The sequence below is a fragment of the Thamnophis sirtalis genome, unplaced genomic scaffold, assembly GCF_051295495.1.
Source record: "Thamnophis sirtalis isolate CommonGarterSnake01/CBP01778 unplaced genomic scaffold, rThaSir2_p1.2 scaffold_4, whole genome shotgun sequence".
NCBI lineage: Eukaryota > Metazoa > Chordata > Lepidosauria > Squamata > Natricidae > Thamnophis > Thamnophis sirtalis.
The window spans coordinates 121,041,596-121,185,024 of NW_028261384.1; the positions used below are offsets into that span (position 1 = coordinate 121,041,596).

Below are 143,429 nucleotides of genomic sequence, written 5' to 3' on the forward strand. Positions count from 1 at the left end.
AGGAATCTGGTCTAAAGATTCCTTGTCCAAGTAGGAGCATATCTGGTACATCAGCTGAAGATGTTTAAACAGAGCTTTGAATCCAAGAGGATCCCCAAGGATCTCTTCTATCGGAGGGAGAGAAGGAGCACAGTCCTATCTAGAACAACCAACAGAATTGATGTTTCCAAGAAACCAAGAAGTTTACACACAAAGAGCATGTTTTAGTAGGGTTTTGTCCGAGCTTGTGTCTCTCATGCAGTACAGTATGGCTGCTTACATGGATTCAGATTTCTCCAATATCACTGGTGACTACAGGCCTAATGATGCTTCCCACATAACTGTTGAGTAAAACTCTCTATTCAAGCTGGAGAAGAACCACAGCAAAGCAGCCTTCTAACCCTCAACCCTTCTAATGGTTGAGAAGAAACCATGGCTGATGGCACTTAAATGTCAATGAAAAAAATGTAATATGATTAGGAGGAGCACGCCATCATGTAGATCAGAGATGTCAAACTCACGGCCTGAAGGCCAGATGCGTCGCATGTTGGCTACTGCCATCCCCCATTTTAGCGAAGACAAAAAAAAGTTGCGACATGTCACGTGTCGACAACGTGATGCTGTGAGTTTGACACCCTTAATCCAGATTAATATTGCCTACTAGTGTGACTAGTGCTGTTTCTGTCCAATGATTGGACAGAAAGGATCCAATCGATCCATTTCCTCTTAGACACTATGATTCCCCACCGTGGCACGACAAAACCGCGCTCGACTAAAGCATGCCCGATTAAACCGCGTCGCTGACGTCATCAACAGGGCGACAACAGCGAGCGCAGAGAAAGAAGGGCGCTTTAAATAGCGCTTTGAAATCAAGCCAATTCAAGTTAAGGTAAGGGTTAGGTTTAGGGTTAGGTTTAGGGTTAGGTTTAGGGTTAGGTTTAGGGTTAGGTTTAGGGTTAGGTTTAGGGTTAGGTTTAGGGTTAGGTTAAGCGTTAGGGTTAGGTTTAGGTTTAGGGTTAGGTTAAGGGTTAGGATTAGGTTTAGGGTTAGGTTAAGGGTTAGGTTTAGGGTTAGGTTAAGGGTTAGGTTTAGGTTTAGGTTTAGGATTAGATTTAGGGGGGTTAGGTTTAGGTTTAGGGGTTAATTTTAGGTTTAGCGTTTACAGCGTGCTTCTGTCTCCGCGCTGTTGTCGCCCTGTGATGACGTCAGCTACGCGGTTTCATCGCGCACGCTTTAGTCGAATGCGGTTTTGTGGTGGAACCATTCCCCACCATGTTATCAATAAAGTGAGATTATAAAAACACTCTTCTGTTTTCCAAAATATATGGTTCGTGAAAGTGATCTTACAAGTTGCATTAAACCTTAATAAAGACTATGCCCAGAAAAAAAAAAAGATGCTGCTGCTTTAAGGAATCCGCTCATTAAAGTTAATACAGCAATTGAGGTAGGGAATCTTGAAGCCTGAAAAGAAAGCTGCATACTGTATGTGAGGTCAAAATAGCAGGCGTCCATGATGGTGAATGTGTGTGCTTATGTGTGAAAAACAACACACGGGATTACTTCCAAGTAATTCATTCACTGTTGTTCACCTACAGACAGAATCTTCCAGACTAAAGCAATTATCTGTATACCATATTTATCAGAGTATGAGATGTACCTTCTCCCCCCCCCCCAAAAAAAAGAATGTGAAAATCTGGGTGCGTCTCATACACTGAATACAACATTTTTGGCCTCTCAAAACCCAGCCCCCCTTGCAAAAATGGTCGTGCCTAGCCTTTAGGAAGCTTCCAGAGTACTCCTGGGGGCTGGGGAGGGCAAAAATGATTGAAAAATGATTGAAAATTTTTGCTCATTTCCCCCCCCCCCAGCCACCAGGAGCACTATACAAGCCTCCTAAAGACTGCATGATGCCCTTTTAAAAAACAAAAAACAAAAAAACAGGCCCATTTTTGTGAAAAACAGGCCATTTTTGGGAGGTCTGCAGATTGCAAACCCCCTTTTAAAAAATTTCCCTCTTCGAAATCTTGGTGCGTCTTAAATTCTGGTGCGTCATACTCAGAAAAATATAGTAAATGCAGATTTACTCTGCAAACTGCTAGAGGGGGGGGGGGGTCCGTCCTTGCCCTCTTCCTGCCTATCAGACATTTTAAACTGCTCTGCCTTTTTTATCTTGGGGAGGCAGCCCCTTCCCTTCTGTGCCAGCCCTGACATTCCACTACAGTGTCAGAATGGAGGGTGTGACAATTGAAATCACTCCTTTTTAAAGTATGTCACATGCATGTAAGAAAAGTTAAGAAGGGCTTCGACAAGCCAATTGCACTTACCCTTTTAACATTATTGACACCTGTCTCCCATCTGGCGATCCCTCTAGATCCAAAGCACTAATTCAGAATCATTTTGGAGTGGACTCGGCTCGAACCCTATATTAATACTTTCTTTCATTTAGAGGTTCCAATTTTACTTACTGCTTGAAGAAAAATCCATGTCTTCCCATCCCCGTGTGTGTGTGTGTGTGTGTGTGTGTGTGTGTATCTGCACTCACTTGCCCTTCAGTTTAGAGCCATAAAATAACAGAAATAGGCTGTGGACTCCTTCACTTTCCTTTTCCCCTTTCATCAGTCCTTTCTCTTTGTTTTCTCCTTCTCCCCAATTCCCCTGTTAGCCTCAACATCCGCAAATCTGATGTGTTGACTGTTTTCGATGGAGGAGACTTAACCGCCCGGATCCTCGGCCAGTACCTGGGCCCACATCCTCGGTTCAGCATTTACTCTTCAGGCCCAGCAGTCACCCTGCAATTCCAGTCAGACCCCGGTGACCCTCTTTTCGGTCTCAGCCAGGGGTTCCTGGTGCACTATAAGGGTATGAGAAAAGGCTATGATATGCTTTGGGTAAACTGAGGGGGTGAGTGAGATAGAGAGAGGGAGGGAGAGGGTGGGGGACTGAGTGAGTGGGTTAGAGGAGGGTGAGGGGGGAGAGAGATGGGGTAAGAGAGAGGGAATGAGAGAAAGGGAGGGAGAGGGAGAGAGTGGGAGAGGGAGGGAGGGCGAGAGGGGAGAGAGAGGGAAGGGGAGAGAGCGAGAGGTTGGGAGAGAGGGAGGGCGAGAGGGGGGGAAGGAGAGAGCTGGGGGAGAGAGGGAGGGAGAGAGAGGGAGAGAAAAGTTGGTGTAAATTGATGCCTGCTGACTCATCCTGTGAAGATGGTTTAAAAAGTTAAGCCGTCTTCAAAAAGGTTTCCAGAAGCTGCTAAGGCTGAGAATGGACAGGAATGTTGAACAATGCATTTATTTGTGATCAGAAGCAGGAGAAGGAAAAGGAAAGAGCTCAAATGAAGTTGAATAAAACCAAGGTGATATATCTGCCCAATTGTAATTTTAGCAGCAGTAGATTGAAGAAGAAAAAAGACAGAAGTTTTGCTTAAGTGCCAGACTGGGGGACAGTCTAAAGTTTAAACACAGAGTATACATCACAGCAGTATTCTTGTAATCGTGCAACTGCGTGTTGCTTTGGGATCCTTTAATTTGGATTTCTGAGCAGGGCTTTTGGTCCTTTCTAACAATATGATTGTATGAGTTGCTTGTAGAGATGAACTCCTGACGTGAAGTAGAAAAGTGGGAAAACAGAAGTGAAATTTGGTGAGGAGGAGAGGTAGGATAGTACACTGATGATGTTACTTAGTTTAGTAATGAAATGCCTACAAGAAAACAACCAAATTCAGAGAGTAACAAAGGTTCAACCCCGAACTACAAATATTCTCTTCTATCAGACAGGACAATGCCTGGCAGAAGGTAGTTGTTACATCCTTCTCTCTCCTCTCCTCCCTCCCCTCTTTTTCTCCTCTCCTCCTCAATTCTTCTCTCTTCCTCTCCTTTCCTCCTCCTTCTCCTCCTCTCCTCTCTTCTCTTCTCCTCCCCTCCCCTCTCCTCCTCTCCTCAATTCTCATCCTCTCTTCCTCCTACTTCCCCCCTCTCCTTCCCTCTCCTCTCTTCACAGAAGTTCCACAAAATGACACTTGTCCCGAGCTGCCAGAGGTGGAGTTTGGTTGGCGCACAGCTTCTCATACTGCTGTTATCCGCGGCACAGTCGTAACCTACCAATGTGAGCCAGGCTACGACATTGTGGGCTCCGACATTCTCACCTGCCAGTGGGATCTGTCATGGAGCAACAGCCCACCTACTTGTCAGAAGAGTAAGTCTTTCTGATGCTAAAATAGGTGGTAAGAGTATTCCACATTAGGACTTATCTAAGCATGAAGAAGGAGGTGTGAAAGACAACGGGAAGCGGGTAAAAAAAGGGGGAGGAGTTTAGTGGGCATGAGAAGAGAAACACAACACAGAGGTGGGAGCAGTGGGAAGAGAACATTAGAGTGACTATACCTTGCTGTCACTTTGACTGGAATCTTACTTTTACATTTTTCAAGATTATGTTGTTATCTTAATTAGCATTACACCAACTAGCATTACAAATGCCTTTTTTGAATCTGCTTGGTTTTCACTTTTTGTGTTGGCCAGCTACATCGAGCCTGGTGTGTGTGTGTGTGTGAACTTTGATGCACTATTTTATACTTTCTAATGGGAGAGCTTTTGGTTCATTGTTTGCAGTTTTAGAGCAGTGATGGTTAATCTTTTTGTTGTCACATGACATAAGTGTGCGCTTGCACCCACACCCATAATGCAATGCCTGTATGATATCCCCCCATGTGCCTGTGTGATATCCCCCCATGTGCCTCATCCCCCTGTGCATGCGTGCACTCATCCCCCTGTGCATGTGTGTGCTCCTCCCTGCTCCCCATTTTGGACCTAGTAGGCCTCCCTGCAGCCTCCTGGGACCAAAAACTGGGCTGTGGCGGGGGAGCGCCTAGTAGGTCTTCCTGCAGGCTCCCTGCCACAACTCCCTGCACTCCCCCACCCTCCGTGCATGCATGCACGCACACACCACCCCCATGCACGCACACATGTCTCCCACATGTGCCCCTCCCACCCATGTGTGGAAGAGACATGAAAACCAGCTGGCCGGCAGGAGGCATGCGCAATATGTGGTGGAGCTGAGCTGGGGCAACAGCTCGCGTGCCCGCAGAGAGAGCTGTGCGTGCCACCTGTGGCATGCATGCATAAGTTTGCCATCACGTTTCTAGAATCTTTGTGTCACTTTAGAAGGAAAGTTGAAACATTCCCGGAGTAGCATTACACTCTAAAATATCCACATAGTCAGATATGATTCCTGAATTGGGAATCAGAGGGAAATACAGAGGCCCCTTTTCATACTTTACTGCACCTTCTCTTTCCCCAAGTTATAAATTGTGCTGATCCTGGAGAGATTAGCAACGGCAAGAGGAGCATCACAGACCGACATTTCTCCATTGGCTCTCACGTCCAGTACTTCTGTCATGAAGGCTACGTAGTGGAAGGGAGCACCACACTCACCTGCTACAACCGGGATACGGGCACCCCTAAATGGAGCGACCGAGTGCCCAAGTGTGTCTGTAAGTAAAAGCGGGGGAAGGAAAAAGCAAATGGAAGGGAGGAAGCTAGAACTGGGAAGTTATTTAAAGCAGCAAAGTACAGGACTGTACATTTTGACAAGAGCTTAGCTGGTCTGACTGGTTATGGGGAGTCCTCAACTTCTGACTGGTCAATTAACAACTGTTCAAAGTTGTGGTGAAGCTAACTTGGGGCTACTTACAACCTGGATTTCAAGTTCTGATAGTCCCCTCCCCCAGAGTCACATAATGAAACTTTGGGGGGGGGGTCAGAAACATGGTCAGCCATTTGCAGCATCCTGCAGTCACCTCATTGCATTTTAAGATGGTTTTCTCAAACATCAACACAGACTTCTAGTTTCCGGCAAAACTGCGCCCATTATAAACTCTTTATTGCCCCATTTTCCTTTTCCAGTGAAATATGAGCCTTGCCTGAACCCTGGGGTTCCAGAGAATGGGTACCAAACTCTTTACAAGCATCACTACCAAGCAGGAGAGTCCCTGCGCTTCTTCTGCTATGAGGGTTTTGAGCTTATAGGGGAAGTGACGATCACCTGCATACCAGGACATCCATCCCAATGGACCAGCCAGCCACCCCTCTGCAAAGGTATGGGGAGAACTTTCCCATCGTATGTGGCTTTCACTCACTGTTTTGTGACCCTCTGCTTTGTTTGCCTGGCATTTTTTAAAATAGTCCCTTGGTCTCTTTCCCCCCACCAGTGGCCTATGAGGAGTTATTGGATGACCGGAAACTGGAAGGTGAGTGGAAGTTTGGGAAGGGATTTTTGGAGGGTGACAAACATTATTTTCCCTCCCTCCCTCCCTCCCTCCCTCCCTCCCTCCCTCCCTCCCTCCCTCATTCTCCTTTCTTCCTTCCTTCCCTCCCCCCCTCTCTCCTAATTCTCCTTCTTTCCTCTCTTTCTCCAGCCCTCCTAATTCTCCTTCCCTCCTTCCCTCCTAATTCTCCTTCCTTCCTTCTTTCCTTCCCCCCTCCCACCCATCCTCCCTCCCACCTAATTCTCCTTCCTTCCTCTCTTCCTCCAGCCTTCCTAATTCTCCTCCCTCCCTCTTAATTCTCCTTCCTTCCTCCCTCCCTCCCTCCAAGTTCTCCTTCCTCCCTCCGTCCCTAATTCTCCTTTCCTTCCTTCCCTCCTCCTTCCCATACTCCCTCCCTCCCTCTCTTATAATTCTCCTCCCTCTTAATTCTCCTTCCTTCCTTCCTTTCTTCCTCCCTCCCTCCTTCCCTCCCTCCCCCCTCCTTCCCCCTTTCTTCCTTCCTCTCTCCCTCTCTTCTGCTCAAATAGCTGATGCTAGATCCCATCCCAGACCTCAATAACTCATGCCTTATGCCCATTTGATAGGACTACCGCAGTGTGCTCTAAATGGGGCTGTCTTTGGAGACAATCCGTAATCTGCAACTGGTACAAAATACAGCAGCAAGATTTTTGCCAACACAACCCCACCAACATAAAATTACACTGACAGTACAGTGGCTGCGTTGGTTGCCAATAGGCTTCCAGGCCCAATTCAAATATATTACCTTTGAAGCTCTATGGTGCAGGATACGTCAAGGAATAATTTGTCAGAATGTAATCTGCCCATCTTGTCCCTTCATTCAGGGAAGGCCTGTAGACCTTCCCGGGGACCATGGGTGACACATCTGGTTCTCTATGTCAAAGCTGGCTGAGGAATTCTGGGAGTTGCAGTCCACAAGTCTTAAAGTTACCAAGGTTGGAGACCCCTGCTCTATGTAATAGCTCCCATCCTATGGAATATTCTTTCCCAAGAAATACACCCAGCTTCCACTTTGCTACAATTATAGAAACAGGTTAAGACTGTTTTATTTTAATGATCTTTCAGTCCCAACTGACTGACTGTGGGCAACTGTCATGGATTTTATTTCATAGTTATCTTTGCTTTTGGTGGCTGTTTCTAGTCTTTCACCATGTTTTAATTTACTTATTGTTATACTTTTGGGTTTTTACAGTTCATTTGTGATTGGGATGGAGTATAAATTCTGAAAAATAAAATAAAAAGTTCAGGGTAGAGTGTTTGATACATACATCTCACATATACCACTTTTTTCTTGTAGTCACCCAGACCACAGATCCTTCCCACCAGATGGAAGGTGGCAACATTGCCCTGGCAATCTTCCTCCCCATCATTCTCGTCATCCTGTTGATTGGAGGCATCTACATCTACTACACTAAGTGAGTGATATCAAACTAATTTATATTTGCTTTGCTCAGTGGGCAGTGCAATTAGTCTCTGTGGTTTGATTCCAGTTAAGTTGCATTTTATTTATTTTATTTTATTTTATTGTACTGTACTGTATTGTATTGTATTTTTTTATATTTTCTTTATTTTAATTTTCTTTATTATTTTATTTTGTTTATTTTGTTTATTTTGTTTATTTTATTTATTTATTTATTTTTATTTTATTTCATTTATCTGTTATTTAGCCCATCTCCCTTGCAATGTGACTCTGGAAGACAGATATGTTGTTTAATTGCAAATAGAGACGAATTGGAATTTAATTCCATTTCGAAGATTTTAACCTGAAACCCTACACAGTTTAAATTTCCAGGTGCAAGGAGACAATTATAATAATTTGTCTACTTAATGATGTTGAAAATGCCTTAATACTGCATTAGTATAACCAGTTCAAAACCAAGATCATAGGTATGTCAAGTGACAATAAAAAAACTCTCCATATATGGCTTGAAGGAGCTTTGATTCCTGTCAAATCAGCAACTTTTATGTTTTACACCTTCAAGAACAGGGTCCACAATCCCGGGCCACAAGCTGTTTGGAACTAGGCTATGGAAATTCCCCCACATACACAGGTTGGCTCACAAAGCCAAAACGAGTGGGGAACTCTGTTCTAGAAAGTATTAACCACTGTCCATACCTGCCACTAAAGGTAGTTAGAGTAGCCCATTGATTGTTTATCCATTCTGTTTCTTTGAATGGCCTTGGCCTCAGGTATAAAATGAAGTCAATATATGGACAAAAATGTGATTGATGATCAGATTAATTTTGTTGAGATAAATATGGCTGTGATGACATCTGGGGGAGTGGGAGGGGAGAGAGCCTCCCGTCACTGCTGCTACTGGTTCGCCCGAACTGGGGCGAATCGGCACAATGCTATCTCTGTACTGCACTCTGTACTGCACTCTCCCTCTTTTATCTTGCACTCCCTTCTTTTCTTTACCTTGCTCCCTTCCTTCATTATCTTTGCTTCTCCTTGTATTTTATAGTATAATAAAGTTGAAGAAAACTTAAAAAAAAATGAATACATGATTGAAATTTTGGATGTTTGCAGAACATAGGAAGCTGCTTGATAGCCAATTAGACAATTGGTTGATCTAATTCCTTCAGAGACGGTCTTTGAAGATGCTGGTGACCAATTCTGAACCATTCCATATGCAAAATATATAATCTCCTCCACTGGGTTATTTCTGTAATCTGATTTTCCAAACTGGTAGAGGCTGATTGTTTCAATCCATTCTCTTCTTCTTCTTTTGCTTTCCTGCAGATTCCAAGGAAAAACTCTCTTTGGCTTCTCCTTTTCCAGCTCTCACAGCTACAGCCCCATCACTGTAGAATCTGATTTCAACAACCCTCTCTACGAGGCTGGGGTGAGCTTCGGACGCTCAGCCAAGCCGTTGTTCTGTAGTACCTATTTTTTAAAAGCTCTGATTAAAGAGGGTTTAGTTATTCCGGTTCTGCATTTCCCCCTCTCTTCGCTGCTGCTTTCTACCTCTTGCAATCCTGCTGCAATTCTGTACAGATTTATCCCAGATTTGGGCTGTAAAAATTAGGGTCAGCCATTAGGTTTTTGGAAGAGATATAACCGTTCCCAAGTGAGTCATCTGGCATTTTGCAACCTGAATGAGTTCATTACCGTTTCTCCCAACAAGGGTATCCCTTGGCCACATTTCTACTGGTTTGGGGGAATTCTGCTCATTTCAACCCCATTCCGAGTACAGCAGAGGTGGGTTGCTACCAGTTTGAACCCGCTGGGCAAAACTGGTAGTGGAAATTGTGATTGGGTCATTGAACTGGTAGGGATGGCAGGCTGGCCACGCCCAAAACCGGTTTCCCAGTTGCTGCAGCATATTTTTTTCGGCATTTTTAGGCATGCCCAGACCTATTTATAGGCAACTGTGCACACGGAGCAACCCACCCCTGGAGTACAGGTAGACCTTGACTTATAACAGTTCATTTAGTGACTGTTCAGTGTTACCACAACACTGAAAAATGTGACTTACAACCATTTCTCATAGTTACGACCTTGCAACATTTCCATGATCATGTGATCAAAATTCAGCCGCTTGGCAACTGACTGATATTTATGACCATTGCTATATCCCAAGGTCATGGAATCCCCTTTTGTGACCATCTGACAAGCAAAGTCAATGGTGGAGCCAAATTCACTTAACTTCTGTGTTACTAATTTATCAACCACATTGATTCACTTAATAACTGTGGCAGTGGTGGGTTCCTGGTCGAACCAGTAGTAGTTTGGCGGCCTGGGTGTCTGGAACTGGCAGCGATCCAGGCCTGCCACACTCCTGAACTGGTTCTCCATAGGTGCCGCCATTTTGTTTTCCCTTCTGCGCATGCACAGAACAATTTTTGTTGCGCTGTGCCTGCATGCGCAGCGCACCCACAAGCGAACTGGCAGTAGTGCCTGCTGGAACCCATCCCTGGCAAGAAAAGTCGTAAAATGGGACAAAACTCATTTAACCAATTTCTCACTTAACAACAGAAAATTTGGGCTTAATTATGATCATACGTCAAGGACTAACTGTACTCTCTTCAGTACTTCCACATGCTGCCAGTAGTGGTCACCAAAGGCCTCCTTTAGAGGTGAGAGAAAAGGAAACAAGACTTCTGGTTTTATTTACTTAACCATGATTTACTGAATTTATCCTCTCTGGTGGGTTGGCAGATGGGCCCAACGAACCCTGCCACAGTGCATGAAGACAATCTTCTGATCTTTGGGTAGTTTAAAATCAACTACGTAAAGGAAAAGAGTTGGAGAGATTCTGTCCCTAAAATAAGTTGTTTCCCCTCCTTTTTTTTCTGCTTAACAGGACACTAGAGAATATGAAGTTTCCATTTAGAAGACGTCAAAAGGACCTGCCATTCTTCTCCCAAATCCAACTAGATCTGAGGATCAGCGAAGGAGAATGATTCCTGATTTGGAGGGAATAGCGGAAGGTGGTTTTTGGGAGGGGGCTAAGGGAAAATGGAGGGGAGATAAGGAGTTTATCCTTTCTACCCCACAAATTCAGCTTTATCTCTTCTTCTCCATGTTGCTGCCTGACTGTCCACTCTCAGCTTTGGACCACTCCCTTCTCCCGTGTAAATACCCTCTTCAATGTGCCAAATGTGTTTCTCACACACACACTCACAGAGTTATTATTATTATTATTATTATTATTCTGCTTTATCTGTTCGTTTTATTTCTCTATTTATTTATTATGTTACCCTTTTCCTTTTTTCTTCATTTTAAACGATCATTCCCTTAGTGGTTGAAAAAAAAGGAGGAGGGGGTTGACCTCATCCCTTCTTCCATACTTTACCCCCCACTCCGTTTTTAAGGAAGTGGGCCTGAGTTCTAAATGGTGCTGCCATTGAACATAAAATAAAATAAAAAGTATTTCTGTAAACGAGGCTGTACAGTAAGATCACTAACACCCAATATATGTGGATTTCCACTAGGAGATCTATTTATTCCTAAAACCAGTGGCTAACAGACATGGGCAACCCAAATTGCCAAATGCTGAGAGGCATTAGAAAAGATATTGATCCCTAATTTTTTAACATGGAAGCAAGTCTCCCTCATGTTGTTCAGAGAATTTACCTTCATAAAATTGGGAGTACATTAGATAATCATGGAAACATAAGCAGTGTCATAAACCATTAGCTGTTTAGATTATAAACCATTGGAGTTTTTCAAGGTTTGTGTGCTGCAACATGCCCAATCAGAAAGTAAATCAGGCTTCAATTTTAATGGATTTGTGGAGACCTAATAGACACACTCTATATTACAGAACACCAGGAATAGATTGCCGGGTGTTATAGCCTCAGGCTGTAGAAATAACCTACAATGACAAAACAATATAATCGTTTTACAAGATTTAGCTGTATTTTCTTTCTTGTACCATTAATTTCTTTGGCTTATTGCTTTTTACTCCTATTCTATGCTTTGCCTAATATTACTTCGTGTATAAGGGAACAGTGTGATGGGCATGTATGTATCTACAAATACAACCCAGGACTAGGGTTGACACTGAGATAAGCACACACAGGAGTGCTGCCTATAAAAGACTTCCTACTTATATTTTAGTTCTTTTTCTTCTAATCTAACGGAGATGAGGACTGCCCCCTAGAGTCGGGAACGACTAGCACATGTGTGTGAGGGGAATCTTTATCTTTAATCTTCTAATATTTCTCCCACCTCTCTGAAAGCAACAAGAATAAGAAAATAAAATAAAATAAAACCAACATAATGCAGATCCTGAAAAGAGAGGCTTGGTAGAACTTCAGTAAGCAAACTTGGTCTTTTTGTTACATTGGAAGACATAAACCACCCCAGAGTCAATAAATTCATTACTTATTTGTTTGTTAGGCAGTTTATCCTTTCCTTCCCTCTAGGGAGCAGCTTCCATAGCACTTCCTCCTCTGACTTTTCCCTAGAAAAATGCTGTGGTTGGATTAGGATAAAATGAGGGAAGGGGACTGGCCCAAAGTCCACCTCCGTGGCTGAAGGTGGACTTGGATCTGATCTCTGTGATCCTTGTCAAACCCTTTTAGCATTAGATCACATTGACCTTTTGTTTACCATATCTTTAGCAGTACAGAATGGCTGTGGGGAATCAGTTTAGTTTTACATTTGAGATACAAATGTAAAGGCAGGGGTAGGATCCCTACTGGTTTAACAACCAGTTGACTGCGCTTGCATGCACAGTTGAGAAGGCTTACCTTCCAAATTACTGCTTGGGAAGGAAAACAGCTGAGACATGGCAACCCACTCTGCCACGCAACTCAGCTGATAAAGGTAGGCAAAGCGTAGGGGCGGGCGAGCGGGCCCACTTGCTTATCTTCGGAGCTGCCAGTTCGCCCAAACAGGTCCGAACAGGTAGAATCCCACCCCAATCCCACATCTCTCATTCTACACCAAGCTAGAAGACATCCTAGAATAGGTAATACTTCTGTTCAACCATTGTGATTGCTAAAAAAAAATTAATTTTAAAGTCCCCAAATCTTTGGAGGAATAATTGATAAACCTTTTGATCAGAGTTCCTCTGGAGCTATTTCCCATGAAATTCATATGGCTGTTTAGATATGGAGTAAAACCTTTTAATAATAAAACTTCTCCTTCATGATTAGGAGGATCCTTATAACTTTTAAAAGATAAAAGTGCATCTGATAATTTTATGTTGCTTTCAAAGTTAACAAATCACTGAACATTACTAATTATGCTTATGAGGACAATATTATTTTTTAATGGTACTTTACAGCCCTTTCAAAAAAAGTGTACATTTTCCCTGTTTTTCTAATGTACTGGCCCAAATAATGAAATAGCTGCAGGTTTTGCAACCTCTGATTCATTAAGGTATTCTCTAAATGATTCAAAAAAAGAGCAATGTAATTTTGTCTGGAAAAGATCAATTTTCCTCCTTCACAGTATTTTAACAAGAAAAGAACATGCCCTCCTGGTATTAGTCAATTGCTTTAAGGATTAAATATTATTTCAGGATATAAATGGTTTATTGACTGTCTCCCTTGATTAACACTACAGAAAGCCACTGGCTGCCTTGTATCGTCTTCAGGATGTTGTCATTTTGTGTGGCTCTTATATTCTTAAGCAGGAGTCCCCAAATTTGGCAACTTTAAGACTTGTGGACTTCAACTCCCAGAATTCTCTCTGGGAGAATTCAACTCTGGAGAATTTTGGGAGTTGAAGTCCACAAATCTTAAAGTTTCCAAGTTTGAAGACCTCTGCTCTTAATTATGACAACAGGAAAGATCCTTAGTGCCAAAATGTCTGAAAGTACACTTTTACAGCTGTTCAATCAAGCGACCCTCTTTTAGGGCATGAGAGCTTCTGAATGGAATTGCAGTACTCTTCTCCCACAGCATAAAGTCTGTAGTAGGTGAGAATATTGTACCTAAAGCCCCTTCACTTACTGCCAGTATGGAGCAGGACATAAAAGTAGTACTTACCAGCCCATCTCCTGTCCTAAATAGTGAAACTGACTTATTATATCAACCCTTCCCTGGTGGCCAGTCTTGTATTTTGGAAGAAGGTGAAAAGTATTATTTACTCCAATTTTTGTAGATAACTTATCCTTCCTCTTTGTAGGTATTTTATCATGCTAGGAGGACAGTCCTGACACATCCCCACAAATGACAGTGCCATTTCTGGGGAATGCTCTCCTTTGCATCGTTACCATTTACAATTCTATTTAATTTTTAATTTGGCCTTTGGTTACCCCCCCCTCCCACCGCTCCTTCTCATTTGCTTTTATTTTGGAGCAATAAATAAAGTGCACCATTTGTAAAAGCTGTGGCGTCTGTACTTCTGTTACAGTCCAACAGGAAATGAGCGTACTCTTTGCGTGGCAATGGGCAAGTTTGGTCAGCCAACTTAGCAAAAAAAGTGTTTAATGGTAACACACATGAAATGGTACTTTCACACCTGTTTGAGGGGAGAGCGCTTTGTGTTTTGAAAGGGGAGAACCTGGTGGCTAATTGGGTATTGAAAAAGGTCCAAGTGCAAATGAATATTAACACAGAAACCCAATGGTTTCTCGGTACTTTTTTTTTATAAACTTAAAGTTCTGTGGTGGTTCTTTCATTGTCCGAAAGGTGCTTTTTTTCAAGAGGCAACTGGACTTTCTGGTTTTTCTTTGAAGACGTTTCGCTTCTCATCCAAGAAGCTTCAAAAAAAACCAACAAACAGAAAGTCCAGTTGCCTCTTGAAAAAAAGCACCCTTGGGACAACCATGATCTGGATGACTGAGAATCTCCACAGACATTCTTCTTTCAATCAACTAGAAATTGCATCAAGCACCCATAGGCAAAAATAAATACATGTAAAAAGCAACCCGTCCCTTTAACAGAATTTAAGGTACAGTTGAGCCATTTATGGAAAGGAACCTAATCAGCTACTAATGGTTGTGAATAAAAAATGTGAACAGGTTGCGTGTTTGAAGTATTAGCATCACATACCGGAGGTGGGAGGTTCTATAACCACTATGTCACTTATCTATTTCTGGATCCTACACCTATCTTGTGGGCCTTCATTTCATTTTATTTGTACACTAGTTGATAACCCAGCATTGCCTGGGTATTTATAGATGTCGAAGCGTTTGTCTGACAGGAAGCCATTGAGAGGGGCTTTTCTTCCCGCTATTCCCATGCCCATCATCCCTACCCTCTCCCTCCCCCCTCCCAGGCAATCCTTCCTGCCCTGTCTACGATCCTGGAACTTTGCTCCGAAGGATTTATCTGACAGGGAGCCATTGAGAGGAGCCTTTCATCCCACAACTCCCATGCCCATCATCCCTGCTTTCTCCCTTCCCCCTCCCATGCGCTCCTCTTTCCCGCCCTGTCTATCGATCCTGGCACTTTGCCCCAAATCCATCAGGCGCTTCCCCATTGGTCCACTAGAGGGCAAATGTCACAGCTGGCTTTCCGGACATCACAAACAATTGCGGCTCTAGGGTGCCGCACCCGCCCTCAACGGGCCAGGCATTCCAGAATTATGTGGAACACACACACCCACACACACCAGGGGTGTCTCTCCCACCACCAAAATTTGTTTCGGGATTGTGTACCAATTTTGTGTACCAATTTTGGTTGAAATTACTTGAGGGGCTCCAGAGTTCGAAGATGATCTGGGGAGTGCTAGGTACTCTCTGAGCTAGTTTGTTGGCTTGCAGATGTTTAATTACCCAACTAGGAAACATCAGTGATAATGATTGTGGGGTTTGCTCCCTGTTTATACCCTTACACTGATGGTGTTATCTAGCAGGGTAAAGAAATGCCTGCAAGAAAAACAACGAAACTAAGCACCAAAGACTTCACAGTTCAGCCCACAGAATATTCTCTTCTATGTGCCTGATCTGTTAGCCTAACCATCGTAGCCCATGTTCTAGAAAATCATTGGTAAGCCTACTGACACACTATCGCAGCATCATTAGCTGACAATGTATTTTTTTTAAACTCCCTTCACCACAAGCACTTTAATTCAGATTTAAAAAGCAAATGCTTTTGTAGGGAAGTTATCATCTATTAAGGTAAAATAAAACCGCCTTTGCTGAGATCAAATCCTGGTGGTGATGACATAGAAATGTCTATATATGGGTATTTCCTTTCACAATTCAGAAGTGATTGCTGCTGCCTTTTTGAGGAATAGTTCTGGTTTGGTAGTTTCCCACTGTAAAAATCTCCATTTCTACCCCACTCCTGGGAGAAGGATATTGTAAAATCCCCATTCCCTCCCCCACCCTACCCCACTAACTTGCTTTCCAGCTCTCTTCTCCTGTGCAGGGCAACAGAAGAAAACCCAGCCAATCAGCTGGGACTCCGATCAACTGGAACTCAGAAGGCAGAGAATAGATGGGGGCGGGATGAGTCAGAAGAGGTATTTACTGGTTCTCCGAACTACTCAAAATTTCTGCTACCGGCTCGCGAGAATCCGTCAAAACCGTCTGAATACCACTTCTGGTCCCAACCAAACTTGAGGGTTGGTAATGGGTGGTGGTTCTATAACATGACTGGCTCAAGGAATTCTGGGAGTTGAAGTCTACAAGTCATAAGAAGACCATGGTTCTCCACCCGTGTTTCAGAAGATCTCTCTCTATTGAAATAAAACTTTGTTCTGTTAAACATCTGCTTGTACAATAAGAATACAGGTAGTCCTCGACAAACACCCATTCATTTAGTGACCATTCAAAGTTACAACGGCAGTGACTTACAACCGATACTCGCAACCATTGCAACATCCCCACCAATGGTGGGTTCCTACCAGTTCACATCAGTTTGGTGAAACCGATAGTGGAAATGGTCGCTGGGTCGCTGAATTGGTAGCTCGCCACACCCCTGAGCCAGTTCCCCGGTTGCCGAGACATCTTTTTTTGACCTTTTAAAATGTTCTGCTCATATGCAGACCTATTTATAGGCAATTGAGCACACGAAGTGAGAGTGTGCATGCAAAATCATGCATACACCGAACCGGCAGTAATGCTGGAAGAAACCTACCCCTGATCCCCATGGTCTTGTGATCAAATTCAGGCACTTGGCAATTGGTGTGTCATTACAACGTTTGCAATGTCCCGGTCAGTATACTGTGTTGTATCTTAACAGATGTGCAAAATTACACATCTTAACGACATATCCAGTTTCTCTTGTAGTGAAAAAAAATAATGGTTTTAACATAAATTACCTCATTTATACAATTTTTTAAAGTGCATGCTTCTTCTACTTCAATGGCAATTTGAAGATGAGTGGACTTCAATGCCCAGAATTCCCCAGCTAGCTCATAAGAAAAATCTCCAAAACCATTGTAGAGAGTCAACATTCACCTATCCTCCTAGAGCAGTGGTGGGTTGCAGGAGGTATGCCCCGGTATGGGCGTACCGGAGTCTGCCCGGAGCATCGGATACCATTCCAGTACGGTGCTCCGGAGGGCCCACCCACCTGTCCAGGCTCCTTACCAGTCTTTTAAGTCTTTGGCACTTCCGTGCACCTGCACGGCAAGTACAACACCTGTGCGACGCTCCACTGATCACCTGGAGCATCGCGGAGGCTCATGGAGGGGCTAAGACGCACACACATGCTGCACGCGTCCATGTGGACGTCGTTGGGCTCGTTCCAAACGTACCAGTTGGAACGGGATCCGGAACCCACCACTGTGCTAGAGACTGAAATATTTGGAAGGATATTAAAAGAGGCAAGATAGAATATTCCCTCTAAAGGATAAATGGGGGGTGGATCTTAAGGGAGGCAGGAACCAGCCCCAGTCTCTCTGCAAGCAGAGAGGTAGCATTTAGCCAGTTCAGACAAGTTTGCCCGAACCAGTATAGGACCTGCCCACCTATCCCGGCTTTATGCCATCCTATTTAGCACATGTTTGAGGTCAGACACATGCACGGAAGGTGCATGTGTGAGTAAAGTGCTTGCACATAAGGGTGTGTGGGTGGCAAACTGGTGGTAACAAAATATGAAATCCACCCCTGCCCAAGCGGAAACTGAGAAGGCCAGCTTTTAGAAATGCAGATTTGGTCATCTATTCAGAAAGATTGGGTCAGATAAAAACTTCAGATAAGCAACAAGCCAAAGATTGACAAGATTAGCTCAGACAAACACCTAGGATTTGCATTTCCCCTTTTGCCTACAGAGCCAGCCATGACCCATAGAAATAAAAAAGGTATAAGACCCCACCCTCCTGTCCAATCCATTTTGTCAGCTGTCCCAGAACTGCACGCTCTGTGTGTGTTGGTTCTGTTCACTAAACAGAATCTTTCTTTCCAATCAGCCTCCATTTTATTCCTGGCTTGGAACTGGACTTGGGTATTTTTTCCAACACCCTATTAAGGGAAGACCTCAATGGCACACATTTTGAACCCTCTAAATCTTTTCATCAGACAAGATGTTGTTAAAAATAAGTTTCCAACAGCTAATTTCATGCTACTTTTTAAAGGGAGATTCCCCACTCTTCTTCATCCCTGAGGATGCAGCCCTGAAACATCACACTACAAAACAAGGTTATCTGGCTGTATTTACACGTGGCAGTAAACCATCATATGGTTTGTCTGGATGCAATTGTGTATATCTATGCATTATTAGTTTATTGACTAAACCAAGGGTGTCAAACTTGCTCATCACGGCAGCATCACATGATGTATTGCGAATTCCCCCCCCCCTTCACTAAACCGGGCATGGGCGTGGCTAGAATATGATTTATCCGGCCCACGGCCCGTGAGTTTGACACTCCTGGACTAAACCAAAATTCACACTGTCCAAATATATTCTATTCATCAATTTAGCAATTTTCCTTCTTTATGATTATCCCAGGGGTGAAATCAACTTATCTTCACTACTGGTTCACAAATGGGAACATATGCACCAACTCCATGCATGTGAAGGACCTTATGCGCAAGTGCAGTATGTCAAACATGGGACATAATGATATCTGGGCAGGTGGGCCGGGGCCTTCCGCCACCACAGTTACCCGTTTGCCTGAACCGGATAGAACCGGCTGAATTGTACCACTGATTATCCTCTCCTTGTGAGTCCTCATGTTAATACTTTTCATTTTATTCTCTAATATTAATACTCTAGATCAGGGGTCTCCAACCTTGGCAACTTTAAGACTTGTGGACTTCAACTCCCAGAATGCCTCAGCCAGCAAAGCTTGACAAAGCTGGCTGAGGAATTCTGGGAGTTGAAGTCCAAAAGTCTTAAAGTTGTCAAGATTGGAGACCCCTACTCTAGATCAGTGTTTTTCAACCACTGTGCCGCGGCACACTAGTGTGCCGTGACATAGTGTAAGGTGTGCCGTGGGAAAATTACTTTATATATAGTCAATATAGGCACAGAGTTAAATTTTTTTAACATTTTCTAATGGTGGTGTGCCTCGTGATTTTTTTCATGAAAAAAGTGTGCCTTTGCACAAAAAAGGTTGAAAAACACTGCTCTAGATCACTTATTGCATTAAATAATTATGATAATTCTTTGTCCCTACAGGGAATCGATTTACTCAATTTTACTCCAGCAACATTTTGAAGCTTTCTCACGGCAGTGTTTTACATATTATTTGCAAGGAGGCAGTTTATTCAAATAAATACAGTAGAACTCTCTAATATTTTAGGGGTGTGGGGCATATGATCTGTAAAAAAAAGTAAATGTTTCTCCATGTAAGAAAGTGGGAGGAAAGAGGTGCTGTGCTGAGTCATGCTTACCGTAATAAGCGAAAGAAAAACCCATCTTAATTACTAACATGATATATGACTTTGTACTCATGAAAACTCACCAGGCAAATTTTAAGATTTTTGAAAGGAAAACAAAAAATGCAGGCAAGCTATTCTGACTGCAATTTTACCATACAATATTTCTATTTATTGATAGAATTGCAATTGGAATAACTCAATTGCAGCTGCTTTTGGAGTTTAAGGGTATTTACACAGTAATCACAAAGTTTGCTCAGAGAAGGTGGAGCTTAGAGACGGAAACCTAGTAAACAAGAAATCTACACAAGAACTAGTTGACAAACTATCTGAGATCTAGCTTCCTGTTTCCTGTAAAGACAGCACAATATTTGGCTCCTCCAAGCCCACCGGAAAGGTAAAAATGGAACACTAAGCTATCTGGTAAACTGCCTCTAATCATAGAGGTTCTATTATTGTCATCTTTTTCTTGCAAAAAAAAGAAGAACTTATGGTTTGGGGTAAGATAAACTTTAGGGCTTAGAACTACTGAATTCCCCTCCTCAGTCTTTGTTGCTTTAAACTCTGTATATTCAGTATCTTTTTTAAAATGGGTAGTTCTTACGATTCCTGTAGATAAGTTTCTCAGATGTGGCAATTTAAGGTGGGTGAACTTCAACTCCCAGAATTCCGAAGCCTGCTCTAGATCATATTTTATTTATAGTATAGTACATAAGGCAGTGTTTTTCAATCTTGGCAGCTTGAGGATATGTGGACTTCAACTCCCAGAATTCCCTAGCAAGCTTACTTCTCACTGTAGCATAGATCCCCGTGATTTCCCTTCCAACGTTTAGTTATTATTTAGAAACATTTTTCCAGAACCAGCTTCCATTTTGAGTCCTACATTCTAGACCTGCTAGCTTTTCACTCCCATTGCATAGCAGCTGGGAATTATGGGAGCTGAAATCCAACTCAGCTGGAAAGCACTGAGTTGGGAAGGGCCTGGTCTGTTGGATAGTGTTGGGTGTTAAGACTGATTCACCATCCCTCAAGGCAGCGTTTTTCAATTTAGCAACTTGCAGAGATTTGTAGATTTCAACTCCCAGAATTCCCGTCAAGGATTCTGGGAGTTGAAGTCCATACATCTTCAAGTTGCCAAGGCTGAAAAACACTGCTCCAAAGGCTGCAATCTGGTGCCTTTATTTAGGATGACTCATAAGCGTTAACACTTTTGTGAGCTATTAAAACCCAATTTTTTATGCTCACAATTCAAGACAAGTCTGGTTCACAATTGAAAAAAAATTATTGCAAAGAAATTGAAGAAGCGGTTGCAAGCACAGCCTCCCAGATTCTTCCCAATGGCTTGAATACTAGGAGCGCAAAGACAGATTTCAAGTAATACAATTTATACGTTTCTACTCATCATACATGACGCTTAATCCTTCCCCATTTTCTTTGAAGTTATTTCAGCATGACTTTTCCTGCAGACCCCTTTTTTCTTATCTGTGCTGGCAGATGTTTACCATCTCGCCATTTGGTGTCCTTGTCTGTATTTCAGAGTCAAAAGAATTTTACAATGAAGAAAAACAGTGCCAAGAGTCTCACACCTTTGTGTTACATTTTACACTTTATATGGAAGAGTGACTTGTTATTTATTTCCTTCACTTTTCTGGTGTGAAATATGTGGGATCAAGAAGGGAGAGAAGGGCAGTGGAACAAAAGAGAAGCTCTCTATGTTTGTGTGTGTGTGTGAGAGAGATGCCCCCAAAGGAGATCACACAGAAACTTCATTCATACGTGGGCGAGGGGTGGTGGTGGTGGTTCCCTTACTTTGGGTTATTCGCACAACGTGCTGGCCTAAAACGTGGTTGGCGCTGCAAAGCTAAGGATCAATATTCACTGTTGTCCATCCTGCCAGCAGATGCTTGCGCAGGAGAGCTGCAGGAGGACTGCGGTCTGGGGAAAGTCCCCACCATGCAGGCTAGACTACCCTATGTCGTACAAAACAGAAAATCAATTGCAGATGGGAGGTTCTCTCCCCACCCCCCGCCCTTTCCTTTAATCTTTCGGATATTTCCTGATGCTACAGATTAAAACCCAGGGTTTTTTTTTTCTCCTAGATTTGGGCTATTTTCTTTCTTTCTTTCGGGAGGTTTTTTTTTTTTTTTTTGCAGTAATCATGCCTGCAGCTCACGTCCCCCTTTTTTGCTGCCAGGGAAGGCGGGGAATCTGGACCGGAAGCCGAGGAGGGAGGAGGAAATCCGTGGGCTTTTTTCAGTCCCGCCTGCGCGGTCACCTCCGCCGCCTCCTCCTCCGCGAGCTCTGGCTTGTGTCACGGGCGCTGACGGCAGCAGCCACCTCCGCATCCCGTCGCCATGGCAACCTTTTGTTGCCTCCAACGCTCGAGTGGTCCAGCCGAGGAGGGGGGCAGCAGGGGCGGTATATAGGCAAGGCTTTGGGTGGGTGGGGGGAACCAGGGAAGGAGAGTCCAGTTCCCCACCCAGAAAAGAGGAAGGCTGGATAAATCCTGCGGGAAGGAGAGGAGCTGGACCGCCAGGACAGAAGAGATTTATTATATTGATTAATATCAATTGTACAGACGCTGCTTATACAGAGTTCGGCTGTTTGGAAGCAGGAGAGGAGGAAGAAAAGGCAAACCCATCTGGAAAGGGAGGAAATCTTCAGCCTTCTTCCCCAAGGAAGAGAGCAGATTTCTTGGCCCAGAAGAGTTGGGAGAACTGCCCTGAAAGTCTCCGTTGAAGAACAGCACTGACTGGTAATGTTTTTCATCTTTTTCCTGCAAAACTGGGCATTGAGGATGAACTGGAGTTGCTGTTTTTGTAAATTCAGAAATAATTATTTCTAAGGTGGAGCCTTGGGGAGGAGAAGGGGATATGAGGAGGGATGAGGAATTGAATATTTGGGGGTGGGATGCCCTTTGAGACGGAAGAACATCCAATGAAGGAATTGGTGTGTGTGTGTGTGAGAGTGAGCTTCCCTCAAATGCTGAGAGAGGCTAAGAAGAAGGGTGCATGCATCATATTTATATATTATATAAATGGATACACCATATACATTTAATAAACATGTTGTGCTTAGCTGAGGTGGGGAGCAGATTGACTTGTTTTGACATTGTGACCCAACTATAGTAGCTACCATGCCTTTACAAGACTTGTAGCCACGTACTGTACAAAATATGAGCAGAGAATTGCTCAGTTGCTGTTGGAGACTATGACAGCAGCACAACTCAGCTAAATCTTGACTAGATGAGTCCTGAAGGAAGGAGAATTGGAGATGAAGCATTTTTTAAGGGCTAAAAAATGAAGGAGACTTGTAACTGGGCAAAAGTCAAAATGGAGTTGGAATGACTGCTCAAAAAGTTGTGGTAAACAAAGGAGGTGGGTTTTGGCAAGCCTCTGCTGAGGTGAAGCTGTATTCTCAAACTGGCATCTAGAGCACAAAGCTGAAAGAGATGGGCAGCTGACATTGGGCAAACTTACATGTATTTCGTTTTATTTCTTATAATGTTTATCGTTCGCCCAACATTGCAGAGATAGCTATATCTCGGGGAAATTGTATATTAATTCAGGGGTTGAAATAAAGTACATATATACATAAGTGAGTACGGTCTGCATTGTTTAAAGTTTGAAAATTAGATAATGCAGCATCATAGATATATCTGTGGGGAAGAAAGTTTGAAACCAGGAGGTTTTGAGGGAGATGGAAAATGAAGGAATAAGGTAACTGTCAGCTGAAATCAGAATAGAATCTCTGTAGATGAAACTAGGAGGGAAAACTTGGCAGGGAAAACAGCGTAAGTAAAATTGGACATTTTAAAAGCAGCATATTTATTAGATATGCAAGCATACCTGAATTTAAAAGGGGAGACTATTTTTTTCAGAATTTGGGCTGTGGGATTATGGTACAAGATACAAGTTTCAAGGTAAATGGGAACACAAATTGGCTTGCTGCACTATATCCTATTCTTATATAAAGAACTATAAATAGGATCATATTCTTAAACCTGCTATCCTAAAAGACCTTGGGACATTCAGAGACATAATCTAAATCTCACCAGACCCCGACCTTCCTTTTAGGGTTAACAACTGGGGCAGGGAAGCAAAACCTATGGGGAATAGTGAATGCAAAGTTGACTTTTCTTCTCCTGATAAAAGGTAAGGAGAGCCTCTGGTGCAAAAACTGCCTCTCTCCCTTTGCACCAATCTTGAGGGAATATGAGTCACAATTTAGCATCAGAACTTTCCCCACCCTGATGTTTGAGCCCATGGCTGTGGTGGTGAGAGAAGGAGGGGTGAGAGAGGTGGCTGAGAAATGCGCATTAACAATCCAGGCTGGGGTGAATCCTAGGGATAGTAGAGAATCCACTGCCCCTTTAAGAGGCTGTCTGCTCCCTCCCCCATTCCTCCATTTTCCCATCATCTCCCATCATCTTCCCCCCCTCCTGCGCATTATTCCTGCAGCATCATAGTTTCTAGTTCCTTCCTCGCCCTCCCCTCCCTGTCTAGCCTAAGAAGCAGGGGTCCCCTCTGGACGTCAGCAGCTTCTGGAGAGCTCCAGAGGAATGACTGAGGTAGGATATGGGGAACTATTTAGCTTTGCAGAGAAGTAGAACTTGCTGGTGTTTGGATTGACCACCCTTATTTCAGGCCTTCATGTATTTATTCCTGCCTGTTCCTTCTCACTTCATTCTTTCTGTTCCACCACCAATTTTGTTCTGCTTCATCATATTGTTTGCTGACTGCAGCTGATTCATCCATTGGTTTTGTTGGCTCCAAAATCTGTTTCTAACTCTCCCTCCTACCTCATCCCATATCTCTGCAGGTTACATGCTCCTCTCTTATGAAAAACAACAGCAAAACAATTTGTTAGAATAAAAAAGAGTTATAGCTCTGCATTTGTGGGGCAGGTCAGGTTTAAGACATGAGAAATCAGAATATTAACATTTGATTGTTAAAAGTGTACCAATTCTTAAGACTTTGCTTCTTTTCTTTTACTCTCGCTCACCCCCTACCCCATCCCTTAGCTGTTATGTATGCTGAACCATCCACCATGAATTTCCGGAACCATGGGTTCTTTCGCCGTTCTCCACCCACTTCGGTGGCGAAGACATCTCCTGCTGCCGGGAACACATTGTCGGTCTTAGGAGGCATTGCTCAAATCTCTCCTTGTCTCTATCTCTGCTCTGGCAATGCTGCGTCGAATAGACACATGGTGTACTCCCGGGCTGTGACCTGTATAGTAAACGCTACCATGGAAATCCCCAATGCCAACTGGCCAGATATTGACTATGTGAAGGTGCCTGTTCCAGACCTCCCCCATGCTCCACTGTCTTTGTACTTTGACTCCGTGGCTGATAGAATACACCAGATAGGGAAGAAGAACGGAAGAACTCTAGTCCACTGCGTGGCAGGTGTCAGTCGGTCTGCTTCCCTCTGTATTGCTTACCTAATGAAATATCATCGGTTGAGCCTCTTGGATGCTCACGAGTGGGTGAAGAGCCGGCGACCGGTTGTAAGGCCCAACGTAGGTTTCTGGAGACAGCTCATTGAATATGAACGCAAGCTGTTTGGAAAGAACACCGTCAAGATGGTGCCTTCACCCATTGGGTTGGTCCCAGATGTCTATGAAAAGGAGACCCGTGGGCTGGTCCCCTTGTGGAATTTGCGATAAAGACTATCATTGATGTGGGCTGGGGGCCACCTTGACTTAGAATGAAAAAGTTCCACCATGTTAGGATGTTTAACAGAATTGCTCAGTGTGGTGGATCTTAATAAGAAATTCTGTTAATGGTAGTCTTTTTCTAAGACCTTGCAATATGAGTACAGTAGATCATGGAAAAGACATGAATTGCTTGAACTTTTCAGTGTGATAGACAATGATGTTTGTTATCATCCTGTCAAACATTGCTAAGAATCTGTATCTTGCTTACAGTCTGAGATGAGAAATGGTTAAACACACAGGCAGTAAAGATTACTATCTAACGCAGAGACTCCAAGGTCTTTATAAATTAATATTTGCATAGTAAGGAGAAATGTCTTTCCCCCCTTTTCCCCCCTTCTGCTTCCAGAGTTTCAGAAATCCTTCCTTAGGTTTGTTTTAATTTGAATAAGCACAGTATACTTTCATTTCTGAAGAGTTAAGCCCTAAGGTGATGTGAATTAAAATAATGATAGACTCATAGACTCTAAATCACCAGTAGCCAAGAAGCTGCGGATGGCACAACTATCAACAATAGGTATAAGATGCCAACTCTACAAGGGAATGTTATTTCATACATACATTCACTAAGCAAGTTGCAACTTGGCCATGGTATGCCACTCTTGTGGGGAAGATAGAAATTTTTGAATATTGGCTCAGGTTACACTCAAACAGGGTAGAGATGTAATTGGAAAGGGATTGAAGAACAAATACGCCAATCAAGCCTTCTTCATACCCCTTGTTAAGATTCAACTGTATGTACCAGGGAAGCTTTCTCAACACACTGCACCTTAAAAAAGAGAAAAAGAAAACACCTTGAAAGTTAACACTTTCACAGTGAGGTGACAAGTGCGACTTCAAAAATGTTTAAGGATGCACAGTGAACAAGTAGTGTTACAATTTGGTGAGAGCAAGCAGTCCTGTAGTTTTGATTATGTGATTTATAGTATTTTATAACAAAGAGTGAAGCCTTTATAATAATACAAAGGTATAAAATTGGAAGATATATCTAGAGTTGAGCGAATATCAATTGAGGTCTAAGTGTATCATGGTGTTTCTCAAACTTCGCAGGTTTAAGATAAGTTGACTTCAATTCCCAGAATTCCCCATCCAGAATGGCCATCTGGGGAATTCTGGGAGTTGAAGTCCACATATCTTAAGTGTGCTGCCAAGGTTAAGAAACTCTAGTGTAGTAGAGGATATCAAATAGGAGGTGGGGTGTCCAAACCGGACAGCATATCAAAATGGTTTAAATTAATTATTAAAGCATGTGTTTGGACAACATATCCATAATAATTATGGGAAGATGTAATAAAAATGGAGAAAAAAAATGAATCAGATTCCCTTTAGATATGTTGAAATGGTAACTCCCAACTTTTATAGTCAGTATGACCGTGATCAGTTGTCATTCCAGCATACTGAGAGGCAGTACCATGTTTAAAGAAAGATGTCTTAAAAGAACTCTATTAGGGACAAATTCTGGAGTAAAATGTCAGGTTAAATGGAAGAAGCCCAGATGTGTTTTTGCATAAACATCACATAAACATAGTCAAATCTATAACCAATGTGGGTCTATGCTTATGAAAGAAGTGGCTTAGCAACATTTCATAACTGTATTTCTCTGTCCAAAACAAAGAATATAGTTTCATTCCCATCTTGATTGTATTAACTTTTCAATACAATTGCTAACTGGCCTTTTCACAAAACAGTATCTTACCGGTAAGCTTTATATGGGAGTTGAAGTCCACATTTTCACTGAGATTGAGAAATATTGGGATAGGGCTGTGATGGTGAACCTATATCACACGTGCCAGAGGTGGTCCGCAGAGCCCTCTATGTGGGCACACGTGCCATCGCCAGCTGCTCTTCCATGTTCCGTCACACGCATGCGCACTGACCCGCTGATCTGACATGCATGCGCACCAGCCAGCTGCACTCTTCTGGGTTCCATCGTGTGCATGCTCGAAGACCAGCTGGCTGTCGTGCATGCACGTGCTGGAACCCAGAATCGAGCAGCTGGCCACTGTGCATGCGCACGATGGAACCAGGAAGAGTAGCTGGCTGGCGCCAGCTGTTCTTTTCTGGGTTCTGGTGCTCCAGTGTGCACGAGCATGCCTGCCTGCATGCATGCACACATGCGCACTCCAGTTTAGGCGGTGCTGAAAAGGTTAACCATCACTGGTATAGGCCATCTAAGCATGGCATTCAGAAATTATTTCATTTATATAAATAGAAAATAGTCTCTTCCCACATTTACAATAAAGAAACAGAGGATAGAACGTTTTTTTGGAAGCAAAATTGTTATCGTAGATTTTGCTTTTTAATGGATATGTAACAGCTTGGATATCTGCCATGAAAAATGTTTCATGTTGGCATTTTACATGTGGACGGGGATATAATATTGGGGTGACTTTTTTGTGAGGAAGAAAACTCAGACGGATTATTTTAAGTTTTAGTTTGTACAATGTTCTAGCACTTCCTGCACCATAATTATTAGTGCCTGCAAATTTGTCTAGTGAAGAACAATGGCATATAAATACAAACTATTTGCATAAAGCTACCATTACCATTCCCCCCCCCCCCCCCCGATATATATATTTTAGTTGTTCAGGCAGTGGCAATAACAGAAGGGTTTGGGACTGAAAGCCATGACTAGAAAAGATTCATCTATCAGAAGGAAACACAAATATCCCCAAATATCAGTCTATCTTCCTCTCTCTCATAGTATTTACTTCTTTTAATCAGAGTTCAGAGACTAAATAGGGACACATCTTTGTAATATTTGGATAGTGGTCTTAGACATATCCAGGAAGTCACCAGAAGACAAGCTCAATTAGAAGGAGAGGTTATCTTTTTACCTTCCCAAAATGAATGGGTGATTAATTATAAAACCCTTTTTAAGACTGAATATGGCATTAGCAAATCTAAGAATTGTGCAGGCATTCAGAGCATACTTTCCTTCCAAAGTAACTTTTGGGTTGGATCCACAAGTAGAAAGAACTTCAAGAGACTCCTAGGAAGTATTTGCTCCAGAGTTTTCCACACAAGCTGGTCTTCCTTTAAAATGGTAAATGTGTGTATATAATATCTAAGGCTCTGCTTCTTAGCCTTGGTCCCTGAAGATGTGTGGACTTTAATTCCCAGAATTTTGGAATTTGAAGTCCACACATCCTCAAGTCTCAAAGGGTTGGGAAACGTTGATCTAAGGTCTCTGTATACATTGTACATAGAAAAGAGCTGTCAATATAAAGGTTCTGATGTCTTTTGACTTCAGTGACAAAAAGGTCTATATACAAATAAAAAAAAAGTGAACCAGTAGCTTCTTGCAGCATTATTGCCAGTTTTATGGTGGGTGTATATATTTTTTTATTTACAATTTTTATATATAGGATATATATATATATATATATATATATTGAGTATCACTCAGGGCAGATAAGTTGTTTGTGCAGAAAGTTCCATATTTAATCCTTGATAACTTCAGTTATCTCTTCCTGTGACTGTGGGTAGTCAAAACATATTCCCCATATTGGATCACCAGTACTCTTTGAATGAGGTATAGAAAGTGATTTTAAGGAAAGTGATGTTAGAATCATCAGGATTAAATAGACAAGGCCTGGCATACTGTACCAGGTAATTTTGTCTTAAGAAACTCCAAATTCTCACCCCACCTGAACTCTTGATGGATACAGGGAGCCCTTAACTTAAAATCATTTTTTTAGTGACCGAGGTTACAACAGCACTGAAAAAAGTGACTTTCGACCCCGTCCTCGCATGTATCATTTGCAGCATCCCTATAGTCAGGAGCTCAAAATTTGGCTGGTTAGCAAATGGCGTGAATTTACAATGATTGGAGTGTCCCAGGGTTATTTGATTGCGATAGATGATAAGATAGATAGATAATAGATAGACAATCAAGACAAATTCTTAATGTGGGGAAGCCAGATTTTCTTAACCACTATGGCAAAAAAGATTGTAAAATTAGATGCAACTCACTTAGTAGCCACCTTGCCTAGCAATGGGAATTTTGATTCCAATTGTGGGCATAAATTGAGGACTACCTGTGCACATTATCTTTCACACCTAATTGAAACTGGTTAAGAATTGCCAAACTCTTCTTCCTCTCTAAATATTGAGAGATTTAACAATATTTAAATATTGTTAAATAGAATCTGAATTAGCAAGGTCTAAATAGTTCCAGCCAGACCCCTGTAGATATATAACATGCATGGAAACACCTAACAAAGTGGAAGTCGTTTTCCTGTAGGCCAATTTTTTTAAAGTTGGAACCATTAAGATGTGTGGACTTCAGTTCCCAGCATTCCCCAGCCAGTATGCTAATCCCATACTATCCAATAGATAGAAAATTCCCCACCCAGTTCCTTCTGGTCACGTTTATTGATGTTATGTTGCAACTACATAATAGAGAAATGGACTACTGTGGAATCGTGCACTAAGAAAATGGCTGCTACTAAGAAGTTCATGAAAGTTTCATTTCCCAGGTTAGGTAGCCTGTTGCATTAAACTTAGCAAATGAATCTATTTAAAATAAACTATAGCAAGGCAGCCATTTGAGAGATAATTTGTTCATTATATAGGAAATGATGCTTAATTAATCAGCAAATAAAGTAAGAGTTGGAAGGGATTGTAAAGGTCTTCTAGTCCTGCTCAAGCAGATCCTATACCATTCCAGGCAAATGGATATCCAATTTTGTATTGAAAACCTCCAGTGATGGAGTACCCACAACTTCTGTAGGTAAGCTAAGTTCTCCTTAGTTCCAGATTGGATCATCTTTGATAAGTTTCCACCTGTTACTTTTTGTCCTGCCCTACTTTCTTTTCTGTGACAGCCCCTCAAGAACTGAAAGAAAGCCATCATGTCACCCCTAATCCTTCTCTTCATTAGACTAGAAATATCTATTTCCCTTAACCGTTCATTGTATGTTTTAGTCTCCAATTGCCTAATCACTTTTGTTGTTTTTGTAAAAAACTTGAAGCTAGTACATGCAAAAGGTGAAAATGCCTACTCTTGAGTTTAAAGTCTAAAATGTATTTTATTTAACAAATATAAACCTTCATTTTCATGAAATCTCACATGTACAGAGATAGTGACTCAGATCACATAGCAATAGGGACATGAAATCTAGCCAAGAAAAAGATTTAATCTTCAGAAAACGGAAGGAATGCCTCATAAATGTATTAAGGAAGTAATACTCTACATTTTTACAAGGATAGTTCAAAATGATGTAATGGCAAAATTGACAAAACTTGTTAAAAGGGAAAAAATGGATTTCCTTCTGTGTCCATCTTCAGAAAATGTACTTTCAACTCAGGCACTTCTGTTCTTGACCTTTGGCCAGGGAAAATGCAACAAAAACAATAATAATTAAAAAAATAAAGATAACGTACCAGGAATTAATTTTCTTTGCATTCTGACCAGAAGGGGAAAAAAAAAATAAAAGAGGGTCCTTTGTTTGATTAATTAAACCACTTTTTCCTCTCCAAAGATCATCAATGAAATCAATGAATCCTGGCCTCTTCCACCTCAGAGTCAACCGCTTTCCCCATCTGAACTGATCACTCCTCGAAGATGGGACCAGTCTGTGGCGCGACGGCGAACGGCCGGCTCCTCTGGCGAACTGGGCAACTCCTGGGGCTCATTGTAAAGGCTCCAGACGTTGCGACGCTTTGGACGACCTGCGTGGAGAGAAGGGGGGAAAGTTTTCTAGATGCGCTAAAACGGTGCCTCTATTGCATAGAAACTGGTGGGCGCCTCCGGATTAGACTCACTTACTCTCCATCGCCCTCCGAAGGCCATGAAAGAGAGATTGAGGTTGTTCTAAGCAGTTTTCTTTATTGTTCCTCACCCCTAAAGAGGAATATTGCCAAACTAAAGCAGGCTACTTGCACCACGAAGCACATGTAAGCACACAAGCGCAGGTAAGTCATCAATTTACATCAATTTATTTAATGACCGTTCGAAATTACAACAGCACAGAAAAAAGTGACCAATCTTCACGCTTATAACTGCTGCAGCACGCCCATGGGTCACATGATCAAAATTTGGGCCCTTGGCAACTGGCATGTATTAATGACAGTTGCCCTGTTCCACGCCCATGGGATCACCCTTGATCACCTTCAGCTGGCTTCTGACAGACAAAGTCAATGGCAGAAGCCAGATTCACTTTATGACTCCATGATTCACATAACTACAAGAATTCACTTTACCACCAGGGAAAATTGGTCGTAAAATGAGGCCCAACTCAATAACACCTTGCTTAATAACGGAACTTTTGAGCTCTATTGTGGTTGTAAGTCAAGGACTGTCCGTACTCTGGGAATTATTAGGGAGCAGTTGTCTCCACCCTCTTTCTCCCACATACAGAGTATATAAACTCCTCCGTCTTTTGTTCATCTTTTGCACTCCCTCCCTCCTGGGCATCTGGATTACATTCTTTCACCCTCTTCCAATGTGAAAGGCCTCAACTCAAAAGTTCGCTCTGCACCCAGGCAGAATCAGCCCTCCTCTCAAGGAGCCGAAAGACTGTTTGCCTGGAATCTGAGGGATGGTAAGAAGGCCCCAGAATCACTGCAATTGCTAAGTTGGTACCATGGCTGTTAAGTGAATCTGGCTTCTTTGTTGATTTTCTTTGTCAAAAGGTTGCAAACAGTGATGACATGGCTTTGGGAAACAGCAACGGTCATAAGTATGAAACAGTTGCCAAGCATCTGAATTTTGATCCCATGATCATGGGGATGCTGCAAAGATTGTAATTGTGAAAAACGATCAGAAGTCACATTTTTCAGTGCTACTGTAACTTTGAAATCACTAAATGAACTGTTGTAAGTCGAGGGCTACCTGTAGACCCTACTTAACTTCTCATGCTCTTTTGATCTCCTCTCCAATTTCCTCTGAGAGGTAAATAAAAGAGATTTTTTCATTAAACAAAGCACAGTCTCAATAACATTAGCATAATTATGCAAATGGATAAGACGCTGAGCTTGTGAGATCAGAAAGGTTGGCAGTTCGGCGGTTTGAATTCCTAGCGCTGCATAGCGGAGTGAACTCCTGTTACTTGTCCCATCTTCTGCCAATCTAGCAGTTCGAAAGCACGTAAAAAGTGCAAGAAGAAAAATAGGGACAACCTTTGCTGGGAAAGTAATAGCATTCTGTGTGCCTTCAGTGTTTAGTCATGCCAGCCACATGACCACGGAGATATCTTTGGACAGTGCTGACTCTTCAGCTTTGAAATGGAGATGAGCACCGCTCCCTAGAGTCAGGAACGACTAGCATATGAGGGGAACTTTTACCTTTAATTATGCAAAAATGGGATGATTTGCACCTTTGCAGGAAATTTGGGGGGGGGGGGAGAGAACAAAAGACACACCCTGATCTCTGTATAAAACCAGAACCCAATCAATATATTTGCATGGTGAGTGGAATTGCATTATTTGCCATTTTTCCAGGCTGCCATCTTATGGTATTCCCAATATTCCCAAAGTGCTGGAGAAAGACTCCGGCATCCTAATGAAGCACCTGGACTTTTATATAAGCCAGTTCCTCCCCTCCACAGCCACTTTACCTTCCGTAGCAATAATATTGTTGATATCAAGAGAAGCCACTTCGGCTGCTTCTTCCCGCTTCTGCTTTAGTGCTTTGCACCTGGCCAGAGATGGAGTTCCTGAGGAAAGATTGGTTGGGGCGCTTTCACATGTCATTTGAAAAGTTCACATTTCAATTCAAACCCAGATTGCCTTAGCACAAATATAATTTCTTTGACAACAGCTCAGTTTATTTTATTAGCCACCCAGTAAGGTTTTCATTACTGCATTTATCACTTGGTGTGCCATAGCAACTCGGTGAACTGTAGCCTATTCCAGAAGCCAGGATTAAAAGAAACAATGGCTTAGCTATCTGCGATTCTAGTACCTTTTCTGACGCAGCTCCCTACAGAGGTTCACATACCGTAGCTCAGCCTAATAGTAATGGTTGAATCATGTTATTTATTTTATCCCACCTTTACTATTTTTATAAATAATTCAAGGCAGCAAACATACTTCATACTCCTTTATCCTCCTACTGTATTTCCCCTCCACAACAAACCTGTGAGGTGAGTTGGCTGAGAGTCAGTGACTGGCTCAGTCACCCAGCTGGCTTTCATGCCTAAGGTGGGAGTAGAACCCATTGCCTCCTGATGATTGACCCAAAGTCACCTGGCTGGCTTTCATGCCTAAGGTGGGAGTAGAACCCAGTCTCCTGGCTGGCTTTCATGTCTAAGGTGGGACTAGAACTTGTCTCCCACTTTCTAACCTGGTACCTGGCTACGCCTTACATCAACTACCATTAACTAACCTTTTATGCCAAGACTTCCCAGCTCTGCTTTGAGAACCTCTATCTGAGCTTTGCGGGAGTGGCAACCTGCCAGGAGCTTTTTGTAATTCCGATGCACACCACATTCCCGGATGTAGCGTTTCAGACGTTGAATGGAGGGATGCTCCTCTTTCTTTCCAGAACGATGCTTCTTATCCTACAGTTGAGATGGGTTAACAACCGAGCTCACAATAAGCTTTCCATGAACAATCCCGAACTATCAGAGAAAGGCAATATTTATTTTTTAAAGCAATTCTGCAATATTTCACAACCTTGGCAGCTTTAAGATGGATGGACTTCAACTCCCAGAAGCCCCCAGCCAGCCCTGCTAGCTGGGGAATTCTAGGTTCACCCATCTTAAAATTGCCAAGGTTGTAAAACATTGCTGCATAGGTAATCCTTGACTAACAATAATTTGTATTGTGGCTTAAGTTACAAAGGTCCTGAAAAAAGTGACATAACCATTTTTCACACTTACGACCATTGCACATCCCCATGGTCATGTGATCAAAATTCATGTGCTTTTGGCAACTGGCATCTATTATTTGACAGTTGCAGTGTCCTTGGAGATCATGAGATCAGCTTTTGCAATCTCCTGACAAGCAAAATCACCGGGGAAGCCTGTAGATGTGCTATGACTGCAATTTCCAGAATTCCCTACCAGAAAGGAGGCATTCAACAAACTTCCTTAGAATTCTGGAACTGGACATTTGATAGGTTTGAGGGGTGTGTGTGCCAAGTTTGGTATGGGAATTCTTTTTTTCCCTCCCAGACTAAGGACCAGTTTGCATAACTTGTTTAAGGGGATATCAGAACGAGTGTGGATGGCTTGGAGAGAAATGGCCTGGCTAACATGGCCTTTAGTGCAAACAGATTGCCCTGTTCACTTGTACCCTGAGTTGTGTTGCAGAGGAACAGAAAATGGGGATACTGGTGAGAAACCTCATCAAGTAACAACAGGCCTTCAAGTATTCAGCAGCCAGGCCAATTTGACTCAGTGGTGTGTGGACTGTGTTCTCTCAAATGCGTAGAATTGCTACACAACACAAACCTTGCGGTAAAGGTAGCTCTTCACTTATGAACACAACTGACCTGAAAACTTCTGTTGCTAAGTGAGACATTTGTTAAGTGAGTTTTGTCCCATTTTAATGATATTTCTTGCCACAGTTGTTAAGTGAATCACTGCAGTTGTTACGTTAGTAACACACTTGTTAAGTGAGTTTGTCTTCCCCACTGACTTTGTCAGGAGATTACAAAGGGTGATCAAATGACCCTGGGACACTGCAACCGTCATAAACATGAGAGTTGCCAAACCTCTGAATTTTTATCATATGACTACGGGGTTGCTTCAACGGTCATACGTGTGAAAAATGGTAATGGATAAGTCATTAACATTGAAAGGTCATTAAATGAACTGCTGTGAGCCTTGCTTGTCGAAAATCCCCTCGGAACATTGCAAAGGGCAATCAGTTGGATCCCGGAACACTGCAACCATTGTAAACACATGCCGGTTGCCAAGTGCCCCAATTTTGTTCACACCACTGTGGGGATGCAGCAACGGTTGTAACTGCAAGGACCTGCTATGTCACTTTTTTTCCAGTGCCTCTGTAATTTCAAATGGTCACTAAATGAATGGCTGTAAAGTAAAGAAAACACATGTTTTTTTTTAAAGTCCCCATGCGGATGTCCCTTACCTTTCCAAGATGTTGCTGCCGAGAAGTAGTGGGCTCGTCCTCTTCTGAGCTGGAGTCCTTTTCCTGGCTGGACTCCTCCCCTTGTTTCTCCTTGGTAGCACTCCTCCTCTGGAGCTTTTTCGTCGTTCTCTGCTGCTGGCTTTGGATTTTTTTCTTTCCCTTAAGCTCACTTCCTGAATCTTCAGAGCCAAGAACGGAGATTTCTTTACTGATGCTCTTTCTCTGTGTCTTCTGAGCTCCTCTCTTCCTCAACGTCTCCTCCCCGTGACTTGAGTCAGACTCAGAGTCATGCTTGCTCTCCTGTTCCAGAGTCCTCCTCGGATCTCCATCCTCGCTCTTCTCTGACTCGCTTTCTGACGGGGGACTTAGAGCCGCCTTCTTCGGCTGGCCTCGATTCCTCTCGCCTTGAGGTCCTCTCTTCCTCAACGTCTCCTCCCCTTGACTTGAGTCAGACCCAGAGTCATGCTTGCTCTCCTTTTCCAGGGTCCTCCTCGGATCTCCATCAGATTCGCTCTCTGACGGGGAACTTATTAGAGCCTCCTCCCTAGGCTTGTCTTGATTTGTCTTGCCTTCACTGCTAGTGGGAATCTGAAGCAAATTCTCCTCTGCTTCCACGCTCTTACACTCCCCTGACTCACTTTCAGATTCTTCACTGGTGGACTCCTGAAGCTTTTGCGCCATTTTCTTCACTTCCTCTGGTTTCTTCATGTGCAGATCTTCTCTCGGCAGCTTCTTCTGCACCCCTCTTTCTTTAGGCTGTCTTTTGGGTTTGGGGTGATTTCCAGTCTGCTGGCTCCCTCTTTCTCCCCTGGCCCTCTTTGCTCCCTCTTTCTTCATTGGACTTTGACTTGCAGAATTCTCAGAACTGCTCCCTGAATCCTCTGTAATTCTACTCTTCCTCTTGCCTTGGCTGTCTGCCATCTTCTTCTGCAAATTACATTTTTTATCAGAACCACTTCCTGAGTCATCCTCACTCTTGTTTCCCTTTGAACCCTTCTGGGTTCCCGGACCCATCCTCTGCTGTGCTTTATTAGTACTGAATGGCTTCTTCTCTTCACTCTCGCTCCATTCTCTTTTCTTTTCAGAAATTTCTTCTACCTCTGACAAATCAGTTTCTCCCTCTGATGGGCTCCTTTCCTCTCTTTGCTTACTCATTGTCCTGATTTTTGCTTTGCCTTCAGTAGCTTTAGACCCTTTGTCCACCTTTTTCTTGAAGTCTCTTTGCTTCAAGCTGTTCCTTTTTATGGCCTTCCTCTGTCCTTTGACCTCCTCTTCAAGGTCACTCTGTCCTGTGTCGGTGGTGGTCTCCTCAGATTCACTCACCCCCCTTTTCTGGGAGCCCCTGATCGTGCCTGGCCCTCTCTCCCGTCTTGCCTCCTGAAGGGATGGTTTTCGTTTGCTCTTTGTAGTTTCCTCATCGCTTTCAGACTCATCACAGTTATTTCCAGCTCCAGAGTTTTCTTGATCAGAAGAATCTGAGATCATACTGCGACGTTTTTGACTCTTGTAGCATGGCCTCTTCTTAGAATCAATCCCAGAATCCTTTTCATCAGAACTGACTTCTGAAAGACAAAAGAAAAAATTGACAAATAGAATCATGTTAGGGAAGGACAACTGTTATTCTAAAGTTGGAGAGGCCAAGTCCTGAATTTCAAAGCTTTGGATGCAGCACCTGGCAAGCCCCCAAAGCTGCCATTTTAACGTGACAGAAAGAGATTTTGAGAACATGAGAATGAATTCTTTTCTCTCTCAATTGTCTTAATTTTGAGTGCTAGTTTTGTCTAGTGCAAGCAACTAAGGTCCCTTTATGACTTGTGGACTTCAAGAATTTAGGAATCCGCAAGTCATAAAAGAGCCATAGATCGCTACCCCTGGCCTAGTGGTTAAGGCACTAGGCTAGAAAGTGGAGACCATGGTTCAAGTCCTGCCTTAGCCTTGAAAGCCGGTTGGGTGACTTTGGGCCAATCACAAGATGATCTCAGAGTTCTAGTCCTGCCTTAACCATGAAAGCCAGCTGCGTGACTCTGAGCTAGCTACTTTCTCTCAGCCCAACTCCCTTCGCAGGGTTGTTATTGTGGGGAATATAAGAGGAGAAAGGGATTATCTATGTTTACTGTCCTGAGTTATTTGTAAAAATAATAACGACAGGATACCAATAAATAATATAACAAAAATAAATCCCCTCCCCACTTTTTATCCTACATTTGCCCACTTCTGATATTCAATCCTTAGAATTCCAGCTAAGGCTGACGAATCCTTATGAATCTGTCGGGTTACTTGTGGCGAATAAGTTGTTTGTTGATGGGAATATATCTTCAATTTTGGAAGTTCAACTCCAAGTTAAATATATGGCCTGGACAACACTCTTTCTTATCATTATGATTGGTCACTTATTTACCTACCTATAACCACTGGTTATCTAGTTTTCATTAGGCTCCCTATTTTTCTTTTTGGTGTCCCCCCCCCCCCAATCATTTCTGTTTCACTCTTAAAATTGAAAAGCACATACAAAAAACTTTAAGAACACAGAGGGAATGGAAAAGCTGGACGTTAAAGGTAAAGAGTTCAATGGAATCAATACAAGAATAACAACATCTATAACAGAAAAGCAGAGGCAATAATTTATGAGAAAAGTGGAAGAAAGCAACGGCTCTGATCTGACTCTAGCAACCACTTCATCATCCAATCACCAACCCTTTCCAATCAAGTGCTTTGGGATATATTGAAGTGAACTCCCTGAATGCAATGCTCAGCCAGCAAAGGGTAGAATATCTATCCCTTCCAGATTTGCTTTAAATTCCATAAAGCATAATCAGTTCAAGGCTTATAGGATTGTTGGTCCAAGATATTTGGAGGACAACAGGTGGCCCATCTCTGGGTTCAATGCAGCCTGACATTTGCTGAATTGGAGCCCGGCTAGAGGCTCACTTGGAGCAGATGGAGAAGGATGATAAAACAGCAAGTGGATGGTACTATATTGATTCCAAATGCAAATGAAGACAGTTTTGTATCACAGTCTCACAGCATTCATTTAGAAGATCACCATTGAAGGATGAACTTTAGTTCACTTACATCTCTCTGGATTAAGGCAGAAATACTCTGCACAAATAAAGAACAAAAAACACCCCAAACAAAAAACAGACCTCTTTGCCCTCACATCCTAGCTTCCCATGGGCAGATGTGAAGGGTTTGGCACATATATACTTAACACACTCAATGATTCACCTCGCTATCTATTGCAAACTGTCATCAAGGTCCTATCACAGAGATATACTCAAAGGACATTAACTCTCATAGAGGGTGGGCAATTTTCAGGGAAATTATGAAAAACCAGTCTAATAAAAAAATCCTCTCTCAGTCGAACACATCTTACAGGTGTTTTATTGCGGGGATAAAATTAGAGCAGCTCTCAATTTATGGCACCTGGGCTGTTAGAGCTCAAACAGGCTGAACATGCAATGAATAAATGATAATAATCCAATCTAGGGCTACACACCAGCCAATGAGTCTTTAGAAGAGCATGTAAGGCTGAAATGGGATGGCTTGGTTTATTGCTACTTACCAGCAGTCAGACATTTGCATGCTGGTGGTAATGAAGGAAGTATCAGAGTCCCCAAAGCTTACCGACTGGTTCTCTATGAATCTAATTCTCCATTAAAATCATCTGAATTGGGGGTCATCACCATCTCTGATAGTAGAAAATTAATTATTCAATACAGTTTTTATCGGACATAGATTCCCCTTGATTGAATTTTAGTGGATAACCTGAGCTCTAGGTAAAGGAGGAATAAAAAATATCTACATATCCCACACCATGCACCCCAGAGATAGCACATATCTCTGGTGTTTCTATCCATTTGACTTCAGCATAAGAAGTCAAAACCTCAACTGCTGTGGTCCTTACTCATGGGGAAGTCCCTGCTGCCTATTATCTTTTCTGTATCTTTTCTTTACACCATATATAATAGATTGCTTTACAGCTGCAGAAAAAGATAGGAAAGCCATTTTTAATGAACATTTACCAAAATTTGAAAATAACTGAAAGGCCCAGTTTATCTTTAGCTTCTACCAGTTCAAAAAACAGTGTTATATTGGATAGTACATGCTAAGCACCATCACATAAAAATACAATTACCTAACTTCTTTTCAATCTTTTGCCTTTTCTGCTTCTGTTCACTTTTAATCTCACCCTCCAAAGTATGGGAGATACAAAGGGATCTTTTGCGGTCTCCAGATTTGAAGGAATCTTGGATTTCAGTCCTTAATTCTACATTGCTTGGGAGTGGATCAACCTGTGATGCATAACATTAAAAAAAGTTATAAACACATGGATCGATTTCATTCTTTACCAAGACATAGCACGTATGTTTTCTCCCCTCCTGAAACCAGCACCTTTATCTGGACCAGTTCTTCCTCTACCAGTTGTTTGAGTTGCTCCTTCTCCTGTTTGGATAGATTCTTCAGCCCGACATCGTCAAGATACTTCTTCCGAATGATAGCATGAGTGAGGATACTGCAACAGACCATGAGTTATAACGTCAAACAGCATCTGCTAAGCAACCACAAAATATGCCTTTATATGGTATGTATGAAGAAGAGCAAGGATGGGGAATCTGTGATACTCCAGAAATTCCTTTTTCAAGCTGCCTTATAATATTGGATGGGGGAGAAGAGTTCAGAATATCCATAGGCCACAAGCTGGGGCTCACCCATATTTCTATCTATAACATATCCACCCAAATACATATCTACAGGCCACAATATGGGCCCCAACTGAATTTGTCATCTAAGTCCAGGATTTTTTTAAACCATAATCTCCTACATCTGCTCTCCTATTTAAGCTTCTCTTTCAGAGATGTAATTTTTCAATTCTCCCTTTGTAAATTATTTAGGAAATACATGGTGATGTACGATTCTGGAACCAATGTTGACATCCAGGGATCACAATTTCCACCCAGAAGGCTATGCTCAGTCAACATCTTCCAATATAAGCCCCTTTTCTACCAGCATGCTGGTTTTTAATTGTTATGCCAAGGTGATACTCATCTTCATCACTAGTTGCCAAAAGATTATTATTTTTATTTATTTAGTAACTTAGAACTGCAAAAAAAAAAAAAATTACTACCAACCTGCCTTCCATTGAGGACCTGTACACTGCACGAGTCAAAAAGAGGGCTTTGAAAATATCTACAGATCCTGGACATAAATTGTTTCAACTCCTACTCTCAAAACAACACTATGGAGCACTGCACACCAAGACAACTAGACACAAGAACAGTTTTTCCCCCAACGCCTTCACTCTGCTAAACAAATAATTCCCTCACCACTGTCAAACCATTCCCTAAGCCAGCATTACTATTACTATTAGTCTCCTATGGTTCCTATCACCCATCCCCTCCCACTTATGACTGCAGGACTGTAACTTTGTTGCTTGTATCCTTACTATTTATATTGATATTGTTTCCTGATTGCTTATTTGTACCCTATGACTATCATTAAGTGTTGTACCTTAGGACAGTGTTTTTCAACCTTTTTTGTGCAAAGGCACACTTTTTTCATGAAAAAAATCACGAGGCACACCACCATTAGAAAATGTTTAAAAAATTTAACTCTGTGCCTATATTGACTATAGGCGGGTGTTTTTCCCACGGCACACCTTACACTATTGTCACGGCACACTAGTGTGCTGCGGCACAGTGGTTGAAAAACACTGCCTTAGGATTCTTGATAAATGTATCTTGCCTTTTTATGTACAGGGAGAGCATATGGAACAAAGGTGACTGGCCTACAAAAAAAAAGGCACCCAGTCGGCTTTCATGCCTAAGGCAGGATTTGAACTCGGTGTCTCCTGCTTTCAAGCCCGGTCCCTTCATTACTAGACACACACACACAAACACACATTGCCTTTAGGGTGATAGAGTCGAGAGCTGAAATATCGCCCCCGAGCTCCAAACACTACCGTATTTCTGCTTCTCCTAGTCGGCATCCTCCAGCCATACGGGACGCTACATCACCCATAGTTCACAGCCGGTCAGGGGATGATGGGATTGCGGGCAAGTCTGCAGGTGCAAACGGTTCTGGAGGTTTTATGTACTGCACAGTAACCATCGCTCTCGGCTAAGGAGGCTTCAGTTCCTTCACTCCCTCCCTCCCTAAGGAGAACCCGGAGCCTGAGCCGCACCTGAGATCGGGGCTTCCCTGGAAAAGCCTGGAGACAAAATCCCGCATCTTTTGCTGCTGCTGCAGCTGCCCATCAGCGCCTGCCATCCTTTCCCGCCAAACGGTACCTCCCCGCCAACGTAGCCCCTCCCTCCGCAACGTCTCATAGTAATGGTAAGCCCAACGGTGTTTATAAAGGCAAACGGAACGCGCAAGTGCGATCTCTTTACCGCACGGCCTCATGGGAGATCATCTGCGAGCCAATGTGGGCGGAGGGCCTGCCCTGCAGGTTTCTTGGGAAATGTAGTTTTTTCCCCCGCTCTGGAGCAAGGCTGCAGCGGTCTCCTTCCCGCCTTAAAATAATCTGGGTCCCTGCTGAGTTTTTCTGAGACTCGGCCCCTTGGTACAAATAAAAATTGAAGAGGTTATTGGCTGAACTTTTATTTATTTGTGTGGTTTTGAAAGGACCCCTGAAGGATTAGAGCATACACAGAATGTAACCTAATTCAGATTTTGTTAAAACTGCTAGATAAAAACTTCTAGGCAAATTGCCAAGTTTAGCCTAAAGTAACAAGTGGGTTTTGTAAAATAACGGCTTGCAACTTGAAATGTGTATTCAGCACTTCCTAACAAATCTCTGTTTTATATGCCAGAAAATGTTATTTCTTTCCTCTTCTAAACTCTTATTGTTTTCAGTGTGCTGAGAACAATCATGAGGTTTGTGTAACATAAAATAAATGTTTCTAACACTATGACGATCTGTACAAGCTGTGCAAAGACTATAAGAAGTTTGACAAAAAGATTTTTTCATGACTGGACGGGGAGGCTTGCACCAGTTTTTTTTCTCTCTCTATGCCTGCTCTGTAAATGTGGGAGACAAAAATGCCCTCAAGTCTTTTTGCTTTCTGCAGAAAATAAAAACTGATTATCAATAGCTTCGTGTTCAGAGTTTCAGATTTTGGAATTATCAGATTCTGAGCTCAATCAAAAAACCTTACATATTGATAAACCTCAGTAGACGTTCATGCACATTGATGCATAAGTGCACCAACATGCCTACCATTCCTGTCCTACTATCCCCACTTATTCATATCCATTTCCTGTATTCAGAGTCATGTTTATACTGTAAGATTCAAGAATTCGTTTAAGAACCATAAAAATTTGAGAATACAACCAAGTCACAATGAGCCAAACATGAGACTTAAATGAAGGCTTGAATAACAATCCACGTTTAATCTTTGATCAAAGTTTAAAGACATGTTGGTCAGTTGTTCCAATATACCCCAAGTACATGCAGGGAGGAACTGCACTTCAGAGAATGTGTAGCTCCTTTTTATACTGTTAGAAATGTTATAAACTGGCCTCTTTGATTTGTTTATTCTCTATCCTCTGCACAGTATCTTAATTATCCCCTTCAACTATCTCCTTATCTCTCTCAATTGATCACTTAGCTTCTCAGGGAGATCAAAAGATGTCATCTTTACAGCTCCTTTCCGGGATAGTCCTATGCCCATAGATTGGAGGAGATTGACAAGAGTTCAAATGGCAAGGATCACACATTTTGACATTTGCCAAATATTTTACAGACCCTAATGCCATAGGAAGTCAGTTGCAGGAAACAAAAGGCACTTACAATATACAAGCATATACGTTACAAATACAAAGCATAATATATGTGTGTTACAGAAAACAAATGTTTCTACTAAAACCAACAAGTTTGCATTTTTTTTACTGTTTCCCTTCAATACTTATATATTATTTTATACATGCTTGGCAAAATAAAATAAATCTGTAATCCAAGTAGAACAAGTTGAATCCCGCCCTCTCCCAATATGATTGTGGGGATCAAATTCTTGCATTAACCTTACCTGGAGAATAGATTCCAAAGGAAAATGAAGAATGCCTGTTTTTCTTGACCTTTCAGCAACCTATGATACTGTCTGGAGAGAAGGACTGCCTCACTTTGGTCGAAATTGAACAGAATTAGGTATGACATTGTCTTGGAAGACATGTCTATCTGGATTCAGTTCCAAGTGGGGAGAAAGACAGTGGAAAGATGGTTTAATGGTGGACAGGGCCCATGGTTTGAGGTCCTGAGCAATAGAGTACATGGGAGAATGTATGTATGTATGTATGTATGTATGTATGTATGTATGTATATGTATACACGTACACACACACACACACACACACACTCTCTCTCTTGGGCTTTGAACTTGCTTCCTGTTCATGGATAAGAAATGTATTCTGACTGATTGTAAGACTCCTTTGTCTGTTGTCTTGAGTCCCAGACTTGGTTGAATCTTGCTGGGTGATGTAATGAAGGGGATTTTGGCAATTCCTATTATGGCTTAATGGCTTTGTTCTGGTTTGGATCTTGAGTGAAGGTTAATCCTATCACCCTGGAGCTGAAGGTCTTTTTTCTTCTAAATAAGTTGGCACCAAAATGTCTGCTGGGGCTGAGCTTCTGTATCCCTTAAGATTTCTATTTCTCTTTTAATGGGAAATATTATACCTTTTAATATTCCCTAGAATATTTCATTTTTCTAGGAGAAGGGTGCGTGCTAACTTTCTACAACTGGAAGAAATGCCTCTGCCCTATATCAGTGGGAAATGGAAAGATTCCTCTTGTTGTGATTGTGTTGCTGCTATGCAAACTATTAAATATATCATGCATATATGTCCATGACATGCATTCTAGTTTAGAAGATCTACATAAAGCAATGTCAGAAGTGATCGCCTGGATAGCTGAGTTGGATATCCAATTATGAGGCCACTGCCAAACGCCTGTAGAAGTTTTACTTATCTGAACTGTGTATATATGTTTACTTCCTTTTTATCATGTTCTCATCTTCATCATCTCATCTCATTAAATGTATCATCATTTCATCGAATGTATCTTGCCTTTTTATGTACACTGAGAGCATATGCAGCAAAGACAAATTCCTTGTGTGTTCCATCACTTGGCCAATAAAGAATTCTATTCTATTCTATTCTATTCTATTCTATTCTATTCTATTCTATTCTATTCTATTCTATTCTATTCTATTCTATTCTATTCTATTCTATTCTATTCTATTCTATTCTACACTAAACATTAATTACTTGATAGTTGCTACCTGATTTAAAATAAGGTGATTTATTACTGAATTATCATTGTGTTCGTATTTTACTGTGCCTGCTCGGTTTGATTTGACTAAGCTGCAAAAATGTAAAACAAATATATGGTCACATAGCAAATAAGGTGGACGTAAATTCCTTTGAGTTGGGACCAATAGCACAACTGTTGTGGTTAATCTTCCCGGCCTGGGGGCAAAAGTGAACTTGATGAGAGAAATGTTCTGTAGCTTTCTTCTAGGCTGACTTTGTGTTACATTGATTATATCTCCAAATTTCCATTATATGAATGCATGATTGGTAAATAACATTCCTCAAGATGCCCAAAGATTACAATAAATTTACTGAAACCAACCAGTGAAGGAAAAAGATGGGGCAAAAGAGTGCAGTCAGTGCAATTATACATAACCAAAGCAAGGTAGGAAACAGATTTTAGCAGATTTAACTCGGTTCTGCTACTATTTCTTAGCAAACGGGGGTAGGATAGAAAATAAAGCAGGAACCCTGGACATTAAGAACAATTCCACCACGACTCCTTAATTCTTTTTCCTCCATCACAATGCATGCTGGGAGATGTAGTTCTGAGCTCTCCACGTGCCCGCTTTCCAAAGCATGCCGGGAAATGTAGTTCTTCCACTCCTGCTTTGAATCGCGGTTCCTGTTCCACGTTACTTCCCCAGCTGGGCATGAACGGAGCAGGAGAGCCGGATCCGGGCGGTGGGGGCTACAAAAGGCGTTATAGAGCCTTAAAAAGGAGGCTCAAATTCCTAATTTATGTAAGCGGCCGGGAATTTCGGGGGGGGGGGGGAGGAAGGGAATTGGTGCTGGCAGAACGAAAGGGAGTGGGTTGGAGGAGCAAATGTTTTAGGAAAACCTGGGCATGGGGGGTGGGTGGTTGAGAATAATAAGGGGAGTTTTACCAGAAAGAATAAATGGTGAAAATCATATTGACCGCATGCTTCCCAGACATTTAAAGAGATTCTGGCATTTGGGGAGGAAAGGCAACACTTGTGGATATTGAGTAAATTTAGGGGCCATGACAGGTGAGACGAGGATCAGAGACAAAAGACCTTCCACGTGAATGTTGTAAAAGGATTATTACAGAGAGGGTTGTAAAGCGGTATATAAGTCTAAGCACTTGCTATTATTTTGCCCATGGGTCCATAAAAAGGCATATACATGTTTAACTATGAATATATATAATTTGGTGTTCCCAACCTTGAAAACTGAATGAGGTGTGGATTTCAATTCCCAGAAGTCCCCAGACTTGCTAAGGTTAAAAAACCCTGCTCCAGAAGCTCTGGTTCGAACTGACCTAGGTTGTTTTGTTGCGAGCAGCTGAGAAATAATTTGTCCTTGCTTTATTCTGGGATGTGTTTTGGAACTGTCTGTCTCCAGACAGCCTTAGTGGTCATCCACTCAGCAATTAGTCAGATCCAACTAACTTTAGTTTTTACAGGTCAGCGTGTAACATACACATCTACAATTTGTGACTGACTACTTTGCTGACCATCTTGGTAAACTATTACTGTTTGCTGAAGCGTCACATGTTAGATGAACCCAGCAATTGTATTTGATTCACATCTTAAAAGTTCCTAAAGTTGAGAAACGCTGAGCTAACAGGCTACAGAATTTGAGGAGACTGCAAGAAAGGGGGTTAGTCCCACAGGGTGCCTATTTGGGCCCTAGACCCTGCTTTCCAAACTACAATGACTGGATTCACATAATATAATAAGACAACCCTAAGCAAACAATTTAGTGCCAGAAGAGCCCTGTCTGTCAAATTCACAGTATAAAAGGGATAATACTAATCTGCCTTGGTGGTTGCTGGGATTACCTGCCCCCCCCCCCCAAGACTCCAAAGATTCGGGGAGAATTTAATATATCTCCATTTAATACATACAGTAGTACCACACTAAACAACTATTTTCTTAAAGCAGCAATTCTGCTTATAGGGGAATAATTCACAAAACAATACAGTACTGTGGAAAGGTAACACGAATAATCATATTACATTGATGATGCAGATAGTCCTCAATTTATGAGTGGTTGCTTAGTGACAGTTTGAAGTTATGACAGGCTCTTTCAGACACTTTCCAAAGCTAACTAGAAAGTGATTCAGGTTTGTTTGGAGTTGTCACATGAGAGCATATTGGGCGGTCGGCAGTTGGTCCACATTTATGGCCATATGCATAAAACCTATGGTTTTATGACCCTATTTTATTATAGTTTTGTCTGAATCGACATTTACTTCCAGTTTTTGGCAAAAAGTGGTCCATAACAAACAATGGATTCGCTTAACGACTGCTGCAAAAAAAGTTACAAAAACAGGCTGGTCACGTGGGTGAACTGCACTATGACTCACAATCATAATGGGCAGGCTCCATTATGGTCATAAGTGGAGGGCTGCCAGTAATGAACTAGGGAGCCAGCTCAAGCAGGAATACAAAATCTGACCAAGAACTGAAACGTAAACAATTAGCAATTGGCTGCTACTTGATGGCTCCGAAAAGCTGCAAAATTTTTGCTGTGTCTATTTGCATTATTTTTATGGAGGGGAAGGATCAACCCCCCCAAAGAGGAAGAATGAACCACGGGTGGCAACTGGAATGTTGCCTAGCATTAACTTAATCTTTCCAGATCCTAGAGACTCTGTGTATGTGGACAAGTGAAATAGAACATATATTGGAATGCTGATTGTATAGGTAGTCCTCAACTTACTACAGTTCATTTAGTTACAATAGCACAGGAAAAAAGGGACTTATGCCTGTTGTTCACACTTACAACCTTTGTACTATCCCTGTGATCATGTAATAAAAATTCAGATGCTTGGCAACTGGTTCGGACTTGTGACTGTTCCTGTGTCCAAAGAGATCATGGAATCCCCGTATGTGACCTTCTAATAAGCAAAATCAACGGGGAAGCCAGTTTCACTAATAACCATGTTACTAACTGATCAACTGCAGTGAGTCACTTAACCACGGTGGCAAGAAAGGCCGTAAAATGGGGTGAAAGTCAGTTAACAACAGAAATTTTGGGCTCAGTTGTGGTTGTAAGTCAAGAACTACCTGTATGCTAATCATATATTGATCCCCATTACTTGATATAAGGGTATGTTGGAAGTAAATTGAATTTTCTCCTACAAGCTACTATCCATTTTATGACCCAGTGAGTTGCTACTTTTACAGTTAAGGCAGCAAGTTTGAAAAGATTACAGATAGCCCTTGACTGACAACCACAACTGAGTCCAAAATTTCTGTTCCTAAGACAGTTGTTAAATGTGTTTTTTCGTCCTTCCTTGGTGCAGTTGTTAAGTGAATCTACGCAGTTACATTAGTAACAAGGCTGCTAAGTGAACCTGGCTTCCCCATTGACTATGCTTGTCAGAAAGTCACAAAAGATGATCACACAACCCCAGGACGCTGCAACCGTCATAAATGTGAGCCGGTTGCCAAGTGTTTGAATTCTGATCACGTGATCATGGGGAGGCTGCCACAGTTGTCAATGTGAAACACAGTCATCGGTCACTTTTTTCAGTGCCATTTTAACTTTGAATAGTCACCAAACAAATGGTTGAAAGTTGAGGACTACCAGTAGTAGATTCTGCCTGACATGAATAATTATGTTGTGCTTCTATTTTCTAGGCATCTAATGTGTTAAAAGTCCCTACTCTATCTTCTTAACCATTTTAAAGTGTTCTGTTACAAAGATTCAGAGATTTTAATGGTATTGTTTAGATTTTAGATTTAAAATTTAATGCATGCATCGTGTTCAGATTTTAATAATTCGAGTTTCGAGTTTATTGACATTTGTATGCCACCCACTCCCTTGGGACTCTGGGCGGCTCACAACAAGACAAAAAACATATAAAAATTAAAATAAGAATACAGTTATTAAAATTTCACACCATGCATACTGTTAGCGTGAGGCTGGATACTAATCAACAGCCCCAGGCCTGCCGGAACAGCCAGGTCTTGGTAGCTTTACGGAAGGCCGGAAGAGTAGTAAGGGTCCGGATCTCTACAGGAAGATCGTTCCATAGGGCCGGCGCAGCCACAGAGAAGGCCCTCCCCCGGGGAACCGCCAACCGACATTGACCGGCGGATGGCACCCGGAGGAGGCCCAATCTGTGTGATCTTATTGGTCTTTGGGAGGTAAATGGCAGGAGGCGGTCTCTCAGGTAATGTCTCATTTTGAAATACCTACATGTTGTTATTACTCTCAGAGTACTTAAAATGGTCTGGAGAGTTATTTAATAAACTATTCCCTTACTTACACATAGCCTTTTAAAATAAATTCTCAGGAGCAAGAATGTTTCCAAGAAGAACTGAGAAAAGCACAAAGAAAACTCCTGAAAGTTTCACGGGATAAAAGGTAAGCTGATCCGATGAAGGAGGATAGGGGGTTTGTGAAATGAGGCAAACCAAATTGCCAAGAGTTCCCTCTGAATCAGAATACGAAGGCAGAAAGACAGAATTACCGTAATACCGTTTCCCACTTGAGACTGGAATCCTCAATGGCTGGGTGGCAGGCAGAAATCTAACTGGTCATTTTATTTATTTATTTTGAATGTTTGCCTTTGAAAATGGCAGTTTAATCATTTGAGTTAGAGGTATAAATAGCTGGGGCAGTACAGGTTATCCTTGGCAACTTCAAGACCTGTGGACTTCTCCTGCTAGCAACAAGTCTTAAAAGTTGCCAAGATTAGACACCCCTGGCGTAGTAGTTAAAGCCCCCAGACTAGAAACAGGGGGGGCTGGGAGTAATAGTCCAACTTTAGGGCGCAAAGTTAGCTGGGTGGCCTTGGGCCAGTCACTCAGATGGCAGTGGCAAACCACTTTCTGAAAGAGGCTGCCATGAAGTGGTCCAGGTAGCCACCAGGAGTCAAAACAGGCTTAAAGACACTAAAAACGAAGCAACAACATCTCAGTTGAAGGGACAACATCTCTTTGAGATAGATGCAGCCACCCAGCCTGGGATTGGAAACAAAGTAAGATCAAACCTTATTAATATTTGCAATGGAGACTGTAAGATCTTAGTAGCAAGCAATGGGCCAGATTGGTCCATTACACTATTACTGGACAGAGGTCAACAGCTTCCTCTGTTGAGAAGTCAGTGGCTCTCAGCCTGTTGCAATGCCTGGATGGGGGTAAAAGTGGATTTGAATCTTGGATCTGCCATATGGAGCAGGGGTCCCCAATCCCTGAGCTGCTGATCAGCACTGGGATACCAGAAACTGGGCCATGCAAACAAGTTAAGCCCTATTTATGTGCAGGCAGCATGTGAAAATACTTCCTTGCCGGTCCTCGGAAAACCTCTCAGAACCGGTCCCTGGTGCCCCAAAGGTTAGGGGGCGCTGATATAGACAGTATAACTTGAAATTTACAGATTACAGCTGCTGGTATTCTTCACATTTTTTTTGGTCAACTTTATTTTATTTTATATTGTTATACGTATCAATGCATGGATGGTGTGATACCTGACTATCATACATTTCAATAAAAATAGACATAGTATTATTACTCATAGTTATAATATTTCCTTTTCATTATTTCATATTATTTACCCACATATTTTACTACTGCCCTTCAGTTCTAAACCTTCTTCTTACTCTTTCAGATATCTTAATAAATTGGTATATGCTATATTTCCCTTCTTATTTCTATCTCTATTTAAATTCCTCCCCCTCCTATCACTATTATATTCAAAGACGTGATAATAACATTTCTTTTCTGTTTCCCATCTTCCATCTGTTTTGTTATTCATGTTTCCATTATTTAGTTCTTCACATCTGTTTTTATTGAAGTTCCATCCTTTCTTTCATTCACTATATTTCCTCACATTAATGACTTTGTTATTGCAGGTACCGTATTTTTCTGAGTAGAAGACGCACATTTTTCCCCTCAAAAAAGAGGGGAAAATCTGGGTGCGTCTTATACACTCAATACAGCATTTTTTTGCCTCTTGAAACCCACCCCCTTTGCAAAAATGGCCGTGTATAGCCTTTAAGGGGGCTTTCAGAGCGCTCCTGGAGGCTGTGGAGGGCCAAAACGACAGAAAAATGGGCTGGTTTTTTGCTTGTTTCCCCCCTCCAGCCCCCAGGAACACTCTATAAGCCTCCTAAAGGCTATGCATGCCCTTTTTAAAAAAAATAAAAAACAGGCCCGTTTTCGCAAAAAATGGCCCGTTTTTGGGAGGTCTGCAGGGTGCAAATTTTTACAAAAATTTGCCTCTTCAAAATCTTGGTCTTATATTCTGAAAAATATGGTAATCCTCAACATAAACATTTGTTTAACCACCGTCAAAGTTATAATAGCCCTGAAAAGGTGATTGACAGCTGGCCTTGGCACTTATGAGTAATATAGCATCCCTACGGTTGCATTATCAAAATGAAGTTGTTTGGCAACTGGCAGGTATTTATGATGGTTGGAGCATCCCTGGGTCACGTGACCATCATTTGTGACTTTCCCCAGTCTGCTTCTGACCAGCCAAGTCAGCGGAAGAAGTGGTGGTTTCATTTAAACCCCATTCATTTCACAGATGCCATGATTTGCTTAACAACTGTGGTAAAAGCATCGTAAAACCAGGCATGAATCATTTAACAGCCGCCTTGTTTGCAATGGAACTTCTGGCCCCAGTTTTGGTTGTAAGTTGAGGACTACCTGCACCTGTAACAACCTCTCTTTATCAAGAGCTATGAATCTCAGCCTATGAGCCATTAGAGGTACTGTATTTTTCAGAGTATAAGACGCACCCTTTCCCACAAAAAAGAGGCTGAAAATCTGGGTGTGTCTTATACACTGAATATAGCATTTTTTGCCTCCCAAAACTCCACCCTCTTCACCAAAATGGCCATGCAAAGACTTTAAGAGGCTTCCAGAGTGCTCCTGGAGGCTGGGGATGGCAGAAATGAACGGAAAATGGGCCATTTTTTGCTCGTTTTTGGGCCCCCCCCCAGCTCCCAGGAGCACTCTACAAGCCCCCTAAAGGCTATGCATGCCTTTAAAAAAATAAGGCTGTTTTCATGAAAAATGGGCCGTTTTTGGGAGATCTGCAGAGTGCAAAAATGTTTTTTTTAATTTGCGTTTTCAAAATCTTTGTGCGTCTTATATTCCTAAAAATATGATAGTCCTCGATTTACCACTACAACTGAGCCCAACATTTCTGTTGTTAAGTGAGACACTTGTTTAGTGAGTTTTACTCTATTTTACGACCTTTCTTGCCTCAGTTGTTAAGTGAATCGGCGCAGTTAATAAGTTGTCACCTGGATGTTAAGTGAATCTGGTTTCCCCATTGGCTTTGCTTGTCAGAAGGTCGCAAAAGGTGTCATGTGACCCCGGGATGCTGCCACGGTCATAGATATAAAGCCGTTGCCAAGCATCTGAATTTTGATCATGTGACCATGGGGATGCTGCAATGGTCATAAGTACGAAAAATGGTCCTAAGTCTCATTTTTCAGTGCCATTGCAACTTTGAATGGTCACTAAACAAATTGTTGTAAGTTGAGGACTATCTTTATGTGCAAAAATCATTCTCTTGCCAAGAAATAATTGTAGATCAATTCTGGATACCTGCCTTGGAATAGAGGACGGCCCAGAAAAACGGCAAATCTTTGGACCCAGCTTAAGGCCTCGACCTCTTCCTAACAATTAAGCATCAGGCCTGAGTCACTGCTTTTTCCTACCTGTTTCCTCTTTCTAGTTTCCTGCTTGATCGCCTGCTCCAGTATGAGAATGTGGATGAAGACTCCTCAGGTAAAGTGAGGCTCACAACCTCCATTTGATGGTGCTGAAAGAAAGAGGAGGATTTTCCCCTCTTTTTTTTTTTTTTTTAATAAAGGGACTTAATAGTATTAATTTGGCTGCTGTGAATATAACATCAACTATTCAGGCCGGAAGAAAATGAAACAATGACATGGCAAGTTAAAGGATTTCACATCAAATTTATAAATCTTAACCGAATCTGACATCCTTATAATCATTCGTAGTTTATCTTTTAAAGATAATAGTGACCCATATTCCAGAAAAGGTACAGAGGTACCTTTTATTGGCTGTTAAATATTATGGAATTAGAGCAGAGCAAATCCACGGTGGTAGATTTTCTGATTCTGACTGCCGATGGCATTGGTTAATTGTTAGATATTGCAGAAAACACCCTTGAATATAGATAGACTTCTGCTTACAACAACAATTAAGCCCAAAATTTCTTTTGCTAAGTGAGACGATTGTTAAGTGAGCTTTGGCCTATTTTATGACTTCCTTGACGCAGTTATTAAGTGAATCATTGCAGTGTTTGAGTTAGTAACAAGATTGTTAAGTGAATCTGGCTTTCACATTGACTCTGCTTGTCAAAAGGTCGCAAAAAGGTGATCATGTGATTCCAGGACACTGCAACCGTCATAAATTTGAATCAGTTGCCAAGCATCCAAATTTCGATTCAATGGTCATAAGTGCGAAAAGCGGCCATGTCTCTTTTTTTCAGTGTCGTCCTAACTTTGAGCAGTCACTAAATGAACTGTTGTAAGTTGAGGATTACCTGTGTAGCTATGATGTCTGCTTGGCATTTAAAAATTGTCTCAAGGTGGGCTAGAATCATTGGTCCAACAAGCATCGTGTTTCTAAAAATTGTGTACAGACAGTCCTCACTTAACACCAATTGTGATAAAAAAAACCGGTCATTAAGTGACATAGCTGTAACTAAAAAACCCCACATGACTGTGCTGCTTAGTGATGGCAGTTTTAACAGTCCTGATTGCTGTCATTAAGTGAGGACCGTAGAGGTCAGTGATGGCGAACCTTTTTTGGCTCGCATGCCAAAAGTGGGGGAGTGTAGGGGGGGTCGTGCGCAGGCATGCCACACCCATCATGCTATGCACACGACCCCAGCACACATGCGCGCACGACCAGCGTTACCCAACGTTTTTGGCATGCTTTTTTCGCCTTCCCCAGGTAAGGGCGAAAACAGCTTCTCCCCTTGGAGGCCCCCCGGAGGCTTCAAGAGCTTCCCTGAAGCCTCCGGAGCGTGAAAAACCGGAACTTCAGGAACAAACTTCCATTTTTCTCATAGCTTCAGTTTTAGTCCTCCGAAGCCTTCAGCGGCCTTCAGGAGACTTTCCTGAATGCTCTGGAGGGCTAAAACTGGCCCTACGAGCAAAGCAGAAGTGGCTTCCGGTTTGCTCGTAGGGTCGTTTTTTGCCCTCTGGAAGCTTCAGGGAAGCCTCCTGAAGCCTCCTGAACGCTCCAGGGAGTTAAAACTGGCCCTATGAACAAACCGGAAGTATGTTCCTGAATTTCCGATTCCCCGTAGGGCCGTTTTTTTCTGTGAAAAATGGCCTCAAAAGAAGGCCGAAGGCTGAAGTCAGCTGGCCAGCGCGTGCATGCGCACTGGCCAACTGACAGGGCAATGCCCTGCATACCCTGGCAAATGGCTCCGCGTGCCATAGGTTCACCATCACACGCCTAGAAGAACCTTTCTTCTAGGGATTTCTTATCTCCTGCTGGCTCCCCCTTCGACTTTGATTGTGAGAAACTGGCAGGGGAGGTTGCAAATTATGTGATTGTGGATGCCGCAACATTGTAATTGTGAATTGGCTGCCAAATGTCTGGATATAAATATAAATATAAATGCGGACATGCAGTGGTTGTAAATATGAGGACCAGTCGTAACTACTGCTTGTTGTGCTGTTAGATATTTCAAATTGTTGTTGAACAAGTCATCATTAAATGGGGACCACCTGCATAAGCAAGCATAGAAATCGGTATCCGTGGTTGAGGTTTAATCCTGTTCCCTTCCCTAAAGTATGGACTACAACACCCCTAGCAGCTTTAAGAGGAGTGGACTTCAGTTCTGGGAGTTGAAGTTCACTCCTCTTAAAGTTGCTAAGATTGAGAAACCCTGGATCATGACTTCCAAAATTACTAGCCCTATTAATTAGGGAAAACTAAATTCTAGCCTAGGAGGGTAGGTTGAAGCTGCTATCATTCCTGCTTCATGCAGAAGGAAATTTATTTACCGTATGTACAGATACACGAACCATTATGAGCTACGGTGGCGCAATGGTTGGAGTGCAGTACTGCAGGCTACTTCTGCTGACTGCCAACTGCTTGCAATTTGGCAGTTCAAATCTCACCAAGCTCAAGGTTGACTCAGCCTTCCATCCTTCCAAAGTCAGTAAAATGAGGACGCAAATTGTTGGGGTCAAAATGCTGACTCTGTAAACCGCTTAGTGAGGGCTGTAAAGCACTATAAAGCGGTACATAAGTCTAAGTGCTATTGCTATTTTTTTTTTCATTTTTCTGGCTTGTTTTCCCCTCCTTTGAGTTGGTGTGAATGATTCCCCCTTTTCCACTTCTTCTGCACATAGCATCTTTTTATATTGGTGCTTGTAAAAATTAAAATTTAATTGCTATATTCCTTGAGGATCCGGCTGCTGATTACTTGTTAATATTTGATTCCTCCAGGACATGTTATTCTTAAGCACTTTTATTTCTGTATTATATTTTATATTTGGCTGACATTGGCTTTTTATTTTAATATCCAATTGCCGGGGGAGTTTTTAGCTGCCCCGTGAAGCCTCCCTATTATACTAATTTTTCTACATTTCTCTTCCTGCTCAGTCCCATTGGTGATTTTGACTAGATTGGATAAATGACCCATGACATTCTTTATTTGAAAGCTGTCTCTGTAAAGATGAATGGCTAGAAATTGAATGTTGACGTTGTTTTGGAGACGTCTTCATTTTGTTGCAAATGGGTCTGTTGCCTAACTGATCACCTCAGTTAGGAGAGCAAGCTTGCTGGCAAAAAGTGAGTTGTGAATAAATTGGATGAGTGACTTGTTCCAAAACATACTCTGACTGTTCAGAATTATGCAAATTAGAAGTGTAACTAAATGCAGATTTTGGTATCTGAGAATTTAGGCAGTGTCACAGTATACTTAGGATGGTGTATAACATAGTTTATAGAAGTGTTTGCTTCTCAGGATGTTTTGCAGAGCCAGCTGAGAAAAAGTGGATTTTTATGCAAAGGGACTATATTTAGTGTCTGAAAAGGGAATCAATACAGTGTAGTTGGTCTTCGACTTACAATCATTCATTTAGTAAACATTCAAAGTTACAACGGCACTGAAAAATGAGACTTACAACTAGTCCTCGCTCTTAAAACTGGCACAGCATTCCCTGTGGTCACCAGATCAAAATTTGGTTGTTGGCATCTTACATGTGTGCACCAATAGTTGCAGTGCCCTGGGGTCGTAGGATCACCATTTACAAGCTTCCCAGCCGGAGCAAGCAAAGTCAATAGCAAAAACTGGATTTGTTTAAAGACCAAACACAATTCATTTAATAATAGCAGTGATTCTCTTAATAACTGTGACAAAAGTCAAAGATAATATTGGGTGCAACTCATTTGCTTCACAATAGAGATTCTGGCGTCAGCTGTGGTCGTAAATCAAGGGTTACCCATATTTTGATCTTGAATCCAGAAAACTGGAGAGCTTCTCTCTCAGTCATTGGATGAGATCACCTAACCAACATCATCAGGAAATGACGCAAATGCACAGGGTAGCATATAACTCTCTGGCAGAAGGAGGTGGAGGTGGAATGACTTTGTCTAATTTTATTTCTCTGGAATCAGATTCGGAAGCAACAGCCTCCTCAGACAACAGTGATGGAGAGATGCCGAAAGGGACGGAGCCTCAGTCCCTCAAGAGGTGAGTATGTGGTGGGCTTCAGGATAGAGAGAATACGCAAAAATACAAACCAATAGATGGCTACAGGCTAACGGGGCTGTTCTCTATAGCAGAAAAGAGGTAGAATTCTTGGACATTTTCAGCGCACATCCACAATTATTCTAGTGGTGGGTGAAGGAGATGGTCTTGTGAGACCAGGCTAGGCTTACAGGCTAATTTCTAATGTTGGATTTTCCCCCTTACCAGAGGGCGCCCTCTTGTGCAGTACTGTGAAGCTGTTACCATGGCAACTCCATTGTGCTGTACAGTAGAAGCCATTTTATGGCAGTACAATAGAAGCCATTTTAAGGCATAATAGCTGTATCTTAACAGAGCATATACCCCGAGGGGTGTTAGGGGTATTTTACCCCCACAGTATTTTTTTCAAGAGAGTAAGTCATCTGTGTACCAAGTTTGGTTGAAATTGCTTGAGGAGTTCCAGAGTTATGCTGGAACATACACATGCACCCACCCATACCCATATATTATATTATATTATAGTATAGTATAGCATAGCATAGCATAGCATAGCATAGCATAGCATATGTGCGTGTGTGTGTCTGCACACAAGCATACGTATATAAAAATAAATATTGCAGTCCATTTTCAATACATTAGCGGAAAAAAGAGTCTTGAGAGTTCACAAGGTTAAAACCAAATGGAGCAAAGCTGTGACTGAATCTAGATGTCTGTTCTGCTTCATGGGTCGTTCCATCTGTTTCTATGGAGCACATTTTTGGCAGCTGTTCATCCATGACATCTCTTTCTGCTCACAGAAAACACAGCCCCCAGCTTGGCAGTGCCTCATCACCATCCTCCTCAGGTCTTTCTCTGCAGCCAACATCTGGTTTTGGGCTTCCAGCTTCAGGGACATCATCGCCCTACTTAGCCTCAGTGAGTAATCCTGCCCCCATCTAGGTAATAAAGTTGAGTAAATAGTTGTCCAAAGTGAACCCTGAAGCTGGGAAAAGACTTAACAGAGATTGATGGTTCCCCAGCCTTCAGGTGTGTTGAGAGCAAATCTCTTCTTGCGTTGACTCTGCTGGTTTGAAAACTGTAATCTATTGCAGGTAATCCTCAACTTACAACCAAAATTGAGCCCCAAATTTCTGTTGCTAAGCGAGATGGTTGTTAAATGAGTTTTGCCCCCTTTTACGACCTTCCTAGCCACAGCTGTTAAATGAATCATTGCAGTTGTTAAGGTAGTAACGGTTGTTAAGTGAATCCTGCTTCCCCCATTGACTTTGCTTGTCAGAAGGTTGCAAAATGTGATCACATGACCCCCGCATGACACCACAACCATCATAAATACATGCCAGTTTCCAAGCTTCTAAATTTTGATCCCGTGACCGTGGGGAAGCTGCAAGGTCATAAGTGTGAAAACAGTAATCGGTCACTTTCTTCAGCGCTGTTGTAACTTTGAATGGTAAGTCGAGGACTACCTATCCAAGAAAATAAGTCAGAAAACCTTGATTTTAAATGAGTTTAGACAAACTTTCAACCAAATTACCTCAGGAATAAGAGAGTGTAGCCTGGAATCAGATAGCAAGGATAATTCTAAGCCAGTATTTACCTCAGTTTTCCTAAACTAAGATAACAAATCTGAAATAAAGGGTTGGTGTGTGTGTGTGTGTGTGTGTGTGTGTGTGTGTGTGTGTGTGTGTGTACGTACGCGCGCAATGGTCTCAGCATGGTTATGTTAGAGTGGAACCACTGACTGCTGCTAAAAAAACCCAAACCCCAACACTATACATCTAATAACTCCTGTTCCATAATATATGCCCCAAAGGGGCACCTTAATATCAAAATTGTCTGAATGCTTTGAGTTTGCCCAGTGTGCTTCTTTCCCTTAGTTGTTTCATTAATTCATGTTTTGATTTGCACAAATCATTGAAATGGAAAAACTCCAAAGCGGGTTGAATTCACAAATAGCACTCTAAAGCCAGAAAGCCCACTTCCCACAACTAAGATTAGCATGTTTTACAACTGTGGGTGCTAGGACTCTTATTAGTTCTACTTGTCCTGCTAACCCAACTAATATTTATATCACAAGCCTTTGGCTTCATCTCATTTTTTTCCCCTTTAGCTTGGTTCCCATGTCAGTTCCATTTCACCTTATTATTTCCAAGCACTTAGCGCTGAGCATAGGCATAAAAATTAGGCCTCCGTTTATCTTAGTCAATGGTAATTGGATGCCTGGAAGAACACAGCACATGATTCTAATACGTTTGGATATAAACTTTTTTTTTTTTTTTTAAAAAAAAAGCCTAAATGAAGAGCTGTAAGTTTTTTCTGCATCCCTGGTTCCCTTCCCGAGCATTGGAAAAATTTAAATGTTGCACTTTTTTCGACTGAGGGCATTTCATGTTTCTGCTGGGAGACATTAAATGGGGAGAATGACACAATGATGATTTTCCTCACATAAAAGACCCTGAGATGCGTTATGGTGTTTGCAATACTACTTTTACCTGGTTTTTCAAATTTGGCAAGTTTGTCCTCCTGGCTGGGGAATTTTGGGAGTTGAAGTCCACACAATTTTTGCCGCCTCAGGAATTCTGGGAATTGAAGTCCATACAACTTAAGTTGAAAAACACTGTTTTGCACTAAAGGGATGTCATTTAGCTCTGCTATATCCTAGTATACTTAGAGCATAGTTGTCATATGATGTCCAGTTAGGGCCCATGTGGGTTCCTTTACTTCTTTAGAAAGAGTCTGTGCTACGTTTCTTAGAAACATTTTCCAAACTCCTTACTGTGTCTCAAATGCAGTTCTTCCACTGTAGGCTAGCCTGAGTTAGATCAAGACCAATATTTGGTTGTATTTCTACGCACTGGGCCAAAATATGATTTGCCCATATATAGAGGTTAGTAATAATTTTGTTTCATCCTGGCCCAAAGGAGTAGATTAAAAAAAATGGAGCTCTTTGGAGTTTCTTTAACTCTCTGCACTTGGATCAAAATGTGGGCAACAAAGGCTTTCATGGATTTATGATGTTACTATTCGGTTAGGCCTGGATCTATTCCAAGGATCTATTTTGGATTAGCTCCTTCACCTTCCTTAACCAAATTAGAATCCTTAATTGTAGAAGGGCATTTAATTTCCCTAGTACAATTGAAAGTCCATCCTAAGTGTTTTTAGGTGAATAGAAGGGCATCTCTTTTAAAGTTTACCCATGCACAAAAGGGGTCTTTGAAGCCATGAAATATGTCCTCTTATATTCCCTATTTTATGCTGGTACACCTTCAGGTTGATAACCCCACATCTCAGTAATTTTCCCGGTCATTCTGACTGGTTATATTTATGTTTTTTTTAAATTATCAAATCCATGGAATTCTGTTAAGTGTGACTGATATGTCCAGTTAATTTTATGATCTGCTTTGACCCCTATTCATATAACCTGTTTTTACATTGCTAAGTTTTTTTATGTATTGGTCATTGAGATCGAGTCACTTTATCATCTTGGCTAGGAATCTGGAAAACCTTGGTGGCCCACGTAGTATAAATCAGATACAAACATGTAGAGAATGAGTGTCTGATCAAGATGCTGGTGTTAATCTGTCTTGCGGGATATATTTGTAGACATATAACTTCTCAGAAAAAAAAGATGACTCTGGAGAACTATTTCCACAAGTGTTTAAAAAGAGGGCACCAAAGAATCCAAGCATTTGGGAAGGTTTCCACACTGTTGAGGGGGAAAAAACAATTAAGGAACCAGACTTGAGGTTTGTTTAGCATTTATTCTATTTATTTTATTTTATTTTATTTTTTATTTTATTTTTTATATTATTATATTATTATTTTTTATTTTATTTTTTTATTTTTTTATTTTTTTATTTTATTATTATTTTATTATTTTATTATTTTATTTTTTTATTTTTTTATTATTTTAATATTTTATTATTTTATTATTTTATTATTTTATTATTTTATTATTTTATTATTTTATTATTTTATTATTTTATTATTTTATTATTTTATTATTTTATTATTTTATTATTTTATTATTTTATTATTTTATTATTTTATTATTTTATTATTATTATTTTTAATTATTTAATTATTTTATTATTATTATTTTTAATTATTTAATTATTTTTAATTATTTTATTATTTTTATTATTTTATTATTTCATTTTTAATTTTAATATTATTTTATTTTTTATTTTTTACTTTATTTTATTTATTATTTTTCAAATGGAACATCTTATATTAAAAAGAGAAAATATGATACTTAAAATTATTGTAATAATCTAAACAAAAAAGAAACCCTTCGAATAACTATATAAGGAATATAAAAATTAAAATGCAGAAAAAATGTATAACACTTATGCATCTTTATATAGCATGAGGCCCAGAAAATAGTGGTATGAATAACTTTTATCATTGGCCAGCAATAAATTGTCCATTGTACATGATCCATAAAAATTGTGTCATATCGATAAATGTTCATGAGTGTGAAATAAGGAGGATGGGTTACATCAGATTTTTGCAACTTGGCACCATCCAAATGTTATCATGCTCATCATCTTCCCCAAAACCCATGTTGGGTGGTCGTGATGAGAATGTTAGCCATCTGAAGAGGCCCAGTTAGACTGCCACTAGATCTGTGAAGACAATGACTTGGCCTTCCTTAGCTTGATATCCTCCAGATGTTTTGATTCAACCCTCTCCAACTGGGGGGAATCACCTGCTCATCATTCATATTTTGATTTTTTTTTATTCCATCTCTTCCCTCTCGCCATCCCTTTCCCACCCAGCTGAATTCACCCACTTATGCTCCCTTCCCCTCTGACTACTTGGCACTGGGGCCTGAACCTGTTCCCCCCCAGCCTGACAGCAACGCTACTCGCTCTGCCCGGCGGCCAGCAAGGCCCCACACACTCAAGGTACCTCAAGGAAGGTGGTGGGGGTTGATGGAGACGAGGGATATATATATATATAATGCAGTCTTGCTTTAAGGGCATGCTGGATGTGGAATCTATAATGCTGGATTAAACTCACAACTGCATTCACACTTGTGTGGGCGGGGGTTAGAGGAATGTGCAAGGTCGAATGTGTTTCAGCTTACAAACAAACACTGAAAAACTTTTTATTTCTTAGGGAAATTGCCCTGATTGAGTGGAGTGAATAAGAGCTATGATAAAAGAAGCAAGATGCATCTATGCTTCAAACTTCAAATTAACTTTGAACTCTGGTGCTGTCGTGGCTTGAGGCTTCTGTGAAACATTCTGTGAATAATACTGCACGCCTACAGCAGATATTCACTCATCGAAACTTGCTTTTTGATTCTCGTGCTTTGGGCTACAGTCATAAAAAGTTTCTAGATGAAAGCGGAGCTGTGGCTGGGGTTGATAAAGACGTTCAGCATTAAGTTGTGAGAAAATAATCTTATTGATTTATGGAATTTTTTACCGTGCCTTCCATCTTCGTGACTGGGCTGACAAATACTAGGCTATGTTTGTGTAATATGGTATATCAAATCCGCATTAGGTGGCCCACAGAGTAAAGTGAGGCAGGGAATTCAGGGCGAAGGCAGGAGCTGTAGAGGTGTTGCTAGTAGTAACATGGTCAGATTACTGGGCGCATCACTGTTCTGCCTCTTGGGGAAGATTTCTGGAGCATATGGCCCTAAGGCACCCATTTTCCCCATGAGGCCCAAAGCTGTTGAAAAATGGTTGGAGAATTGTTGGTACTTGGAATGCTCTTGAGGGATATAGTGGATCTTATGTAGTTTGTGGGTTGTGAATGTCTCAACTCTACGGTTAAGCCAGGGGTCCCCAAACATGGCACCTTTAAGACTTGTGGACTTCAACTCCCAGAATTCCCTGGCTGGGGAATTCTGGGAGTTGAAATCCACAAGTCTTAAAGGTGTCAAGTTTGGAGACTCCTGGCTTAAGCCATAAACCACGCTTATCAAATGCCAGTGGTTGGATTTGGACAAAGAACCAAAGCATCCTTTGGGTCAGGATGATGTGAAAAGCCAGATCTCCATGGGACCATGAAAGAAAGTGAGGAGGAGGAAAAAAGGAAGAAAAAGCCACAAGATCCAACATTCGCCTGAGTTTTTCTCTCTTTCTTGTCATCTGCAGCTCCCGCTGCCCCCAGCGTCCCACTCGGACTGTTCCTCCGTCGTGGTGGGATTACCTTTTCCTTCACCCAGAGGGACTCCCAAGCTGCCACCCCCTACAATCCTCAGCACGGTGCCCCACCAGATGTTTAGCGATGCAGGGGAGGGAAGCGGCGAAGATCCCCTGGATGGTGACGATGAGCTGGTCATCGACATCCCTGAATGACAGTGGCAAAGCCGGCGCATCATTTGAAAGGACACAGGCCTCTAGGTTGCTTGTGAGGGGGATGATGCCCCTAAACTTTATTTTGTTATTTCTTTGTTTACAGACTCGGGGGGGGGGACATGCAAAACAGTCAATAAAGGGGATTCTGTTTTGTATTAAAAGCATCTGGTTGCGATTTCTACACTCTGTGTTCCTTTTCCTTCTTTGAAATCCTTGGGCTATTAACAGTGTGGTGAGACGTTTCCGTTATGTGACGTGCCATCACTTTACACACTGGTAAAGAAAAATCTACCATTTTTCCCAAAATAAGACCTCCCTAGATAATAAGCCCAATCGGGCTTTTGAGCGCATGCACTAAAATAAGCCCACCCCGAAAATATTGCAACACAGTAGCAGCCATGAGGTGACCACGCTCTCCGCCTCCTGCACCTCAAAAATAATAAGAACTCCCCCAAAATAAGGCCAAGTGCTTATTTTGGGGGTCAAAAGAAAATGACCCTGTCTTATTTTTGGGGAAACACAGTACTTGAAATAATTAACATCTGTTGACGAGGTAGAGCTAAAATCTCTCTTTTGCTGCAAAGCAAAGTTCCCAAGAATTCAAGGGATTGTAAAAAAAAAAATGCTTCAGATCTACAGGCAGTCCTCGACTTAACAACCATTCGTTTAGTGACCATTCAAAAGTTACAGTGGCGTTGAAAAAAATTACCTACAACTGGTCCTTCCACTTAAAACCATCAGAGTTACGTGATCAAAATTTGGGCACTTGGCAACTGGCAGGTATTTATGACAGTCCATGCCCCAGAATCACGTGCCCACTGTTTGCAACTTTGTTGGTTGCTTCTGACAAACAATAGGGAAGCCAAATTCACATAACAACTGTGTGATTGACTTAATGACCATGATTTGCTTTAACGCCAGTAGCGAAAAAGGTAAACTTGTTTAACCACTTAGTTACAAGATTTTCCAGGATGAACCGTGATTGTAAATTGAGGACCACCCATAGTCCAGGTGGGAAGAGAGCAATAACCAGGGGTTTTTCTACTGCACATGTAAACGTTAGACATCTATCACTTCTCCTCGACCAACTTAAATGCAGTTTAACCCTCAAAATGCTTGCGATAGTTCTAGCTGAGCTGAAAACATCCCATGTTTTCTAATTGCATTTTTAGCTTATTTTACCAGATGGGTTTCTCCACAAGTTGCTACTCACTGCAGTGCTTCATTATTTTTGCTACAGATATTTATATATGTATATATATATATATGCTGGTGGGAATACAGTAAGAAAAGAGTCCTCTAGTAAAAATTGTAAGGAAAAAAAAGAATAATCTTTTTTATCAGTTGAAAGAAGATAATATTTCTCAGGCCGCATGGGTGAATCAACTTTTAAGAGAAATGAAAGCGCTCACTTTACTTGGCTGTGAAACAATTGTATATAAACACAGATGGAAGACACTACCTCTCTCTCAGTGTTGATTCACATCTTACAAAGCAAACAGATTTATCACTTGAGGACTCCGTGTCTCTTGGTGAACAGCTAGGCTGTTCAGAGGAAGTGAGTGGTTTTAATTGAGGGGGTCCAAGATATTTTGGTCCCTCGGGAAGAAAACTCAAATGGTAACTCTCCCCCATTCTCCCACTCACGTAGGGATTAAAATAAGAATAAGCTAAGTGGTAATTTCCGCATTTAACGTTAATTTCTGCCTTTTAATCACCAGCTTGGTTGCCTGTAATAGACCACTTCAGGCTAAAAGGAAGGCAGAATCTGCTCTGTACAAGTGTCAGGCTCCACAACTCTAAACTTCTTCCCCAAACCAGGTTAGGACTGCCCCAAGCCTATTCTGTAAACGTATCATGGCCAACTGAGCTGTGTTTACATTCTAAATGAGGAACATCTAAAAAGGCACAATTGCAAGCAATTCCAGAGAGAGAAAAGTGGCAGATATTGAGAAAACCTGGTGGCTGCGTGGAAAAGAACATTGAAGAAATTGCTGAACATTTTAGGAAGAAAAAGAGAATTACGGAAAGGCTCTTAAGAAGAACAGCAGATAATCCAAAAATGTAAGTAAATCATAGAGATTATATAAGGGGAAGGAGAAATAAATATTAAAAATACCTGCCCAATCCGTTTGTCTGAAGAAAAGTTACAGAAAACTTCGCTTTAATTAGAATGAATCCCATTCAAGATTGATATAGAGATTGGGAACATTTCTAGCTTGATTCTGTGGGCTGGTTGAATTGCCCGCTAAGGTATATATTAAAAGGTGTTCTCTGAACTTGTTTGAGAAAAAAATGGGTGATTGTGGTGTCAGCAGAGGAGATCCATAGGGAAAAAAAAGGTGAGGGGGAACCAGTTTGCTGGAACAATATCAGGAACTCACTAAAACATAATGAAAGTGTCTCCAGGCCCCCTGAGAAGTGACACATTGAAACCAGCACGTCAAATTTGAGACTGATTCACACTAATCTTAATTATTTTTCCCAGTTTACTACCTTAATGGCACTTGGGAATTCTGTGATTGGTCCCCTATTGTGTTTTGATTGGCAAATGTGTTCAGTGTGTGTGAGCTCCAGCTGTTGGATGGATTCAGGGCTGGGAAACTTCAAAAATCTCCTGCAAACGCATAGACATGAGATATGATGCTGCCAATTCTAACCATGTTTATTAATGGCAGCACTAAAGTGATAAAATCTTTAATAAACTTGCAAGCCTTATAGAACTGAAAGTTCTAATGTTAAGTCTCCTGAGTGATACGATTAAAACTCAATGCCCTGAAACTATGAAGATGAAATTCAAAGAGACTAATGCAAATTATTTGATATAAAACAATGAAAAAGGAGATTCATGGTACAAATAAAAGTGAGAAGTATATGGTATCTATCATCGATTAAGCGTGAGGTGGCACTTTAATGGGGGTGCAAGAAAAGGTTATGTGAATTTCAAATGTGTTGGTAGACTTATACTTCAACAAAAACTGCAGTTCTTTATTCTGTGCCTATTCTAAAGTTCTATCTCCACCCTCTTTTCAGCCTTGACATTTTTGGTTTCCCCCTCCCCAACTTTCAATGTGCCCAGAATCTTTTCAGAATAGCTTGCCAACGTGAAGGAAAAAGGAGGACGCTGAACTTAAAGCAAAAGAGAAATAGAAACAATAGGATGGATGGGATGAATGAGGAGTGCTTGACACAGAAATTAAAAAATGGATGCGTAGCTTAAGCCAGCATGCATCTGAAAACAGCAACTTAATTAGAAGAACTGAGCCATATGGAAAATCAATGCAGACGCTTATTACTTTTTTTTTATGGTGCAGAAATACTACAGTTAATTGCTTCTGACATTTCTAAGTTAAGAGGAACAAGAGCCCATGTGTGTGGAAAAAAAATAAGGGAAAAAACCCCCCAATATAGGGGACTTTAAAATTACTTCATCCTTTTGACCGGTTTGTTCCTTTTGAAAGGTTAAAAAAAATATGTTTTGCAGCCAGCAAATGGTTTGTACAAAAGTAGAAGCGTTTCACGACCACTCTTAGGTTACAAGGTGAGAGAAAAGAGCCGGGGTGGTGGTGGTGTGGGGAGAGAGAGAGAGAGAAAAATCGGAAGGGCAGAGGGATTATTTTTGATTTTACCTATCTGATGCCCGCTTGGGACATGTTGCAATTCCAAAGGCTGCCCATCGGATGCCTCTTGCTCTTCTTGGCTCTCCAGCCCTTCTGCATTTGCCCCCCAACCCCCCCTCCCACGTGTGGCCTCCCATCTACAGTAAGTGCCTCCCAGAGCATAGCATAAAATGGTTTCCCCACAACAAGTAGTTTTGAAACGTGCAAACGTCCTCGTGCAAAAGAGGGGCCTCTGGGTGCTGGGCCCCTCCGGTTGGTTTTTTTTTTTTTTTGGCAGGCAGGTAAGATAGAAGGGTGTAGTTCTATGGGGATCACGGGGGGCCTCAAGGGCCAAAGGTGGAGGATTCTGGGAGCTCGTTGGTGAGGGTGTGCCAATGTTCCAGGCGGCAGTCAGAAGTCTGGAGGCATGAGAGCCAGTGTCGCCGGCACTCCCCACTGGCCCCTAATCCCAGGGTCACTCCACCTGCAACGAGACAAGAAGTTCTTGGAGTTTCTGAGCTTCTGGTTATGGAGTTGCTTTTTTCCTAGTCCTGTCACTGGGCAGGATCTCAGGGATACTGCAGTCCACCCCAACCCTGTGTAATCAATTGAAAATGCTTGTACAGAGTGGTGGAGGAGGCTATGAAGTTTGAACATCTCACCCTCAAATTCTCTTGAAAGATACTGGGTTTCCTTTAAAAAAAAACAACGTGGGTTTTTTTTTGTGAGTCTGCAAATGCAATCTCTTGGTTAATTGTTGGTTCTCCTGTTGGCTGGTGAAAGCTCCAGAAAAGAATATTTCCTAGCTCAAGCTGGAGCTGTGGAATTCTTGGTGACCTGGGAGCTGGGTTGTTTGCTTGTAGTTGTGTCATTACACAACTAGGCGACGTCATCGGATGAAGTTTTACCCAACTAGTTTGGTAAATGAAATGCTTGCAAGCAAACAGCTACGGTCAGAGAGCACCAAGGTCTCCACTGCATGGCATCCTTTCTGTGATAGTCTCCTGCCTTACTATCAGTGTAACTGTTAGGACGTCCTCTTCAGCATCTTGAGAAGAATGCTGAGAACTTTCCGAAGGAGCAAGACACTCTTGGCTATCCCAGTAGACCAATAAAGGAGAGTATCTGTAGCTCAGGTTTGAAATGAGGAGTCCTTGGTACTCTCTGAGCTTAGTTGTTTTCTTGCAGACGTTTCATTACCCAAGCTAGGTAACATCATCAGTATTACCCACCATCAGCATGATTAGGTAACATCAGTGATGTTTGCGTAATGAAACCTCTACAAGAAAACGACCAGGCTCAAGAGAGCAACAAGGACCCTTCATGCAGGGGTGGGATTCAGCCACTTAGCACCAGTTTGGGCGAACCAGTTGTTGCAAGGACCGCTGGTCCCGCCCATCCTCCTAGGAGTCTCCACCAAGTACCGGAAGTCTGAAAACAGGCCTGTTTTTGGAAGGCCTCCAGAGCCCAGGGGAGACCGTTTTTGCCCTCCTGGAGGCTCGGGAAAAATCTCTGGAGCCTGGGGAGTGAGGAAAAATGGGCCTACCAGAAGTCCAAAAACAGGCCGTTTCTGCCCTCTGGAGGGTTGCCAGAGCTGGGGGAAGCTATTTTTGCCCTCCCAGAGAATCAGGGAAAGCCCCTCGCGGTGGTTCAAGTGGCTGGGAAGGCCACGCCCACCATGGCCACGCCCACCCAGCAACCGGGCAGGGAACCTGTTGCTAACATTTTTCAATCCCACGCCTCCCTTCATGCCCTTGTAGAATTAAGGCTCAGTCTTTCAATCCAGATTAACACACTCAGCGTCTCCTAGACTACATGACCCTTCCCTGAAACTAGGTTATCTTCCTCCATCTTCTCACCAATGAAGTCATTTGATTTCCCAATATCGTAATCCCAAACGGTGATTTCCAAGGATTTATGACCAAGATCTGACTGTTCAATCTCATAGAAAAAGTCCTGCAATGAGGCAGATAAGCATTAAAAGTTAGGAATGTATAAGATCAGACCTTCCTGCCTCATTCCCCCAATTACATAGTGCCTCCCTTGGCTCCTCTTTATTTACCTCATTGAACTCTGGGTTTAGAGTTTTCTTTTTCACAGTTGTTTTATGCTTTGATTTTTTCTCTTCATCCGGCTTCAGGTAGCTGCCGGAAGAGAGAAGAAGAGGGAACAGGAGAGTGGGAGATTAAGCCCGTACATAAAGACAGTTGTCCTCCTTTTTGCCAGCCTGTGCAAGCGCTAAAGCGCCACCATCAAAACTCAACAAGAAGTCGTAAAATCCAAAGCACCGAGAGAAAATGCGAAATGACTACAGCAAATGGGACGTCTTCTGAACATTAATTCCAGGGTTATTAAAGCGAGTCTCTAAAAGCTTTCCTAAATAGGAACATTACACATGGTCTCTTGATCGACTGGAGACTAAAGAAAACAGCCTCTCTTGAGCCTAAGGCTTTCACGTCCGTAGCAGACACGGGAGAGACTAAATTGCATCTCTTCCTTCCCTCCCCAAAACTCTAGACTTCTCCCCACCCCCACCCACCCCCCAACCGTACTTAAGCATGGTTGATCTCAACCAAGGATCAGAAACCCCTCTCTTCCCTTTGTATGTGTGCATTTCTCACGTTTTTACATAAGGGTCCGAGTAGCCGCATACATCCATAGCAGCTAAGTGGGCGCAGCGGAGAATAGACACCAGTAATCCATGACGTTCGGAGATGTATGTGAGGGCGAGCAGGATGCGACCCCTTTCTTCCAGGGCCCAGCCAGCTGGGGGTTCCAACTATGCAGTGGGGGGAAAGGAAAGGCTATTGAATGCTTTTGTGTCAAATGCCCACCCTCCGGCCTTCCCAAACAAACTTTTGCAACTGGGTTCACACGTTATTATTATTATTATTTAAAAAACCATGCCTTGCTGAATAAGCCACAATGGCCTAGCTTTGCATATAAGTGCTAGGTCACAATCCATGGTTTATGAAGCACCACAAACCAAGTAAAGCATTGTATGGGTTACTGCAGGGGGTCCCACAGACACCATGACCTCCAAGGTGAGTGGAATGGCAAAACGTAAACTCTTTTATCAATAACTACATTTAATTGGTTAATGGTTCTTTTCATTTTAAAAAAATGATAATTTTGGCGGTGTCCACTGCTTGAAACATTGGCTGACCCCTGGCTTAGCTGGCTTTGTGAATTAGGCCTCAGTTAGGCCTTGGATATTTTGAGACCCAGGTGAAATGTTTAGAAGGCCTTGCATTCAGCCTTGGGCTTTTAAATTCCTTGAGCCCAGGACAGCCTTCCCCATCTTAGTGTCTTCCAGCTGCTCTGAACTACATGCCAGGGTGAGGGGTCTTGGACTAAGAGGAGGGAGACCCGGATTCCACTTCAGCTGTAGAAGCTCAGTGGGTGACCCCAAGGTACCCCAAAGCTTTATTGGAGGGGAGGGGTGAACTGGACAAGGGCATTCTGCATCCACCCCTTGAACTCCTGAATAAAAATAGGTGGGAGATACGTCTAAGGAATATTCCAGCCAGGAGAGTCAACAGTGATGCTAGCTAGGAACTGTAGTTCCCGCCACAGATGGAAGGCATCAGATTTGGAAAACTGGGCCTGGGATGGCTTCTCAACAGCAGGGCTTTCTTTTGCCAATTCCTGCTACAAAGTTAGTCTCTTTCTAACTTCTTGCTAGCCTATTGCCCTTGTCAGTGTACAGCCACCTCCAGCCCTCATCTTCACTGCATGTTGGGGGGAGAGGGCTGCTAGGAAAGAGGGTTGGGAAGGGAAATTGGGGGAAGGCCATCACATCCAGTACTCAGGTGATTGGAGGACCTGGGAGGAACTCTTGACCAATTGGCAAGCTCAGATCACTTCCGCGGATGAGCTTTTTCTTTGCCAGTTGACAAGGAGGAGGGGAAGAAACAGAGGGGGGGGGTGGCTCTGTTTGGGGTCTGGCCCAGCTCTGCTACTCAGCTGGTAGGTTCCCCCAATGGGGCAACAGCCCTTGGCAGGGAGTAGGCGGTCCATCCCTGAACCTACCCTTCTGCTGAGGAATTTCAGGCGCCGTCTTTGGGGCGGCAGTAAGATGGGAGAAAAACTCTCACCTCTCTCAGATAGCAGGAGATTCCACGCAGGGCGGCAGTCATAGAAGAAGGGGATGCCAGCTGTTGTGATAGGAGAGAATTTAGCGAGCTTTGAAACAAGGGCCCCAGCAAAGTCAAGGAGTGTAAAGGCCCCTTGGAGAAGTGTGGGAGAATGGGACAAATTGATGAAGAAATCTAATGATAGGCCCATTAGAACCGATGTTGCATTTTGTATATGAGGCTCTCGATGGTGGTGGAAAAATTAAACCTTACATTAATTTGCCCCTAAGGAAGCTGAATTCTATGAATGGCACTGAGTCTATAATGCAGATTTCCCTGCTCTGATATGGAATGATGGCTTGCAGGACAACACATCTGGATATGATGGGGACTTCATGTGGGTTGGGGTTGCTTGCCTATTTTCCTTTAGCCATTGCCAAGGGGTTGAGGAGATTTGTCTCCCAAAGAGTAAAATCCTGATTAATCATCTCTCTCACCCACCAGTTTTTTACTTTAAACCAGGCACAGCTATTCATTTATGAAATAAATTGGCTCATTGGTTGCTGTGTGTTTCTCCTTTTGTCTTTGCATTGATCTACTAGGAATATTCAATCATTCTAACTGGTGAAGAGGTAGAAATAGTTGTGAAATGCAGGTAAAAAGTAGGAGATTTGGGGTTGGGGGTGGGTGGGCAGGGGGAAATCTCTCACAAGTTCTAAAGAAAGGCAGGATCTTAAGAGGGAGGGTGGCAGGCAGCTAAAGTGACCAGCAAAGAAAATTAACTAAAAATGCCTCTGAACTTGCAAGCCTTACTAATGAATCAAATGCAGATAATCACTGAGTCATCGCGGGCTATACAACCTTCTCTGATTGAGCTCTCACCGGTTGTTGCCGTTCTAAGCACAGGTTGAAGTGCCTCTTTTGGCCAGGGCGCAGGCGTCTCAGTGGCACCCGCGTCTCCCCGATGAACTCATTGTGGGTCAGTTTATCCTCATCGCAGACAGTGATTCTGGGAGGCAGAAACAGGGAGGGAGAATGGAGAATCATGCTGAGGGAAGGGAGGGTGGCCTGTGGCCTGAGACTTGAAGCCAGATTACGGGGGGAGGGGGGGCTTTATCTCACCGCAGGGTCTTCCGAGCCATGTCCTCTGCGGTTATCCCATTGTAGATGAGGGCCTCGTTCCACACTGGATTGAGAGTGTTGTGCTGAGTGCGTGTCTTCAATTTGTTGGCCTGAACAGAAAAAGGAATGGAAAGGGAAGAACAGAACAGTTAGATTATTAGATTATAGCTTTATTGATTAGCCCATAGGCCATATCAAAGCACAAGGTTCAAAGACATATCACCAATAAAATCCTATACAAACAATTTAAAATCAGAGTTGGGTAAAATACAATAGTTATAGGATAAGATGCCATACAATTTAATACATAAATATGTAAAATAGAATAAAATGACGTAAAATTATATTTCGGAGTCACCCTTACGATCTACCCCAATCAGTCCCACATATGCAGATCTCAACCAAACCATTTTGCTTAAGTCCTGTGCTGTGTTAAAAGTTATTTTCAGGTTGGGGACACACATAAAGTAAGTTGTTTTGATATGGGGATCCCAATGGCTCATTCGTTTGGTATGTAGACCAAGATAACTGTCTCTCACCCCTTATACAAGCAACAATGAAATAGGATGTGAGCCAGATCTTCTATCTCTGCCGCTCCGCAAATACAGAGACACTCATTGTAGGGTATAGAATGGAATCTCCCACATCTGACCCATATCTGTCAAACTGTTCAAGTCTCGCTCCGATAAATGCCTCCCTGAGATGTTTTGGCAGTTGTAACTTCAAATAGCTGTCAACAGAACAGTTGAGAAGTGCTACAGCTCATCCTCGACTTACGGCCATAACTGAGCCCAAAATTTCTGTTGCTAAGTGAGACAGTTGTTAAGTGAATTCTGTCCCAGTTTATGACCTTTCTTGTCAGAGTTTTAAAGTGAATCAATACATCTGTTAAGTTAGTAACCCAGTCATTAAGTGAATCTGGCTTCTCTATTGACTTTCCTTGTCAGAAACAGTGCTGTGACCCGGGGGCTCTGCAACCGTCATACATATGAACCCAAGCATCTGCATTTTAATCACATGACCCATGGGGATGCTGCAACAGCTGTAAGTGTGAAAAACTTTTTCCAGTGCCTGTGTAACATTGAAATGGATGGTGATGTCGTGGATGGTAGTTGTACAGCAAAGCCTGAATCTTGTTCCCTGTCCTGAGTACTGGGAAACCAAAACACAAATGGATTTGCAATGTTTCTCTATCTTCATCCTGCTAAACTGTTAAGGCTCAGGTATTTCTCAACTTACAACCGTAATGGAGCTGGCCCAGAGGTGGGTTCCTACCAGTTCGCACCCAGGTAGAACCGGTTCGTCAAATCTACCGAACCGGTTAGAAGAGGTTCCACCAGTGGAACCGGAAAACAGGCCACACCTACAGAAGAGGTTCCAAATTTTTTTGAAACCCACCACCGGTCCTTGGATATGATTATTCTACACTATCATGCTCCTATTTATAAAACTCAGTGCCTCTGTGAAAGGTAAGGACGACTGCTGCGTTTGTGGTGCGATCAGAACATTGCGTGTGCTGAAGTTGTTTTAACGCAAACCAAAGATGCCTTTTAAAAAACAAGTTTACATCATATTCTTATGCATGCCAGTGCTGTGTGTGAGGTAATTTAAGGTGGTTCTGACAAGTATCGTCGGCATCTTCATATCCGGTCACACGGGCGGCAAGCCACTCCCACAAAGGAGGCCACACCCACAGAGTAGGTTCGAACAATTTTTGAAACCCACCACTGAGCTGCTCCCATCACAATCGTAAGTCATGACAGTCGAAAAAACATCACAAAATGTAATCCCATGATTGAATGATGCTGCAAATGGCTGTTAAGTGCAGTTGTGTTGCTGAGCTCCCTCATGTTGTGTCATCCTTTCAGAAATATTTCCTTACCAGATTCCTTACCAGATTGTTGACTGGCAGAGCTCCCAATGTACTAGAAAAGTTACTAAAAATTCAGGGAGAAATTCAGAAACATATCTGCCTTGAAAGTAACTCATGTTAAGGACAGCATGTTTTATCACCTGTGCTAAACATTTGAGAAGGTAAAAATAAAATAAGGTACAGATTTAATTTAGAACATTTTAAAAGTTGACTTACTCTGGAAGCCTTTTTTTTTTATAAGACTACAGGTAGTCCTCAACTTACAACCACATTTGAGCCCAAAATGTATGTTATTAAATGAGAATTTGTTAAGCTAGTTTTGCCCCATATTACGACATGCCTTGCCACAGTGTTAAGTGAATCACTGCAGTTGATAAGTTAATAAACATAATTGTTAAGTGAATCTGGCTTCCCCATTGACTTTGCTTGTCAGAAGGTCGCAAAAGGGGATCATGACCCTGGGACACTGCAACCGTCATAAATATGAACCAGTTGCCAAGCATTGACTTTTGATCACAGGATCATGGGGGATTCTTCAACGGTCGTAAGTGTGAAAAACAGTCATGTCACATTTTTCAGTACCGTTGCAACTTTGAATGGTCACTAAACGAACTGTTGTAAGTCGAGGACTACCTGTATTAGATAAAGAAATGGGGCGGGTGGGGGGGAGAATGAACTTTCTGGCTATACGTATTGACAGCTGCAAGAATTTTATACACCCAGAAATGGAAAGAAGTGTTAACTCCCTCAATAGAGGAATGGATTGAAAAGTTGATGGAACAGGCGGAGATGGCGAAGTTGACTGTGCTAATTAGGGATAAGAATGTAAATAGTTTTGTGGTTACTTGGAAACCGTTTTTGGACTTTCTGTGTTAAAGAGGAAAATGAAATAAAATGTTGGCTTTGGAGTTTTGACAATCAAGTGGGGTTATTGCTATAGAAATGGCTAGTAGTTACTATTTGGTAGAGCTAAAAGGTTGATATTATAACTTATTATGCATCTTGTTGTACCAAAAGAAGTCACAAGTCACTGCTTTTCGTTTCTTTTTTCATTTCTTTCCCCGCTCCCTTCCTCTATCGCCTCTCTCCCTTCCCTTTCCCCTTTCCCTCCATTGTCTTTAGTTCTAAAAAGTAAATATTTCCCTGTCCATTCATGTCCGACTCTTGGGCCCAGTTCTCATCTCTCTTTCTCAGCCAAGGGAGCCAGCGTTGTCTGAAAACATTTTCCGTGGTCATGTGGCCAGTGTGACCATACTCCAGATGCACACAGAATGCTGTTAAACCTCTCACCAAAGAGGTACCTATTAATCTACCCACATTTGCATGCTTTCGAACTGCTATGGGAGCGGGAGCTGGGCAAGGAATGGACACTCACTCTGCTGCATTAAATATATTATGATTATATTTTTAAATATAGAAGAGCCGAGGTGGCGCAGTGGTTAAATGCAGCACTGCAGGCTACTTCAGCTGACTGCAGTTCTGCAGTTCGGCTGTTCAAATCTCACTGGCTCAGGGTTGACTCAGCCTTCCATCCTTCTGAGGTGGGTAAAATGAGGACCCAGATTGTTGTTGGGGGCAATATGCTGACTCTGTAAACTGCTTAGAGAGGGCTGAAAGCCCTATGAAGCGGTATATAAGTCTAACTGTTATTGCTATTGCTAAATAAAAATATATTTATAAAAAAGAAAGTTCATGTTGAACTGTATAGCACAGTCCAACATCAGCACAGGAAAGGTCTTACGACATTTTGCATTATGCAACAAAATGCTGTATGATCATTTTTATGCCATAAAGTATTTTATAAGATTTGCCAAATTTCTATTCCATGGGAGGCATGGGTTCTGGATTTTTGGACACATTTAGTAAGTTAGCCCATTTGAGATACCTTGGTTTAACAATTGTTGTCTTTCACACAGTTAAAGGTTACGAGAATCAAAGTTTCAGTAGTATATACATAATAGAAGGTTTCTGGCTTAGTGTGTTAGTGTGTAAACCTGGTCTATTTTTCCTTGTACAACCATAGTTCTAAACCAGAGGTAGGAAACAATGACTAGTGTATGACTTGTACAGTACGCTTTAATTCCCAGAATTGGCTGGCCCAGGAATTCTGGGAGTTGAAGTCCACAAGTCAAAAGGGCTACCGTTCCCCACCCCTGCTCTAAACGATTTGGATCCTGTTACTGGGGAATCAGATGTCTGCAGAATCTGCTGTTTTCATTCAAATGACCAAAGTAACCTTGTAGTGCAAACTCTGCACCTACACGCATGCAATGGTGGGTTGCAAATCCCGTTCCAATCGGTACGGTTGGAACGGGACCAGCGGCATCCTCATGGCACGCATGAGTCTTAGCGCCTCCATGAAACTCCGTGACGCTCCAGCTGCTCCGCAGAGCATTGTGCAGGTGCTGTATGTGCCATGCGCCTGCGCGGAAGCGCAGAAGCCTTTAAACACCGGTAAGGAGCTCGGGCATGCGGGTGGGTCCCCTGGAGTACCGTACCGGAACAGTATCCGGTGCTCCAGGCTGGCTCCAGTATGCCCGTACCGGGGCGTACCTCCTGCAACCCACCATTGCGCATGCCACATCAGGACTCCTTTTTGTGCTGTGTTGCTAAAATGCCACATTTGTTGTTTTCTTTTCTTGCTCCCTCTGTGCACATGATATTGTTAGGTGCAAAGAATCAGGAGCATAGGTTAAGTTTCAGTTAGGCTGATTTATTGCTCAAGTCTATTCACAAGAATCTAATCAATTAAAGGTCAGCACTAAATTGGTGCTAGATAGGGGGCTAAACTTGCATCATTTGTGGACATATAAAGATTCTGGAGTGAGTGCTCTCTTGACTCCACCCACAGGCTCTGCCTCTTGTTCTCATATAGCTAGTAGGGATTCATAACTTCTGAATCTCTTTCCCTTCCCCAATCAATTACATATTGCTCCTTCTGTCCTTGGCCTGAGTAAAACAGCTGAACCCAGATGTAGAAGCTCCTGAGAGGAAGCTCTAGTTTTGATCTCTCTCTGGGGGAAACAGAGAGCTGGTCTAGGTATTTCTGATCTTCTTTGTTTGGATAACACTAGCTTTGGAATATACATCTTGTGTGTTCTTTTCTCTCTCTTATTGGCCAAATGAAATTAGCACTTTTCCATAAAATCAAAATCACAATGCAATAAGTGCTAATTTCATTTGGCCAATAAGAGAGAGAAAAGAACACACAAGATGTCTATCCCAAAGCTGATGTTACCCTCACAAAGAAGATCAGAAATACCTAGACCAGCTCTCTGTTTCCCCCAGCTTGGCTAATAATTGCTTCAAGATAAGTGGGTGGATTTAGACTGGGAAAACAACACAGGCAAAAACTTATAGCACCTGCTCCTCCCAGCTGCTTCCTACCATCCTGGCTGCTAATTTTTGAGCGCACATAAATAATCATAAATATTAATTTGGAAGATCTGGTCACATATTCCCTTGTCACATACTTTTTGGCCCTGAGATAATGTAATTTCGGCAATCAGAGGTTTTTTTATTCCAAACATCCAATTACAGCTGGTTTAAAAGCCTCTTATTATCTAATAAGTTATGCAAAATTTGTGTGCCTTAAACTTCAGCATCAGAGGGAATTCCCGGGAGGCTGCTGTGGAGAACATGCGGGGGATGAGCTTTTTCTCCACAAGGAGATGATCCTAAGTGCTCTCCACACTCACAGTCCAAGAACAGTTTGAAGAAAAGACATTTTTCGTAATCTATGAATAGATTGCAATAGCAATAACACTTAGACTTATATACTGCTTTACAGTGCTTTACAGCCTTCTTTAAGCAGTTTACAGAGTCAGTGTACTGCTCCCAACAGTCCGGGTCCTCATTTTACCCACCTTGGAAGGATGGAAGCCTGCTTGAGCCTGCTGAGATTTGAAATGCCAAATTGCAGACAGCCGTCAGCCAGCAGAAGTAGCCTGCAGTACTGCATTCTAACCAATGCGCCACCACGGCTCTTAAATTAATTGCTGTTGTTGTTAGTTGCGAAGTCGTGTCCAACCCATCACGACCCCATGGACCACGTTCCTCCAGACCTTCCTGTCCTCTACCATCGTCTGGAGTCCATTTAAGCTCACACTGACTGCTTCAGTGACTCCATCCAACCACCTCGTTCTCTTTTGCACTCCATCTTGCCCAGCATTAGGCTCTTCTCGAGTGACTCCTTCCTTCTCATTAAGTGGCCAAAGTACTTGAGTTTCATCTTCAGGATCTGGCCTTCTAAGGCGCACTCAGGGTTGTGAACTGGGTATTGTACCAGTAGGATCCCACTCGTGAACTGCAGTGATTCACTTAAACCACTGAGGCAAGAAAGGTCATAAAATGGGCAAAACTCACTTAACAACTATCTTGCTTAGCAAAAGAAATTTTGGGCTCAGTTGTGGTCATAGGTTGAGGATTACCTGTGCCTCAGAAAGCAGCTGACCAGCTTAAAGAGAGATGGTCTGCAGCTTTCTTCCTGCAGGGCCTTGTTATCATCCCTCAGGCTCCAGAGAACAGCCTTTTAGATACGAACTTAACAATTGCAGTGATTCTCTTAATTGTGACAAGAAAATGGGGCAAAACTCGATTAACAAATGTCTTGCTTAGCAACAGAAATTTTGGGGTCAATTGTGGTTGTAAGTTGAGGACTATCAGTGCACTAGGAATAAACTGAGAATTTTTGGTGCCAAAATGCACCCCAAAAATTGAATTTTACTTATCCATGGATGGAGTGTATCTGTGAGACTACTTTATATTTTTACATATACTTTTTAAAAGTACCTGTATCTCCTATATTTAAAGTATACTTCCGCATTCCATATATAGTACAGGACAAAAGTATGCATATATCCTGTATATAGGGTCATTTTTCTTGAGATAGGAAGCTATATAAATTTGATTAATACATACATTTTCTTAATGTTGATATTTTGTATATTTATATGCTTGTTTTTATTGACATTTTTACAAATTTAATAATTGTACACTGCCCAGAGTCACATTTGGTGAGATGGGCAGCTATATAAATTTGATAAATAAATATATATGTTCACGGATAAGCCCATCCACAGATAAGATGACCCTTGAAATTTTAATCAAAATACTCTGAGAAGTGGATAATCTGTGGATTATCCATGGATAAGCCAATACATATAAACATTTTGAACATCAGTTTATCCACAGGTGGCACATTTTTCCTGGTGTTTTGGTTAAAAATGGAAGGATTAGCTTATCTGCAGATAGGCTTATCAACAGGTAATATACATGGCAAATTATATCGCTCATTCAGAATGTTTAACGTGCGAGATAAGGTTTATCGTCACCCGCTTCTATGCCAATGTCACTCATACATATACACACACACTGCTAGATGGCTGCACCTATTACACTTTAGCTGGTTTTGAAAACTTAAGCAGGATGAGTTCGGGTCAGATGGGAGATGGTAAGAAGATCTCCAAGGATCTTCAGGGAGGCGGTCAAAAATTCAGAGATGGCAGCCACTGCCTTGCAATTGAAGTTCTTCCTTTTAAAAATGTCTGTGACATATCCAAAGAAGGGATGGGGCTTCAACTGCATGGTTATCGCTGCCGTTTTGGCTTTTCTGGTCCTGCAGCTGAGCTCTAAACTGTCTAACTCAAAATCCTAGCAACGAAAAAGACTTTGATGAATTTTTCTTTAATTGGATTTATTGAAAGAAAGGGACTTAGATTACAGCAGTGTTTCATAGCTTTAGCAACTTGAAAAGGGATGGATTTCAACTTCCAGAATTCTCAAGTCAGCAAAGCTTTAAACTGTGAAGATTGAGAAATATTGCATTACAGAAATCCTGACCACTGGAGACTTTTTCTTCAGTTCCCATTTAATTTCTAAGTGCATTAAATCAAGATCTTAATTCTCTTTCCAGAGCTGTGTGACAGACAGGGGAGGTGGGTGCTTTTTTTTTTTTTGACAGCAGGAAGGATGGATAGATGTGCTAGATTACTAATTTTGAGAGATTTGTTTATTTATATCCTGCCTTTATGATTTTTATCCATAACTCAAAGAGGCAAGCATACCTAATATTCTTTCCTATATCCCCCCAGGACAACAATCCTGTGAATTAGCTGTGGTGGGAGGCAGGCCAGCACAGCTAATTGGCCCAAAGTCACCCACCTAGTTGGCTCTCATCCTTAAGGCAGGAGTAGAGACTAAACCTGGTGATTGGCCAGGCAGCTTTCATGCCTAAGGCAGGACTAGATCTCTCAGTCTCCTGGTAACTAGCCCAAAGTCATCCAGATAGCTTTTGAGCCAAATATGGGACTAAAACTCACAGAATCCTCATGATTGGCCCAAAGTCATCCAGCCAGCTTTCATCCCTAAAGTAGAACTAGAATTCCCTGTCCCCTGGTTTCTAGCCTGGTGCCTTCCCCACTAGACCATTGTCCCCATTTTCAGTCTCCAAGAAGCCAGCAGCATCTGGGTAGTTGGACAAGCACCCCAAGAGAAGGGCAAGGCTGCTTCCATATTGTTCCCCCCCCCAAACCAACATGCAATGCACATGTAAGGAGTCAAGCTTGTATTGAAGGAGTCTTGGTATTATATACTCACACAAGGTTTTGTGGCTATGTGGGACCAGAATTGAGACACGATAACAGGGATGTAAATTGGAGACTGTGCTTACCAAAGGTATCCACACAAGAGTAAAAAAAACCCATCAAATCGGTGACCCTTTTATGTCATGCTGGATACGAATGAAGTTCAGGGCTTCAATCACATGCTTGTAGCCACTTGACCTGTTATGACCCCCTTCTGGCAGAACATCCCCCCCCCCCCGGCTTACCTTACAAGCACCTGGAAGGAGATGTAGTTTGACATAAGGGTCAGCCAAGCCATTAAAATCCATTGGCTTCAGTCCCTATGGGGGGGAAAAAAACATGAGCATTAATTCCACTCTATTTATGCTTCGTAAAAATCTGTAGAGATTCTCAATCATCCAGGTCATAGTTGTCCCAAAGATGCTTTTTCTGGAGACAACTGGGCTTTCTTTCTTTCTTTCTTTCTTTCTTTCTTTCTTTCTTTCTTTCTTTCTTTCTTTCTTTCTTTCTTTCTTTCTTTCTTTTTCGCTTCTCATCCAAGAAGCTTCGTCAGTTCTGACAGGATAGTGAGGAATGGAAGGATTTACATTCCTTGCAGACAGCTGGCCATTTCCTTGTCTGCAAGGAATATAAATCCTTCCATTCCCTGCACTGCTTCTTCAGAGCTGAAGAAGTTTCTTCAATGAAAAATGAAACATCTTCAAAGAAAAAAAAAAAACAAGAAAATCCAGTTTCCTCCAGAAAAAGCACTTTTTGATTGTCCTTCGACATTCTTTCGGCATCTCCACATATTCGGAGGCCTGTAGAAAGTTCTCCACCCTTCTCAAGATTAAAAAAATTCCCACTCAAAAGTAGACATTTGTGTCCCGACTCCACTTTATGGATGTGATAGGTAAAGATAAAGGTTCCCCTCGCACATATGTGCTAGTCGTTCCCGACTCTAGGGGGTAGTGCTCATCTCCATTTCAAAGCCAAAGAGCCAGTGCTGTCCGAAGACATCTCCATAATCATGTGGCCAGCATGACTAAACCCTGAAGGCACATGGAACGCTTGTTACCTTCCCACCAAACATGGTCCCTATTTTTCTACTTGCGTTTTTTACATGCTTTCAAACTGCTGGGTTGGCAGAAGCTGGGACAAGTACTGGGAGCTCACTCCATTATGCGGCACTAGGGATTCAAACCGCTGAACTGCCAACTTTTCTGATTGACAAGCTCAGTGTCTTAGCCACTGAGATACCGTGTCCCTAAAGGTAAAGATTCATCTGCACATGCCTGCTAGTAGTTTCCAAATCCACTTGATGGATGTGATACTCTGGGCTAATTTCAGTTCAGCTCTTAAGTGTTGTAAGTGGTAAAGTCAGCTTGATCCTTTCCTCGAAATTACTTGCTGATTAAAGGGGAGGGTGGCAGGATTTATTTATTAAAATACTTCCGCAAGAGAGAGGTTCAGGTTTCCGGTGAAGGGTATCTTTGTCTTTTCTCCACAGGCAGCCTTTTTTTTTTTTGGAGAAAAGAGGAGCTTTTGCTGTTTGTTTTTTCCCTAAGAAGTCTGCAATTTAGAAAGGAGAAGAAAAGACTAACAGGAAAAAAAAAAGATTGAGAAAGAAAAAAAGGAACAGAGGCTGTGTGTGTGTGTGTGAGAGAGAGAGAGAGGGAGAGAGAGAGAAGTTGATGCTTGCATGTAGTGGGGTGTGATGGTAGGGTTTAGCAACTGTTCAAAGTTACAACGGCATTGGAAAAAAAATGAAGATAATTCCTCACACTTATGACCACTGCAGCAACCACACAGTCATGTGATCAAAATTCAGGTATTGGCAACCGGCATATATTTACGACAATTGCTGCATGGGGGGAATCACAAGATCACCATTTGTGAGCTTTCAACAAGCAAAGCCAATGGGGCTGGAGTGGGGATCTGGATTCACTTAATGTGTGGCAAAAAAGGTTGTAAAATGAGGTGCAACTCATTTCACAAATTGCCTTGCTTAGCAGTGGAAATTTTGATCCCAATTGTTGTCATAGTTGAGGACTACCTGTACTTTCTTCAGTTCTGAAGTGGAGGAGGAGAAGGAGGGCTCTTCATAGGCAAAAGCGAAAACTGCATAGTCTGTTAAGAGTATGAAGGATTAAGGCTTCCACCCTGGAATAGGCCGGGGTGGTGGTGTTAAGAGCATAGAATATAGGGCTGGGAAGGACTCCAGAGATCTTCTAATCTAACCTCCTGCTCTAGGCAGGAGACTTTACGCCATCCAGATCAAAGGGTTGTCTTGGAAACCTTCAGTGATGGATCTCCCACAACTTCTCAAAGTAAGCTGTTCTATTCAGGGGTGGGCTTCAAACATTTCAGCAATGGGTTCTCTGCCCAGTTGCTGGGTGGGCATGGCCATGGTGAGCATGGCCTACTCAGCCTCCTGCACCACAGTTGAGGCATTTTCAGCCTCCCCAGACTTTGGAGGCTTTCCTTGAGACTCTGGGAGGGCAAAAACTGCTTCTCCCAGGCTCCGGAGACCCTACAGATGCTGGAAATGGGCCCATTTCCAACCTTCCGGAACATCTGGGAAGCCCGTTTTCCCCTCCCCCCTACCTGAGCCTCTGCGTGGGGGAGAGACTCCTGGGAAGGGAGGGGAGTTGTGGGCAGGGCAGCCAGGGATAGGATTTGGAGGTTTTCAGAACTGGCCATAATATTAGCTATGGGTTCTCCCAAACCTGGGCGAACTCATAGCAGCCCACCCCTGGTTCTATTGAGTGGTTGTTCTCACTGTGAAGAAATTTCTCCTTACTTGTATGTTGGATCTCTCTTTAATAAGTTTCCAAACATTGCTTCTGCTCTTGCATTCTGGAGCTTTGGAGAATAAATCAATGTCCACTTCTCTGTGGCAGCCCCTCGAGTACTGGAAGACAACTATCATATCCCTGCTAATCCTTCTCTTTATTAGACAAGACATACCTAGTTCCCTTAACTGTTCCTTGTACGAATAGAGTAAAATAACAGAGTTGGAAGGGACCTTGGAGGTCTTCTAGTCCAACTCCCTGCTTAGGAAGGAAACCATATACCATTTTAGGTAGATGGTTATCCAATCTCTTCTTTAAAACTTCCAGTGTTGGCGCATTCACAACTTCTGGAGGTGAGTTGTTCCATTGATTAATTGTTCTAACTGTCAGAAAATTTCTCCTCAGTTCCAAGTTGCTTCTCTCCTTGATTAGTTTCCACCCATTGCTTCTTGTTCCATCCTCAGGAGAGGATAACTTGAGTCCATTTTCTTTGTGGCAACCCCTGAGATATTGGAACACTGCTATCATGTCTCCCCTAGTCCTTCTTTTCATTAAACTAGACATACCCAATTCCTACAACCATTCTTCATATGTTTTATCCTCCAGACTCTTTATCATCTTTGTTGCTCTTTTCTACACTCTTTCTAGGGTCTCAGCATTTTTTGGTATCATGGTGACCAAAACTGTATATTGTTAGGCCTGCAATTATATTCCTTTTAGAATTTTAGCCTGCCACACTTTCTGTTATTTCATTATGCTGTTTCATTAGTTTAGCAGTTGGGAGGGGGGAATAGACAGGAGTAGGATTGTGGAATGTGTTGTTGTCATTCTTTTCTAGAAGACCAAGGTCATCTTTTGTCTCTGCACTTTTACACCTGATGGATGTAGATGCCAGCGTGGAAGAAGATTGGACCATATGATGGATTGTGGGTGTGGGGACAAGATCATGAACTTTTAACTGGGTGGGATTCTGATGTAACATCCAGAATTGGGATTTCACAGATGTGCTAAGATGTCTGATTTATTAAATTGGAACTTTAAGGATCGTTTTGCCTTGGACTCTGATTTAATTCTACATGATACTTGGAATGCTGACATATATAATATTCCAAGTGTGTTTCACCAGTGTGGTATAAATCCATTTCTCAAAATCCATAGTGTATCTTCATTCTACATACTGACCAGTGGCATTTTCTAAGTGTTTTCTGATTTCAACAATTCTCCATCCAGTAATGAATTTGTTGGATATTCCAGAACTACAAATGGTGAGATCTCTGCCATGAGGAACAGACCACCAAGGAAGATAATTTAATTAATTTTCACTGCAGATGCAGAGAATTCATATCTAAACTGAAGTTGGACTTTTTGAAACCCCACTGCGGAAACCTTAATTTATCTTCCTGGCTAGGAAGGCGACCTTTATGCCATCAGTGGCGTAAAGATGTCACTTCAAATCCCAGAACTACCAGTGCCATGCATTTTAATCCTGTTCACAACCATTGCAGAAATTCCAGCTATATTCCCTTGGTTGGAGAATTGCTACAGGGAAAACAATAGACCAATCAGAAAAAATATTTTTAAAGCCTCACTCGTGTAAACATACCCACTAAATAGTTTATACACAATCTCTAGAGATGCAGAGGGTGATGCCAAGGAAACAGAAACCTGCCAATTGGGAATAAGGGTCATCTACCCTTTTCGAAGTGGCGGGCTCTGGGTTAGTTTTGCTGTGGTTCTGAACTGCCGCAGTATTTCCCATGCTTCCCCCCCCTCTTGCCCTCTTCTGTTGCCACAGCAACGCCAGATGCCTGCGGATACCCGGTTGCCTGGCGCGTCGCCGCCGAGATGCTTGAAGATGCTGCAAGCCCACCAGCTGGGAAGGAAGAAAGGGAGGAGGGGCGTGTTGTGTGTTGCTGGTGTGTGAGTTGAGGTCAGGGTTGCAGAAAAGCAGCTGGGTGAAGACCCTGGAGATTTGGCTTGGCACTTGAAGGGCACTTGCCTGACTTCGGAAGTCTTTGTAGATGGGGTAGAGAGAAGGGGCTGAGTGTGGCAGGAGAAAAGAGAGGCTAAAATGAGCATTGCTAGCTCCATAATGAGATTTCCCACCCCGGTGTGGCCTCTTTTATTAAATCAAGGCAGTTTATTGTGAAAACGCAACATGTGATGCAGAAAGGCTGAATACAAAGGCGTGGAGGGGGACAGAAAAGCAAGCAGTGTCTTTTCAGCAAACCTTCCACAGCCTTCTGTTCTCCAAGTAAGTTGAGTAGCAGCCCTTATAATCTCCCCTGGCCAGCATGGGCTGTATCTCCATTAACAAAAAATTACAGGAGTTGCCCAAACCCTGCCAATTTGGAAAAGCTGCTTTGGAAGAGATTTTTGAGGACCAGTCAAGGAACAAATGTCAGAATGATTACCTTGGCTCGTAGGATGGTGCAGTCAAGGGTGCAGCTTTCTGGATCATAGAGAATATCAAATTCAAGAGTCCCGAGTGATGCTAGAAAAAAGGCCAGGCAGTAAGGAAAACAAATGTTAAAAAGAGATCCATTTTATCAGGTTTTTTTTCCTTCAAGCTGTCTTTCCAATCCCACACACAATCTGCAAATTCAGCTCCATCCATCTGTCCAGACCAGTGTTTCTCAACCTTGGCAACTTTAAGACATGTGGACTTTAACTCCCAGAATCCCCCAGGCAGCCATGATCCAGAGAAATCTTCCCTACCCAGCCTTGCTTCAGATGAACTAACTGACTAAAAGTCCCATCAGGCTTGGTCAGCATGGGCGTCTCTGAACTGGTTTATATCTCTGCATTTGCACATTTGTATACAATTGCACGAAGATTGACTTTGAGTTCAAATAATACCAGAAAGTGCCCTTATGTTGTTGGCTGGCCAACACTATCTGTCAAAATGATCCCCCTACCCCAAATTCTGTACATCTCTATGTAAATGTTCTCTGTCCATGAGCTGTGCATAGGAGTGCATACTTTCATCTTGAATATCTCAAGTGCCCTGCTTCCCGTTCCGTCTGATAATCTAATTTAGATACCAGAAAAACTAAATGTGATATCCTGAATTAATTGCGTAAATAAAGTAGACGTGTTTGAAGATGCATAATAATTGAGCTTCTATTTCCCATGGGACAAAGCAAAGAAACAGGGCACGTGTTTCTGAATCGGCCATCACCAGACACAAAGAAATAAAACGTATTTACACACCATTCAAAAGAGAGGAAGGAAACAAAAAGACTAGAATATACCTTCTCCAGCAGTCAACACCAGATAAGCAAGACAAGACAAACAATCAAAAGAAAACAAAACCCTAATTAAGGAACTACTAAGGAGAAAATCAGTGGATCCCCTTACACTGATGATGTTACCTCGTTGCGTAATGAAATGTCTGAAAACAAGCAGCCAAACTCAGAGAGCACCAAGGACTCCACAAAGGTAAGAAATATTCTATTTTCTTTATCACTTTCTTCCTGCAAATTAAACTTCCTAGAATACCATGTCTTCTGTCTGGGACAGTTGCCCAGTTGTGAATTATTTAGGACCCAGAGGGGTGTCTGCAAAGATTGTTTAAAAAGCAATCAAGAGGGCGGTTGTGACAGTGCAATTCAAGATCTGTTTGTTTTTCAAGTGCGTTGCATATGTGACACACCTAAAAACCAGGCAGAGCTATGATCACATCATTCTTTCTGCCACCTTGACTTCTTGATCATACCTTAGGGACACACTATTTACTTCTCCTTCTGTTTTTCTCTAGGCCTGGAGAACTCATAGGCCTTGGTGAATTAGAGCCTTTCCCTCGCTCCTGTCTTCATATAAGTCTTTACACATTTGGGTGACATTTATGAGCAAATAAATCCATCCAACCCGCCCAGCCATTTCCAGGAGCCCCCTCTTTTAAAGCTGGAAGACTTAATCTGAGCTATGTAGGATCTATTTGTAGTTCCTCAGCGGCAAGAACAAAGTATTCTCCTTTATGTATACCAAGACGTTTTGATTGATCTATAAATTGTATGGATCAATAGTCTGCCACAGTAAAAAGGTTTCTTGGCCTGGGTCATGGACTGCATTTTGTCAATTTTGGCAGGAAATTTACTTCCACTTGCTTAGCCTTTGTCCTATCGTTGTTGCCCGTTTCACAAAATAGGGCTTGTTCACCGAATGCACTAAATCATAATTCTTTGTGGCTTGGTTGTGTTGTTCAAGCATAGCCCATTGCGTCCTGTTTATGGCACTTAGCAGCTCCGCAGGTAGCACGCACCCTACCAATTCTTCAATAAACCATGGTTTAGTCATTGACAGGAAGAAGTTAGTTAGGCTTGAGTCTGTAAAACTGAGCCGGAAGAGAAGAAAAACAATGGGTTTCCTCTCCTCACTCATCCATTCTAGGCATTTCTTGCTAGCCGAGCGCTAGTGGTCAGCGGTTAGGCTCCCTTTCGATGCCTGAAAAAAGCCAGATCCCAGAGCGCATGGTGAGCACGCACAAACTGCTGATGAATGATGCATAGAGATCAGGAGCAAAAGGCATAATGCATTCTTCCTTTCTCCCCACAATCACCCTCTGGCTGCATAATTTTGAAGCCCACAGGAAACGGACTTACATGTCCCTACACATATGTGATCAGACTGCACCTCTTCGTATAGGGATTTATTTGTAAGGGTTTCTGGATGGCTTTCTGTTTTGGTGCATGCCTCTGCCTGGTAACATAGATCTCTCTCTCTCCCTCCCTCCCTCTCGAGATCCATTCATCTACAGTATCCACTCCTATTGTTGACCCAGAATCTGGGCAGAGCCTGCTAAGCGTGTACGTACAGATGGCACCATTATCTCTGCAGGTCTGTGGAAAGTCCCCAGGGAAACACCCAATGTCCTAAGAGGCCAGGGACCACGCAGTGTTCCTAAAGAGCCTCCCTATGTACTAAGAACATCTTGATATCTTATCTACTGTGGGCCAGACTTTCTGGGTGACTCCTGTATCTCTTATGTTTGCCATCCTTGCTGGGTGGAGTGTAAGAAAAAGGTATAAATACAAGAATCTTTGTGTGTTTGGGGCTACCTCTCTGTTAGATGGGCCCATCTTTGTTCAGCTGAATAGCTGGTATTTGTCTCTATTTTACCAAGCCACACCTCAAATTCACCGCAACACTATGTCAGCTTCCTTCCCCCCCCCTTCCCTTGCTCTGTACCTACCATTCATTATGGCTTCCTTCCTGCCTTCCTTTCTCTCCTTCCTTCCTATTTTGCTTACTTCCTTTCTGCTTCCCTCTCCTTCCTTCCTTCCTTCCCTCCCTCCCTCCTTCCTTCCCTCTGGTCTTATAGGAGTCGGTGTCTGTATGAGTGAATGCATACATGCACCTGTGGGGGAGCATATAAATGTAATGTCTCCTTTATGCTGGGCTATGCTAACAGTAGACGTGTGGGGTTGTGAGGTTGCTTTTGTTAGAGAAGACGCCTGGGTGAACATTCACATGCATGGGTTGTTCCAGAAACATGGGTTGTGGGGCTTCAAGAACTCTTCTGATGCAGGTCCGAGGGGAAAAACTGACATCCTGAGTTTTCAGTGCCATAGCATTTTTGAGGACTGCTGATACCCGTAGTTCATGTAACTCTTTGCACATGAATAGTAGGTATGTGCTTGTGCTGAGACAAATAAATGTACACAGACTTTACTACATTTACCAAATCTTTTCAGGCTTTGGAAAACCTGTGCGTATTTATTTGTCTCAGCATAAGCACAAGCACAAGAAGATGAGAACAGGGCATGTCCCAAAATCCAATGACTATCTAGTGTTTCTCCTAGTCCTAAAAATAAATGTGTGCGGGAACCAATTCTTTCCTTCATCTATCCCCACTACAATGCCAGTTGCAGCAGGTCCCTTCGTCCTATTGTGAGTCCTGTGAGAAGAACAGTATGTGCATGAAAGCTATAGGTACCAGATCCAGGTTGCAGGGATTCAGAGGACCACTTAGAGGTGAGCACAGAGTTTTGGGTATCTTTTACTGCCACCTAGTGGTTAGGCAGATTTTTGCAACCCAGATTTGCTAGTTGCATCCTTGTTCAGAATCTGTTTGCTAGCCACAGGTCTCCGGAAAATTCACAGGCAGCTCAAGTAGCCTGTCCCCGCGTTTACCCTCCAAGCATCAAATGATAATCCCATGAAGCCTTGGAGGTTCCCCTCAGCCATTTTGACTACTCAAGCCAATCCCCAAATCCATAAGGAAGATCTTTCAAAGTCCCAACTACACTGGTGTGTGCTTAAGTGAATACATATCACTGTCTAATCCCTGTATTGAGAAAGCTGTGATGCAGCGCCATTGATGCAAGATTAGCATTTCTTTTGGAAGGAGACAGGGAAGCATTGGCGCTCTCTTAAGATTTGGCATTCTAACTTTCCCCATTCCGGTTGTGTTTTAGAGAAGAGAAATTACCAAGTCATGTTCTGTAGACCTTTTAAGTTTGTCTTTTACTTTGGGCCAGTGTGCATGTATTATTTTATTGTGCACTGAGTGTGGCTATTTACAATTAAGTACGACTGCCTCGGGGCAAAGATTGGATTCTGTTTTCTAGTTCTCGCCTGCATTCACTCAGCCTAAAACCTCAGGAGATTCACTAGACTTTATTTTCAGATCAGCGTGCAAATGAAAGGGGACAGGAGATGTTTTGAAGGACATTTTATAGCATACATGACAAAGAATGAGCAAGATTCAGAACAACATGATGGTTATACTTAATATTATAATGGCGTGCTTGTTGACAAAAATCTCCTCAGAACTTTGGCTATAAATGTGACAGGTGTTCCTACAAACACCACTTTTAAGTGAACAGTGTATGTGGATGTTTTGAAGGACGTGGAATGTGCCTCTCTAGAAGATCAACATCTCACTTTGGGCAAGTCATGAGAGTGATGGTGGATGTAGATCAGTGGTCTTCAAGCTTGGCAACTTTAAGACTTGTGAACTTCAACTCGACTTGAAGTCCACAAGTCTTAAAGTTGACAAGTTTGCGGACCTCTGATTTAGATAAAGTACTCCAGGTACGATTGAGAAACAAAGAAGAAGGAGGAAACAATAGAAATGATGGTTGGAGGAGGAGCAAGGATATACAGAATAACAGGAAGGAACCTTGGTGTCTTCTAGTTCAACTGGTTGATCCTATACCAGGGGTCTCCAAGCATGGCTAGGTAGGGAATTCTGGGAGTTAAACTCCACAAGTCTTAAAGTTGCCAAGTTTGGAGATCCCACTCTATACCACTCCAGCTGCCCAATCTCCTCTTAAAAACCTCCAGTGAATATTCCTCGAAGAATTATGAGTTTCTGTTAGAGACAAGTTGAGAAGATGAACATTTCCCCCCATATGACAGGAACTAATGCTGAGACAGTGACACCTAATCCATCAGTGACGATTCAATTGTACATATTTTTGAGAACTGTTTTTGTAAGACAGACTTGTTTATGACAAACATATTGTTTGGATAAAATAGCATTTGAGAGAATATGGATGTCAGTGTGATTGTAAGTTGACATTAAAGTGAAGGATGAGCCTTTGGATGACCATTCACAAAATTTTAATATTCCTTTGTAGGTGTGTGGAGAAAAAAATCAAAATACGAGTGAGTGGATGGGTGTAATATGAGGCAGAGCTGATGGTTCTACTTGCACATCATTCTAAGCGTTGTTTGAATTATTGAACAAACTATAGTGGCAGATCATACATCATGCTAAGCCATAAACCACAGCTGATAAACCACAATGGTTTTGTTCACATTGGTTGAACAAACCATTGGTGAGTTAGTTCACACATTTTGCTAAGTCAAAATCAAACAAAATTATTGTATGGCACATAGAACAATGTGCAAATCCAACTGCCAGCTGTCAAGCATCTGTGGGATTTGCATTGAAGTAGTCTCTATCTTAAAATATGGGAAGAGAAGAAGTTGATATGAGAAGTGACAGTCAATGAAAGAGAATCTTCATGGAATTTGCCATGTAGCCAGCTGTTTTCTCTTGGATTAAAAGATAGTTTGATCAAAGCTCATGTCTTTTCTATAGACAGGTGAATTATACTTACTGTTCTCATCAGAATCATATCCATCAGTAGATTCTCCTTCCCCAGTTCCTGGGGGTGCAGTTGTTCCTTCACCCCTCATCCTATCTTGTGTCGTCAGCACTCCTTCCAGCCCAGGATGCGGAAAATAAGCTGAGATTTGGGCAATGGGCCGTATCGGTCCTGGGGACACATCGATGGCCATGTGCTCTCGGATAGGAACTGGTGCACGATCTCCACGGCGGACAGTCATTGGAGGTACGGTCGGCTGTGCTGAAAGGGGAGAAACATTGAATCATTAATTTTCATCCTCTATTTCTACGCTCAATTGTATATTGGTATGCAAAGCTACTTTAGGTAAACTTGTTTGAATAAAACCCATTGGGCTTGATCCTCAAGGAAATACATGTCTGGGTGTGTTTTTAATAAGTGGTATTCAGTTTCTCCAGAAACAGGGAACTTTAAAATGCAGCCTGATGTTTTGGTTACTGTATGTAAACTTTTCAAGATTCGACCATGTGGTGACAATGAAGTTGAAATCATCTCTCTCCCTCCCTCCTCCCTCCCTCCCTCCCTCCCTCCCTCCCTCCCCATCTCTGTCTCTTTCTCATCTCTCTATCATCTACCACATTTTTAAGCTGCCTATCTCCCTCACAGATCCCTTATTGCATTATAAATTTTATAGAGACATCAGGTCACTTTACCCTGTACTCCTAATTCATAAATTCCCTCCAAGGCCAGATAAATTTTACATGAATCTTTTCCTTCAAGATTTAAAACCATTCATTACATGGGCAATAGTTAAATTTTATGTCCCTGCAATGAAAGCAAGATATACTGTAATTAGTAAGGACATAATTATCTGCATTTTAAGTAATACTTCGGGTTTGATACATCTTAACTGATATTTATTTACATCCCGCCTTTATTATTTTTACAAATAATTCAATGTGGCAAACATGTCCAACACACCTTTCTCCTTCCTATTTTAACAACAACAACAACAACAACAACAACAACAACAACAACAACAACAACAACAACCCTGTGTAGTGGATTGAGAGAGATTGACTGGCCCAGAGTCACACAGCTGGCTTTCATGACTAAGGTGGGACTAGAACTCTCTGTCGCCTGATGATTGGTCTAAAGTCATCCATTTGGCTTTCATGGCTAAGGTATGACTTGAACTCATGGTTTCCTACTTTCTAGCTTGGTGCCTTTACCACTAGAACAAATTGACACTCCTAGTTCAAGGTGGCAAACATGTTCAAGACACCTTTTTCCTCTTATTTTCCCCAGAACAACACCCCTGTGATGTGGGCTGAGCGGGACCGGCCTAAAATTGCGCAGCTGGCTTTCATGGCTGAGGCAGAAATTAGATCTTTAATTATTAAACCAAACTGGCTGGTTGTGTGATGAATTGTTAGGGATATATAGCTCTTATTTTTATTTTGTATGTATTGATGTTTTAGATTTATCATCTAGGTAACAACCATATTAACACAGTAATAGAGGAGAGAGTGTTATACTGCGTGAGTTATTTTGCTACTTGTTAGTATATTATTTCATTCATTTGCTTCACACTGTTTCTGTACTTTTAAATTTTGCTTGTCATTGACCAAGTTTAGAGGAAGAACTATTGATTAGTTCTTCCTCTAAACTAGAATGATTGCAGGTCTAATTTGCTACTTTGCAGGGAGGCAAAAGGGAAGGTAAATATTTATTTGTTGTTGGAAGAATTGAAAAACTCAATCAGGCATTATCTTTAAAGGAAACCAAAATAATTACTTTGTGTGAGCAAGTATTTCTGTTTATGACTGTGAACTACAATTTGTATTAGGTAAGAAATATCTATTACTGTTGAGCCGAACATTTCATTATTTTCTTTATAGGATATCTCAGGTAGGTTTCAGGGGGGAAAAACTCTGGCAGGAAAAAATTGATACTTTCTAGGCAAGAAATACACCTCTTAATCACGATAACCTTGATGTTAGACTAAGTTTCTCAACCTTAGCTGCTATCAGATGGTTCCACTTCAACTGACTGGAGAATTCTGGGAGTTGAAGTCTACACATTTGAAAGCGGCCCAGGTTGAGAAACATGGGCTAAACTATAGGAAACTGGCTATGTCAAGCAGTCTAACAGCCTAAGGCTATTTACTCTATGTTGACTATGTTTGATGATAACCCCTTGTATTCAGAAACAGATGTACACAAAATGGCTGGTAAGGCATGGTAGAGTATATAGAGTTTGAATGATGACTGAGAATTCACTTAGTAGAATTGTGGGCTCCCTAAAGACCTGTTCTAGCCTTATTGCAATGTTTTTAAGCATGCTTGTGCTTGTTTTTTCCCCTTGTTTTGTATTTTGACATTTTAAGATTCTTCCCAGCCTACTAACAGATTGCATTTAGTCCTTAGTAACTTACCGTAATTTAGCTGGCGTCCTTTCAGTAACACTTAAATTTACTACTGAAAAAGTCTATGGTTCCCCCCACCCCAAAGTGTGCTATTTCCACAACAATTCTGTATTCCTATGTATACCCCAAATCACCACTACCTTGTGTATCAGTCAATTCCATCAATTTAGATGTCATAAGTCACATTAAAAAGTACCATCATTTTTCTATTCTGAATAACGACTTCAGGAAAAGAAGACATTTTCATTTTTTCTATTGCAAATGTATATCTAAAATCTACAGACCTTTATCTATAGGAAAAAGCTAATACATCAATGCATGTAGGAAATGTTACATAAAGAACTGAATAACTGAGGAGAGTAACCTAGTGATTCTATCTCCACTTATCTTTCTATGTTTTACATAACATTACTACACCCATCTGCCAATTCTTGTAGGGAAGGGACCCAAGCCTTTTTTTGTTGTTGTTATATTTTTCTAAACCAAACTCCAGGGTTCTTCACAGATTTATTTCTCCCCATCCCAGTTTCTCATGATCCACTCTCTGAGTCACTTCCTCACTTCCTCAAATTTGGGCTGGGGACCCCTTTCTATTTTGTTCCCAAAATTGCCCAAACTTTCCCTGTTTGCGTGAATGAAATGAATGATTATTTTATAAAGAGATTTTCCTTTTGATCTCTTTCACCTAACAGAAAACATTTCAGTAGATATTGTTGCTGAAATACCGTTAATACTGTCAAACCCATCTTTTCAAAATCATGATTCCCATTTCCTTTGTGGCAAGTAGGTTAAAAGTTAGGATGTTGGTGCAATGAACAAAACTGACGACAGATTTTTTTTTTTTAAAAAAAATTCTAAACGTCCTAACTGTACTGTTTGAAATAGCCTGATGCGCTACAAGACTGCAGTGGTCTAGCCACTTTATAGGAATCAAGTTCCACTGAATTCACCGAGCTGAGGTTTATCTTGAGCAGACAGAACTGCATTTAAATAAAAACAAGAAGAAAAAGGGCAAAACAAGCATGAAATCAAAGGTTACTGGATCAATGCAACATGAGAAATGGAATGTCAGTCAACAAAATTTCAAACTCCAATTAAAGCATGTTTTGCAGCACTGGCCTCTCCCCCACACCCCACCTCCCAATTTTTAGGTGAGGTGATTATAAGTGAATTAGGAGTTTATCTCTGTTGGACACTTAATGACATTTTAATAGAGCAGTATATTTTGAAATTAGTATTGGCCCGAGGCTTATTTTACATGAACTACATGACTTTGTTTTCTTAAACAATAGTCACAGGATGAATTTGCTGAATTGAATTGTGGTAGGTTTTTTTTAAAAAAAGAGAGGGAGGGGGAGAGGTCTGCATAAAGGTATTTTCTTGAACAAACCTTGCTTCAGTCCACCAGTTCTCAATCAGTTTCATAGCTTCCCAGAATTGCTCTCCACATCGATTCCCATTGCAGGAATCAATTTAACCATCTCTGATTCTTGACACCTTTGATTTCACCCCAACTTTTCCCCTGAATATCCCACCTCTGTGCAACTGATGTCCCCTTGTTTTCCAGATTACACCACTGGTGCCTCTTATTCTTTGAAGAAGCACGTTTGAATTGCTTTCTACCATGATATCCTCCAGGCTTCACTCCTTTCACCCCTACATTCCAGCCTCTGCTCCCCAAATTCCCTTGTCGGCCCCATAGCAGCCTCCCCCAACTTGTCTCAGCCTTTTCTCCCGAATATTACCTGCCGAACAACTCTGCCAAGTCTCTGCCTTCTTGGAAACTCTGCCAGATTGTGACCCCACATTTTTGTCTCTCCCCAAGTTGCACCCGCAACTATCTTCACGCACCCCCCCTCACTTCCAAAGGCTGCACACTCACCCCCTTTTCCCCATGGGTCCCACGGGACTCCCGCATCCCCCTCCCTTTCCCCGACTCCCTCTTACCTGGGTGCAGATCCCGTCAACAGGTTCCAATGAGGAGAAGGCGATGCAAGGAATGAGCGGAGGGGATCGATTGGGGATCCCACGGACTTCGAGAGAGCGAGCGAGCGAGAGAAAGAGAGAAAGAGAGAGCGCACAAGGGAAGGGGGGTTGCAGTCGAGAGGTGGAGACTATTGTTTCTATTGAGAATGGGAGGGGGACGGTGCAGAGATCTGATATGGAATACATAGATTAGATTAGAGGATAATAGGCGGAACTATTAGACTTTGTGTGTGTACTCAGCCGTAGCAAAAGAGAGAGAGAGAGAGACAGACAGACAGACAGAAGTAATCAGAGGCTAGCATGGGTAAATCAACTACCAAGATTGAGGCGAGATAAACTAAGTGTGTGCGTGTGTGTGTGTGTGCCTTGAGGGAATATTGATTTAAAAAAAATCTCCTCTACAGTTTTAATTGGACAGAGAGAGGTACATATTTTAAGCTTTGCTCATTCTTTCTCCTAAAGAAAGCAGGAGAAAGATGAGAGTATAAAGAACGATGAATTATTAAATACTTCTGCCACATCCCTTGGGCTTAAGGTGGGTGCATTTTCTTAATGTAAAAAATAAATAAATAAGAAGCTGCACTCAAAACATGGTTAAAGGCATGTCCATTAATGCAAGGGACAACACAGGGCGGAATAAGGGAATAGAATAGAATAAAATAGAATGTGTTTCTTAGATTATGAAGTTACATAATATAACAATTGTATTACACAGATTATATAATGTGATATTGTTAATAAGGAGGTTTTGAAAAAAAGGAGGCAAAAGTGACTTGAACACGCTATAGGTGAGGAGGGGTGAAGGGGGGGGGTGAGTATTCCCAAAGAGGTCTATAAAGGGAAATAAGTTTGTGTGTAAATTGCAGGTGTCTCTCTCTGTGTGTGTGTGTGTGTGTTTGTGTGTGTGTAGATAGATGGATGGACGGACGGATGGATGGATGAATGGAGGCATGGATTGAGGGAGGGAGGGAGGGAAGAAAGGAAAAGTTTTAAGTGAGGAGGATTTGGGCAGAAACTGATCAAAAGTAAATCACTTGATTTCTTACAAAAGGAAATTGTTATTTTTAATTCTGCTGGAGTGCAAGTTTATCTAGAAATGGTACTTTGTGGGTACAAATTCTTCCTGTTTCTGATGTGTTTTGTAATCTGTAGTTAATCTGGGTTTTTTTAAAGAGATGCCAGGTTTGAAGATGGCCAGAAGAGGGTTATCATGAGCCTAAGGAACCCTTTTTCTGTTTCAATAAGTGGCTTTCCAGAGTTAGTATACACGCCATGCATTTGCCAGGGCTGATAGATTAGGGTCAATAACTCACCCTGAAACCTTTCCTGAAGCCTCCAACTAGGGTTCCCCAGTCATAAAGGGTCATAATTGCTCCCTGCTGGCCATCATTTCTTCCATTCTCTATGAAGGAGCATTTCCAGAATCAAAACAAAAACATTTGAAGCTGCACAGTAGCGTTACTTCCCTTGAGTGTGGGGCATTGAAGTTTTTCCGCTCTGCCCCCCTCCCTCCTGTGGTTACTATGGCAACACTGTCCTGGACCTACTCCAAACCAGGAAATGTTTGTGATGCTGCATATGCTATTGAATGACATTTCAAGTGTTAGTCAAACATATAAACCTGCCTTGGGCCTGGCAGAGTGGACTGGTATCCACCCCCTCAAGTTGGTAGATAAGTAAGGCTTAATTAGAGCCCAAGGTTTGAATTTGCTCTTAGATCTGGGTTCTGAAATAAGTGGGCTACAGACCCTAAACCTCCCAAAGTTTATGATACTTGAGCAAAGGAAAATAGACTACCATGTCGAGTTCTGGTTTGGCCATGAAACTGAACTGGGTAACTTTGGGTCAGTCACCAGGCGACTGTGAGTTCTAGTCCTACCTTAGACACAAAAACCAATCGGGCCAATCAACAGGTGACAGTGAGTTCTCATCCTACCTTAGACAAAGAAGCCACCAAAATGACTTTGTGCCAATCACCAGGAAGGAGGCTGTGAGTTCTAGTTCCACCTTAGGCAACAAAGCCAGCTTGGTGACATGGGCCCAGTCCCTCTCTTTTAGTCCAACCTACCTCACAGAGTTGTTGTGAGGAAAATAGGAGAAAGCAGTATTAATATGCATGTTCACCACCTTGAGTTACATATAAAGTAATAAAGAGGTGATAAAAATCTAATAATAATTATATAAAAAAATAAAAATGGATATATAGGGTAGGCATATATCAATGAACATTGGGGGCCCTCGCAATATTTTGTTTTGACTAAGGGTCATTCTTTAGATAACTAACAGAGCACTAATGAACTTAAGCTTTTAATCACTTAAAGAAACCCAATATAAATTAATCCGTATATATCAGCCAACTCCTTGCACATCATATGGCTGGATTGTGACACCCACAATCCTAGTAAGACAATCATGGGACATGCTATTTAGGCTATTTTTCTCAACCTTAACAGCTTGAAAATGTGTGGATTTCAACTCCCAGAATTCCTTAGCCAGCATGGTTGACTAGGGAATTCTGGGAGTTGAAGTCCACACAATCTTCAAGCTGCCAAGGTTGAGAAACACTGGCTTAGAATAACTGGACATGGAGATCATCTCAGAGTACAGAGCTGAACAAACAAACTTTGGAAATTGTGATCTTTTTGTTCATGGATGCCAGCAACTGTTTTGTGTATATATATATGTGTGTGTGAGTTTAATGATACAACTCTTTGTATCATTACATCCCCCAGAAAATTCTTCAGCTCATTTTTGGAATAAGTCCGTGCATGTATATTTGTTTCTGTAACCAAATCAACTGTTCCTCCAACAGACTGAATCAACAGAAGTTAAAGTATTGCTTGGCTGAAAGTCCTTATATCTGAGGAAGCAGCATGCTATTTTTGTATAGCTGGACATTTTTTAAAAAGTAAGAACTGCAAAAGTGATAAAAGAATGATTTCACACTGCACATACTCAAATGATGACACTTCGTTCCACAAGGCTGAATTACAGCTGCCCACTTAGACAAAGAGGTTTTCAATCCATTTATGGAGCATAACTATTTACTGTATTTATTTACGGAGAGCCAGTTTGGCTTAATAGTTAAGGTCTAGAAACCAGGAGTTCTAGTCCCGTTTTAGGCATGAAAGTTGACTGGGTGACTTTGGATCAATCCATCTCAGCCCAATTCATCTCACAAGGTTTTTACTGTGGGGGAGGAAGTTGTATTATGTATGTTCACTGCAGAGGTGGGTTCCTACCAGTTCGCACCTATTCGGTAGAACCGGTTCGTCAAATCTACCGAACCGGTTACAAGAGGTTCCACTAGGGGACCCGGAAAGCAGGCCACACCTACAGAAGAGGTTCCAAAATTTTTGAAACCCACCACTGGTCTTTGGATATGATTATTCTACACTATCAAGCTCCTATTTATAAAACTCAGTGCCTCTGTGAAAGGTAAGGATGACTACTGCGTTTGTGGTGCAATTAGAACATTGCGTGTGTTGAGGTTGTTTTAATGCAAACCAAAGATGCCTTTTAGAAAACAAGTTTACATCATATTCTTATGCATGCCGGTGCTGTGTGTGAGGCAATTTAAGGTGGTTCTGACAAGTGTCCGTCAGCATCTTCATATCTGGTCACATAGGTGGCAAGCCACTCCCATCTGGTCACATGGGCAGCAAGCCACTCCCACAAAGGAGGTCACACCCACAGAGTAGGTTCGAACAATTTTTGAAACCCACCACTGGTTCACTGCCTTGTAATACTTATAAAGTAACAAAGGTTGAAAAATCTAATAAAAATAATGAATTACTATAGCTCATATTTGTGATAGCTACTTATTACATGTGTGTGTGCGCGCACTGCACATGTGGTTAATTACATGTCTTGCTTGGGAGCTTCCCAAAGACAGCTGGATGATCCCATTTCCCTGAAATTAAATGCTTTTGGTCTATCCAATAAAGCTCATACCTTTTCTATGATACATTTAAAAAAAATCTAGTTGTGGGTTAAAAAAAATAAATGAAAAACATTGCTCGACTCGTCTGTACATTGCACCCCCTTTTGTTCAGACAGAATCTTGCATTAACTACATTTATACGGGCACCCCTGGAGAGACGAAAAGGGGCCCTGGACATGTGTGAAAAAGCAGCGACAAAGTAAGATTTGGGGGTCTTCCCCTCTAGGGGGCACTGGATCATTTCACTCCCAGCCGCCTTGTCTGGCGGTGGCTGCAGTGGTCTCTAACATAGCAGACAGACAACTCTGGAATCTATGGGTGGATTTGTCACCCAGCCGCAGTGAGAAGAAGGATCAATTTAATTCCCTCTCCAGCCATTAATTTTCTCCGCTATCTGTCAAGTTGTGAAGGAAGAGGGGAGGGGGCTGGACGACTGGAGTGCCTTGAGTTTAATTAGCGGATGAGCAGTCGAAGTGATGGGGAGAGGGGTCTCATTGTGTCAATGGTCTTGAACCTCAACTTTTATCCCCTCCTCAGACTGAGGCCTCCCCCCAAGTCCTGCTGTAGATAGCAGGCGGAAGAGGGAAGAAAGGACAATCTTGAGATGTCCCTTTCGTATTATTAGTAGCCTGATTAAAATGCAGCTGCTGCTTAAGTGGCAAGTGACATTTTGTTTCTGTACCAGCCGCTCCACACGACATACCTGGCATTTGGAAGTGTGGCAGGCTGATGGGGAGGGAGCAATAGGGAATCTCTCAAAATGATGATTTCATGTCCAACTTTGCCAACCCTGCTCCCTTCTGGCCTCCCCTCTCTTGAGTTCCTGTTCAGCCACGCACCGACTGTCCACATGTGAAATTTTCATGGCACATTTCTGTCTTTGGCTGCTATTCCTGGAAGCATTTTCACACCCGCCTCCGGGGCTGTTTATTGTGGGGAAGCAGGAGCAGGGTGGGTTTTTGGTGGGAAGCATCTTGCACAGAAGCTGGTGTGTGTTTGGGTACGTGCCTATGTGTGAGTGTGATATTTTGGTTCGAGGATCTGGGTGCTGACACCTGTTTCTGGAGGCGTTGAGGGAACTGAGCAAAGGGAGCTCAAATCTCCACCTTAATCTTGTCCTGTAGCTTACCTTTTGGGTACACTTAAAATGCCCCAAGATAAAGTAAAGATTTTCTCTGGATCATCTTGGTAGCCATTGATTTTCTCATCAAAAAAATGTAAGGAACTTGTTTTTGTGTTCTTCTCGTCTAGCATGTGACCTGAGATTTTCTGGTGATCTTCCTCCATGTAATATCCAGGTCTGATCCTACTTAGATATTTTTTAAGTTCAGCTAAGGTCAACCTCTTGCTGCCATTAGCTAGTTTTTTTCCAAACATTTTCCCTCCAAAAATTTAGAGGTTTCCCCTAGTCTCATCCAGTTTGGGTTGCAATTTTAGTTCCAGTCCTTGTATGAGGGCTACAGAAAGAGACATCTTGGTATTGTCAGAAGAATAGCTGTGAGGAAAGAAAAAAATGCTTTTATAGGGGCAGACTGCAGAGAAATGGGGTACAGGAGAGAGATGGATTGCTGCCGGTTTGGCCCGGTTCAGCTGAACTGGTAGTGGAATTCAGGTCTGGGTTGCAGAACTGGCAGCCCCGAACCAGTTCCCTCGCTGCCGCTTGGGCGCCGCCATTTTGAATTTTTGTGACTGCTCATGCGCAGTTCATTGTAAATTGTTCTACATATGTGCGCAGAACAATTTACAGTGAACAGCGCATGCACATGCATGTTGCTCGCACAGATTGCAAACCGGCAGTAACACTGGCAGCACCCCCCCCTCCAAATACAGGAGCAGATTTTTATAGGAAGACCTTGGCCAAGGTGTGAAAGTGTCTACATGCTGATTCTAGGGTGACACTTGAGGTGTAGTGTGTGTGTGTGTGTATGTGTGTGTGTGTGTAGGTATGTTTATTCTTGTGAACATGCAGTTACTCTGGGGGACCTAATTTAATTAATTCTGGTTGTGTTTGCAGACCTTATTTTTTGATATATGGATTAGGGCTTGCTACCTTATTGCAAGGTTTGAAGAAGTTTGCTAAGTTGATTAACTTGGAGACACTGATTCTCAGACCATTGTGGATTCTGTTAATATTTTAAGGGAAGATGCAAACACTATAAAGAATAAAATATATCTGGATATAAAACTTCTCACAGTGTATAGAAATCAACAGGCGTGGGCATTAAATCTTACTTCAAGGATGAGGCAACACAAGGCAGGCTAAGTTGCAAACATAGCAGAGATCTTATTTCCATTCCACTCTAACCCCCTTTTCCCCAAGATGACTTACTCATTCTGCCAAATCAGGGAGTAGTTAGAGGATTAGGTTTGCCAATGAGATATGGGTTCAAATCCATGGCTGTTTCTCAATGTAAAGTATCTCATGAAAGTATTACGGGGAGGAAGACAGGACTTGGGAAGAAGGATACTTTTTGAGGCTGTGTAGATCTCTGAGAAGACTCCAGGTTGAAATAACTCAAGTTGCACTAATATATAAATGGGTCTGGGGGTTTCTGAGAATCTTGACTTGGTTACAAACAAAGGGCTTACTGATCACTAAGTTAGAAACCTACATGCTAAGCAGAGTGGTATCCAGCAGGTTCTGACCAGTTCTGGAGAACTGGTGGTGGAAATTTTGAGTAGTTCGGAGAACCAGTAAATACCACCTCTGACTGGCCCCCGCCCCATCTATTCTCTGCCTTCTGAGTCCCAGCTGATCAGAAAGAAATGGGGATTTTGCAGTAACCTTCCCTTGGAGTGGGGAGGGAATAGAGATTTTACAGTATCCTTCCCCTGCCACACCCACCAAGCCATGCCATGCCCACCAAACCATGTCCACAGAACCGGTAGTAATTTTTTTTAAATCTCACCACTGATGCTAAGGAATGAATGGAGATATTCTGGCCAATTACCAGAAACCTAATCCAGATGGGGCTTTGCAGTATATTTACATTTAATGGAAGCGGTAGTGATGGGAAATCTTAGCTAGATGTTCACTGATACCTTTCCTCATGGACTTCTCCAAAGTCTCGTATGAAAGGATCTTTTGCTTAGGGACTCTGGGACTCTATGATACAACCTTTGAGGTGATAACCTGCCCATCCAGGAGGTTACAAGGAAACAGTGCTACTAATGGCTGATTTTCAAATGTTCTTTCGCTGTTTCCTTTTAACACTCCGGTGCTAATGGGCTTGCTGAAGCAAACTGTAAAAGAAGGGTCTCGCATTGCAAATCCGGCCCATGGGCTGTCTAGCCATTGTCTGCCACCTGTGATTAGCTGGCTTTTCTGGAGTCCGCTGCTACTTTTATTTTTCTTTAATCAGACCCCCATCCAGGTGAAACCTCTGTAATGGCTTTGCAGAACTGCACTTACTGTAATCCCTTATGAGACAGAATCTATAAGTAGCAGGAGAGGAGCGAGAGCAACGTGTGTTTCTGCATGTGTGTGTGGATATCTGTTTTCGTTTGGCCAGCCTAACCAAAGAGTGGGAAAACTGGCAGAAGAGCAAATGCAATTTATAGACCACAGGTAAAGCAGATCCCTGGAAAATAATTTGTGACCCCTGTCATCTCCGAAATGAGCTTCACCAGCTTTCCAACAGACAGGTTCAGATTCTGACATTGATTTATAAGGAGACAGACCTGCTTGTATGGCAAGACAAGTTATCGCTGGAAGGGTGGACGTGTCAAATTGGTACAAGGGTAGGAAAAGCAAAGCCCTTTCTTTCTTGCTGTGCAGAAAAGGCAGTGTCGCTGTTGCTGCAACATGCCTGATATTGCTAAGACAATATTAATTGCAGGAGGTGGGAGGATAGCCAACACCAAGGGAAGCTCTGGTTTGAAGAGAGGAATGCCACTGAGGGGAAGTGTGTTGTAATGGCGGGTGGGTAGAATCTGGTTTGATGCAGGATCAACTGGAAGCATCCAGTTGCTGCTATGAATTGTTTCATAGGGGATGGACAGTTGTCTGTTAGAATAATTGCTCAAGGCAGGAAGGGCTGGATATACTGAGAGGGAGGGAGGAAAAGAAAGAGAGAAAATGAGAGAGAGAGAGAGAGAAAATGAGAGATTTCTTCCAGTTACAGGTAGTCCTCATCTTATAACCATTCATTTAGTGACTGTTGAATTTTTAACAGCACTGAAAAAGTGACTTACAACTGGGCCTCGCATTTATATCATCCCCATGTCACATGATCAAAATTAAGGCAATTAGTAAGAATTTATGATGGTTTCAGGGTTCTGGGGGTCACATAATCACCATTTGCGCCCTTCCCAGCTGGCTTCCAACAAGCAAATGTCAATGGGGAAACTGAATTTGCTTAATGGCCACATGCTTCAATTAACAACTGCAATGATTTATTTAACTGTGGCAAAAAGGTGGTAAACTCAGGTGTGTGACTCACTTTAAAGAACTACTTTATTTAGCAATGGAAATTCCGGTCCCAGTTGTGGTAGAGGACTACCTGTATTCTACAACACTGTTCCCTATTCCCCCCACACCCAAAAATAGAACAAAAATTGGTTAAATGTGCCCAGAGGAACAATCACATTCAAAATATGTTCAGCGTTTTCTTTCCACCCTCCTCCTTCTCTGCCTTTTCCCTTGTGTGCTATCTCTCTCTCTCTCTTTCTCTTCCTACAGAGATTTCCTACCTCCAATGCTTGTTTTCAGGACAATCCTGTAAGACAGAGAATATCAAAGACTTAATTTATGAAAGGAGAAGACTGAAGTCAGCTGTAGGAGCTTAGCATGTTGGTGGCAACTCTCTTAGAAAGGCACACGCATCCCCTATTCCTATTCCACTCCCTTCAAACGATCCCCTAACTTAGGTGCCATCTGCTCCCACCTACTTTTCTAAAGAGAAATTTGGATTCCTCTGCTCCCACTAAAGCCTCATTGTCTTATTCCAAACCCAGGATTCTCATCACAAAGCACAGACACAGAGGTAATGAGTGACACATCTGCCTGTCTCTGTCCCAGTGGAGACCCAATTAAATAGCGGGTTCCATGGTGAGACAGCAAGTCATACTGTGCTAATGAGACCCTAAAACATCTCCTTGTTAACTCTCCCTCCTTCTTGGAGGCTGATGTTATCCCCTTTGTCCCCACCTGTCACCCACCCAAGCCACCACCAATCTTTTTTGGGTGGGCGCCAGAGGCCTTCTGAAAAAGTAGAAAAGCTTGTTGCAGTAGGTTTCTCTTCTCCCCAGAAACACCCACTGCTTAAGGCCTTGTTTGTTTGCCCAGTGTTCCCTTATTTTGGGGTGGGTGTGTGAAGCCTCTGGGACCTCAGAATGACAATTGTCACTTCTGTCTCACCTCACCAGCTGTGCTCCATCTTCTCAATTATATGGGGTGGCGGGGGAGGGGAGGCATTTGACAGACAGTGGGGGAATTTTATTAGGTTCTCAGGAGATTAGAGAATCTTTACAAGCCATAGCCTCGTTTTCAGCTTTCATGCTGGCCCAATTAGTCTTGCCTTTTCTACCTCTCTGTCCTGTTGCTTTTCATTTCCTTCATCGTCTTGATCTGTTCTTCGATCAATGACAGCTTGGTCTAAACTTCCAGATTCCTAAAACACTTTCCTGTAATGCTTGCTGGCCTGCTGCTAAAAAAATTTCTTTGTTACAATAGGCCCAGGGATCCCATTGTATCAAAAAAAAAAAAAAATCCATCCTTCATCTAAAGTACGGCTAGGTAGAGAATTAGTTCCATTTTGACTAACAAGGATTGCTGTGAATTCCATGAAGTCCATGCCCCTTTTTTGCCTCAGTTAAAAAATTATTTTTCTTCACCCATTGTATAGAATGGGACACTGGAGCGTCACCTGAATAGCTAAGTATCCAGAAAGTGTTCAGCATAGTGTAATTTTTAAATAGAGAGGTGATTCAACTCATGTCTACATTGTATACGTAATGTTAATTAAATATAAAAGAAACATTTCAGGTCGAATCCTAGAGTTGGAAAAAGTTATTTAGGCCAGTGAATTCAACTCCCTGCTAAACCCAAATCCAGATTGAAGTATTCCAGATAGATAGCTATCCATCTTCCACCTGAATATCTCCAGGAAAAGGGAACCAAGATCATTGGTTTTTCCATCCTACTTTAAATTCCTTTAAAAAGTTTTCTCGCCTTATATTAAATCAGAATCTGTTCCTCCTGTAAGACACTGGTTCTGCCTTGACAACTTTAAAATATCTACACTTCAACTCCCAGAATTCCCTAGCCAACAAAGTTAAGGAACACTGCTATAAGGGAAATCCATTAGTCCTCAATTTACGACCATTTGTTTAGTGACCATTCAAAGTTACAATAGCACTGAGAAGGGGGACTTTGACTTATCGCTTTCAACCATTACAACATCCTCATGATGTTGGGCGCTTGTATTTATGTCCTTTCCAGCTGGCTTCTAACAAGCACAATCAGCGGAGAAAGCCAGATTTGCTTAAGTACTGCATGGTTCACTTAATTTGCTTAACAACAATGGCAATAAAATGGGGTACATCAACTCACTTAACAACTGCCTTGGCTAGGAACATAACATTTGGGCTTAGTTGTGATTATAAGTCAAGTATTCCTTGGAAGGAGATAGAAGTCTTTACTCAAATTTAGTTCTCCAACTGACTCTGTGTTAGATGCTCTTAAACTTTGAAATTTCATTTTGGCCCTCGCCCGTAGTTACAGTTTCCTGGGAGTGTGACCCAGGTAATCCACTACAGACAAAAGCACAGCCCTGCCATAGGCACACAGATGTCCCTATCAGGATGTCCTGGTGAGGCTGACGAGTCTCCGCAATGGGTCACATTTCTAGATAAAAATGACTTTTGCCCCTCACAACCTCAGCCTGTGAAGCTTTTTGGTTAGGATTTGGGCAGGATTCCACAACTGGAATGAAGTACGGATATTAAGAGAGGATGCTGATTGTGTGTATGGGTGTGTTTGTGTGTGACTGGGTGACTTGGAGTCAGTAATTCATATTTATTGGGGGCTCCAGTGTCCACCTCCTGCCACATCTGGGGCCTGAAGGAGGCTTTGTGAAATATCCTTTTGCTAGCACAAAACTACAGGCATTTCCATCTCTAACCTTTTCCCACCCTTTGTCTGGCCACTGCAGCGATGCCTTTTATTCTCCCGTTTTTAATGATAAATCATTGTTGTGGTCCTTCCCTGCAGTTTTCAGGGAAAGTGAAACTGTGGGGCCCTCTTTTAGCTTGTTAGTGTCTGTCTTTCATTCAGTCAGTCAATCAGTCAGCTGGCCATCCATTTTCTTTGTCCGTCACCCACAGACAACTCTTTCTCTATTTATTTATTAGATTTATATTCTGCCTTTAATATTCTATATGTAGCTCAAGGTGGTGTTGGGAGAAATGTCCCTCTGGGTTCAGTTCCAAGTGGGGGAAAAGACACTGGAAACATGGAGGCTGGTTGGAAAGATGGTTTAATGGTGGACATGGCTTGAGCTCCTGAACAGAAAAGGGAGATCATATGGTTCCAGATGTTGGGTGAAGAAGAAAAAGAGACCAAGATGCTGAAAGTTCCTGGTTTTATGCCCTCTCTGCCTTTGATCTTGATCTTGCATTTGGATTGGTTGTCAGACTCCCATGGGGCCATGCAAGGGCAACTCTCTAGGCTGTGAGTCCAAGTTTGTTTGAGCACTGCTTCTTCCCAGGTGCCCTGTGGTGAGATGGGTAAAGGGCTAATACTATTATGCCTTAATCCCATCACCAAGGAGCTGGGGGGGATTTTTGCTATGTAGAATAGACTAGCACAGGCTTTGACCCATTGACAAGGGGACTATTAAGAATGAGTCTGTTTCCTGCCTAAAAACATGTTTCCCCATTTTTGATCCAGAGAAATATAATATTCTTCCCTTTCAATATTTCCCAGGATATTTCATTTTTCTTGGAGAGGAGTGGATTTTAGCTTCCTACAGTGGCAAGCATTCATAATGTTCTGTGCTCCTCTTTTTCTCCAACCTGTCAGGTGAATTGAGTGAAGTGAAGTGAGTTGTGAGGTGAGTGACTGCCTCCAAATCACCCAGTTTTCAAGCCTAAAATGGGACTAGAACTCACAATCTCTTGATGATTGGCCCAAAGTCACCTACCTGGTGACCAATTTTCATGCCTAAGGTGGGACTAGAACTTACCATTTCCATGATTGGCCCAAAGTCACCCAGCTGGCTTTCAAGCCTAAAATGGGACTAGAACTCATCCAGAGGTGGAATTCAGCAGGTTCTGACCAGTTCCGGAGAACCAGTAGTGGAAATTTCAAGTAGTTTGGAGAACCGGTAAATACCACCTCTGACATCTATTCTCTGCCTCCCGAGTCCCAGCTGACTGGGAGGAAATAGGGATTTTGCAGTATCCTTCCCCTGCCACGCCCATCAAGCCACGCCCACCAAGCCATGCCTTGTTCACCAAGCCACGCCCACAGAACCTGTAGTAAAAAAAATTGAATCCCACCACTGAACTCGCCTTCTCCTGGTTTCTAGGTCAGCACCTTAACCGCTAACCTGTGGCTCTCCGATATAAACATATTTGAGAATATACTATGTACCCGAATAGGGGGACATTTGTGTGCTACTACAGTACTTCTGCATGTTCATAATATTATTTGGGGTGATTGTTCTTTCCTATACCATACCAATTCCCATTGTGTGCCTTTGTATAATAAATTTTGCTTTTGTGATACATGCTTCTAAAGCCAGTTGTATTTATTGTGCATGTGTGTGTTAAGACAAGAGAGAGAAAAAGATGTGTGTGTGTGTGTGTGTGTGTGTTGGCTCCATGTTATATAATTCCTTACTCCCTCCTCCCTTCCTTCCTGTGCCTCCTTTTTGCCTACCGGTGTGCCTACATACTTCCTTTTCATTACTCTTTCATGCATAGATAGATTTTAATCTACCTGCCACTGATGGTTGCCAAAACCCTCAATGATATTTTTAGAAGGATTGTGTGAGCTATTAGATGTCAGATTCAGTATGTTTTTTGTGATCTGTACATTGTTGATTTGTATATTGGAGAAAGAGGGGAAGATGGTGTAATGATCCACACATTGTGTGAGAACCACCCCATAATATTCTGCTTTGAGAAGTGTGAATGGTAACAGCCATATCTTTTATGTGCGGGTGGATAGCACATAACGCATTTGAGATGTTAATGAACTTCTTTGTACAGTGATGGGTTTCATTGCATACCTACAAAGACTGTAATTACTTTTCTATGCCTGGGATATAACTTCCCTGCATCAGAAAACCTCATTGCGCAGAGTAATAAAATATGTGTGCTTGGATTTAACTAAAGCTCAGTTGAGTTTTATTATTCTTTTGCCAGTTTTATTAGAGCGTAGTGCTTTTTAAATGCGCAGTGTGAGGTTGGAAGGGCACTATTTCTCCCATTTTGTACATTAGGAAATTGAGGTTAAACCTCCAGTGATCTGCCCTACATCAGCCTTCTGAACCTAACCTTCTTTAGATGTTCTGGTCTACAACTAGTATTTTCACGGATTATAATATCTAGGGATGTTATTAGCTCTAACCCAACATATCAGGAGACAATAGAGAGGGGAACCAATTTTAAGAAGGCTCCTCTGCCGCCTACCTGTGAGCCAATGCTATAATTCAAACTTATGTTCTAATATTTAAATCCAGGGCATCCCTCGACCTCACTGTCATTGCTAAGGATGTATGTTTAATAAAAATCAGAACAATATATCAGGGAATATACATTTTCCTCTCATCAGTCAGGAACCACAAAAAACCTGGGTCATCCCTCCCCAAAATTACACAAAACAACTTCCAGTTGCAGTAGTCTATTAATCTTTTTTTTAATGGAGCCTATTAATTGTTTTGATTGATTTGAGTGCTGTGCTGTGTATGTGTGTATGTGGGGGGGGTTCCCTTAAATTTGTGGGATATTAAATGTGCAGGAACTAAGCTCTTTCCCTTGCTTTGCTCACTTTGCTCATATTGGGGAGGGTAAAGGATAGGGAGTGGGGTTGGGGAGGATCAGAGTTAGTCCAAATTGCTTCAAGCCAGTTTACAGAATATCTTTCAGCAATACATTTGCAATTACATTAGGAATTCTGGTGGTACTACAGAATAGCCATCTATCCAGAAGGGTTTCCATGCTATTCCACTCTATTTTCTACAATGGGATGCATATAATCTTTCTGCTCTTGAAAAGCTAAGAATGGGTGGGCCCAGTCAATATTTAGATACAGGTCCATCAGGAAATTGCAAGGCTGCAGACTAAACTGGGAAACTGAAACATGTCCAAAGAAGGAGGTGGCAAACCACTTCCGTTGCTAGTCCATCTCTACCTCTTATCTATCCAGGTGGTCATCTGAAGTCCAGTTCAAAACAGTTTTTACCTCCCAGTGAAATTTCCATTTGTATCAACAGTTGGATAAGTTATTTTGAAGCAAAAGAACAATATCAGAGATTGCCAAAAATAAAGTTGTCCACCCTAGGAATCCAGTTTCCAGTCCATATTTAGCCATGCAAATTCAGTGTATCGCTTGGGGGCTGGTCATCTTCTTCCTTTCCAACTTACCAAACACGGTCGCTTCTGTGGGAAAACCATGGAGGAGGGAATGCTAGGTGTTATAAATTGAAAAAAAACAAATAAATTTAGAGGCAGGCAGGGTTTGGTGAGTCAGGGCTGGGGAGAAAAATGCCTTCTGCATAAGATCTAAGGAACTCCTCTATTTTCCTATTTATCATTTCTCTGATCTGAGGCCTATCACATGTAAAATGAATTCTGGGATGAATCCCCAGATCAAATGAAGTCATGGAAACAAGACTACAAAGAGGAAGGGAGTAATTAAAATTTAACATCCAGGGCCCCTTATTTTGAACGCCCTCATTTTAAGGAATATGTTCAATTTTAGACACATTCTAGAGATATAACCTTGTTAGCCTGTTTTACCCAAAGGAGGGAGAGAGAGATTTGTGACATCTGGCAAATTAAATGATTTATGCAGAATGGGACTGAAGTCTAGAAAACATGACATCACAACCAAACTCTTGTCAAAGGGTCACACAATTCCAGTTCTTGTAGAGTCTGATACAACTGTCCCACAGTGCTACTGATAAGACCCAATGGGATTACCAGGGTTCTCTTCTGAGGCTGATCCCACTAGTTTCCAGCTCAACTTTGCTCTTAGATCATGAAAATTTAGTTTTGTTGTGTTAATCCTGGACCTATGAGGTGGTGGTGGGTATATGTCTTGCCTTGTCTGTCCTCTTCGACACTAGTTCTTTCTATTCCCTGCGGAAGTCAAGAGAATCAAACTGGCCATCATTTCATCAATCTTCTTAAGCTTAAGAATAGGTATCCTTTATTTTTCTCACCCACAAAACTGTACAGCAAGGATGTAATACTGGATATCCCCACTGATCAGTGGAAGGGAGCACTGGTTGGTTCATGAGAAGAGTGAACAAAACAAGGCAATTCAGAAATGGCACGAAAGTTCTTTGGAGCAGGGGGTCTCCAACCTTGGCAACTTTAAGTATGGAGGACTTCAACTCCCAGAACTCCCCAGCCAGCTTTGCTGGCTGGAGAATTCTGGGAGTTGAAGTCCTCCAGGCTTAAAGTTGCCAAGGTTGGAGACGCCTACTTTGGAGGATTTGATGGATTGACTTGTTTCTTGAGTGAATCTTGGAATCCCAGAGGAAGATTCCCCAGCCTGATATCCCCCAGTTGTAATCATCAGGTTAGAGAAGATTTGAGTAGAGAATGACCCTTGGAAGTTTGCAGAAATACTGTTGATGTAACTATAAAATCTTTCCTCATCTATCTTCGCTGCTTTCATAATCAGTCTTTCTTGAATCAATTCTCACTTGAGCAAAGTTTTACATTAAACCTCAAGGTTAACATTGTTTATTTCCTTTGTCATTTCAACTGCTGCAATTATAGATTTTTAAAATTATTATAGGTGGTCTTCTATCACATCTATAAAAATTTAAAAACATATATCTGGTTGCTTAGCAACCATTAGAAGTTACAATGGACCTCCCCCAATAGTTTCTTATGACCCAATTTTGAAGTTACGATAGCCATACTGCCTCCCTGCCCATGGTTATGTGATAGCATTTTGGGGCACTTGGCTCACCTTTATGGCTGTTTCCCGCATGCTGCAATCACATAATTACAATTGTGGATATTTTTGTCAGTTTTCACCATTTACTTTTGGTTTCCAGCAAAAAAAGGCTCATTAGAGAAAATGGATTTGCTTAACAATGGCAGAGTTCACTTAATGACCACTGGAAAAATGCTGAAAAATTGGGCTCAATCATGTGATGCCTCAACTTACAACTTAAAACTGTAATTCTGGGCTCAATTATGGTCATAGGTTGAGGACAAACAGTATGCATTTTGAGGTGCATTTTAAATAGCACACTATCCCAAAGGACCTATAGAACTACACCCGAGATTACCAAGATTTATTTCTAATAATCAATTTATTTGCAGTTAGTAGGCAACTTTTAATAAAGGAAGAGCTGCAAAGAAGATGGTAGTGATGCATTGCCATGGCTGAGGGACAGGCTGAGTTATGGGCCCTGTTAATTATTTAACATTCTATAGCATCTTTGTGAGTTCATGATTAAATGAAAGAACTGATAATGTTAACGATCCTTCTAACCTAATGCTCTCTACCTGACTGATGGGTAATCCCAATTTCATCAATACGACTCTAATGCTTTTTGCAAATTAGTCAGGTAATAGTACCATTAGTACAGTTTGCCCAAAAATAGAAAACAACTTTACTTTTGCAAATTAGGTTTACAAAAAAAGGAAAAAGCATAAAGCAGAATGGAATGGTGTTACATTATCTGATTCAAACCCTTGTTCATTGTGATATTTTTGAAGAAGCTTGAAAAGTCAAAGGATGTTAAGCAAGATCCCTATTTCTGAAAACTTCCTTGAATGTAAAATTTCTCATAAGACAGCAAATATTCTAATATGGGGAATAGATTGGCATATTTTTTTGAGGAAGATATATATATGCAACAGTATTAAAAGTTGCATAAGTGAAACCTAATGAGGGAAAAAGCAATAACAAAGTGATTTTTGTCTTCCTTCTATGTTTCAGAAAAATTCTGGAGCTGTGAAGGAGAGCCTCCTATCACATCTATAATTTTTTAAAAAAATATAAATCTATTAAATCAGTCAGCATAAAAAAAAATTAGAAAAACCCACAGAACAGAATTCTTATTTGTTATGACATGGATCTGAATCATAGGAAAAAAGAATTCTGGTAACATTATTCATTCATTAGACTCTGTTTCAATTATTACGTCCAGTTCTGGGTCCCAGGATTTTAAAAAGGGCTCAGACAACCTGGAAGAGCTTTGGTGGAGAAGAAGAAGCAGGATGATCAGAGAATTTAAAAAGCTGGGCACAATTAGTTTTAAGATCAGAAAGTGTAGAGGGAACTATTACACATTCTTCACAACTTGAAGGGATGTTATACCAAAGTGACCATGACCTATTCTATGTTCTGTACAGGAGGCAGAATAATGAGCTTAAATAACAGAAAAACAGATTCTGGGTGAAAAATTGATAGTGGAGCTAATTACCTGGATATGTGCAAGTGGAGGCTAGATGGCTATCTACTGGGGAAGCTTTAATGTGCAATCCTTCCCTGAGCCGAAAGTAGTTTGAATAGCCGACATTGTCTCTTTCAATTCTAAGATTCTGTGAAAATTACTGTGAATAAGCCTAAATAAAATGACATTTGCTGCTATTCCTAGCAGGCTAGTTCAGCTTTTCCCAACAATGCCAATAGACAATGGCTGGTACTATGGACAGCTATTTGAAATATTTCAAATCGTGACCCGTCAAAAGCGCGGACGACAAAAGCGCGATCGACAAAATCGCGCCTTTGACGTCATCACAGCGCGACGAAAAAGATCGAAAAATTCAAATAAAAATTAATAAAAATTAAATTAAAGCAAGCCGATTCACATAAAGGTAAGGGTTAGGGTTAGGGTTAGGGTTAGGGTAAGGGTAAGGGTTAGGGTTAGCTTTAGAGCGTTAGCGTTAGCGTTAGGGTTAGGATAAGGGTTAGCGTTACGTTTTTCGTTACTTTAACGGTTAGGTTTAGGGTTAGGTTTAGGGTTAGGTTAAGAGTTAGGGTTAGGGTTAGGTTTAGGGTTAGGTTTGGGGGGGTTAGGGGAAGGTTTTAGCTTTATTTTTACATTTTTTCGATCTTTTTCGTCGCGCTGTGATGACATCACAGCGCGCTTTTGTCGAGCGCGATTTTGTCCTACGCGCTTTTGTGGTGGAACCTTTCAAATTATAGAAGGCTTGTTTATTGGTGGAAAAAGTGAAAGAGCTAAGTAGAACCATCATAGATCTAAGATCTACATTTCAGAATGTCCCAGGATGGGGCAAAAATAGGTTGCTATTACTGTCTGTGGAGATTCTCAGTTATTCAGATGACAGTTGTCTCAAAGGTGTTTTTTGAAAAGGCAACTGGACTCTTTTTTCAAAGGAGGAGGAGGAGGAGGAGGAGGAGGAAGCATAAGAAGACAACTTCATTTTGTACATTGCAGGAATATCTGAAAAGCTCCGGAGAATTTTCACTCACACAACAGACATGTACATTTTAAACCCAAGAATACACTAAAGGAGAAGCCTGTCTACTCCAAGGATAAAATATCCAGACACAAACTGAGCAATGTGATATATGCAATACATTGCAGTGAACCATGTGCAGATTTGGGAAACAAAACAACCACTTCACAAGCGCATGGGGCACAACATAGGAGATCAAACCAATAGGACAAGATTCAGCAGTCCATCTGCATTTGAAAGACAAAAGTCATCCTTTTGAAGACAGTAACGCCCACATTTTGGATAGAGAGGATCATTGGTTTGAAAGGGGGGTAAAAGAGGCCATTTATGTTTACGCTGGATGAGAAACAGAATGTTTTGTTCTTCTTCCTCAAAGGGAAAAAATAGTTCAACTGCCTTTGAAAAAGTACTTTTGAGGTAAGTACTCTGCTTACAGAAGTCCAAGAGCTTCAAAATAATCACTGTTGGAAACCCAAATGGAGCTTGAGCTGATCCAGGACCCAACTTCTCACCAGATGGTGCTTCCTCCCAACCTAGCATGTTCAACAGGTGACCTCACCTGTGGCATTTCCATTCCTAACTGACTTCAGTCCACTGATATCTCCTTCATGTTTCTCTGAGCCACAGTGGCGCAGTGGTTAGACTGCAGTAGTGCAGGCTACTTCTGCTGCCTGCCGGCTGCCTGTAGTTTGGCTATTCAAATCTCAGCAGGCTCAAGGTTGACTCAGCCTTCCATCCTTCCGAGGTGGGTAAAATGAGGACCCAGATTGTTGGGGGCAATACACTGACTCTGTAAACTGCTTAGAGAGGGCTGTAAAGCACTGTGAAGCGGTATACAAGTCTAAGCGCTATTGTTATTACTATTGCTGCCTTCTGTTACTTGGCTTCAACAGCTGGCAGAGAGAGAGAAATTAATAAATTTGGTATTTTCAACTGATCTGTCTCATTCATAGATGTTAATGGATATGCAGAGGTTGTTATGTTTTCATGTGTAGCACTTCCCTATTTTTTTACTACCTCTTCCATCTGTTTTTCCTTCTCTAAACAATGAAAAAAGAACAGTTATGAAGGGAAAATTGCTGCATAACGCATTTCAAGTTGGCAAAGTTAGGTAACTGTTTATTTTTTAAAAATATGCCTCTGTTCTTAGACTCTAAAGAACACATTTTTATAGTTTTTCCAGGGGATTGTAACCATGAAGTATGTTGTTTTGCTCGTTGCCATGTACATGCATACAATGGTGGGAAACTCACAATTTATCCCTCTTCCTCGGATTGTCCCCCAGTTAGACTCTGAGGCTGTTCTTTTCTTATCATACTGTAGCATTTATTGACTTTATTTGTCAATTTGCTGGCTTTTCTTGACAGCCACATTATCCTTGGTCCTTGAACCAGCAGAGAAATATGGTGGTATTATTTGTGCTGCTGATCCCTCTTTTGCCACAGTAGTGAGGGCAGCAAAGGGTTCTTTCTTATTGATATATCTCCTGCATGCAGGTCGTTATACAAGCTGGGTAAGATTTCCCAGAAGTAAAACAAATGATTAAAAAAAATCCACACAAAACTCCTTATCAGTGGGGAAAACTTGTTATTTGTACAGAGGTGACAGAACTAGCAGAACTCTGCTCTCATTCCTAGTTTAAAACAACTTTCTCTCCAGCACAGGACTGGGAATTGTCTCAAGAGAACTGTCAAATACTGGCAGCCTCCCTCCACTGAAGTGAGATAGGTATCTTTTAACAAGATTTCTTCAAGGGAATAGGACAAAGTTACTGAAATCTCAACAACATTCACTTTTAGAATCCAATTGATCTTCCAGCTAGTTAAAGCAGAGACTTTCACTAGGCATAAACTGACAAGGAGGCCATTTGATTAACTGATAAGAGAAAACTATCCAGAGAGCCAAGATATGCCCTTTCCTATATGTATGTATGTAATGTATGTATGTATGTATGTATGTATGTATGTATGTATGTATACACACACTCACACAAACACACATCTCTCTAAAACATTATGCCTTTAAAACCAGACCAGAGCTTATGTAATGTCTTCAGAGAAATGGTAATATCTATATATCTATATATCTCTAGCTGTCTCTCTCCCTGTCCCTGACTCTGCGTCTGTCTGTCTGTCTGTCTGTCTGTCTCTATTATCTATCATCTATCATCTATCTATCTCTGTCTATCTCTCTCTCTCTCTCTCACACACACACACACACATCTCTCTCTCTCTCTCTATCATCTGTCTGTCTGTCTCTATCATCGATCTATCTCTGTCTATCTCTCTATCATCTCTCTCTCTTACTCTCTCATATCTATTTATCATCTATCTATCATTTATCATCTATCTGTCTGTCTGTCTGTCTATCTACTATATCTATCTATCTATCTATCTATCTATCTATCTATCTATCTATCTATCTATCTATCTATCTATCTATCATCTGTCTGTCTGTCTCTATCATCAATCTATCTCTGTCTATCTATCTCTATCATCTCTCTTACTCTCTCATATCTATTTATATCTATCTATCATTTATCATCTATCTATCTATCTATCTATCTATCTTCTATATCTATCTTCTATATCTATCTATCTATCTATCTATCTATCTATCTATCTATCTATCTATCTATCTATCTATCTATCTCTGTCTATCTATCTCTATCATTCTTTCTCTTACTCTCATATCTATTTATCATCTATCTATCATTTATCATCTATCTATCTATCTATCTATCTATCTATCTATCTATCTATCTATCTATCTTCTATATCTATCTATCTATCTATCTATCTATCTATCTATCTATCTATCTATCTATCTATCTATCTATCTATCTATCTATCTATCTATCTAGTTTATTAAAATATAAAATAGATAAAAATGAAAATAATGGGAAAATAGGGGAGGAACAGGAAGAGGGAAAAATGAAGGGGAGAGAGAGAGAGAGAAAAGAAAAGCACAGACTTCTGACTCTCTTTAGGTCAATATAATGAGGTAATAAAATACAACCTCAACTTTTTACTTTTACATAACAATATATGCTAGATATTTTTATAACAACCTATTTAATCAGCACAACCCAAAATCAAAGTTTTTTCCCCCCACATCAAGCACAAAGTCCAAAACGGTTTACAAGTAGAAACATAATTAATTGGATTCTTTTATGAACACCTTTCACATGCCATTAAGAAAAGGAATGTTTTTTAATCAAAAGATTGCCAAATCAGCATTTATAAGGAACCTGCAGAGATAGTCCTCAACATACAACTGTACTGGAGGGCAGAATTATGGTTGTAGTTATGATGGATGTTAAGTGGGTCACCACATGACCACACCTGGTTTTACCCTTTTTAGTTGTCGTTAAACAAATTTGATAGTCATAAAGTGAACCCCAAGCAATGGGCTAACGTAGTGGCTTTTTTTAAAAACCAGAAATCGGAAGCAAGCACCAATTTTCACCAAAAAACATTGTAAATCATGGTCACATGACCATAGGGTGCTGCAAACAGCTGAAAAATGTAGATTGCAGGGTGCTCAAAATGCCATCACATGGCCAGGGGGAAGGCTAAGTTGGAACTTCAAATTCAAGTTGTAAGTAGCCCTGGGAAAGTCAATCATAATTTTGAATGGTTGCTAAGTGACTGTGGTCAGTCAAAGGCTATTCAGTATAAGGCTTGAGAAGCATTAGAGGGATATCATTCCCTTCCAAGGAAGCCAGTCAGAATAAGAGAATAATAGCATTGGAAGGCCCCTTCAGAGGTCTTCTAGTCCAACCCCCTGCTCAAGCAGGAGACTCTGTACCACGCCAGATAAAGAATTCTTGTTTAAATCCTCCAGTTTGCATCCTTTCTGGAAGCTTAAGTCAACATGGCTTATGGAGGGCTGTGTTTCCCAGTCCAAGGGCAGCATGCCGGCAGATGTGTCAACCTTGCGAGGTAGTCTAGAGCTCGAAATACTAGCTCTAAGATTACAATAACAGACTCTTGCAAATCTTGCAAATCTGAAAGTACACCTCTCTCCCTCAACTTTACTTTATATCGGGATGATCTCTTCTGAGATATTTGCCATGACCCCATTCCATGATCTCAGACCAAGGTAACTCACTACATAACAGTGATAACTGGAAGGCAGATCAACATTAGAGATCATGAAGTTTCGTTTGGCCGCTCCTGTTTTCACATTGACTTTTGAGCAGGGATGGGATTCAAAAATTTTAGCAACCAGTTCTCTGCCCGGTTGCTGGGTGGGCGTGGCCATGGTAGGCGTGGCCCACTCAACCTCTTGCACCATAGTGGGGGTGTTTTCACCCTTCCCAGGCTTCGGAGGCTTTTCTTGAGCCTCCGGGAGGGCGAAACTGGCCTCCCCCGGGCTCTGGAGGCTGGAAATGGGCCTGTTTCCCGGAGGCCTGTTTTGCCCTCCCAGAGCCTTCAGGCAGCCCTGCCCTTACCCGGCATCCAAAAGGGGCCGCATGGAGACTCCTGGGAGGGTGGGGTGGAGTGGGCAGGGCCAGCCAGTTCTTGCAACTACTGGTTCAGTGAACCAGATGTAAAATTAGCATCTGGTTTGCCTGAACCAATCCAAACTGGCTGAATCTCACCCCTGCTTCTGAGCCATTCTTAGGGTCTTTGCAATCCTCAGTCTTCAATTCCTCCCAAACAAAAAATTCTTTTTTTCTCTCTTTTCAAAAAATGCATTTTCTATTTTGTTGCTAAGAAGCTAAAAGCTGAATCTAGGTTATGGTAACAGCGGAGCATGAGTAGAGTTTTCCAGCTTGTTTTTGTCTTTTTAAATTATATCAGTTCTTCGATGCACACACAACCTTGGGAGAATTTTTCTCCTCCTTCTCCTTTCTACTTTGCTTTATATCCGTGATTGTGTTTTTAATTCCGCAACTCACTTAGACCTCAGTCTCTTTTTATTCCCTGGTGTGCTCTGGGACATTTTTTTCCCCTTCATATTTCTTTCCTTAGGATGATGGATGCCTATGGAACGACTTATAGTGGAAATTGAAAAATCGGCTCCATTTTGACCAGGTTGTTTTTGCAGATTTTATTAGTCTCAAAAGAGTGATCAAAATGCAATCTAAACCAGAGCATTGCGCCTTCCATCAGCCCCAGGTAATTCCAAAATGGCAATTCTCAGAATTTCAGCCTGCAGGATAGAATTTTGGGAATTGTAATTTCAGCCTATCAGAAGGGCATCAGTTTGGGGCAATTGTTCTCACGCTTCTTACCCTGAAGAGTCATTAGCAGGGCCCAAGGATTTGATCAGCATTAGAAACTATTCCACAAACAGGTAGCAATAGCAACAGCACTTAAGATTTATACACTGCTTCCCAGTGCTTTTACAGCCCTCTCTAAGCAGTTTACAGAGACAGCATATTGCCTCCAACAATCCGGGTTCTCATTTTACCCACCTCGGAAGGATGGAAGCAATGGTGAAATTCAATTTTTTTTACTACTGGTTCTGTGGGCTTGGTGGGTGTGGCAGGGGAAGGATACTGCAAAATCCCCATCCCCTCCCTACTCCTGGGGGAAGGATACTGCAAAATCTCAATTCCTACCCCACTCTCGAGCCAGCCAGAGGTGGTATTTGCCAGTTCTCTGAACTACTCAAAATTTCTGCAGAACCTGTCAGAATCTGCTGAATTTCACCCCTGGATGGAAGGCTGAGGCCAACCTTACCAAGACTACCTTTGACCCCCAGTTATTTAGTGACCTTTGAAAGCTACAATGCCCCCCCTCAAAAAAGTGTCTTGTAGCTGGTCCTCGCACCTACAACCGACAGAGCACCCCCTTGGTCACACGCTCAAAATTTGGGTGCTTGGCAACTGGCATGTATTTACAATTGCAATGTTCTGGGTTCATGGGATTGCCTTTTGCAATCTTCTCAGCTGGCTTCCGGCAAGCAAAGTCAATGGTGGTGGTGGTGGGGGGAGCCAGATTTATTTAATGACTGCATGACACCCTTAACAACTGTGGTGATTCACTTAACAACCATGACAAAAAAAGGTAGCAAAATTGCTCACAATTCACTTAGCAAGTAATAGCAATATAGCAATAGCAGTAGACTTATATACCGCTTCATAGGGCTTTTAGCCCTCTCTAAGCGGTTTACAGAGAGTAAGCATATTGCTCCCAACAATCTGGGTCCTCATTTTACCCACCTCGGAAGGATGGAAGGCTGAGTCAACCCTGAGCCGGTGAGATTTGAACTGCTGAACTGCTGATCTAGCAGTAGCCTGCAGTGCTGCATTTAACCACTGAGCCACCTGGGCTCTGTTAAGTGCCTTAACAACAGAAATTCTGCTTTCAGTTGCGGTTGTAAGTTGAGGACTACCTGTGTCGGGAGACATCCGGTCAAGAAAGATTGCAATGAAAGCCAGAAAGGGGTTATGGTTAGGTCTCCATTCTCACTTCCATTTCCCCCAATTTTTAGGAGGTGACGAGAGAGTAATGAAATATGAATTACACCCAAGCGCTGACATGTAATTCTCCTCAGAATAAATTGAATCTTAGATCCACTCTGCCCAGGGTTCTATGCCAAATCGGCTGAATTTAACAAAATACTGACCTAACCTGACCTGCAGTTTTATTACTTCTGTTGCTGCTCCATACTAGGTGTGCTTCCAAATTGTCTACCAGCGTTGGACATGAACCAGGTTAAATTAATTTCATTTCTCAACCCCAGGACTGACTGCTATACAGTTAGCAGGCAGTTTTGGAACATACTTACCCTGCTCTGTAATTGGAGGACCAGCGAAAATAAGTCTGCAGCTTCATAACTGGCTTGTGATCCCTCATTAGATAACTCCATTGCCGCATACAAATTAATCCTTGCTTATTTCAGGGGTGACCAGTTATTAATCCAAGCAAGCTGCTCTGGCAATTGTTGACGGCATGCCACCTCAAATTTTTACACCACAAATCTGTGACCAAGAGTGCTTATCAATTTTGGAACACAGGCTGCCAGAATCCTATTTTTCCAGATCTGCCAGTAATGGAGGATGGTATTTACACCATCCGAATCCCCCGGTGGGTAATTTTCTCTTTTATCTGCATTCTATTTGAATCTCGTATTGTTTGCATAATATCTTCAGAGATGGCAATTTGTAATTTGGCACAGTTTTGTCTTTCCCTAGAGGGTCCCTCTTTCCTTTGAGTAATCTTTTCTGTGTGCCCCGCATCATGGCTGCTTGTTTGTGTATAATAAGTCTTGTCTGGCCCACTGGGAAATTTGTTATATCTTTTAAATCATGACTGATTGAAAGCACATCTGTTTCAGAGGCTGCCATCCTCCATTTTGAGAGGGCGAATGTCATATTGAACCTCCAAATTCTGCTGTTCATAAATTTTCACTCACCATGATATAAGTGCGACACGGTAAACCCTGCAGTATGTAAATCTCAGGTTTTAGATGTCAGAAACTGAGTTCACTCATTCTCCTAAGACTGTTTATATAACCATGATTTATTGGGGGAAAATCATGTGGCAGGTTAAAACAAGAAATGATGGGCTTGGCTTTTACCTCCTCTTCCCTTGTATTCTCCATGCAGCCTTGATTCAGGAGAAAACTACAGGTAATCCTCAAGTTACAACCATTTATTCATTTGTGGACACACCAGCAGCGGTTACATATCAAATTATAACATCTATCCTATTGTGACTCTGGTGTGATATTATGGTGGTTATATCACAGTTTTATCTTAATTTAATATTCTATCTTGAATATTGTTCCATCCATTTACATTATACATATAACACAAATAAGTTTAAGCTGAGCATCAGCAAATACGTATATTTGCTGATTCTCAGCTTGAACATATTTATGTTATATATATATAAAGTGTTTTATTAGTGCTGTATATCAGCGACTGTATGACCTCTGTAAATGTCATCTATCTATCTATATATATATAAAAGGCAAATATCACTCACTCATCACAAAATCTCCAGAACTGTAAAGTCTACAAACTTGAAATTTGGCACATATGTTCCTCTTGGCTTCTAGGTGCTCGTTAAGAAAGGATTTTTTTGAAACGGCCATCAGATCATTAGTATTATATAATAATTAACACGATCTAATGCTAGGAGTTCCCCTTCCTCACCTAAAAAGAACTCTGTTACAAATGCCAGTTGCCTTATATTAACACACTCTGATGCTGAGGAGTTAAAACATTCTACTCCCCCTCCCCACATGAAAAAAGTCTGTTACAATCGCCAGTTGTGTCAAATTCCGTTACTTCAGTTCAAACTGGCAGATGTTCCACTCCTTCCCTCAGGAGCAGTTTGGGGCTCCTTTGAGTACTAAACGTCGATACCTCACCAAAATGTCTACGCCTTCTACCTATGGAACTGCTTCCGGACTCAAGGCAGTGGGAGAGATATTCACTTATGTGTTTCAATCACCGACCACCACTGAGCCAACAGATGGTGAAGCAAATTTCTCCTGCATAGCCCAATCACATAGTTTTGTCGCAAAGCATAGGTATCGAGCTAGTACCTTATATAAAATAAACAACCATTCATTTAGTGACCATTCAAAGTTACAAAGACACTGAAAAACCTGACTTATGACCAATTTTCACATGACTATTGCAGCATCCTTAAGGTTACATGATCAAAATTTGGGTGTTTGGCAATTGACATGTATTTATAACAGTTGCACTGTTCTAGGGTCATGTCATCACTGTTTGTAACTTTTCCAGTTGGTTTCCAATGACCAAAATCAGTGGGGAAACAAAATTCAATTAATGAAACACGATTCCCTTAACAAATATAATGGTTCATTTAGCAACTGTGGCTTTCAAAAAAGTTCACAAAATGGGGCAAAACTCACTTAACTGCCTTGCTTAGCAACGGAAATTTTGGGTTCAGCTGTGGTCCTGAGGTGAAGACTATTTGTCTATCAGTGTGAAGTCAGCTGCCCTTATTGCCAACCCTTCCTACCTCTACAGCAGGGGTGGGTTCCTGCCAGTTCTAGCCTCTTCTATAGAAGAGGTTCCACAAACCTACAGTGCCGTTTAGAACCAGTTCCACCTCCCTCCCCCCGCCCGTCCGCACATCATCAAGATGAAGAGCGAGAGGAGGAATTCTGGGAGTTGAAGTCCACAGATCTTAAAGCTGTCAAGTTTGAACACCCCTGGGGTTTTTTTTTCTAAAGGGTTAGGGGTTTAAGGGTCTTGTAATTTGGCAGCTTTAAGACTTGCACACTTCAATGCCAGAGTTCCTGAGCCAACATGACTGGAGGAGGAATTCTGGGAATTGAAGTCCACAAGTCCACAAGCTGTCAAGTTTGAACACCCCTGGGGTTTTTTTTCTAAAGGGTTAGGGGTGGAAAGGTCTTGTAACTTGACAGCTTTAAGACTTGTGTGCTTCAAATGCCAGTTTCTCAACCAACATTTTGGTTGCTAAGCAAAAGTGTTGTTAAGTGAGTTTCACCACATTTTACAACTTGGCCATGCCCATCCAGTCACATGGCCAGCAAGCCACTCCCACTTGGTCATATGGCTGGCAAGCCACTCCCACAAAGCAGGCCACACCTACAGAAGAGGTTCTAAAAAAAAATTGAAACCCACCACTGCTTTACAGGTAGTCCTTGACTTAACTGTAGAGTATAAGGTAGCTTTATGGATAAGTCATTTAGTGATAGTTTGAAATTACAGTAGCACTGAAAAAAAAGTAACATGACCATTTTTCACCTTTATGACCATTGCAGCATCCCCATGGTCACGTGGTCACGTGGACTTGATTTATTTACAAGATGCTTGACAACTTGCTCATACTTATGACAGTTGCAGTGTCCCGGGCTCATGTGATCACCTTTTGCAAACTTTTGACAAGCAAAGTCAAGGGGGAAACCAGATCCACTTAACAATTGTGATTCACTGCAGTTAAATATGGCAAGAATAAGTCATAAAATTTGCTAAACTCACTGAACAAACTTCTCACTTCGCAACATAAATTTTGGGCTCAATTGTGTTCCTAAGTTCCTAAGACTACCTGTATTATCTTCCCCCCCCCCTAGTTACTGCAATCATCTGACTTTCCTGTGAAGGGTTCAGTGAAAAAACTAAAAGATTTTGCAAATTTGAGGCTGTTCTTGGGTGGTCTCAGAATAAAGGGCAAAATATTCCTTTGACCCAGATACATTTGAAGGCCACTTACCTCTGTTTCACTCATGAACAAGGCAGAGACATCATCATGAAGACACAGCAGAAAAAAAATACGTTGCCAGGGAAAGTTTCTTAGGACTAAATAACAAAATGATAGTGTAGTGGACAGCCATCTAACCATCGCTCCCTAGTAATATTTTTTTAAGAGGAGGAGGAGGAGGAGGAAGAAGAAGAAGAAGAAGTAGAAGCAGCAGCAGCAGCAATACATCCCTACAGTAGGAATTGCCCAAATCCTTCTACCCATCTCACCACATGGCACCTGAGAAGATTATATCATCCAGCAAGCTCAACCAAGCCTGGGACAGCCTACAGAGTTGCCCCTGCATGGCCCCATTGGGAGTCTGACAACCAATCAGAATACAAGTTCAAATTCAAAAGCCCAGAGAGGATATAAAACTCAGGCATTCTCAGCATCTCTTCCCTTTCCCCCACAGGACCTCAAACAATGTGGTCATGTCAATCATCAATAAACCTTCTTTCCAAGCAACTTCCATGAATCCGGTGTCTTTTCCCCCACCAAATCCAGATGGACATTTCTTCCAACATAACTTAGTGGGACATTTTCACCATGTCTCCCAGACCCTTTCCGTGACCAGTTGTCACTGTCAACTCCGGCCACATCAATGTACATATGAATTTAGATCTCTCTCCTTGCATATATTAAAATCACAATTTGGCATCCAGCCAACAGCAGTAGGCAGCCCCCACCAACAAAGCTAATGTAATGCTGGGTTGTATAAACAGAGGCACAGAATCAAGATTACATGACAATACAATACAATAGCAGAGTTGGAAGGGATCTTGGAGGTCTTCTAGTCCAACCCACTGCCAAGGCAGGAAACCTTATACCATTCCAGACAAATGGCTATCCTACATCTTAAAGACTTCCAGTGTTTTCACAACTTCTGGAGGCAAGCTGTTCCACTGATTAATTGTTCTAACTGTCAGGAAATTTCTCCTCAGTTCTAAGCTGCTTCTCTCCTTAATTAGTTTCCACGCTTCTTGTTCTACCCTCAGGTGCCTTGGAGAATAGTTTGACTCCCTCTTCTTTGTGGCAACCCCTGAGATATTGGAACACTGCTATCATGTCACCCCTAGTCCTTCTTTTCATTAAACTAGACATACCCAGTTCCTGCAACCGTTCTTCATATGTTTTAGTCTCCAGTCCCCTAATCATCTTTGTTGCTCTTCTCTGCAATCTTTCTAGAGTCTCCACATCTTTTCTACATCGTGGCGACCAAAACTGAATGCCGTATTCCAAGTGTGGCCTTACCAAGACATTAGTACGTATTAGTACCACTTCATAAAATCCTGGTAAGACTGCACTTGGAATACTGCAACCAATTTTGGTCACCATACTACAAAAAAGATGTTGAGACTTTGGAAAAGTTCAGAGAAGGGAAACTAAGATGACCAAAGGCCTGGAGACTAAATCATATGAAGAATGGCTGCAGGATTTGTATATGGCTAATGTAAAGAAAAGAAGAATTAAGGGTGACATGATAGCAGTATTCCAGTATTTGAAGGGCTGCCACAAAGAGGAAGAGGGTCAAATTATTCGCCAAAGCACCGGAGGGCAGGACAAGAAATGATTGGAAACAGATCAAATAGAAAGGCAATCTGGAATTAAGGAGAAACTTCCTAACAGTGAGGACAATTAACCAGTGGAACAGCTTGCCTCCAGAAATCATAGGCGTTCCATCACTGGAGGTTTAAAGAAGACACTGGACAAGATTTGTCTGCGATTGTATAGGTTCTCCTATACAATGAGCAGGGGGCTGGACTAGAAGACCTCAAAAGTCCCTTCCAGCTCTATTGTATCCTGTTCTGTTCTATAAACTATACTACAATATCAATCCTTAAACAGTGAGGCCTGTAGTCATTAAATACTAAAAATACAAAAAAAAGTAGTAATGCAAAAATATTTGCAACATTAGTTGTGTAAAATAATTATGGTGGATTAATCACAGGTTTCCGATGAACTCCCGGTGCTGCTGCACAGAATCTAGCCACCTGCGCTGTAATCACAATCTGTTCATCCTTAAGCAGCCACTGTCTCCAATCAGTAGATGATGTTTTCATTTTGGAAGCCCTGAAGCTGGTGTCTGCAACCTTGTTTCAGCTGTGATATATATGTATGCCGTTACATGTAATTCCCGACTTAACAACGATTTGTTTAGCAACGGTCCAGATTTACAATAGCACCGGGGAAAGTGACTTGCAATTTTCCCTTGCAAACCTATCCCTGTCGCACCATCCCTACCGTCATCTGATTAAAACTCGGGTGCTTGGCAATGGGCATTACTACTGTTTCAGCATTCACAGGTCATGCGATAGTGTCATTTGTCATTTTCCCAGCCAGCTTCTGACAATCAAAACCAGTCGGGGAAATTGAATTCACTTAATGACTGCATGATTCACTTAGCTAGTGTAGTGATTTCCAATTCAGAATAGAGCTGGAAGGGGCAGTCTTCTAGTCCAACCACTTGCTCAAGCAGGAGATCCTATATACCAGTGATGGTGAACCTTTTTTGGTGGCCGTGCACAGGAGGAGTCGAGCGCTGGGATGCCACACCCATAATGCTATGCGTGCTCCCCCCGCCGTACACATGTGCCTGCTTTTGCCATGGTTTTTTTGCCCTCCCCAGGCTCCAGAGGCTTTCTAGGAGTTTGGGGAGGGCGAAAACAGCCTCCCCTACATTCCCGGATGCCCTCCGGAGGCCTCAGGAGCCTCCGGAGGGTGAAAAACAGACCTATGGGGAACCCAGAAGTTCGGGCATGTATGCTAGCCAGCTGACAGGGCAACGCCTTGCGTGCCCTGACAAATGGCTCCGTATGCCACCTGTGGCACGCATGCCATAGGTTCGCCATCACAGCTATATACCATTTCAGACAAATGGCTGCCCAGTCTCTTCTTAAAGGCCTACAATGATGAAGCACCAGGGGTGGGTTCCGGCAGGCACTACTACCAGTTTGCTCGTGTGCGCATGGTGCGCGCATGCACAGTGCAATAAAAATTGTTCTGTGCATGTGCAGAAGCGAAGAACAAGAGTGAGAATTGGTTCAGGGGTGTGGCAGGCCTGGGTCGCTGCCAGTTCTAGCGACCCAGGCTGGCAAACCTCTACCGGTTTGGCCGAACCGATCCGAACTGTCAGGGAACCACCACTGAGAAGCACCCACAACTGCTGAAGGCTGGTTCCACTGGTTAATTGCTGTCACTGGTAAGAGGTTTCTCCTTAATTCCAGGTTGCTTCTCTCCTTGATTAGTTTCCACCCATTGTTTCTTGTCTTGCCTTCTGGTGCTTTGGAAAATACTGTATTTTTCGAAGTATAAGACGCACCAAGATTTTGAAGAGGCAAATTAAAAAAAAAAGTTTTTGCACTCTGCAAAACAGCCTGTTTTTCGCTAAAACGGGCCCATTTTTTGTCAAAAAACATGGCATGCATAGCCTTTAGGAGGCTTATAGAGTGGTCCTGGGGCATGAGGAGCAAAAAATAGCCCATTTTCCACTCATTTTCGCCCTCCTCAGCCCCTAGGAGCACTCTGGAAGTCTCCTAAAGGCTATGCACTGCCATTTTTGCAAAGGGAGTGGGTTTCAGGAGGCTAAAAATGCTGTATTAAATGTATAAATGTACCCAGATTTTCAACCTCTTTTTTGAGGGGAAAAAGTGTATCTTATACTCCGAAAAATACGGTAAGTTGACCCCATCTTCTTTGTGGCGCCCCTCAAATACTGGAATACTCCTATCATGTCACCCCTAGTCCTTCTTTTCTCTAGACTAGCCAAACCCAAATCCTGCAACTGTTCTTCATACGTTTCAGTCTCCAAGCCTTTAATCATCTCAGTTGCTCTTCTCTGCACTTTTTCCAAAGTCTCAACATCATTTTTGTAAAGTGGTGACCAAAACTGATTATATTATTCCAGGTGTGATCTATAAAATGGTATTAATATTCATGTAATTTTGATTCTATGTTTATGCAACCAAGTATTGTATTAGCCTCTTTGGCTGATTTTGCACACTGCTGGCTCATATTTAAGTTCATATTTACCTTTGCTTAACAACCATAGGGGAAAAAAAAGGTAATAAAATCACGTATGGTTCATTTAACCTTACATGATTTGTGTAGTCATGGAAATCCTGGTCCCAATTTTGGTGATAAGGACTAATATTTTCCAGGAATGGAAAATATGGAGGAATGGGGACTGTAGGGTTTTATCCAGCAATGTGACATTGCAAGATTGGACAGGGCTGAATTGTTGAACTTCTTTTTCACCCTGAGTGGTTTTACAAGATGTGGTGAACACTCATTTCTACTCCCCTGTTAATAATTTAAAAAAAAAGATTAACTTTTTCATCCCACCCATCCGTCTCTAGGAGGCTCTGGAAGCCATAGATGGGGCATTGGCGAGTGCAATATTGCCCACACTTGTTCTATCCTGTCCTAACGATCTGTTTTTCTGTTCCTCCAGGCTTGGGAGTTTCCTCCTAAGTCCCGGAGCTTTGGATATTTGTCTCCTATTTGTATGTATTTATTCATGGATTAACATATTTTAAATTCATTCTTCATCCCCGGAGATATCAGGGCAGTCTACGGAGCATGATTAAAAGCATGCACAACAATAGCACCACAAAAAGCAATGGCAGCAGAGCCAGACAAGTTGTCTCATTCTGCTAAAATGCCAGGGGTCTTACAGGCCCCGAATCAGGGATGCTGTCTCTGCATTCCTCCCGTCCAAAAAATATTTCATCATTAATAACCTTTTGATTGCTGGGGACTCTCCAATCCCACCCGATTTTGTTTCTCCCCGGTTTTTTAAAAAATAGATTCGTATGAATTATTGATCCCCCTGCAGTGCAATTTGTTTCTTGCAGCCAAATAACTTCATCCAAAGGCCCACCCTTTGCAAAAAACAACAACAACAATAAAAGGCAAACCGAGCACTAATCATTCCTAAACTTTCAAACGGGGTAGAACATATTTGGGGAAATCTATATAGAATAGAATAAAACAGAGGCAATCCTTGACTTACAACAGTTCATTTAGTGACTGTTCAAAGTTACAACAGCACTGAAAAAAATGACTTACAACAGTTTTTCACTCTTAAGACTATTATAGTATCTCCATAGTCACATAATCAAAATTCAGATGCTTGGCAACTGACTCATATTTATGACGATTGCAGTGTTCTGGGATCATGTGATTACCTTTGTAACCTTCTTACAAGCAAAGCCAAGATTTTGGAAGCCAGGTTCACTTAACAACCATGTTACTAGCTTAACAACTGCAGTGATTCACTTAACAATTATGACATGAAAGGTCATAAAATGGGGCAAAATTCACTTAACCAATATTTCACTTAGCAACAGAAATTTGGGGGTCAATTGTGGTTGTAAGTTGTGGACTACCTGTAGAATACAGCAGAGCAGAATAGTTTAAGGGCCGAAGTGTGATTAGACACACAAGGAATTTGTCTCTGATGCATAAGCTCTCAATGTACAGGCAAAACAACGAAGTAATAATAATCATAACAACAAAGTAATAATAATCATAATAACAATACCAATAAGAGGAGGTTGTGAGAGGATAATAATAATACAACCATACTACATGGATACATATACTTACACACAAGACAGTACTGTGGGAATTAAGGGTTCAACAGAGTGATAAAGGAAGGGAAAAAACCTCTCTCTGTGTCTAGTTGTTTTGGCATACAATACCCTGTAGTGGTATCCTGGGGTGAGGAGTTGAAATGATTTCAATTCTAGGAAATGTCTATTTTGTGAGGGGTTTGTAAATGCCTACAGTTATATCTGGTTATGGCAAAAATGCATTTATGTGTGTGGGATTTATTCCCTGCTTTGTGGGCACCAGTGACGTGCGGTGAGGTTTATGGCTGGTGAGGCAGTCTTCTCCCCTGACATCCCACTGTTTAAAGCACTTTCTTTCTTTCGCCTGCCTGAGCTCTGACAGGTGGGCAAAAGAAAGCGCCAGCCCACCAGCTTGCTTTTTCTTTTGCCCGTCTCTATGTCCCTGGCGGGCATAGAGGCGGGCAAAAGAAAGCAAGCTGGCGGGCTGGCACTTTCTTTCTTTTGCCCAGAGGTGGGCAGCTCAGGTGGGCTGCCGCCTCTGGGCAAAAGAAAGAAAACGCCAGCCCGCCAGCCCGCCTGAGCTGCCCGCTCTGGGCAAAAGAAAGAAAGCGCCAGCCCACCAGCTCGCTTTCTTTTGCCTGCCTCTATGTCCACCGCGGGCAAAAGAAAGCGAGCTGGTGGGCTGACGCTTTCTTTCTTTTGTCCAGAAGCAGGCAGCTCAGGCGGGCTGCCACCTCTGGGCAAAAGAAAGAAAGCACCAGCCCACCAGCTCACCTGAACTGCCCGCCTCTGGGCAAAAGAAACTGCAGCCTGCCAGCAGAGGTGGGCAAAAGACCCGCTTCTGCTGGCGGGCTGCTGTGGACACAGAGAAAGAAAGCTGGCGGGCTGCCCTCCCTGCCTCTCCTACCCCCCTTCCCTCTCTTCCCTCTCAAACAAACTCTCTCTCAAATTGAGAGAGAGTTTGTTTAAGTGAAGAAACAAACACACGCGCGCACACACACAAATTACTTACAATTACTTACAAATACTTACAAATTACATTAATTTTGAATTCCTCCCCTCCCTCTGACCCACATACCTTTTCCAGCTGTTTCACAGAGGATTTCAACTCTGCTCTTGCCTGCTATCATGAAAATGTAAAAATGTAAAAGGAAAAAGGCAAGAGCTGCTGAGGTCAGGCTGGGTTAGCTGCTGCCAGAGTCCCCAATGGATGGCTCTGCTTAACTGTTTAGAAAAGCCTCTAAAAAAAAGTGCCCTCTACAGGAGGAGGCAAGAGAACCACGCGCCTCATCTACATAAGGAATTTTTCGGCTTTTAACCCTTGCTTAACTCTGCTCGAGTGATCATAAAGATAGACTAAATGAGGCACGTGGTTCTCCTGCCTCCTCCTGTAGAGGGCACTTTTTTAGAGGCTTTTTTAAACAGTTAAGCAGAGTCATCCACTGTGACTCTGGCAGCAACTACCTCAGCCTTTTTCCTTTTACATTTTTTTTCTTTTCATGATGACAGTGGTGAGGCTCTGCCTCTCCTGCCTCCCCTGACTGCACGTCACTTGTGAGCACTGCATTTTTAATAAAGAATTCTTTGTTTGTTTATTCTACTCATCCTTGGGCAATACCTGAATAATTTTTGACAAGTTTAAGAAATTTGATTAGTGAATTAATTGGGAACTACCTCACCACAGAATGGAAACTAAATTGGATAGATCTAACCCCATGATGGTGAACCTATGGCATTTTTGAAGCCTCTGGAGGATGAAAAACTGCCCAACGCGCAAACCGGAAGTTCAGACTTCCGGTTTGCGCATTGGGTCATTTTTCGCCCTCCCCAAGCTCCTAGAAAGCCTCTGGAGCCTGGGGAAGGTGAAAAATGACCTACCGGACCCACTGGAGGTTGGAAAATGGGCCATTTCTCATCTCCGGAGGGCCTCAGGGGTGACGGGGGAGGCCATTTTTGCCCTCCCCAGGCTCCAAGAAAGCCATGCGCACATGGACGGGACAGTGGGAGTGGTGGTATCACACACGCATGCATAGGAGGCATGGCACAGAGGGGGCATTAAATTATGGGAGTAGGCACATGAGCGATAGTATGCAATAGTGTGCCCGACATGCTTTTGGCACCCGAGGTGATATAGGATTGCCATCACTGATCTAACGTATTCTCACAATCTATGAAAACCGAAATACAATCATGGCTTGGTCATCAGCACACCCCTCCCTGCTATTTCCCACCACCCCTGCCTAAGATTCCTATGTTGTGTGGAAAAACATTCTACAGGCAGTCCTTGTGTTTAATGGCCATTTGCAATTACACCAGTGTTGAAAAAGTAACTATTTGTGAACAATTTAAGATCTTCCAGGTCTACAAAGCAAAGGAAAGATGAAGTAAAATTAATAGCAATCGCTTCTTTTAACAACCAAGTTGTCAGTCCCAACTGTGGTCGCTATATGAGAATTACCTGTATTTTGCAAGCTGTCTTGATATTCTTGGGAAATGCCCGTCATGTAGTCGTGATAGGTATGTAAAAAAAAAAAAAAAAAAAAGCTCAATCAGGATGGTGAGATTTTAAGAGTTTGTTTAGAGTTAAGAGATGAGAGATGGAAAAAAGAAAGCATTTGTTGTAATTGAAGAGGAGGTGATAAGTTACCAATATCGTTTGTACTTGTCAAGATGAAGGGGAAAGTCCTTTATTTTTTTATTTTTCTGCATTTTCTGTTTTTCCCCAGTCTTATATTTTATGTCATCTGTATTAGTTTGTATTGTTTCTAATATTTAATATTATAATTAATTAATTAATTAACAAATTAATTCTTTTTCTAACCTTTTATCTTGTAATCTTCAATCAAAATTATTTTAAAAGAAAGAAGGAAAGAAAACAGAAGGAAAAGAGAAGGAAAAAAGAAAGAAAGAAAAAGAAAGAAAAGAAAGGGAGGAAAGAAGGAAAGAAAGAGGGAAGAAGGAAGGAAAGGAGAAAAGAAAGAAGGAAAGAAAGAATAGAATAGAACAGAACAGAATAGAATAGAATAACAGAGTTGGAAGGGACCTTGAGGGTCTTCTGGTCCAACCCCCTTAGACAGAAAACCCTACACAAGAAGGAAGGAAGGAAGGAAGGAAGGAAGGAAGGAAGGAAGGAAAGAGAGAAAGAAGGAAGGAAGGAAAGAAAGAGAAAGGAAGGAAGGAAGGAGGAAAGAAAGAGAGAAAGAAAGAAAGGCAGGAAAGGCAGGAAGGAAGGAAGGAAAGAAGAAAAAAACAGGTAGGTGTAAGTATAGAGAAATCCCACTAGTTGCCTAGAGCTCCTACAGAAAAAACAGAATAGAAATAATGCTGTTACAGCTAAACACCATTTTCATAAGCCTATCTGATTTCTGTGCAAGAAACAGGATAAAAGTAACGTCTTGGAGATACAACAGGTAAAGAAGATCTTGCTAAAATATGTTTGTGCCACGGCCTTAGGTGCAAATGAGGACAGTGCTGAGGAGGAGGCAGCCTACCTGAGACACGTTGTGAATTTACGATTCAGTAAAGATTTGAAGGAATATTTCCCTGGTTTGTACTTTTAATGATGACTGTACTGTACAGGCATTTTGACCAAACAGTATTTGATATGCAGTAATGCCCTACTTTTTATCCACATCATATGCAAGTTCCAAATCAGGGATATTGTTTGGATCTTCATCATCTATTCCATGGTGATTTTCTCCCACCAAGTCAGAGATAAATAAAGAGAGATCTGATTCAACTGTACATTTTATTAATGACTATCAGGGCTGCTCATGTTAGGTTTAATCTTCTGAACAAATAGAGCAGGGCTGAAGCAGATTATAAATTCCTCAGGTTAAAAACCAAATATACAATATTAGAAGAACTAATGGGAGCCAAATTGAGAGTCAGATGGCTAAATAAAATAAAGTGTGAATGAAGGAGGAGGAGAACAGAATACGGAACTGGTGATAAGGAAAAGGCATACTGGAACTGTGTCATGTTATAAATCCTCAGAGGATTTAATACAGACAGTCCTCAAGTTAAGACCATAATTTAGGATGGCAATTAAAGTTGTAAATCATGAGGGTCGTAAAGCGAGTCACCATGAGACTAGACCAGTGGTGAGTTTCAATTTTTTTTAGAACCTCTTCTGTAGGGGTGGCCTCCTTTGTGGGAGTGGCTTGCTGGCCATGTGACCGGCTGGGAGTGGCTTGCTGGCCATGTAACTGGGTGGGAGTGGCTTGCCAGCCGTGTGACTGGATGGGCATGGCCAAGTTGTAAAATGTGGTGAAACTCACTTAACAACGTTCTTGCTTAGCAACCAAAATGTTGGCTCAGAAACTCTGGCATTTGAAGCACGCAAGTCTTAAAGCTGTCAAGTTACAAGACCCTTGCACCCCTAACCCTTTAGAAAAAAAACCCCCAGGGGTGTTCAAACTTGACAGCTTTAAGACTTGTGGACTTCAACTCCCAGAATTCCTCCTTCAGTCATGTTGGCTCAGGAACTCTGGCATTGAAGTGTGCAAGTCTTAAAGCTGTCAAGTTACAACACTTCAACTCCAGAATTCCTCCTCTCGCTCTTCATCTTAATGATGTGCGGACGGGCGGTGGGAGGGAGCTGAAACTGGTTCTAAACAGCACTGTAGATTTGTGGAACCTCTTCTATAGAAGAGGCTAGAACTGGCAGGAACCCACCCCTGGACCGGACCCAATATCATGAGCTTTTTCGCTGCAGTTGTTAAGCAAACACTGTGGTCATTAAGTGAAACCATCATTTGCTTTGGGTCGATTTTTGACAGAAACCAGGCATAAATGCTGGTTTCCAGCAAAACTATCATGGATCACGGTCATGTGACTGTGAGGCACTGCAAATGGCCATAAATGTGGGATAGTTGCTGAGGGCCCAAAATGCGATCACATGACTTCAGGAGGACAATGTCAGAACTTTGAAACTGGATCATAAGTATATGACTTGCAACAGTTCATTTAGTGACCATTTCAATGTTACAATGGCACTAAAAAAGTGACAATCAGTTTTCACACCAACAACCTATGTAGCAGGCCCATGATCATGTGATCAAAATTCAGATGTTTGGCAACTGATTCATACTTATGACCGTTGCTGGGTTCCACAGTCATGTAATCCCATTTTGTGACTTCTGACAACCAAAGTCAATGGGGAAAGCAGACTCACTTAACAGCCATGGTACTAGCTTATGCACTGCAGTGATTCACTTAACAACTGTGGGAAGAAATGTTTTAAAATGGGGCATATACCTCACATAACAAATGTCTCTTTTAACAACAGAAATTTTGGGCTCAATTGTGGTTGTAAGTCAAGGACTATCTGTAGCTTTTCGGGGGCGAGGGGTGTCTGTTATAACTTTGAATGGTTGCTAAGCAACTGGTTATAAATTAAAAAAACTAGCAGTAAAGGTAAAGGTAATATTTCAGTTTATCTGGATTTTTTTCTCATAACCAACACAATTTATTTTATTTTTTTGTTTTGGTTACCTAGAAGGACAGAAAGGCTAGTTATTGTTCTGACTTAGGCTTCACAAAATCATGAAGCAGACTCTTTTTCCCGACAAAAGCCCTTTTTATTAAACTAAGGAGAATTCCTCTCATTCACATCCAGCAAAGTCCCGACAAACAGTCTTTCAAGGGTGAATTTACAACCACAGACCTTATCAGGCTTGGAGAACTGCCAGGCCGATATCTTCCAAATGCCCTACTATACAAAATACTTGGCAAAAAGTCTCTGAGAGGCATGAACAAATCTTCACACTAATTAAGCAAAGCAATTGCCTCCTGCAAACTCCCCTCCCCTTTCGCTCCTCTTTATTCCCTATGGGAGGGGCCATTCACTGTGCACATGTGCCTTTACTCCTGAGCTGGCCCTTGTTCCTTAACTGTTCCCTTCTCCTGGCAGCTCTGCGCATGCGCACATTGGGAGCAACTTCCAGCTGTTCTTCTGCCCCACGGATCTCTGTCTCCGAAGGCAGCTGATAACTGTCAGATGGCCCTGGTCCCCACCTCTGTCTCCAACGCAGGGTCCTCATCAGAGCCTTCCCCAGACTTCAGGACTGGCCCATATTCCTCCCCAACCTCCTCACTGTCTGAGACTGCCACCAGCTCCACTGGCCTCTGTCGTGCCACAACAGTAATCCTGCCCTTCTTAAACCTACTTCCCCTAGATGTGCTGGAGTTTTACCTACACAATCCCCAATGAGCACCACCTTTGGTTATACTAACTGGAATTAGGGGGCCAAGCATACAGTATATATTTTATCCATCAACCTTATCTGCCATCTCAGTCCAATATCCAAATTAATGTTAAAATCCAAATTTTTACGCATTTTGAAACATGACCATAATAAAGACATTCAGCCATTGGAATACAGGTAGTCCTTGACTTACGATCACAATTGACCCCGAAATTTGCTGTCTTGCTAAGCAAGGCAGTTGTAAAGTGAGCTTTGCCCCATTTTAGGACCTTTCATCCCACAGTTGTTAAGCAAATCCCCGTAGTTGTTCAGTTAAGTTACACGGTTGTTAAACAAATCTGGCCTCCCCATTGGCATCGGGTTTCAGAAGGACTGAAAGGCCACTGCATGACCCAGGGACACTGCAACCGTCATAACTATGAGTCAGTTGCCAAGCATCTGAATTTTGATCACATCACAATGGGGATGCTGCAAAAGTCATAAGTGTGAAAAGCGGCCATGTTTTTCAATGCCGTTGTAACTTTGGAAACTAAAGGAACTGTTGTAAGTCGAGGACTACCTGTAATGCACATCCAGCATTAAGAGGCATGCTGATTGCTTCACTTTGTTCACAGAAGAAGTACAGCTAGGTTTAAACCCCAGATCAGGATAATGTGGACCTTCCTTGCCTCAGGGGTTGGGGGAAAGCAAGTCAGCTGTTCCATTGGAGGGAGCCGGTTAATGTAATAGAATACGTGGATGACTTTGGGGGATGAAGGAAAGAGATCAGTGGTAGGTTTCATATTCTGTTACCACCAGTTCGCTGTGTACTCACCTTCCCCATGCCCGTTCCCGTCCTTCTGTGCATGCACTTTCCTTGTGACCAGCCTCAAAAACACGTCTAATAAATAGGACAGCATGGAGCCGTGGTGGGTGGGTGTGCCCAGCAGCAATTTCCACTACCAGTTCAGCAAACCAGTCCAAACTGGCTGAATATCACCTCTGAAAGAGATGCTATCTAGGAGACAATCAGACAAGAGGAGCTGTCAGGAGCTTAAAAATCAGAGAAAGAAATTTAGCAAGGACCTGTCCTAATGGATCAAGCAGCTGAAAGCAATGATGGAAAGTTTGTATTTTCAGACTCATTATTCATTCTTCACGTGTCTATATCATCCATCTCACCAAAGTGGCTTCCAAAATTTTGTTAATATAGCCTTACAATAAAGTAGAATTAATTCATCTAGCCACACTTCCTGTCTGGTTTACCTGGGAGAGCTGGTAGATATGGTCCTCTCTTATCCTGCGCTTTCAATAAGAGGAGATCTTCAGCAGATGTTCTCTGTTGTCCAGCCTCTCTAAAATGCCCAGGTCCTGAGACAGATGGCACTATAAAGGTAGTGGCCAGCATTGTTAACTGCCTCTGAAACATTTTGGTTCCCATAGTGGCACTATGACATGGCCATAACGTTAACATACAGCTGTCCTGTGCTAGCTGAAGTTTCCAAGGTTGGCTTCACATGAAGTGAAATTACAATAAATCCAACTGAGAGATGACCAGGGCATTGTGACTTTTGTCAGCACATCCTGAATCACATAAAGCTGCAACTGGGATATCAGCTGAAGATGGGCAAAAGTCCTCCTGGCCATGGCTTTCATCTGCTCTTGAATAGTTCAAAGTTTTGGAGAAGACTGGCCTTATCTCACGAAAGACCACAGAGAGATGGGTGAAAAGAGTTAGTGCCTCCATTGCTATTTGCGAGCTTGTCTCCTACAGCTTTCTTGCTATCCTTGGGACATTCTTAGGGGAGTAAAACCAATGAAAATTGATGAATTGGATGACATATGCATAACATCAGCTGAAAACAATGCAGGGAACCCCTTTCGTGGAATGGAGTTCCATCCAATTTGAAATCTGTGTTGGAGCTGAAGGAGAACATGTGTGTCTATATCACAGCTTTCCAAACCTGGTAACTTTAAGACATGTGGACTTCAACTCCCAGAGATCACACTGGGGCTCAGGACCCAGGATAGCACCCTAAAGTTCAGGGTAGCTGGTGAAGTATTTTAAAGCAGATTTGGGTTAATGTCAGGGTTCCAAATAGCATCCAAAAGTAAATCAGAGTCTGAGGCAAAGGATTCCTCAAAGTTCCAATTTCTTAAGAGAGCCATGTTGGCACATCTGGGAAAACCCGAATCTGAAAGCTTCCAAGTTTTCCCACCCAGCTGAAAGTCCAAGATCTTGCCCCCATACCCACAAGTCCATCACATAGTCCAGTCTTCCATTGCCACACTGGCAGCTTCCACTCATCCATCCGGCCAGGTGGAGAGACAAAGGATGACCTTGGCTTCCTAGAAAGAATTTTGTTATGGCTACATATCACCCAACTCCATATAATCCCTGCTCCCATTTTCCCAGAATAGAAAATGCTTAATAGAATAATAGAATGTGTCAGGAAGTCCAAAAGAAAAGTTAGCTTGCAAGCCTGAATTCCCAGCCAGCCATGCTTGGAGACCCCTGATATAAAGTCTCCTGCTTGACTAGGGGATTGGATTAGAAGTCCCCCAAGTTCCCTTCCAACTCTTATTCTGTATTCTGTCATTCTCCAGCCAGCCATTCAACTCTCAGAATTTCCTATCCTGGCTGGGGAATTCTGGGAGTTGAACAAGTCTCAAAGTTGCTAAGTTTGGAGACCCCTGGTCTACATGATCAATGATAAATACAAGTTCCTTGATGAAGATGGAGCACTTTCTATTGACTTGGATGATGCACTCATTTGCACGGATCCTAGAGGATTTCTGGCTGCTTGGGAAGTTATTCTCTGAAGACCAGAATGGATCTGGAAATCGGTTTTGGGGTGTGTGTGTCTAACTTAGTAGAAACATTATATGGCCCATTCTTAAGAACTATCGTCCTGTCTCCAACCTTCCTTTTTTGGGAAAGGTTGTTGAGAAGGTGGTGGCGCTTCAACTCCGACGGACCTTGAATGAAGCAGATTATCTAGACTCCTTTCAGTCTGGTTTCAGGCCTGGGTATAGCACAGAAACCGCTTTGGTCGCACTGACCGATGATCTCTGGCGGGCCAGGGATAGAGGACATTCCTCTATCCTAGTGCTTCTTGACCTCTCAGCGGCCTTCGATACCATCGACCATGGTATCCTTCTGAGACGGTTGGAGGAGGTGGGAGTGAGAGGCACCGTTTTACTATGGTTCTTCTCTTACCTCTCTGACAGGTCACAGTCGGTGTTGGTCGGGGGACATAGGTCGACCCCTAGGCCCCTTAAATGTGGTGTGCCGCAGGGCTCGGTCTTGTCCCCCCTCCTATTTAACATCTACATGAAGCCGCTGGGCGAGATCATTCGACAGCACAGGGTTAAGTATCATCAGTATGCTGATGATATACAATTGTACCTCTCTGCCCCGTGCCAGCTCAGTGTAGCGGCAGATGTGATGTGCCGATGCCTGGAAGCTGTCAGGATCTGGATGGGGGTAAACAAACTCATACTCAATCCCCACAAGACTGAGTGGCTGTGGATAATGCCCCCGAAGGACACTCCAGACAGTCCATCCTTGATCCTGGGGGGTGAAAACTTACACCCCTCAGAGAGGGCCCGCAATTTGGGAGCCCTCCTGGATTCACAGCTGACACTGGAACATCATTTGTCGGCTGTGACTAGGGGGGCCTTTGCCCAGGTTCACCTGGTGCATCAATTGCGGCCCTACTTGGATCAGGAAGCACTCCAAACGGTCACTCATGCCCTAGTCACCTCAAGGCTGGATTACTGCAATGCGCTCTACATGCGGCTACCCTTGAAAAGTGTTCGGAGACTGCAACTAGTCCAGAATGCAGCCGCGTGAGCAATATTGGGTGTACCTAGGTACACACACATCACACCAATCCTCCGCAAGCTGCACTGGCTACCTATTGGTCTTCGGACGCAATTCAAGGTGTTGGTTATTACCTTTAAAGCCCTACATGGCTTAGGGCCAGCATATCTCCGAGACCACCTACTGCCACATTCCTCCCAATGGCTGGTGAGATCCCACAGGGTGGGCCTCCTTCAGATGCCGTCAGCCAGACAATGCTGGCTGGCGGCTCCCCGGAGGAGAGCCTTCTCTGTGGCTGCTCCGACCCTTTGGAACGAGCTACCCCCCAAAATCCGGACCTTGCCCACTCTCATAGCCTTCAGAAAAGCTGTGAAAACCTGGCTATTCCGGCAGGCCTGGGGCTGTTGACCTCATTGTTGAGATCCAGCCCCGATCTTAACGAACGTATGTGTGTTGTTTTTAACATGTTTTTATTGTCATTTTTTAAATTATTCTTCTTTCTTCGATGTAAGCCACCTGGGATTGGGCGGCCTATAAATCGATTTAATAAATAAATAAATAGATAGATAGATAGATAGATAGATAGATAGATAGATAGATAGATAAATAAATAAATAAATTATATGACTCTTGAGTGAGATGGTTATCTGCCAGTGCCATTGCTCCTCAGGGGCAGCTAGTGTGGGAATAAGAGACAATGTTTGCAACGTGTGGTAGCTGTGATTGCCTCAAGTTGTCAGTTTCAGTTTCTCAGTTTTGCAAATCTGCCCATTTAGTTTTCTCAGTTATTTTTTTCATTTGTAAATTCACTCCAGTCAATTTATATATGTACTGTAAACATACCCCTGTTTTCCCCAAAATAAGAACAGCTCTTATTTTCGTTTGGGCCCCAAAATAAGCACTAGGATTTATTTTTGGGGATGTCTTCTTTCCCCCCCCTCATGTACGGGAGCCCCACTTCTTCTGCTGACTTGTGGTGGGGTAGGAGGCCGTGTGGTGTGCTAGTGCTGCCACTGCAAGGAATGTGGGGTGGAGCTGTCCCATGTGCCCTACACTGGCTTATCTCACGGCTCCCCACAGCCAGGCCATCCATACCCCAACACCTGCCTTGCCTCACGGCTATGGCACCAGCACAGCGTTTGGCCTCCTGCTTTATTGCAGCCACAAGCAAGCAGAAGACATGGGATAGTGGAAGAAGTGGTGGGTTTCAAATTTTTTTAGAACTTCTTCTGTAGGTGTGGCCTGCTTTGTGGGAGTGACTTGTTGGCCATGTGACTGGGTGGGAGTGGCTTGCAAGCCATGTGACTGGGTGGGAGTGGCTTGCAAGCCATATGACTGGGTGGACGTGGCCAACTTGTAAAATGTGATGAAACTCACTTAACAACGCTCTTGCTTAGCAATCAAAATGTTGGCTCAGAAACTCTGGCATTTGAAGCACGCAAGTCTTAAAGCTGTCAAGTTACAAGAGCCTTGCACCCTTAACCCTTTAGAAACCCCGCCCCCTGGGATGTTCAAACTTGACAGCTTTAAGAATTTAAGGTTTGGATATTACTCTTAGAGACGGGCAGGGCAATTGGTGAGCCAGCCAATCAGTGAGCGGTGGGCAGGGCAAGCTTGGTGCGGATGGGTGGGGGGAGGGAACTGGAACCGGTTGTAAACGGCATGTAGATTTGTGGAACCTCTTCTATAGAAGAGGTTAGAACTGGTAGGAACCCACCCCTAGATAGTGGCCACCCAGGCTCCTACTACACATGGCTCCTGATGCTACTGCCACGAGGCACATGTCAGGGTGTGAATGGCCTGGCTGCAATGGCCCTGAGGTAAGCCAGTGCAGGGTGCATGGGGCAGTTCCATCCCCATTCCTCCTCACTTTGTGGCTGTGGCACTGCGAGTAACCAGATGGAATGAGCACCCGGTCAGCTACATAGGCTCTTAAGTAGGTCTTATTTTTGGGATAGGTCTTATTTTCAGGGAAACAGGGTATATTTTAAAGATGTCCTTAAAATGCTGCTCTGTATTAGGGCTCTCTTTCCTAGAACATGCACACTTGCCACATGTCATATTTTTAAAAGATTTATTTTCATGAAAAAAGAACATTTCTGAGCAGACTTTCCTTAAAATAGTTCTTTCTATAAAAAAAAAAAAAGTCCAACATAATGCTCTGCAAAATTTGAAGAAGTGCAAATTTGGAAGTTCAACTGATTTTCAGTTGGTGCGTTGGTTCGAAAATGAAAAATTAGAAAAATTCACACAAACCTTCACACACAAAACAAAAGGCACACATTTCCCTCTCTTTCCTAATAGCAGCTGCTGTTACCATCCTCCCACCCCACCTGCATTTTCCTTTAGTGCAACAGGATTATTGGAAAGGAACTATAGTCGACTCTTTCACATCTGCAGCAGCTGAGCAATGAAGGGATGGTGTCGTCATGTTGCCAGCTGCAGAAGGAGGTCAAAATGTTCTAGGTCACAGCCTCAGTCACAGGACTGTGGTTAGCATCCTGTTTTTTTGACCCACCCCACTGCCCAAATTTTTTCTCCCCGGTAACTGGCATTTATGGATATATAGCTACTTTTGTGTATGTATGTGTGTGTGTGTATGTGTATATATATATATATATGTATATAATGTGTATGTGTATGTGTGTATATATATATATAATGTTTATGTAGTGTATAAGGGGATACAGTGGCTCAGTGGCTAAGAACTGAGCTTGTCGATCAGAGAGATCGCCAGTTTGGCGATTCAAAGGTTCAAATCTCAGGAGCCGCGCAATGGAGTGAGCTCCCATTACTTGTCCCAGCTTCTGCGAACCTAGCAGTTCGAAAGCACGTAAAAATGCAAGTAGAAAAATAGGAGCCACCTTTGGTGGGAAGGTAACAGTGTTCTGTGCACCTTCGGCGTTTAGTCATGCCGGCCACATGACCACGGAGACGTCTTTGTACAGCGCTGGCTCTCCGGCGTTGAAATGGAGATGAGCACTGCCCCCTAGAGTCAGGGACATCTAGTAGATATGTGCGAGGGGAACCTTTACCTTACCTTATGTAGTGTATATTGGAGGTGGTGACCCTTTGAGAGCTCTATGCAATGAAATTTCACTTTAATGTAGTGATTCAAAGTGACAATAAACTTATTCTGTCTGAGTCTAATTTACATGGAAAGGGTATCAAAGCCATTCCTTGGTGGAGCAATGCGGGTAAAGGTAACAATGATGATAAGGCATAGTAATTGTGGGAAGCCCCCACCTTCTAGGGAATGAAATATTTTGGGGAATATTAAAAGGGATAGAATGTTATAGTTCCCCAAAGGAGAAATGGAGAGAACATGTTTTTAAAGGAAACCCCAGTCTTCCTGCCTAGTAAAATAGCCTCCAGCAGATGCCTGAACTCTTTAGAGAGGGAGATTTTGTGCCCGTTAAGAAATCTGAGCCAGTCTGTTCATTATCAAAACATCTTCAGTTCCAGGGTGATGGGATTAAGAAGGATAGGATATAACCTTTAGGACAGAGATGGCAAAAAAATTTCTTATGGCGTGCCAAAATTGCACAAGTGCGTGCCCCCTCAAGCTCCCCACCCCAACTGCGCATGTGCACGCAACCCTCCCACATGCACATGTGACACCTCCCCAAGTTCTGGAGGCTTTCTTGAAGCCTGGGGAGGGTGAAAAGGCCCTCTTGAAGCCAGAAACGGATTGTTTCTGAACTTACGATTGGCCCATTGGGGCCATTTTTTGCTCTCCCCAGCCTCCAGAGGCTTTCCTGAAGCCTGGAGAGAGCGAAAATTCCTCCCCTGGCACTCTGGATATGTGAAAAATCAGCTGGCCGGTGTGCGCATGCACACTGGAGCTGACAGCTGGCGTGCCACCAAATATGGCTCCATGTGTCACCTGTGGCACACGTGCCATAGGTTTGCCATCATGGCTTTAGGACATAATAGGATTAACGCACAAAAGACACAGGGCTCACTACATTGCACAACCCACTGGGTGCATTTTAGACATTGCACAGCTCCCAGCAACATTTCAGTAACTGTATACAAATCCTTGCACTCATCGAGCTAATTTGTCAGCTGTCCCCAGAACCACATGCTGTTCTGCTCATCAATAAAT

General features: G+C 42.2%; 5 protein-coding genes across 17 annotated transcripts in view; 3 read left to right on the forward strand and 2 right to left on the reverse strand.

Moving 5' to 3' along the window:
* Positions 1–14,036, forward strand: part of SEZ6L2 (seizure related 6 homolog like 2) — a 41,091-nt gene extending 27,055 nt beyond the window's left edge. For 3 of the 5 annotated variants that reach the window (XM_087714021.1, XM_087714022.1, XM_087714020.1), the window contains 8 exons: positions 2,642–2,838; positions 3,970–4,164; positions 5,267–5,458; positions 5,871–6,062; positions 6,176–6,214; positions 7,548–7,665; positions 8,994–9,096; positions 10,558–14,036. In XM_087714021.1, the coding sequence (XP_087570147.1) occupies positions 2,642–2,838; positions 3,970–4,164; positions 5,267–5,458; positions 5,871–6,062; positions 6,176–6,214; positions 7,548–7,665; positions 8,994–9,096; positions 10,558–10,587 (1,066 nt within the window). In that variant the 3' untranslated portion in view covers positions 10,588–14,036. The remainder of the gene's footprint in view (positions 1–2,641; positions 2,839–3,969; positions 4,165–5,266; positions 5,459–5,870; positions 6,063–6,175; positions 6,215–7,547; positions 7,666–8,993; positions 9,097–10,557) is intronic. The other 2 variants (XM_087714023.1, XM_087714024.1) reach the window with 2 other exon arrangements.
* Positions 14,037–19,765: 5,729 nt separating this feature from the next.
* Positions 19,766–25,406, forward strand: LOC106550521 (dual specificity protein phosphatase 14). Of its 4 annotated transcripts, none has more exons than XM_087714029.1 (3): positions 19,766–19,822; positions 22,004–22,180; positions 24,449–25,406. In XM_087714029.1, the coding sequence occupies exon 3, from the start codon at positions 24,454–24,456 to the stop codon at positions 25,093–25,095; it is 642 nt and encodes a 213-aa protein (XP_087570155.1). In that variant the 5' UTR covers positions 19,766–19,822; positions 22,004–22,180; positions 24,449–24,453; the 3' UTR covers positions 25,096–25,406. The 4 variants fall into 4 exon arrangements, with proteins under 4 accessions (XP_087570155.1, XP_087570154.1, XP_087570153.1 ...); XM_087714028.1 differs by lacking the exon at positions 19,766–19,822 and adding an exon at positions 21,756–21,851; XM_087714027.1 differs by lacking the exon at positions 19,766–19,822 and having other exon boundaries at positions 21,881–22,180.
* Positions 25,407–30,266: 4,860 nt separating this feature from the next.
* On the reverse strand, positions 30,267–41,485 carry HIRIP3 (HIRA interacting protein 3). Of its 4 annotated transcripts, none has more exons than XM_014061893.2 (7): positions 41,369–41,485; positions 39,580–39,700; positions 39,323–39,479; positions 35,188–36,746; positions 33,476–33,650; positions 32,706–32,804; positions 30,267–30,819 (listed from the first exon to the last, which is right to left on the reverse strand). In XM_014061893.2, the coding sequence occupies exons 1-7, from the start codon at positions 41,452–41,454 to the stop codon at positions 30,674–30,676; spliced, it is 2,343 nt and encodes a 780-aa protein (XP_013917368.2). In that variant the 5' UTR covers positions 41,455–41,485; the 3' UTR covers positions 30,267–30,673. The 4 variants fall into 4 exon arrangements, with proteins under 4 accessions (XP_013917368.2, XP_013917367.2, XP_013917370.2 ...); XM_014061892.2 differs by having other exon boundaries at positions 35,188–36,749; XM_014061895.2 differs by having other exon boundaries at positions 35,188–36,749; positions 39,580–39,736; positions 41,369–41,481.
* A 3,607-nt stretch (positions 41,486–45,092) lies between these two features.
* INO80E (INO80 complex subunit E) lies at positions 45,093–63,724 on the forward strand. 2 transcript variants are annotated; one of them, XM_087714031.1, is made up of 7 exons: positions 45,093–45,239; positions 48,767–48,837; positions 52,165–52,217; positions 56,097–56,172; positions 56,967–57,084; positions 60,948–61,076; positions 62,280–63,721. In XM_087714031.1, the coding sequence occupies exons 1-7, from the start codon at positions 45,150–45,152 to the stop codon at positions 62,481–62,483; spliced, it is 741 nt and encodes a 246-aa protein (XP_087570157.1). In that variant the 5' UTR covers positions 45,093–45,149; the 3' UTR covers positions 62,484–63,721. The 2 variants fall into 2 exon arrangements, with proteins under 2 accessions (XP_087570157.1, XP_087570158.1); XM_087714032.1 differs by lacking the exon at positions 60,948–61,076 and having other exon boundaries at positions 62,280–63,724.
* An 18-nt stretch (positions 63,725–63,742) lies between these two features.
* DOC2A (double C2 domain alpha) lies at positions 63,743–95,097 on the reverse strand. Of its 2 annotated transcripts, XM_014061882.2 has the most exons (11): positions 94,926–95,097; positions 90,584–90,832; positions 84,926–85,005; positions 79,983–80,057; positions 71,281–71,390; positions 71,041–71,167; positions 70,180–70,239; positions 68,704–68,861; positions 68,145–68,226; positions 67,942–68,038; positions 63,743–66,566 (listed from the first exon to the last, which is right to left on the reverse strand). In XM_014061882.2, the coding sequence occupies exons 2-11, from the start codon at positions 90,810–90,812 to the stop codon at positions 66,427–66,429; spliced, it is 1,158 nt and encodes a 385-aa protein (XP_013917357.1). In that variant the 5' UTR covers positions 90,813–90,832; positions 94,926–95,097; the 3' UTR covers positions 63,743–66,426. The 2 variants fall into 2 exon arrangements, with proteins under 2 accessions (XP_013917357.1, XP_013917358.1); XM_014061883.2 differs by lacking the exon at positions 70,180–70,239 and having other exon boundaries at positions 94,926–95,094.
* Between the last annotated feature and the right edge of the window lie 48,332 nt (positions 95,098–143,429).

What these genes read in the sequence shown, in the direction of transcription:
- LOC106550521 (XM_087714029.1), top strand. Translation starts at nt 24,454, where the DNA reads ATGTATGCTGAACCATCCACCATGAATTTCCGGAACCATGGGTTCTTT.
- HIRIP3 (XM_014061892.2), bottom strand. Translation starts at nt 41,454, where the DNA reads ATGGCAGGCGCTGATGGGCAGCTGCAGCAGCAGCAAAAGATGCGGGAT. An exon ending in GGGAAGTCTTGGCATAAAAG is followed by an intron (nt 32,805 to 33,475) that starts GTTAGTTAATGG and finishes ATCTTTCCTCAG; the next exon opens with GAACTCCATCTCTGGCCAGG. An exon ending in CAATATTATTGCTACGGAAG is followed by an intron (nt 30,820 to 32,705) that starts GTAAAGTGGCTG and finishes CTCTCCACGCAG; the next exon opens with GTCGTCCAAAGCGTCGCAAC.
- INO80E (XM_087714031.1), top strand. Translation starts at nt 45,150, where the DNA reads ATGAACGGAGCAGGAGAGCCGGATCCGGGCGGTGGGGGCTACAAAAGG. An exon ending in AAAGTTTCACGGGATAAAAG is followed by an intron (nt 48,838 to 52,164) that starts GTAAGCTGATCC and finishes TCCTCTTTCTAG; the next exon opens with TTTCCTGCTTGATCGCCTGC. An exon ending in TGTGGATGAAGACTCCTCAG is followed by an intron (nt 52,218 to 56,096) that starts GTAAAGTGAGGC and finishes CTCTGGAATCAG; the next exon opens with ATTCGGAAGCAACAGCCTCC.
- DOC2A (XM_014061882.2), bottom strand. Translation starts at nt 90,812, where the DNA reads ATGACTGTCCGCCGTGGAGATCGTGCACCAGTTCCTATCCGAGAGCAC. An exon ending in ATGGCTCGGAAGACCCTGCG is followed by an intron (nt 71,168 to 71,280) that starts GTGAGATAAAGC and finishes TCTGCCTCCCAG; the next exon opens with AATCACTGTCTGCGATGAGG. An exon ending in TAAACCCAGAGTTCAATGAG is followed by an intron (nt 68,039 to 68,144) that starts GTAAATAAAGAG and finishes GCCTCATTGCAG; the next exon opens with GACTTTTTCTATGAGATTGA.